The sequence below is a fragment of the Vicugna pacos genome, chromosome 2 (assembly GCF_048564905.1).
Source record: "Vicugna pacos chromosome 2, VicPac4, whole genome shotgun sequence".
Classification (NCBI taxonomy): domain Eukaryota; kingdom Metazoa; phylum Chordata; class Mammalia; order Artiodactyla; family Camelidae; genus Vicugna; species Vicugna pacos.
In genome coordinates this window covers 68,027,580-68,171,758 of record NC_132988.1, presented here as the reverse complement: position 1 = coordinate 68,171,758, position 144,179 = coordinate 68,027,580, and the positions used below count along the sequence as shown (strand labels likewise).

Here is a 144,179-nt window from a genome sequence, read left to right as displayed (position 1 = left end):
TGTAGAGAGCAATTAATTTTCTACCTACTCAACATTAGAGGTAGTTTGACTGACCTCTGCTTTTGGATATCACAGAGTCCACACCATGAAAACACTTACCAGCAAGTAGAACGAAGAAAGTCCTTGCAGATATCCTAGTTTGTTTCTAAATATATTTCTGAAAGTTTCTTACTGAGATGTGGTAAGATTTGTTTTGTATTTTTACTGCTTGTGACTATAATGGCTTTTTCAAAAGGTAACTATTATGTTCCTGTTCATCTTATTATTTCCTGAGCATTGTATTCTTTCATGTTTATCTTTCCGGGATACTAATTTGAGTTTTCAAATATCTAGATATATATTCAGTTTAATCTTAACAATGTCTAACATTTCATGTCTTCTTGACCTTTGCACTAACCTCCCCCCAAATCTCTCTACTTTATCTTCTAAGTAGTTGATTCTACACTGCATATTTTATTTTAATCTAGTTTTATCTAATCACTAGAGAATTTTTAATGTCAATGATCATGTGATCCTTATCTAAAAATAACAATTCTTTTTCAAAGCAGTCTAAAATGGCTGTAACATCCTAATGAACAATTATGGACATAGCAATTATTCATCTTTTAAAGTTTTCTTGAGTTTTCTGCATAGACCACTTTCTTCAGGTGTTAATGCTTCTTTTTGTAATTTTGGTGCCACTCTATCATGCTTTTGGATGTTTATATCAGACTATGATGCACTATATTGCATATCATTAGTCCGTAAAGTCTATTGAACAGTATTCTGGTGGTAATGTTGTACAATTAACAGCTAGAGAGTGTGACATGCATCCACTGTGCTTTTCTATAGTGTGTGTAGCTAGCTTCTGTTTGTCAAAGTCAGTGCATTTGCCCCAGTGGTCCTAAGTTACCTGGGTGGCACTTCTCCATCTATAATATTAGTTCTAGAAATTTCTGTTGTCAGAACTCCCATTTTAGCTAGCTTCACTTCCAGTTTTTGCCTGGGAGAAAACTTCAATGTCAGAAGTGGAAAGTCAGAGCAGCTATTCTGCCTCCCACTGATTAAATGTACAGCTGCTCCCACAAGCACTTCCTTCTGCTGGCTTCTGCCAACACTGGTCCCAAGGTAATTCTGTTCTGCTGAGACAACTCAGTGTCTTTGAAAACTCTGCATCTTTAAAGGCTCTTCCTCTCTTGGGTTCTGGACCAAGATGGTGGAGTAAGAAGACCCTGAGTTCACCTCCTCCCACAGACACATTAAAACTACAACTACGAAAAGAATCACTGTCTCTGAGAATGACCCAAAGACTAGCAAAACAGATTTTTTTAAAACTAAGGGTATAAAGAAGAGGCCACGTCAAGCCGTGTAGAAGGGGCAGAGATGTAGTTTAGTCAGAACTCACACTGCCCCCAATGCTGGCGATATCCCAGCCCATGAAGGGGAGAGATAGCACAACCGTGAGGTCTCCCTTGAGGAAGAACTGCATCAGGAAAATGAGCCCCCATAGTGTCTGGCTTTGAAAACCAACAGGACTTACACCTGGTAGAGCCAAAAGGGCTGTGGAAAACCAGGACTCCACTCTTGAAGGGTTTACACACAAACTCACTCACTCTGAGTCCCAGTGCAGAAGCACCAGCATGAAAAGTGCACAGGTCATACAAGAAGGAGATTCATTGAATAATTTTAGTGCATGGGCCCGATGGGAAGGGATCTGGTGGAATTTTCTCTGAGGATAGAAGAACTAGCAGGTATCATTTTTTAAAACTCTCCTTCCACCTAGTTGTTCTGGCACTTGAGTGTCATTTCTATGACTATCAACCCAGATAACACCATGTTCCCTAGCCCTGAGGACCCACACTGCCAACTCATCCACCCTGGCCAGCCCCTCCAAAGTGGATTCTGCCCCACCCCACCTGGTGGCCCGCCCTGGCTGGCACAAGTGCTCCTCCCCAAAGGCTCCTGCTCCAGAGGGCCAGGCCCACTCTACCTGGCAGGCAGCCTCAGCCAGCACCAGTAATTAGGAGATAAACCAAGATATAATCTCTTTTTGGAATTCTGTGGTGTCCCATAGACCTAGTTAATTTCTTTTCCTTATGGTAAGGCACCTTAGATTCTGCAAAACAGTTCCTAATTGCACTCGCCCACAGTTTCCATCAAATACATGGAATGTTGTCTGTTCTCTTGCACCAGCAACGCCACAGTGAATAATTTCTGTATAGGGGTCTTCCCCTTTCCCTTGAATTCTAGGTGCCCTACCTGGCAAGAAGGTAAGTGCAGTAACTGCTCTCCTGTCCACAGTGGATCCAGTTATTCATCTGTGCAATGGAAACCCCGAGCTTTGCAGTAGTTAACGTTTTACTCTAAACTGGATTCTGCTATAGGAAAATGTTTCAGTCACGATTGTACCATTCTCTTTGTAAAACCCTGGGTCCTGCTTTTTGGGGAACAGCTCACAATACCGAAAACACTGGCAGGGAGTGCAGCCAGTAGATCCTATGGCATCAGAGGAGGAGCTGTCATCAGGGAGTAGCACCTGCCAAGGCACAAACCAAGACTATGGTTACAAATTGCTTATTGTCCAGTAGCCTGGGCTGTAGCACCTCACTGGCTGCCGGTTCTCCCTACAATGTGTCCATGTCTTTGATGTGTTGAAGAAACCCAGTCTTTCTGAATTTTGAAATCCTGCATTCCAAATGTTTTTGGTTGCTTTCTTGGTTGCTGTTATGTTAACTTGTTCTTTCATCCCCCATATATCTTGGAGACCAGAAGTTAGATCTAAAGTTTATATTAAATTCAAGTTGATTATTTTTTAAGACTACTTCATACAAAATTTTATATTTCACATTGCATCACATCAGAAGACAACTAATGTCTGGTTCTGTCACATTTGGTGATACCAATTGATCAGCAGGTTTGGGGGATGACAGACTATGCTGTCTACATAATGGTTCTGTTTTCCTCTGGAAAAAAAATCTTGGCATTGACTTAGGTGGATTTGAGTAACATTGGTTTTTCTTATTCCATCATTCATACTGCATTTATTTTGAAAAATTTCCTGTAGAGACAAACTTTCCCTCAAGTACTGGGTCTTTAGAGACTCTGAAATCCAGCTTAAGACAGGATGCATGAAAGGACCAAAGGTGTTCTTTCTGAAGTGCTCAGAACAATTTGGTAGAAATTGAGATCAAAGGCTAGAAGAAGACATAGGAAACTATTTGACTTAGCTATCAGTTTTAAAACCGTTAAGATCTAAAATCAAAGTCAAATTAATTCTGTCATCCTATACTGTCTGTGACAAGTTACACATTTCAAGATAATATGATCTTGGATTGAGTGCCAATCGGATAAGAGAAAAAGGAGGGTGTATAGGGGATATTGAGAGGAGTTTGAGCAATTAGAATCTTGGTATTTTCTGAACTAGCTTGAGATAACAACTAAGAAATCTTCTAATTTTCTTTTTTGGTAAACATTTTCTTCTTTACGGAACATTCTTTCTCCATATTTCCACAAGTTTACATATCTATTTACATATATTTCGTGCCCTTATGAGGTCCCCAATTGTCTTAATTCCTCTGTTTCTTTTCCTTCTTTGAAGTGTCCTAAGCACAGAACATGTGGTTTCTCCACTTTTGCAATCTGTCTTCTCCAGTAATTACTCACAGATATTTACTACTAAATTAAGTAAAATCTCCTGAGTCAAGCCAAAAAGGCCATTCACAGTAAACAATCGTTTATCTCTCAAACTTTATCTCCTACTCAGTATTTAGTAGTTTGTATTCTATGACACTCTACTGATAATTGCTTTAGGAAAATGCCCTTGATTTTTTAATTTCCTTTGAGAATATTTGGTCCTGTCCAAAATGTCCATAAAGCATTTAGTCCATAAGGCATTTGGTCCATAGGACATTTGGTCCATGCCAAAAGGTCCTTGAAATTTGCTTCTATCCCAGACATCGATGACCGTATTTGGTCCATGATGCATGGTTTTGGACAAACCCAAATGTTTGCTAACCTTTAATTTCTGCATTTGTTTGTACTGCTGTCTTTGGCTGTTATTACCTCTCCATTCTCCTTGCCTACTAAAATTCTACACATCTTTCAAGGTCATTTCAAGTTTATTATTTCACAGTAGCTTTTTCTTGTCTTATTCTTATGACTCCCAGAGCCCTGTTTCATATTTCCTTTCTTATTTTATGTTCTTTCATATAGCAAAATATTTATAGAGTTCACAGATGTATTCATTCATTCATATATTTTTAATTATAGAATAAAATTCAATGCTAGGGGAAGTGAAGTTTGAATGTATCATGGATTCTTTGTTGAACATGGAATGGCTTATAAAATATTCTTTAAGTATTCTTTTCAAAACTCTGAATAAAATAGACCCCATAAGCAATCAGGCCTCAAACTATTAGCTAAGTTATTTTGTTTTCCTTTTGATGTATTATGGTGCCTGACACGACCATGTAAAACTTTGCAGGGAGAAGAATGATCATGGCACTTTCCCCTGCTCTACGAGGATATCCAAGAGACGATGATAATCCCTAAAATGAAACAAAAGAGACAGGAACCTGCAGAGGATTTTCAAAAAGGTATACTAGCAACTAAATGCAATTTGTACTACTTTGTGAAGCAGTGGATTCTGAAGCTGGAGCTAATAGAAAATTATTAGGGAAGTGGTAGCTCTTCAAGAATGGAGTCACTAGTTTGATGATAAACACAAGAGGAAAAATGTTTTAGGAATTAAAACATATATTACACATTAAAATTTAATCACATTCTAAGGGATTCAAATGTCTACAGACACAGGCCGGCAGACCAAGTCTTCCAATGGAAATTGAAACCAGTTGCATGCATTATGCATTATGCTGCCTCATTGTATATTGAACATTGAAGCTGTCTTCTTCTAAGAGTCCTCAAGCAGAACCAAGCTTTTCATATTTTTTCTGTGACTGGATGGATTCTGCTAACCTATAAAATTTGTACCAGGGAAGTCTCCCTGGTGGTTAATGAGGGGTGAGGCAATAGATATGAAAAGCAGGTTCTGATCCACCACTCCACCTGCTGAGCAATTCAATAATCGTTCTTGTAAAAGTGGTTTGCTGACAGACACCATATAGTTTCTAGGCTGTTTTTGCCCATGGCATTTCTTAGTTCATTATGGGAATAGAGTAAAAATGAATGCAATTATTTATTGGAGGATATACAGCCTGATATTATTACAGGAATTCCACTATAGGAAGTCTTGGATAAATGCTTTTAGTTTAATATTCAGATCATCTCAAATTAAATTTTTAACCATCTTCAAACCCAGAAAATAACCTCATTTCAACATATTTGCCTTCAGAACTATCTGGAATTTTTGCTGTACAGCTTACAAACTGTGACTTAGGTGTCTTGTGTCTCTTATGATATAAATCCTCTGGGCTAGGTAATTTGATTATTCCCACTTTATGGGTATGGTCATCTAAGCTTAGAGAGGCCTGGTGAACAATTGCTATTAGGATTACATGAGATAATCCATGCCTGGCCCATAGTAAGTGTTTGCTCAGTTTTGCTGTTATTAAAATTATCTGTGCCATGTTGCACTATTTTATGCAAATAAATTGTGGCATATTTTATCTGGCTTACCCTTCATCTACCTCAGCATGATATTTGATAATAGTGAAAAAGGGTATGTTATAGAAATGCATATTTATTTCTACTAATGAAAAATTTATAAGTTAGAAATATAACCAAATGTATATTGGCTCATTTTAAAATTCTTATACAAGCATTCCTTGGAGATATTGCAGATTTGGTTCTATACCATCCCCAAAAGACAAAGACCACAATAAAATGAATCACAATAATTTTTTGTTTTCCCATTGCATATGAAAGTTATGTTTATGCCAAACTATTGTCTATTAAGTGTGCAGTAGCATTATGTCTAGAAAAATAATGCATATGCCATAATTAAAAAATACTTTATTGCTAAAATATGCCCAAACAATGACAATAGTAGAACATCACCAATCACAGATCACCATAACAAAGACAGTTGACCCTTGAATAACGCAGGGGTTAGGGGCGTTGACTCTCCATGCAGTTGAAAATCTAAGTGTAGCTTCACAGTTGGTCCTCAGTATCTGTGGTTCTCCATCCGTGGATTCAACCAATCTCAGATAATGTAGTTCCGTAGCATGAATTTACTGAAAAACATCAGCATTTAAATGGGCCCTCTCAGTTCAAACCCATGTTGTTCAAGGGTCAACTGTATAATAATAATGAAAAAGTTTGAAATGTTGCAAGAATTACCAAAATGTGACACAGAGACACAAATTGAGCAAATGCTGTTGGAAAAAATCACATTAGTAGATTTGCTTAATGCAGCCTTACCACAAACTTTCAATTTGTAAAAAACACAATATCTGCAAAGCTCAACAGAGTGAAGCATGATGAAAATGAGATAATGCCCTTATTAGTTCGTGAGTTTATCTAAAGACATTTGCTCTGGGTTGAGTAATGAGTAACTTGTCAGAGAAAATCAGAGGCTCTGTGTGAATATACTAGCTGAAGACTATATCGCAACGGGAAAAATTACAAATTACATCAACTCTAAAAAACTGATTTCTGAGAACATAACAAAACACAATAAAAAGTGTATATGTATTACATATAGATATTACATATGTTTCCTAATCACAAATACAGTTGCTAGCAAACAAATGCTTTGATACAGTGATGTCTTAATTCAAACAACATCCAGCACATACAGTCCCCATATTGACTCCAGAACACCTACATGTAATTCCTGTGTTTATCAGTTTTACTTGGAGGATATGACAAGATTTTTTCAAGGCATTATTTTGCTAACAGAATTGTCTTAATTTGGGGGGATATAATATCAATATTCCTTAAGTAAACATGAGCCAAAAATGCACACATTCTAACATATATTGTATAGTACTATTTATTACATATGTAATATAATGTATAATAATATATAATCAATATAGGGACTGTATATGTATATAGAAAAAATATATATATAGAGAGAGTCATTCAAGAAATCTGAGTATTGAAAATCAAAATGGCTTTCACTAGGAAAGCATGAACCAAGAAGAAGCTATTTTGTGGAGCGTTCCTGTCTGCACAGCATGTGTTAAAGCAAGTTGTGTTCCCAATATGTGCTGTCATTTGTATAATTTTTTGAATCTAAAAAGTACTTAAGAATTTCATTTCAAAATTCTCTTTACTCTCACCTTAAAAATGTTGACTTTTATAGTTAAAACCTTTTACTATTGTTACAGAATTTTAATACTCTTACGTTTATGGTAATACGCAAATACAGGCAAAGTCTGTACTGGGACTTGAGGTTATCTTTAATTTCTATTGGTGACAGTTACTTATATTGCTAATGCTATTTTGACCTGTTGCTACTTTCCTAATAAAGGACAGTGCTAAATTTAATCTAGAGGTCAAAAAAGTAAATAGTTTGTTTTTTCCTCATTTGAGTTCACAGACTCCCTAAATTCTATTCATAGACCCCAGGTTAAGAACTTCTGAAGAAATGTTTCCTTTTATTACCGCAAAGGAACAGAACAAGGGGAGTCATGTTTCATCATTTCATCTTGGGTTATAGCACATTGGCCTGAAATCACATGACCCCTCTTCTCTCCAAAGTGGCCAAGAAATGCAGTCTTCTAAATGTCCAGGAAGAGAAGAAACACGAGATATTAGAAAGTACTGGTATAGTCTACATAATCTCTCACTCAGAATACCCAGACAGTTCCCTCTGTTCAATAGCTCCCCTAGGCTCTTAGCATCCTTACCTACAAATATGCAAAATAAGTTGTTAAAAATAGTTGTATTAAATAAAAGTCAATGACAAATCATTCAGTTCTTTATTTTCTAATTAAATTAACGTTTAATACCTAATAAAGCTAGACACCTGGGTAGACATAGGAAAAATTTTATTTCTGTAATCTTTTACTCAATTATTTTGAGTAATTATTTACTCAAAATATTAACATGTGAAATATATAAGCATCAAAATAAATATCATTTATGATTTGATTCAAAACTATTTATTGGTTGACTATTGTGTGCTAAGCAGTTACCAAGGAAACTGCTATGAATAATAAATACTCTGCTTTCATGAAGCCTACATTTTATTCTGGTGGAAGGAAAGAGAAAACCAAACAAAACAAATATTCTTACAAATGTGTAATATGCCATGTGGAGATAAATCCTGTGAATAACCATAATGAAGAGTAAAGGGCTAAAGTTTAGGCAAAGTTGCTATATTTGATATAAATTGATCTAGAAATACCTATGAAAGTGATACTTGAGCAAAAATACTGAATGAAAGTTATACTTCATGAAGAACTGAATAAACCATTTATAGAGTATAGAGTGTTACCTCTATGCTGGAATCACCCCTAAAAATCAAACGTTCACTATGCATCTCCATGTAGATGTCTAATTGACCTCTCAGAATGAATGAGTCCAAAAGTGAACTCCTATCTTCCCTTTCCTGAAGCTTGTATCACAAATGAATGAATTCCAAATGAAAATTCTTTGATTTGCTCAGCTCCCAAGCCACAGAGTCATCCTTTACTCTCCTCTCTCACTTACCATACCCAAATCCTCTCAGCTCGGTGGCTACTTCTTACCAATCCCATCACTTCCATTTTCAACCAAATCAGCTTGTTCCATTGCAAAAACTCCTGCCAACTAATGAATATCCCTCACCCTCTGACTCTACCAGGCTTAGGTCATTAGCTACTGGGGTTCCTGACCTGTTACACAACCTGAAAGGAGTTCTGGGTGGAGATCAGGAATGAGGCACTCCGGGCTCTGGGAAAATTGCCAGAAGAGATCATAAGATAGTTAGATATTTTCAGGAGAAAGTTTTATGAACCCAAATTCTTGCATCTTCTCATACCTTGAAAAGCACTAAAATAATTACCAGAGACATTTGCTTCTTGTGACTAGCAGCGTCCTTCTGTGGAGATGTGTGTACACACTTCACCAAAATCACGTATACACTGACCTCCCCCCACCTCTCTGGAGCAGTTTCCTCAGGGTTATCCAACAGGCTGTCTCCCAGGCTACAGTCCTCAGAAAGCCCCAAATAAAACTGAATTCACAGCTCTTACATTGTGTGTGTATTCTTTTCAGTGGACACTACCAACTATTCTTTCTGCTTCAATTCTTGCCCCCACTTCCTACCTCACCCTTATTTTCAATGTAGTCTCCAGGGTAGATCTTTTAAAATGGAACCCAGATTGCTCAGTCCTCTGCTCAGATCTCTGTGATGAGTTCTCCCAGAAAAATGGAAGTTGTTACAGAGGGCTGCAAACCCCTCTGTAATCCGTAATCCCCAGCTCCCTTACCTCACCTCCTCCTACTTGTCCCCTTTTCTCCTCCAGCCATACTAACCTCCTTGCTATTCCCCCAATATACTGGGCACATCCTTGACTTGGCATGTTTGTCCATGCTGTGCCTTCTTTCTGGAATGCTCTTCCCCAAAGCATCTTCATGGCTCACTCACTTTCTCATTCAGATCTCTGTTCAAATGCTACCTACACAGAAAGTACTTTCCTGGCACCATATTTAAAATAAACTACTCCCCACCTGAACATCTTGCTTTACTTTTTAGACATTAATGCTAGTTACTATTCAATATTCTAAATGTTTCACTTATTTATTTTGTCTATTGTCTGCTTCATCTCAACAGATTGTGGGAATTTAGGTCTGCTTTTATCTCCTGCTGTACTTTGGTGTCTACCAGGCCCTCGGCAGATATGTGTAAAACAAATAAAGTAAAAATAATGTCTTTCACTCTCCGTTCTGAAAATGATGGGATTTAAAATAACACCTGGGAAACAGCCACCTTCAGCCCTGGCATAAAGCTGTACCTCTCAGTGGACCTGAGTATCGGTGCTGTGGTAAGATTTTAATGCCTGTATTTGCTCATATTATCTGAAAGTAAATATAAAATTTCTGGAACAAAGTTCAGAGATATTATTGCTTACAATGATAACCTTACTAGTTCCCTTTTGCCCAATTCTTTCACCTTCTGAAGAAATGTGATCACTGGACAGACACATCTGCAAGAATAAAGGAAGTTTTTGTATTACAGGTGTGAAACCCTAAGATATAAATATGAGTTTATTTACATGCTGCCCTCCTCTGGTCCAGAGAGAGAAAGGGAATTAATTCCCTTAATTTAAACAAATTATAATTGGAAAATGAAGGAGAGTGTTTCAAGGGTCGCATCCTTTGGAACGTAAATAAATGTCTCCAGGAGGGAAATACCTCCTGTGCCTCCAGTTTTACAAGCCCAGGAAAATTTCCTGGATTCCATATGTTATTCCTCTTTGCAACGTAAACACACACTTCCCAGGGAGTAAATCTCAGTCATCTTCTAACTGCCCAGGCTTGTTTGTTAACCTAGGTCCCAGATTTCTTTGTTCAGAAAGGCTTAACCTTACAAAAATATAGAAACATGTTCTCTACGGTCTTGTCATCTAGTTATCTTTTTAATCTCTACTCTTTTCTTCTACTGAGCATTTTTATTCTTTCTTCCCAACAAGTTGTTTTTAACTTCCCAAGTAATACACTAATACACACACACACATACACACAATCCTACACCATCACATTTTAGAAATTCAGACAGTTACATGAAGCAAAGTCACTCTTTGGTACGGCCCAACTTCACATCTTTTTTTCAGAGATCTTTCCAAATCAATTTGCAGCATTTTGCCTGTATGTATACACATACTAAGATATGTATACATATATTAAGAAATATAGAATTATATTTGTGCATCTAACATTAAGGAGATCATATTCTCTGAACTGTTTTTTCCTGAGTTTTTGTCACTCAAGAATGTCTTAGAGATAATTTCATATCAATATATGCACATTATTATTTTTAAGTTATAAAGTGGTTAGATGTCTTATATCTGCTCTTCTCTCTAATTAGAATATTTCTTCCCTTCCATTTTGCCCTTTTGAGAAAGCTGACTTTTCCTTTAAACCTAGCTCAAATATTATCTCTTGTATGAAGCCTTCGCTCATCATTTGAGCTATGTTAATATCCGTTCTAATAGTCTGCCAGGCTCGAGGAAAAGAGGAGTAACCTCTGGATTAAAAGAACTGAACCATGTGTAGGGTTGGTCCTCCTGGAGGGGTGCTCATTAATGAAAGTACAAGATTCAGCAGAGCATGACACATTGGAGTGTAATTGTGGGCAGTATTCGTTTCTATGGGAGAAAAGGGTGTTAGTGGTAATATTTATGAATCAGTGGGTAGGAGGGGGAAGGTTGGGTTTTGAGGTTCTAGATCTTTTCCTTTTTTGAAATAAGATTTTCCCCATTAACTGGCATGGCCAAGGACAGCATCTGATCCTAAAGGAGATAGAATTGGGACACATGTCAGGATCTCTTCCAATGTGTCTGAAGTTTAGCATAGAATTCCATTCCCACTATAGCGACCATGGAAGCAGTGGTTTCATGTGGATTAGCACACTTGTGAAATTAATGGAAAAGAATATAATAACACAGTGAACTTTCTTGAGGAGCAATCTTAACATAAGAAAAATAACTTAAAATTCTTCTCTTCTACCAAGCTCCAACAGCTTTGGTTCAAGAACTGGTGGGAATGACACTGCAGACAAACACTTGTCTGAAATTGATCAGGGATAGGGAAAGTGCAGGCACTTAACTCTTCCCCTCCGTACTTCCTTTGTAGTTTACCACTATCTTTAAAGACACTTTCTATTAATTACGATAGTGTGAGCTCCTTGAAGATCAGATTTGCCTGTGATCAAAGTATGTATGTTCAGTGACGAATATTATGTCTGGCACTTAGTTGATGTAAAGAAATTGTTTCTCAAATTAATTCTTATATGATTAACTATTTGAATTGCTTCAAAAAATGGGACTTAAAAATTCACTCACTCTTACAGAGCTTCAGAAAATAACAGAGAATTAATGGAACTATCTTTAAACTTTCTGATCATCTTTGATTTTTGCTGCACTCCAAGCCAGAAATCCAAATATGAAATAATGTCAGACAGTAAACCTAGCTGCAGATCTTGATATGAGCCACTAGAGAGAAATGTGATCCTGTACTGATATCCAGCACAAGATTCTTTCCTTGACGAAACTTCAGTCAGGCTCCTCTGAGCCCTCTGCTCAACTAGGCCTGCTCTTGGACTCTATCTTAATGCTTGTAGAGCCTAGTTTTGGCAAGAATCCTGCTAAGTTAGTTTAGCCCGAATAGTGCATGCTCAGTATCTAATCACCCTCAATATAGGACCAAACTCCTCTATTTAGGTAATATCTGATCACCATGAACTACCTTCAGCAAGAATCTTGTTAGGTCAGTTTAGCAAAGAACAACACCTCTCACTCTTACTAATTTTCCATTTATTGACACCATGACCCCTCCTATTTGCCCCTTGACTGTAAATCCCTGCCTCTCCTTGCTGTATTCAGAGCTGAGCCAAATCACTTTCCCCTACGCACAACTCCTCTGTGATAATCCCTATACAAATCGCAGTAATCCTGAATAAAATCTGCCTAGCATCTTTAAGAAGTATCATGAATATTTTTTTTAACACTAGCATAATCTAAAGCTTCAGAAAATTCTGGCATTGGTCAGGTGGTGTACAGTTGTCTACAGTACATTATTTTACTTCTTTATATAGAAATATACTTTATAAATAAAAACCTCAAATAATTAAAGGATATAGCTTTTACACTCAAAGAGCTGATGTTTATATAATGAATAAGTGAAATTTTCTTTTTATATTGATAGTGTATCTATTTTGCTCAAACCCTTCCCAGATAGTGAGACTTAAGTAAGAAACGTAAATATCTAAAGTTTGAAAAGACTTATATTTATTTATTTATATACCTTCTTTTTCTACAATATATTTGAGGTTACTCTAAAATAAATAAATAAACAAACAAACAAACAAACAAACAAATACATACATACATACACAAACCACAATAGAAGGTAAATTTATTAAATGAGTGATTATTTCTAGGAAGTACATTTGATACTTAATTTTTGTTTCATTTATTAAAATATTTTGGCTGTCTTTTTTTTTTTTTTGGATAATGGCTATGTATGTCTTTTTCAATTAAAATGTAAATATGGGGAAAACACTTAAGACATTTGGTGTCAACTTGTTTGCTTGAGCTGAGATTGGCCAAATCTGATAGTGAAGAAGTGAAAAGAAGAAGGCAGGAAGAGTACTTACTAGTGACCACATAGTAACCACCATCAAAATTCTTCCTTCTGAAGGTGAAAGGCTCACTTTGAAATGCAACTCCATGTAAGAGCTTGCAGTTAATCACGGAATCACCTAATAGAAGAAGTATGAAGAAAATCAACTACTCGCAAAACCAGCAATAACAGCAAGGACAACAAGAATAGCAACAAAGATGAAATACCGTTCCCCTTAATAAAGCTGGGTTCATGGAGGCTTGTATCAAAAAAAAGAAAGTCATGAAACCTACAGAAGGATGCAAACTAAGACTGAGAAGCTGGAAGATTCTATGATTTTGCACAGACACAAAAGTGATAAAAAATACAGGGTTTGTTTTAGATTTTAATTAGACATGCTGATTCGAAAGAAGGTCACATAGAAAAGTCAGTAAGAATAGCGCACTTAAGCTCCTGCAAGGTGGCCTCTCCTCCAGCTCTCACTGGGTTCTAGCAACACCCTTTTTCCTCGGCTCTTCAGGCCGAGAGTGAGGATGCCTTCCTTCGGAAGCCAGTCTCTGGGTGCCTCATTAGTCCTTATTGGTTCAGTTTCCTTAATCTTGCCTGCATCTTTGAAATCCTGCTAAACTCGATTTAGTCAAATCCTCTTGAGTAGAATTATATTCTTGCTTGGCTACAATTCAGTTTTTTGAGTGATTATGTTGTAAAACAAAACTTGCCAGCCCAAAACGTGTCTCTTTGAATTGAGGGTTATTTTGGACTGATTGCTTTTAAGAATCAAAAGATTCTGGAAGTCTTTCTTTTTACCTCTCCCTTAACTGCTTAAAAGATTTTAGGTAAAAGGCCTGGTCCAGGAAGAGCCCTCTCACCACAGATAACCTACAAAGAACATGGGCTACTGTCAATGGAAACTCAACAGGGCCTGGAGACCAAAGTCCACTCTGGGTCCCACTGTCTCTGTGTGACACTGCAAACATTTGTTTACCAAATATTTGCTTTTAAAACTCCATGTAAAGTGCCTTCCTCCCGTTTGAAGTCCCCAGCTCTACCCCCTTCTCTTTCTCTCAGATGGCATATAAGCCACAATTGCCCAACCTGTCCTTGGGCCTCATGGTCTTACGGAACCCCCATACATGTGTAGTTAAATTTGGTTTTTCTTCTGTTAATATCTCACATCATTTAAATCTTAGCTTAGTCAGAAGAATCTAGAAGGGTAGAGGAAAATGCTTTCCTGCCCCAATAATTATAATTTGACTTTTGACATTAGACATTTTTCAAATGAGAACGAAACATGCATTGATGAGTTTATGATGGATGAGAACAAATCAAACTATTGAGAGAATATTTAGATTTAGTAATAATTGAATATGTCTTGATTTCCATGTAAGTTAATTAATTTCTGAAGTAGTACAGGATGTAACGTACCCTGGTGTCATCAATAAAATCCACTCCTTACGTGGATGCACGGATCATCTAGGTAATCTCTCCTTTTCATTTAATCTTATTCTGATCCAATTTTCAATGTTTCCCTTTTAAAAATAAAAAGAGAATAAATAATTGAAGAAGTTTATGTTATGGAAATATACAGCTTCTGAAACTAGACACACAGTTCCCATGAGTGTAATCTCGGATCCTAAGGATAGGGGTGTTCAGAAAGGCACTTCTGACCAAAGGGAAAAGCTGCCAAGGATTTACCTTTTCCTCACATCTGCCTTTTTCTTCTCTCCCTGTGTGGCTTCCTCTACTCCTCAATTTGCAATGCAAATAGGATTTGCTGTTCTGGTGCCCTAATGGATTCTTATTTTTTTTTTTCTTTTGAGAGACCCCACTCAAAATCCTGTAGAACCTCTAGGTTCTAAGCCTGTAGAGTTCAGAACATCACTTTTAGCTGGCAATGTATCCTGAAAGAGGTTTATTATTTCCAGAAATTGTGATAATCTTTTTGAATATATGATTTCATAGAATGTTCCAGAAATCCTATGAAGAATTTATTTATAAAAACCTCATGTATAGATAAAGTTCAGAAGGCTTGAATAAATTGCTCAAAGTCACAATGATTAAGTGACAGAACTTGTATTTAAATTCAGGTGTGCCCCAAGTTGGAGCTCTAAGCCACTCCATCAAACTCCTGTATGATGGCTTGGCTCAGTGAAATTATTCTATGAGAAGACAAAATAAATCCATCTAATTACATAGCTCTTTGATGGCTTGCCTTAAACCAAAAGATAAGCTTTTGATAAGCAGAGAACTCAAAGTTGCTATCTCTGGCAAGCTAAACTTGATTTATTCTTCCCCACTTGAACCAAATGTGGAGGCAAGCATGGGGCAGAGGAAGCAGTATGTTCTAACAAGCCAGGAAAGAGAACCAAGAGCTCTTCCTGTTCCCTTGCATCTCTGCACCCACTCGTTTGTTCAGCCAACGTCCATTTCACACATATTAAAATCATGTGTGATGTTTTGCAGCTTATAAAGATTTTAGTATTTGCCCCGTTTCATATAATAAGAGGAGATAAGTGTTATTATCTTTTCCATTAAGAAACACTATTTAAAATAATTCCCCTGCATTGCTCAGTTCATAACAAGCAGACCAGGCAGCCTCACTACCAGGTCTGTTCTCAGTCATTACTGTGTGTTGCTAGGGAGGGCACCATGAACTTAAAGGGAACGATAACTACGTTTGATTTCTCATCTCCATGTATTTACAATTATGTGATGTGGCCGATAATACTGAACCTTACCTGTTGTCTTCCGGAAAAGGGCTTACTCCTAAGGAACACCTTTCCTTCTTCATACAACAGATGCCCCCTTTACTGGTGACACAGACCCTCCAAATTTTGATTCTTTGCCTTGTAAATGATTAGCTGAACAAAGTGCTTGTTGACTAAACTTTATGTTTCTCTCCTTTCCCTGGGACCCTGAACTTTGTTCTATCTGAATGATAAACAATTCTGTTTTGGTTTTTTTCTTATTACAGTAACATTGGTTTATAGCATTATGTAAGTCTTATGTGCACAATGTTATGTTTCTACTTCTGGATACCCTACAGCATGCTCATCCCTCAAAATTTAGTTTCCATCCATCACCATACAATTGATTCCCTCTCACCCATTTTGCTCTCTCCCCTGACCCTTCCCCTTTGATAACCATTACTCTGTTCTCTGTATCTATGTGTTTGCTTTTTTGGTTTGGCCTGTTCATTTATTTTTTGATTTCTTGTATTCCACATATGAATTAAATCATACAGTATTTATTCTTCTCCCTCTGACTTATTTCACTTGGCAGAATATCCTTCAGGTTCATCTATGTTGTTGGAAATGGCAATGTTTCATCTTTTTTATGGCTGAGTAGTGACAACCCCTTTTTAACAGCCCATCCTGAGAACAGGCTGGCCTCAGGGTGAAACATTCTCTGATCTATCCCACCACATCACACTGCATCCCACTTCTCCACTCATGATTCTTTCCAGCCTTGTTGACTTCTCTGCACAAAAGAAAAGCCCTTTCCCCTAACTGACCCACCCACAGCTTTAGTGAGGTATAACTGACAAACAAAAATTGTATATATTTAAGTCGTGCAATGTGATGATTTGATATAAAGATACATTGTGAAATGATTACCTAATTAACATATCTAATTAACAAACTAATTAACATGTCTATATCTCATATAGTTAACTTTGTGTGTGTAGTGAGAATACAGAAGAGCTACTGATCTACTATCTTGGCAAATTTCAAGTGTACAATACAGTCTTATTAACTATTGTCACCATGCTGTACATTAGATCTCCAGAAATTATTGATCTTATAACTAGAAGTGTGTACCCTTTGACCAACATTTCCTCATTTCCCCTACCCCCTACCCGCCCAGGTCTACTCTCTGCTTCTACGAGTCTGACTTTAGATTCCACATATAAGTGTGAGATCTTACAATATATATCTTATGTATATCTAACACTTAAGAAGCTTGCAGATCTATCAGTCAGAACATTTTCTCTATTGTAATGGTTCTTGCAACCCCCTGATATCCTGCAATAATTCATTCAAATAAAATTTCTTCCAAGTTCAGATGTATTCGCTTGTTTGCTTGTTTTTAGAGATTAAATCTTACAATCTAGAAGGGACATTCTCTATATCACTGCCAGAGTAAATGTTCATTTGAAACAGTAATTCAGTATTGGATATTTCCATGTTCTTAGTTTTAGGTATTGTCTAATTCTCTGCATAATATCAACCTTAATTTCTAAAGCCTTTTACAGCTCTCTTCATTTTTAATTTCATATGCCTTATGTCCTAGATAAAACAAGACAATTTTGTTGTACTATAAAATCATATTGTTTTGTTAAATCTGTGCAAATGCTCATAACTCTTAGATTACTTTCGTGTCCTCTCTAATATTTTCTTTTTGAAATGCAATGTACCTCCCTTATATTAATCTGTATCACATCTATCATGGCATATGTTAATTTGACCATTATTTATTTCATCGGATTGATTCATTTGGAAAGATACAGCTTTATTTTCCTGGACTACTTCATTTTTAGTTGGCATTTATTAAAAGAACAGACAACTGCAAAACATCAGTGACCTATAATAAGAAAACTTAATTTTTGCTCATGCCACTTGAGAGCTACAACTCAGTTGTGGTGTAGCTGAGCTCTGCTGAACTTCATTTATCTTCTGATTCAAGGGCTGAAGATGAAGCAGGAGGTATTATCTGGTACATTATGTTCTCACGGTGGAGGATAACAACAAGAGTGACAGCCAAAGCACACAAAGACATTCCAAGCTTTTGCTCAGACATGGCCTATGTCATGTCTGCTCATGTTCTATTGGACAAAGCAATTACATCATGGTCAGCTGTAAGGTTACTGGAGTAGAGAACCACACTTCACCTTCAGGTAACAAGGGCAGTGCACTTGTTTCCCAGGGCAGCCATAGCAAAGTCCCACAAACTTAAACTTAAACCAACAGAAATGTATTCTCTCATAGTTCTGGAGGCTAGAAGTCCAAAATCAAGATGTCAGCAGGGCCATGCTTCCTTTGAGACTGTGGATGGAAGCCTTCCTTACTTCTTCCTAGCTTTGATGATGTCTGTCACTCCTTGGTGTGTTCCTTGGATTGTAGGGGCGTAACTCCAATCTCTACCTCCATCTTCACAAGGAGTTTTTCCTTTTCTTTACATTGTCATCTTATAAGGGCATCATTATGTTGGATAAAGCATCCACTATACTACAGTAAGATCTTCTCTTAACTAATTACACCTGTAGTGGCCTTATTTCCAAACTAGGTCATATTCTGAGTCATCAGCGGCTAAGACTTTAACATATATTTTAAGAGGACACAATTCAACTTATAACAAGCAGAAAGGGGACACATTATCATAAACAAATTGTAAATCCAACACCATTTTTCTTCCTTTCTCTCTGTCCATAACCTTTCAAGAATGTAGACTATAAAAGTTCCCTCAGAAATTAAGGGAGGAGAGAAATGGAGCAAGATTCAAGATGGAATTTTTTCTTAGGAGATGGCTGAAGTGGTAGAAAGTGGGCTGACTACAGAGTGGAGATCGGAGCAGAAACCCACAGTCACAGTGGACCGGCAGAGGTGCAAGGTATTTCTGTGGTCTCAGAGCTTCCGGAGCTGCCCAGCTCACCGGTCCCCTGGTGTAACTGACTCTAACAGGGATTCCTGGGGGCATTTAGGACATGGATGTCACACCTGAGTATGCACAAAGGCAGAAGCCTTTAGGGTAGGTTAGAATAATTCTGTTGATGTCTTACCTCTTTTAGAATTGGCTCAAGTCTAGCTAGGTGATCTTATCAGAGATGGAACCATTGGGAGCTAGTGAAGGAAAAAAGACAATGAACATAGTAGGACTTCAACAAATTGAATAAAGATTAGAGAATTACTGGACTAGACTGGACATATGGGAAACGTCTAAGAAACAGTCTCTGTTCAGTCCCCAAAAGTCTGGTTTCCACAGGTGTGGCTTCTGTCTTCTCACATCCTGAGGCCAAGCCTGCTGGGAATGAGGAGGAAGTGACAAGATGAGGGTCGAGGTGGTGCAGGGAAGGAAGGGCTATTTAGTTGCTGTAATATTTTGCACAGAGTTCTTTGAGTGGGCTCTTGGATCCATTGGCTTGGGTTCACTTCCCAAGTTATCCACTTAGTAGATGTAAATCTTTCCACTGACCTGAGCTTCTTTTTTTTTTTTCTCTTAAAATGAGGATAACGGTACTACTTCATAGGGTTAATGTGAGGATGAAAAGAGATAATCTATGTAAAGGACTTAGCATAGTTTCTGGAATGCAATAAGCCCTCATGAAACAGATAATTTTAGCAGTTTTACAAATCAGGTGAGAGACTGTTTCTTATGACAAAACCTACCTTATATCCCAGGTTTCTCACTTTTTTTTCACATCTTAATCTTTATCTGAGTACCTTAAGTTCCTCTTATATAGAAGTCAGACTTGTTTTTTTTTTTTTTCTGTGTGTCTGGGAATTAGTCCTGCTCCTAAGTATGAGCTCCAGGCTTGTAGCAACACCTCTACCATCTGCTTGGCTCTTTCTGACCCTGTCTGTCTGCCAGATGTCAGTGACCCTATTGGTCTGCCAAATATCTGACTGACTCTTATAATACCACAAATCCCCTGTGTTCCAGTTCCTGGCTCCTAACACCCACCTGTCTATTACCTACTATGCCATGTTCCCTCAGTTCCATTGTCCAGGCACTTTCTATCTGTTCTATGATTTTTTTCAATCAAAAAATCTCATTCAAGTCTAAATCATTTTAAAGATGAAGAATATGACTTCCGGAAAGGGTTCATGATTAGCTCAAGTTCTCTCACCCTCTCTTTACCATGAAACTTCTTTTTGAAGTTGGTTTCCAATATCACAGGTGTGTCCTTCCACCTGCTGACCGTGTCTCGGGACACAGTTGTAGGACATGCTTTCATAGGATGAACGTGAAGATCATGAATAATGACACACAAACTGAGTGGCACATAGAGGGTATTCTGTACATTTCACTGTGTAACTCCTGCTGTCATTGCTGCTGCTGCTGCAGACATGTGAGTCAAGAAAGAGCCCAGTTACAACATACAGGTTAACACTGGGCCAGTAATAAGGCTGACTTACTACAAAGTAATTACACTACTAATATTTTTTAAAATAAATTTTAACTTGCCAAGGATCGGGAGGAGAATGCTCAGGAAGGGATAACATGAGGAAACTTGAACCTGCACTTTGGTATCTTTGAGAATTAGACCCATTGAGGAGGAAAGGAATCAAAACAATACAAGGAACATATGATTTCACAATCTTCCTGGCAGCTGATACCTGCTTAAACTCAAGGGAAAGAATCCCAACAAAATAAATAAATCCACAAAAAATAGGACTATAATGTGAAGATTTCAGAAGTATTTATAAAATTATCATCATTGTTTTTTAATATATATCAATACTAGACTAATTTTGTGATGACCCATGAAGTAAAAGTATGAATTAGAGTCTATTTTATATGTAGTTTATTACTTTCAAATGTACAAGTTTGTTAAAAATCACTGGATAAGGCTAATTTAGAATTAACAGTGCAATTTATAAGCGAACAACTACTGCTGTGGGCTTTAAAGCTAACTCTATCAATTGGATAGCAGGTATATAGCTGATAGGAAGAAAAATCAAAAGGTAAACTAGTAAATTTGACATTGAAAAAACCTGAATTCAAGAAGATTTTTTCCTACTAAGCTTAAACAAAGATGCTGAGCTTTGTAAATCATTTTTAAAAATTCCTGATGTTCAAAGTAGCAGTCATTCCAAAGTAACTATGTGCTCAAGTGAATGTTACTGAAAAGTTAGTGATTATCTTTCTTTTCTGATGTGACTCGCAAGGACTTTTCATGAATGAGAAAAGACTGTAGTCATTTTACTTTTTCAGGCTCACAGAATATTAGAAAGTGAAGTTACATAGATGCATTAAAGTGTTATCAGATTCCTGGTTTCAGCTCTGATATATCAAGAGCATGTAAACAGTCACTCACATCCTTACAAGAAGAACTGAGCTGGAAATCAGCAGTGCTTCTTAGGTCCATCAGAAAGATGAGATCACAGGCAAACCGCAGTCCCCAGCACCAGGGAGACGGGAGAATACACAGAATGAGACCCAGTGAGAGCGGAAGCTGGTGGAGCCAGTAGCTGGTAGGAAAAATTACATGGTAACTGAGGAAATGTTGGAAGCTGAGTGTGGATTAGTCAAAGAGTTAAAAACTCACGAGCGCCCAGTTAGAGAAAATCCCTGTGCTTTTATGAGTTTTATTTCCAAGAGTGTCACCAGATTATGATGGTGAAGAAACAATGGTGAAAAATTCCCTGGGTTCAGGCTGGTAGAGGGGAAAAATAATCACTTAAAAATAAACCTATATTCAATACCTTGTAATAATCTATAATGAAAAAGAATATGAAAATGAATATATGTATGTATATGTGTGACTGAAACATAATGCTGTACACCAGAAACTGACACATTATAAACTGACTGTACTTCAGTTAAAAACAAAACAAAAAAACCTAGATTGTTCTTCACAATAGGGGCCTAGTCACTAAGAAGAAACATTTTACTAGAAACTCATCTGACGTCAGGGAAGGGAAGTACCCAACTATAGCCCCCTCTGGCCTTTGTGTCTCATAAAAGGGGAGGAAAAAGACAATAGAGGAGAACAAAGTGTGGGCACTAGAGGAAATTGAAGTCTGCGACACTACAGCAAACATTAAACACAGCCTAACTCTTAGTCAGATAATGTCCCAAACTCTGACAATACCAAATGCTAGTGAGGATGTAGAGAAACAGGAAGTCTCATTCATTGCTGGTGAGAAGGCAAATGATACAGCGACTGTGACACTTCTTACAAAGCTAAAACACAGTCTTCACCATTCTATCTGGCAGTCACACTCCTAAGTATTTCCCAAATGAGGTGCAGGCTTATGTCCACACAAAAGCCTGCACATGAATGTTAACAGCAGCTTTATTAATAATCGTGAAAACTGGAAGCAGCCAAGATGTCCTTCAATAGGTGAGTAGATAAGCAAATTCCAGTACCTTCAGACAACAGGATATTATTCAGCAATAAAAATAAACGAGCTGTCAAACCACCAAAAGACATGGAGAGAATTTGAATGTATGCCTTTAAGTCAAAGAAGGCGATCTGAAAAGGCTATATATACTATCTGACTCCAACTATATGGCGCTATGGAAACGACAAAACTATAGATTTAGTAAAGAGATCGGTGATTGTCAGGAGTTCACAGGAGGGGAGGTGAAGTGAACAAGTGGATCACAAGGGATGTTTAGAGGGGTGAAACTCTTTCAAAAGATGCTATAATGGTGGATGCATGAGCTTAAGCATTTGTCAACACTCATAGAAATGTTCTCAAGGCAAAAAATATGACCCTTAATCTAAACTATGAACTTTATTTAATACTAACATATCAATACTGGTTCTTCAGTTATAAAAAATACACCATACTAATGCAAGATGATAATAAATAGGGGAAAATAAACAGGGGAGAAGAGTTATATCAGACCTCTCTGTACTATTTGCTCATTATTTTGTGAACCCAAAACTGTTCTGAAAAATAAAGTCTACTACTAATAGTAACAATAAAAAACCACAATGTCACACTGCCACTTATTTTTTCACTAAGTATTGAAATCTTGTCATTTATAAGACAGATGCTAGGACCTTCAGACTGGATCTATAAGAAGTAAGTGTGTGATACAGAAGGAAAAGAAAAAGCCCAATGGTCACAAATGAGGAAAAAAACATTGTATTGGAAATATTTTGTCCCACAGACATACCAGTGCCACATTTGTTTCCAGTGTTTTTGTTTGTTTCTTTGTTTGTCTTGGGTTTTGGGGGGAGGAGGTAATTAGGTTTTTATTTACTTATTCTTTTTTCTTTACAGAGTTACTGGGGATTGAATCCAGGACCTCATGCATGCTAAGTATGCAGTCTACTGCTGAGCTATACCCTCCCCCTGTTTCCAGTGTTTTGGAATACAACAGTGGTATGCTATCAGATCTGCTTAACATTTGAGAATCACGATAAACATTTTCAAAAATAGCCACTTATCTGGGATTTTTTTTTTCCTAGATCAAGTGTACAAAGGAGGAAGGGTCAGAACATGGACTCAACCATTTTCTAACTTCTTCTGTACTCATTGTTCATAGGGAAGAATGATGGTTAACGTGGCCATTTTGCCTATTGCTTCATTTCTATCAGCAAGTGAATTCTTACCCTTTGAAAGATGATTTTTTAGGCTAAATGTATTTTTCACTTTTGTGGCTGTCAGCATCATGTGATTTAGAAGCATTTGTAACATCATGGTAGCCAGTTGCTTATGTGTGAAAGACGAGAGATGGTCTTGTAATAGGATAGGACAAATCTGACTCCATATTAGATCTATTCCTTTGGCTCTAACCCTGTGCTGTTTTTTGTGCTTAATCATGCTGGTTCTGCACCTTTTACAAAAGAATGCTGTCTATAGCCTGAAATATACAGGATAGCCTATTCTCAAGGCTCTGACCTTTAAGGGTATAACACTTTTCCATCCATATAAAGATAAAAAGTTGCAGAACAGAGAATAACATTTGTTGGAGGTTTACAGGGACACCATGACCTGACCTACATGGACAGCTGCAAGAACAAGGGATTTCAACACCAAGAAGTTTGCAACAACCAACCACACCCAATGCCTTTTTTAGTATAAACTTCTACTGGAATTTTAGTCTAAATTCTGACTTGAGTAAGATGGTTCTCTAGGACATTAGTCCCCCATCTTCTCAATCTGTTGGCTTTCTGAATAAAGTCATTATTCCTTGCCTGAACACCTCATCTCCTGATTTAATGACCTGGTGTGTAGCAAGCAGAACGAGTTTGGACTCAGTAATTGCCTGAAGGTTAAATATTTCAGATTAGCCTATGCTTGTATCTTGACTTTTTGGATGAAAGAATATTTTTGATAAACAATAAAGGAAACCTCACAGATCCTTACCATTAAATAATAATAATTTAAAAATTAAGCTAAACTATACAACAGCATTAAAATTTGTGATCCATATTAAAATTGTATATTTAACGATTCAGTCTTTTTAACACACATTTTAACTAAAATAAATATAAAAATAAAATGACCAACTACATAAAACCAAATAATATAAAGTCTAAAAAATAAGCCCCTGGTTAAGCTTGCTCTACCTTGATTTTCTATCATAAAAATCAGCACTTCTCAGAAATCATCTAACTGTTCTTTTTTACTTTGGGTGGGGCTGGATATTAATGCATTCTATGATTGAAAATTATAGTTCTCTTAACTTTTTTTTTCTTGAACATATCAGCCACTTTCATGCAGTTAACATGTATTCAATTCCCAGCCTGCCACATGTCACACAGTGAGCTAATTACAGAACAGCACCTTGTTTTAAATCTATACACAGTCTAATGAGGAAGCTGGACAAGTAAAACTGAATTACAGCACTAAGGAATAAAGGGTTTCAAAGGTCACTTGGAGAAATAGTCAGTCTTGTAAGAGTCAGGAAAGGCCTTTCAAAGAAAGTGCAATCAAATTAGAATTGAGAGACAAAGGAGAACTAATCAGGTTATGAACTACCTGGGTTGGAGGTATTGATGAGGTGGGTAGGGTGGGAGCAAAGGAGAATTTCCTCAGCTGAAGACAGGGTAGGGACAGAAACAAGAAAGGAAAAAAAATGGTGAAAGATTCATTAGTTCCGCAAATCCTCAGCTTTTTTTAAAATAAAAGTCTAGTTGATATACAATATTATATAAGTTACAGATATACAGTGACTCATAATTTTAAGGATTATATTCCATTTATAGTTATTATAAAATATTGGCCATATTCTCTGTATAAATATATCCTTGTAGCTTATTTTATACCTTAGTAGTTTGTACCTCTTAATCCTCTACCCTTATCTTGCCCCTCCCCCCTCCCCTTTCCCCACTGGTAACCACTAGTTTGCTCTCTAGATATGAGTCTGCTTTTTTGTTATATTCCCTAGTTTGTTGTAATTTTTAGATTCCACATATAAGTGGTATCATACAGTATTTGTCTTTCTCTGTCTGACTTATTTCACTTAGCACAATGCACTCTGTGTCCATTTTTCTCATTCTCTTATCTAAATTCCAATGGTACCAATGGTTAACTGTACCTGAAAATTCCACACTATATCGTTAAGCACGTGCTTGGGAATGTTGCCGAAAAATCAGCCCCCGTCCCCGACAAGCCGAATAACTCAGAGACAAGGTCTTAGAGCCCAGGAAAAAAGAGGCAGCTTTATTGCTTTGCCAGGCAAAGGGGACTCACAGCAGGCGAGTGCCTTCAAAGCTGTGAACCCATCACAATCAATAAGAGTCTCTGGTGAAACTGTCTCCTAAATCTTGATGAGTCAGTTTGGTGTCATGGGACCATCTGGTGGCCTGGAAGGTTATCAGCCTGTGACCTTCTTTATCTGGTCAGACTCATCTGATGCCATGGGGGAACTCTGAAGGGTCTGGTCATTCTCCTGAGGTTATCATTCGGTGACTGTTTTTCTGAAGAATAATTCCAAAGCCAAACATGACTAAAATTTTTAGTTGTCAGAGCAAAGTAAAAACAGCCAAGTCAACAACCTTAGCTTTAACAATGGGCCTGGGGCTGGGAGCAGTGTCCAGTCAGTCATGTTTGCGGACCATTTTAAAAGCAAACGGTAAGCACATAGCCAAGAATTTGTTGGCCTCAGTGCAGCCATTTTTTTTATTTCTCCTTTAGGAGCAGAGAGAAGTGAGATTTTTATAATAATAATCCAAAGGTGAGGGATGTTTATATTCTTTCCTTAGCTGTTACCTGGTTTTGATTTTTTTCAGGAATTTAACAGTTAAAGGCAAACATTTTAAATAGAAGATATTTTCCAAGTGATTTGTCAGGACACAAGCAAGTATTGTAAAGCCGTCTCTGACAGATCTCCTGTAAACTAAGCTAGGACTCCTGATCCAGGGTCCTCGCTGCCCTCCTGTTGCTCCTCTGTCATTTTCTTCTCTCCTCTTACTCCCCTAGTGAGTTATTCTTTTGAAAATCAACCCTATGCATTTCACTCCTCATCAATGAAGGAGTAAGAGACTGGCTCATCCCAGCCCTCTTATGACTTGCTCCATCTTGCTTGCATTTTTTCCCCTTATCTTTGCATTCACTTCCTCTCCCTCCTTCTCCTCAACATACTGATGGCTATTGGCAAACTTAGAAATTTGATCATTAACCAAGAATGACAAATAGCAGGAGGATTTCTACAGCACTGTATTGATAAACATGACTTGGTGCGTCTAGCTGCATCTGCAGGTATCAGTCCATATTTGTGTTACTCTGGTGCACCATGAACTCCAGAAAGCCAAGCCCCACGAAGTAATCTCCGCCTCCTTCTCTGGCATTCAGAATAAAAGCTCACCAGAAACATTACAAATGCACAGTAGTTCTCATCCTTTTTCTTGCAGCTTGAAACCTGAGTGAGGATCTGAAGGAAACTGAATTGGATCACCCAGTGTCTTTCACAGGATCACCTGGACAGGTTGTATCCTTATTATCATTGCTGACATGAATATTTAGATTTTAGATACAAGAAATATAGAATGCAACTTATATATTACAAAGCTGTAAAGAGAGAATAAAGTTTTTAATCAATATTTTAGTTACTTAATAATGTGAAGTATGTAAAGCCTTTTAAAATCACTTGTTTATCATTAAAAATAATATCTTGCATTTGTATCATGCTTTGCTGTTTAAAGGGTTTTAACATAAAACTACAGTATCTTAGATGTTTTGTAAGTTCTGCATGTTGGATGTGTTCTCCATTTTCCTGATAAGAAAACAAAGCAAGCAGAGTAGAAACAGAGTGGGGACTGACTTCTGACTGTCTGTGAAATATGTTAGAAGCAGTGGATTACTATCAGAGCCCTGCACATATTACTGTTACTTTTAAGTGAGAGACATCAGACAAATAAGAGCAGAAATCCAAGTCCTTGGTAAGTCGCTGACAGGTAGACCACCTGCAGAGTCGCACCCATCTTGACTAGGAGTCCTCAGTGGAAACTGGAAAATCCAGAGAGATTTGAGCTAACAATTAAGTAATTGAACTTACTGATGGTTTTTTGAGCATCTGCTTTGTGACACAGTGTTGGGGTTCCAGATAGAACAATGTATGAATGGATTTTCTCCACTTTCAGCCACTTTGCTCAAATCCAGGTCAGTGCAAGAAGATGAGGCCTCAGTGAGTCCTTCGCCTGGTGTCCAGTACTTCACACTGTGCCTGGGGGCAAGTCAAGAACTGCCACAGGGAGTACTTGCTGGATGAAAGGCAGACAGGGAGTGGAGAAGGGGAGGATGGAGAAAGCGAGAAAGAAAAAGGGGGAAGAAAGAACTAACCAGGAGGAAGAAAAGAAGAAAAAAACATTTCTTCCTTCAATTGAATTTATGAATTACAGGTTTAATCATTTTTGTTGGCATTCTGAAAACAATAACCTACACACTCAGTTAGGAAGTGAAACTGACAGTTGTTAACTGAAATATGTCTTTGAGAAAGAAGAAAGCAGCTAGAGGTGAATCTGTCCATTGGGATATGGGATAATTAACTAAAAGAAGTTAAACAAACAAAAAAAGACTTTATTATTTGCCACCTAGTTTAACTCTGGGGTTAAAATGGACCATGAAGAGTCAGCCATAAGTCAGCCAACTGTTTAATAACAAATCAGCTCCTGCCGGTTGACTATAAGGCAATTCTTACAAACTTGGCAGAGCCCCAAGCTGTTCATGTGAATAAACGAAGCAACAGGCAGGGCAAGGGGTGCCTCTCATACACGTTTTTGTCTGCGGATTGTATGAACAATAAGCTTCTGTGCAAGCCATGAAAAAGTTGAAGACTACTAGCAATGTAAGACGGGAAAAACTCCTGACACCTTCAATCTGAAAATCAGTAATAAATTACTAGCTATACATGAGTCAGGAGAAAATCCTCTTGATGGGCAAAACTGATCAAAACGATTAAAATACCAAAAACATATGAAATAGGAAAACATGAAAAATTATAAAATATCTATGAAATACAGATTTTAAAAATATGTATTCAATTATGAAAGATTATAACAAATAATTTCCAGTACTGATGATGCAGTGAGAAAATAGGCAATTTCAGATACTGTGCAAATTTTCACTATAACTCTTTTAGTGATTTGTTAAAAGCAATAACCAGTATGTTACATGTATATACCTTTTATTTTGGCAAATTCATTGTCACTGCAAAGGTAAGTGTGAAAAGATACGACATTTGTTGCAGGACTAGTTACACTGGAAAAAACAGAAAAACAGGAATTCCCAACAATAAAGAGGTCTATTGTCTCTCTTATATCCATAGTATAGATTGCTATGTGTCGTTTATAAAAACAAAAATAGAATTTATGTATCAACATTGAATATATTCACATCATATAGATTGGTATAAAATATAATACAAATGAAACTGTATACATAAGCATATAGATTTTACATATATTTAAATATTTGGAAGCATAAATGCAACACTATTAGGAACAGTCATTTCTTGAGAATGGAATACTCTCTTTGAGCACTTTCATTTTCTCTATATTGCTTAAATTCTTCAACAATCATTTGTTTAAAATGAGTATATTTATACATACATGCTTACATGAATGCATAAATGTATGCATATTTATCATTCCTTGTGTAAGACGAGCATGGGTCCATCCTTAAGAAGTCTCCTTCAGGACAAACTTAACCTAATTGATAATGATGTTCGCTTTTTGATAGAATCTTATGACATATAAGTGAGATTTTAAAATAAAACTTTTCAGGTCTAGCGCAAAGCGTCTATTGAATAACAACCATTTCCTTTCCTCTGGTGTAGAAAGAGAAGATAGGCCCTTTTTACAAGAAGTCCAGTTGGAGGGCTATTTTCATGTTCAGTCAATAGTTGCTGAACTTCCAAACTAGGCCAGTGATCATAAAGTTAGAAGAGAGAATAAAGTGACGGAGATGGAATTAATGGGACTGAGTGAGGGAGAGTTGCAACATCTGGAAGTTTTCACCTCTAATGCGCAGCTTGAAGTGTAGTGTAGAAAACACTATAGAAGTTTTCAGTGTAAGTCAGTGGTCTAATTACTTGATTTGTAAGAGATATCTGTGTAAGACTTTACCATCAAATATTTCATCCTTTGTGTTAATGCATTTGTTAGAGTATCTACTAATTTAATTTTTTCTTTATAGTGCATTTCTCATGCCTTGGGATTCTTTGCATTAAAGAAAACTCATTTGGTGGCTAAAAGAACTATTGCCCCCAAGACACTCCTATTATTCTACAAACTTTCTGGAAAAGACAGTAAAAGCCAAAGCAGCCACAAATGCATGAGTGTGTAACAACTCATCAGGCAGCATCTGGGCAAGGGTGGATACAAGAGTGATCCAGTAAGGCAACTATCAAAGAGGGACAGCATTTGTCGAGATGCTGTATCACAAACCCAGAATGAGGAAAGTCTGGGGGCAGGGGGGAGGAGGCAGTGAAAGAAATTGAAAACCAATAAAGGGAAGTTTGCTTAATTAAAAATTCTAAGACTAACCCTGAACATGAAATGAGTTGCCATAGGATCAGGAGGTGAATTATCAATGATAATCACCTTGTTCAACTTTATAATTTTCATACAGGTCACTCGGTGGGAGTGTCTACTTCTTTACCGATTAAGTGAGAGAGAAAAAAACAGGTAATGCTAGGGGTCACAGAGGAAGCTTCTGTACCCTCAAGAATCTGTGTCAGACATATCCATTACACTGCCATGAATTTCACCTTCTTTCTAATATACTCACCAAGCACTTGAATTTTATCATTAAATGAAACATACCCAAGAACTAAAGAAGCTCTGACTTTGATATCTGGCAATAGCTATCCAATGGCACTATCAATCTTTATTGTTATTTAATGTATACAGAATTAATTGAAGTGATTCTTTGCCAAAATATTGCTGCATTTCCTGAATCTCTTAGTCTTTTTATATGCCCCACCAGTTTTGACAGAGAAATCAAAAGCTCTGTTGTTTACATTGATCATGGAATTTTTTATGTACAAATATTATACATAAGTATGCTAATATAAATATATCACATTTTGTACATATTTTTAAGACATTTTACTTAATTATTCTTTATACTTCTTATTCTTCTGTATATTATACTGATCTCAATAATAAGGTTAGAAACTCTTAAAGTACCAACACTATGTTTTTGTGTCTTTTTTTTTGTGGGGGGGAGGGTGGTAATTAGATTTATCTATTTATTTATTTAGTTAGTTAATGAAGTACTGGGGATTGAACCCAAGACCTCGTGCATGCTGGGCATGCACTTTACCGCTGAGCTATACCCACTCCCCCAAGACTATGTTACATACTTCTTCAGTATGTCTTTACCTGACATGCTCAACAGCTAAGGAATCCCAGAAACCCCAGAGAAGCTCAGTATACAGGGCTGTTATTAATGCTAAAACATTATAAAGTACATATAAAGTGGACAACTTTCCTTTCTTCTTTCAGTGTGCCATTTTATGATGAATTCTTCCAAACCTGCCTATGCAGATTACTTTGGCAGACTACGTGGAATGCCACTGTATAAAGAATTTATCCAAAATTGGCATAATGTGGAGACATTTGAGGCAAGACCTGACGACCTTGTCATTGTTACTTATCCCAAATCTGGTAAGTCTCTTCATTATGTCAAAGTTGTTCCCTTTTTCACCTAGAAATGACAGATGCACCTTGGCTGTCAAATATTAAGCTGTTCACTTCTCCCGCACTCACTCGATATAATAAGTGAGGCCAGATGTAACAGTTTTGATATAGACATAGAAAACGTGGAGCATTACAGATCTACTTTAAGACCACAGTCCATACCTACAACCTGAGCAGCACGTTGACAAATGGGCATTGCTGGCCACTTTAGAAAATTATATAGTATAGATGGATGAATACAGAACCATAACTAAAATTTAAAACTATTCACTGTATTTACCCTATGTCATTATTATCATTGTTGTATAAACAAAATATAAGCCATTGTCACAGATTAAAAAAAAATTTTTCAGCTAACCAGCTCCTCTTTTTTTTAAGTTTATCTCTAAACTCTATTTTGAAGCAACATCCTTTCCCATTGAAATTAGATCAACTATTCATCATAGTTCCAGAGTCTTACAATCACAGGCCTTTAAAATTCGAAAGGTCTGGTCCTGGCTCCTCTGTCTGGTTGTTCCAATTAACACTTGAATATGTCAAACACTAATGTATGTCTTTGACTACTCTGACTCTAAAGTGTTCCTCCACTTTTCTTCCGTGTCTGAATTAATGCCAGCACAAAACCAGTCATCTGAAGAGGACACCTGAGAACTACTCCAGAGTCAGTTTCCCTTCTTCTTCATCCCGTGTACTCAGTCAGTCTGGAGGTTCTGCGCAGTCTCTTGGATAATGCCCTACAGTCAGGCTCTCACAGGTCTCTTGTCCTTCTTACTGAGCCCTCACTCCGTTGTTTTATTTATTCTGCCACTAGAGGGATTCTTCCAAAACAGAACCATGATAATCTTGCTTTCTTGCTTAATGGATGTCAACACCATTTAAAACCCTATAGAAAACAACTAGAACTCCAGTATGAACTGCAAGCCTTTTTTTGCTTGGCGTCTGCTTGCCTCTGTAGCCTCATCTCCACCCATCCCTTTAGGTAGGCTCTGATTAGGCTTTATAATCTGTATCCAAGTCTTTTCCTCATCACTTTACTATTTGTGAGTATCTGACTATTGATCAAAAAAAAGAGTGCTTCTGGTAGAACCGTTCCCTACCTTACAAAACTGGTGAGTTTATACCAATAATTTGTTAAGATTATGCTCAATTATCATGATCTCCTGAGGGCATTTCTTGTGGAAACAGCACAGCAGCAGCACACAAAGTCCCTCCTTTGTGGTCCTTTAAATCCATGCGCCCCTGTGTTACAACACCTTAAGGAAAAAGAAGTGCTGTCATTATGGAGCATTGTTTCTGACTCTTCAGAAGGTCTTTGACCATTGTAGGACAAGGACAAGATTTATTCTCTTCTATATACTCTGGACTAGGACTCAACCTGAGGCATAAGAAGCTATCCAGAAAATTTGTGGTTGAAAGCATGCTTGAGTGTGTCATCTGTTTATCAAAGCTCCTTACTTTTCAGATGTAAAATTTTAGATCCAAAACTGTTTCCAGCTTGCACAATTCATCATGGACAAATTCAGACTTCTAGCACAGGTGTATCTTACCATAATGTTCATCCTTATTTTTTGAGGCTACATTTAAATCTTATAAGATTAAACAAAGTAAATATTTCTTGAGTCCTGTGACTATTCTGACACCTTTCAAGTGCATTGATAACTTCCTGCTATATCCAACTATAAATCCATCATTTCCTGCATCATCAGCCACACATGGTCAGTGGGAGACTCAGATTTGTTTAATTTTTTGCAGGCACAACATGGATTAGTGAAATTGTATGCATGATTTATACAGAAGGTGATTTGGAAAAGTGCAAGAAAGATGCCATTTTTAATCGAGTTCCTTACCTGGAAAGCAAAACCGAAAATGTGATCAATGGTAATGCTTAGTTAATTTTAAAAGCTATATACATATATTTTAACGTGTGGATGTAAATGGTGCAAGAAAAAGGCTGTAAGCAAAAGTGACAATTAGTATTATGTCTTCTACATAGGAAGGAGTGTAAATTGAAATGTAAATCTTGACTGAGTTTATGGTATAGCTCTCACATTCGTTCAGCAGAACCTAGTAATATGTGAGCATTTCTGTCTCTATGGGATACTTTAAACACTAGGAAAATAGCCATAAATTTTTCAAGGATATATGCAAAAAGATATCCATCACAGATTCTTTTAATGTCATAAAACATTAGAAACAGTATAAATATTAACCAACAAAAGAAGTTAAAAGTAGTATAATAACACTATGAGATCATTAAACATGTTATGGTGTCATGTGTTTTTTGACATTGCAATGTCAGTATAATATATTGAGAAAAATGTAATTGGAAGATAGGAAAAATTTCATCTGTGTGTATGGCATTTGGATGGCTGTGAGGCTGGGCATATAGGTATATTTATATGAAAGGCTGCTTACCAAAATGTTAATAATGATTTTTCAAAGTGCTGAAATTCTATTTGATCTGTTTTTTTCTCTGTAATTTTCTTTAGCTAAACTTCTGTCATAGTGAGTATGTGTTATTATTATGACCACAATAAAGAATATATAGTTACTTCTATGTTTTAAAATCTACAAAAATCCATATAAACATTTGTAATTTTCAAAATTGTCTAACTTTTGTTTGTTTTTATTTTGTATAAATTAGGAGTACAGCAATTAAAACAGATGGCATCTCCCAGAATAGTGAAGTCTCATCTGCCACTTGAGCTTCTTCCAGCCTCATTTTGGGAAAAGAACTGTAAGGTAAACAGAGTTAAGTGTTCTCAGAACTTCATCTAATTCAAAGAAATTTTAGAATGATGAAGTTAGGTAACATCTTAACTGTGTCTTTTTAAAAATATATAATATCTTTAAAATTTTTTTAAATTTTTTTTGAGGGGAGGTAATTAGGTAGTTTTGTTTGTTTGTTTGTTTTGCTTATAATGGAGGTACTGGGGATTGAAACCAGGTACCAGTGCATGCTGAACATGAGATCTACCACTGAGCTACACCCTTCCCTCCAACTGTGTCTCATACACACTTGTGTATTTACTCCTTCACTAGTGGGGGGGGTGTAGTTCAAGTAGTAGAGTTCCTGTTTAGCATGTATGAGGTCCTGGGTTCAATCCCCACTACTTCCTCTAAGAATAAATAAGTAAGTAAATCTAATTACCTTTCCCCACCAAAAAAAAAAAAATTCCTTCACTGAATCTATAGACATTTTAAAAATGTGGAACATAGTCAGTATTGTCTAGATTTTAGTTCCAACTCCAGAGGTGATTCTCTCTAAGCTTCTTCAGTTTCCTCATCTGTAAAAGGATAATAATAGAATTCCTCATAGACTTATTTAGAGATTAACTGAAATAATGCTTGTAAAGTGCTTAACATAGCACCTAGCATATTATAAATAATATATGGTAGATACTTTTGTATTTGTTATTAGTGATTGTATTGAATATACTCTTTTTTGCAAACTATTGTGCTTGGCATTGTGAAGCATGCAAATGAACTAGACAAGGATAAACAAAGAAAGCTAATATAATAATTATTTACTGAGTGTGTATCATGTGCTGTCAATTAACAAGGCACATGCAATCCTTGTCTTCATGGACACACAAGGACCACAAGGGGAAAGGGACAAATAAATAGACAATACTGGAGGTGCCATAAGTCACAGAAGAGAAGAATTCTAGCCCAGGGATTGAGGGCAGGGAAAACATCCAGGAACATGTAACATCTCAGCTGATGTAGAAAGGATGCGTGGGAGTGCTCTGTACATTCCCAGAGGCAACCCCAGGTGGGATGTGGAGTCAGTTCAATTCGGCTGGAAGGCTGAGTGCCCATGGTGGCTGGCAAAGTGAAGGAAGATAAGCTGGGTTCAACTACAACAGATACTGAAGCCAAGTTAGGAAGTTTGGGCTCTACTTTGACGATAATGAGGAGTTACAGATATATTTAGCTACTGGTTATTACGATCAATTTTGCTTTTTCGAAAGAATGATACATGTAATCCTAGAGTACAGGCAAAACGTTGTCTTGGAGGACTGAAGTTGTTCCTTGAGAACTTACTAGCTTTATTAGGACACAATGTGACTCACCCTAAATATATGAGGTATTAAGGTACTGTACGTAGTCCCTACTGATAAAAAAGGGAATCGGTTAGAGACATGAAACATTTCCATTTTGTACTCTGATAAAACATGGCATAGAAGACATTTTCTGGAGATCTCCTGTGCAAAATTTTGAAGATGTCAATGTTTTTTGTTTGTTTGCTCTTATCATAAGCAATCCTAGAAAGACAACATACACCTTGCTGAAATCATTCCACACATAAAGACTCTCTCTTTAATTAATACTATTTATGTATCTTCCAGAAAATGTGTCATTCCCATTTTTTCAAGAGATTTGGCCAAGTTACATTGTTTTCCCTTTGGAGAATGTGATGTAGTCTTGATGTTATCTCTTTACTTCTTAAGTGAAAATAGATAATATACCTTTATAATAGCCTCAGTCTTCATAAAACTGCTTATTATCTCAGAGATCATCAAAGAGTAAGAGACAGTTGGATAGATTCACATCCTGAGTATTTCCAGGGTGGTTTACAGGGGGACAAGAAGACAGATGGATTGAAACTATTAGTAAAATTGTGTTTGTAGTGTTGGACTAGAAACTTTAAGTGATAAAAATGAAGAAAGTGAAAAAAAAAGGAATAGATTAACAGATAAAAGAAACAATTGAGACCAATAAACTTGAGGCCCTGAATTTTATTGCAGATGAGGTATATTCCTGATAAGAAAGAAAAGAGAAACAGAACTTGGGAAAAAAACATGGTGTTCAAGGATAAGGCTTCAGAATCTTTAGGGTTCTGACAATTTCAAAGTTTGGTTAAAGAAGTGGCTAGCTAAAGTAACATAGAGGTAGTGATCAATGACCACAAAAACCTATAGAATTGGAAAGGTCAGGCACACAGACACTAAAATATACAACATGATGAAAAGGTTTGGAATGGAGAGTAATACTATGAGGCAGGTGTTCAAATCTTCAATTAAAGCAAGGGAGTGAGGACTTTTTAAAAAAGTTATTATGCAGAATGATGAAGACCAGAGGACTTTACTGTTGACTGAATGATTTACCAAATCATTTACTCTCATTGATTTATTCTTAACAATGTATTCTGACTCAGCTTCAGCTCAGTTTCTTCACCTTTAATTGGGGATAATAATCTGTTTTGCCCAATTTATATCAAGAATATTTGAGAAACTCAAATGAAGTAGTATGTGAAAATGCCATAAAAATGAAAAGTCAGAACTAACATTGAACAGTAATACAAAAGATACTGTCACTTCAGATTGTTGAAGGAGTTTCTTCTTTATAATTTTATATATTTTATACATTTTCTATAAATATGTGTTAACAATAAATATGTGTTACATTTATAGTTGAAAACATAAACATTTCTGTTTTAAATCTTGATCAGTCTGTGTTTGAAAAATATTAGGTGATTTAATATCTGATTTCATTCCCTTAGATCATCTACGTTTGCCGAAATGCCAAGGATGTGGTTGTTTCTTACTATTTTTTCTTTCTGATGGTAACTGTTAATCCAGATCCTGGTTCTTTTCAAGATTTTGTGGAGAAATTCATGGATGGAGAAGGTAAGAATGGTTTCTTTTCTCTGAATTCTTTCAAGGTAAATTATACAAGTGGCATCTCTGACCAAAAATTTTTGTTGTCTGTTCTGGTTTGTTATTTTCCTTGATCCATAATGAAAATCTAGAAGTTCTAGAAGCCCTTGAACTTTAGAGCAAGCAGAGTTTCCGAAGGTAAATAGCAGAATCTGGACACTCCAGTTCAATGCCTACAAATAAGTATACAGACATGTGTGTGTCCAGTCCTCCTTCTCTTCTCTTTTTATTAGAGAATTATTTCACAGTGTGTTATCACAACTCCACTGAAGAAGAGGGAAAAGGATAAAAGGAGAGAGGGTTCATTTGTTTCTAAGAAAAATTTCAGATACCACATGGGCAAAAATTTACAAAGAAGTCTGAATATCTACCATGTGCTTACTCATTATACCCACGGTACAGTCTGACTAATTCAACTAGATTTCTCAGAACAGTAGGAGAATGACTTGAGCAGAAATTCTGAGAAATTTTGCCTTTTTATTTAACTCCAGACTGAAGCAACTGAGTATTCAGATTTGAGAAAGAAAGGCTTTGGGAGAGTCTTGTATTAACTGAAGATGGCCATTCTGATCCTGTAGTAATAATTGTAAGGAAAATGGATAATAATGCCATTTTTATATTGACAAGATTTAATGGCAACTCAATAAAGGTGTAGTTATATGTGCTTTATGCTTGTTGTTATGTTTTGGAAAATGTTATGCTAAAGCATCATCAATAAAATATATGCTTCAAGATCATCAAAATCTGCATTATAAGGCAGAGAAAGATAACACCGTACCTCTGCAAGTGGATGAATAAGAACATTATAAAAATCATGATATGACTTTTTTCTGATATAACAAGGCAGAAACATTCCCACCCACAGATACAGAGAACAAACTAGCTTTTACTACAGGGGAGAGGGATGGGGGAAGGGGCAAAACAGATGAAGGGGATTAAGAGATACAAACTACTAGTCATAAAATAAATCACAGGGAGCCAGACAGAGAATATAGTCAATATTTTATAATCACTTTATGTTGTGCAATCTATTAAAGTACTGGATTGCTATGTTGTATATCTGAAACTACTATAATATTTTCAGTCAACTGTACTTAAATAAATAAATGCATTGTCAAGAGAGTCAAAGACAGAAGAGGTATGAACTGATTTAATGAGAAGCAGAATACCTTGACTCAAACATCATTATGTTATCATGTCAGCTTCTTACTGGGAGAAACACTTGGGATTATGTGAGAGAAGATTAGGGAAGCAAAAGGAAGAAACATCATAGGCATTTACTCCATCACCTCCAAACACTACTAATTTTTTAGAGTGAGAATGACAGTAAGGGTCCCAAAGAGAAAATACCTTACCATTTAAACTGTAAATAGAGTAATAAAAAATCATACAGTTGCTAGCTTCAGTTGCAAAGCTAGTTTGTATATGGTAAATTTATGACCTGGGCTGAATTCTTATCATAATTACATTGATAGTTCCACTAACTCAACTCCTTTCACTAATAATCTGGTTTTACAAATACAGACACACACACACACACACACACACACACACCAGTTTCAAAAATGCTGTCATAAGCTCTGAATCAAATGGATGGGAGACTTCCTTCACTTTTCCTCTGAGTCATAATACACATCATAATAATGAAAGTCAAGGATATATTTCTGTGCATAGATTATTCAACACACTTTGCCTCGTTGCTCTAGAGAAATTTTCCTAAGATGTGCAGCTGATCTCTAGTTTTCATCCCATGATCATTTATTTATATTTCTTTGTTGCTACTGTTGTTTGAACATTCATTTTCAAGTTGTATAGAGATGATACTATGTCCTCACATTGTTTTTGTCTCTAATTTTAGTTCCTTACGGTTCCTGGTATAAACACACAAAATCTTGGTGGGAAAAGAGAAAGAATCCACAAGTGCTATTTCTTTTCTATGAAGACATGCAGGAGGTAAGAAACTTAAAACTTACAGCAACTTAGTAATTCTCTAAATGTTAACATATGACAACCCTGAAGACACAAAATTTGGCCTTTAAATAAACGATGCAGCCAGCTCCAAAAGTTACAATAACCCAGATACTTTAGCAAAGATTTGAAGCTAGTAAGTAAAAACCTTCTGTAAATAAATGCATTCAAACCTACGTCTCAAGAAATTACCAAAGATAAAACTTGTCATAAGACAAAACAACAACAACAACAACAACAACACACACACACACACACACACACACAGAGGGAATCGCAATGGGCAAGAAGAGTCAACTGGTTTCCAAATCTATAGATGCTGGAATTATCAGACAAGGACCATAAAATAACTATGCTTCAGATGTTTAAAGAAATAAAAGAAGAAATTAAAAATTTTACAGAGAAACAAGAGATTGCTAAAATTGACAAATCAGATTTGAAAAAAAGGCAATAGAATTTCGAAAATAATTTTTGAAAATTAAAATTAGAAAATTAAAAGATGATTTAAATAACAGATAGGACATGGCTAAATAGTGAATTAGTAATGTGGAAGATGAGGCTGAGGAAATTCCATAGAATGTACCACAGTGAGATAAATAGAATATTTTTAGAGAGTAATGTATATATAGGAGAGAGAAATGAGGTCCCACATATATCAACTCAAACTTCCAGAAGGAGAGAGTAAAGAGAATGCTGGCACAGCAATACTGAAAATTTCTCCCAATTTCTTCATTATCTAGTTTTTTTTTCCTGCCTTTGTCAGTAATCACAGTAATTCAAGTATATAAAATAGATAAACAAGTTTATACTGTATAGCGCAGGGAAATATATTCACTATCTTGTAGTAGCTCAGGGTGAAAAAGAATATGTAAATGCACATATGTATATTCATGTATGGCTGAAGAATTGTGCTGTATACCAGAAACTGATATAACATTGTAAATTCACTATAACTCAATAATAAATACATAAATAAATTAATTAATTAATTAATAGTAAATAACCAGGAGAATGGGGAATTATTATGAGATGCCATTTCACATCCACCAGACTGACAACAATTAAAAAGTCTGACAATGATATATACTAGCCACGATGTGGATTAATGAGAAGTAACAATTCTGATAAGAATATAAAAAGATATAAACACCATGGAAACAACTTGCCATTACCTAGGAAGGGCAAACATGCATGTAACTTAAGATCCAGAAATTCCACTTGTAGATATATGCTCTTGAGAAATACTGGCTTGTGTGTATTAGGTTTCATTTACAACAATCTTCAAGGCAGCATTCTCCATGACCATAAAAATTGAAAACAACCCAAATACACTTATACTTAAGAATCAGTGCATGATATAAATTATTATTCTACTATTAAATATTATATTGCAGTGAAAAGGAGTAAACTTCAACTGTGCACATCAACTGTGTAAAACCAAACCTTATGTTGTCTAAGGAACACATAAATGAGCTTCAAGTCTACAGAGTAAAGCACAGGATTGATTAGATCAGTTAAGGATAGTAAGTTAATTTTTGTTGTTGTTTGTGGAAATGGGAATGGAGAGTGAAAAGAATGCACTTGGAAACTTGCAAATGGAAGAACTCAACAAATTATGACTGCTCTATTGCATGCACTGGGTAATAGGTAATTAGTGCTGTATTCATGTATATTTTTAAAGCACATATGTGTACATATCAAATAATTTTTTGAAGGTAGAAAAAATACTGGGTCTCTTTACTAAGAGATGAAAAATGTCTTTTCTTCTCTCACTCTTTATTAGCACCAAGAAAGCAGTTGATATCCATGTCTTGTTCACATCTTTGCACAATTATTAAAATTCTTGTGGCAGTAATTCTAGAGTTGTCTTGATGGGGACATATTTACAATAAAATTATAAATATTAGAAACAGAATTATTATTCCTTTAGAGAATTTAACAAAGAACAAATTTGAATGAGAAGCAGCCATGGTCTATAGTTTACTATAACATCTAAACCTGTGTTCTGTAACCAGGGTATTGAAAACAGTAAATTTAAAAGGCACACAAACAAAATTTATTAGTTAATCCAACCATTTCACCCTCCCAAATTGTCCATGTCCATTTACTGCCTATTTTGGTCAATAATGGTCATGTTTAAGTTTCCCCTCTATCTGAATTAATAAGGAGCAGAAGTATAAATAAATAAATTTTCTCTTATTTCTGCAATGTATCAAGTAGAAAGAGAAAAAAACATTAACCTTGTACATAGAGACACTATCTTTTTCTTATGGAAAACAGACAAGTAAATAAAATAAATGAGAATAAAGATATGGCACAATAGATTTATTTGGGAATTTAGGGGGCAAAAATTGGGTTATCTAACTCAAATTGGAGCTGTCAAGGAAATCATCCCAAAGGAAGTGACACTTAAGCTGAAGTTTGATAGCAGCTGTAACTGGTAGGACAGAGAATTAGAGGGAACTACACATTCTGTGTGGAGGGAGCTACACATTGCAATAGCATTATAGTTGGTATTGAGAATAGTTGCATTGAATGATTAAGCTGAGTAATTGGGTACCCTATAGAAGTGACAACTGATGGGAATGTTTGTAGCTATGGTTCATAAACATCTGATGTTCCATGTTGAATATTTGACTATTTACACCTTTTCTTAATCATTCAGGTTCCTTTGCTTCTCGCTAGTTACATCAATAAATTAAAAGAAGAATGAAAGCTGTCTGCATATTTTCAACCCAAAACTTGATCTGTCACAGGGGACTGTAGTCTTTGAGAATATATATTTATATTCATAGAGAGTATTTACTGAATATGTACTACTATGCACGGAGGACTAAAATAAATATTTTATAAATATCATCCCATTTAGTGTTCTAACAATATTTGAAATTTCTTTTTTGTCCATTTTATGAATGAGGGAAACCATGCTTAGAGAAGTTCAAAAATACCACTTCTGCAAGAAAACCTTTCCTCACTAGAAACCTAATTAAAATATCAGCGAGAGGGCGGGGGAAGATTTTCTTTCTGTGTTCTTTTTTATCCACATAGTAATATATTCACTTTCAGTAATTGAGTCTTCAAATTTTTTTTTCTTCTTAGAATATCAGAAGAGAGGTGCTGAAAGTGGTAAAATTTCTGGGAAGGAAAATATCGGAGGAGCTTTTGGCCAAGATTATAAGACATACTTCATTCCAAGAGATGAAGAACAATCCATCTACCAATTACACAACACTGCCGGAGGAGGTCATGAACCATAAAGTGTCTCCCTTCATGAGAAAGGGTGAGATGGTCCCGTTACTTGCCTCCACTGCTACAGGAAGTCACAAGTTGAAATCGTTACAGGCAAACATCTATGAAAGTCTATTCTTGCCTGTCGACCCAGCTTGTTTTCTTCAGAGTTGATTCTCATGTGAACACTCGATTGAGTTACCAGTTCTGCAGAAGCATATGATACTAGCACTACTACTAATACCACTAATAAGTTACTATTACTTGTTGAATATTTAGTATATGCAGCAAATTATGTTAAGAACGAACAGCAGCCACCCCAGCCTTAGCACTGGCAAGGGTACCACACTCTACTAGCTAGTATTTATTAACTCTTTGTGCCTTGCTGCTGCATCATGCACATGATATAAATTGTAAATTCTGATTTTTTAAAAAATTTTGATATAAGACTTAAGAGGAACTTCTATTATTATCTTATGTTGAGATGAGGAAACAAGCTTAGAACAATTAGTCACCTTTTCCTCAACTAAGTGGTGGACATGCTTTTCAAGACTAAATGGCAAATGCCCAAACTTATCAACCTATACACATTAAATGTGTATAGTTTTCTGTATATTAATCATACCTCAATAAGGCTGTTTTGAAAAAGACTAAGTTTCAAAGCACTTAGTGACAAATACAGCTCTGTTTAGCAAAAATATCAAAATACAATGAGGTGACGTCTTTTGGGAAGAGGCGTGGTCTGATCAGGTCAAGTCAGTTTATAAATCCAAAGGCATGTAGGATATGTAGAGGATGAGGACATCCAATTTTACTGATATATGAAGCAAAAACAGAATAAATTTCATTTTCTTTGACAAATTGTTGTTGAGGTAGGAATTTTTTTTAATAATTGAAATAATAAAACTGCCACTGGGTGAAAACAGGGTAACCCTGAAAAGTAGATTAAACCCTGCAGATTAAATTTAAATTATTTACACCTTAGACTACATCAGCTTCTTTTTCCATAATGTCTCTGTATATTTTTGAGATAAAACAATGAGTTTAAAATAACTGCCATGCTTATAAAGGGTTCCACACTGCTATGCCCTCAGACCCTACCTGATTTGCAAGACACACATTTTCTATCCTCTGCTTTTTTTTTAATTACAATTTTTTTTCAATTGAAGTATAGTCAGTTACAGTGTGTCAATTTCTGGTGTACAGCATGATGTCCCAGTCATGCATATAGATACATTTGTTTTCATATTCTTTTTCATTAAAGGTTATTACAAGATATTGATATCTTCTGCTTTTTGATTTTTTCACTAGGAAAATTTAGAGCTCCTTGAGCTAAGGGGTCAAGTGAACCACTGACTAATTTAAAATTCAAGATGAGGAAGGAGGGTATAGCTCAAGCTCTGGAGCACATGCTTAGCCTGCACAAGATTCTGGGTTCAATCCTCAGCATCTCCTCTATTATTAAGTAATTAATTAATTAAACAATACAAGGTGACTTCTGTCAGGGAAGGGTTGGATAAGATAGAAAGCAAAATAGAAGGGCCTGCTAAACATTTAACGACATAGGTGGGAAACGCTGAGGAGCGTCTCTCACTGTCGGTAGCAGCAGAAATGGAGAGGATGCAATGGATATGAAGAAAGTCTGAATGTGATTAAATAATTAGGTATTATGGTTGAGGGTCATCTTCGAAGTTTACGCATGGATACTTGGTGTGGCCATTAACCAGGTTAGGGAAAAGTACACAAATAAAATGCAATTTGGTAAGGAAGAAAATTAACTTACTTTTGAACTAGTTGAATTTGAGATACTTATATGGAATCCAAGTGGCCACATCACGGAAGCAGTGGATATGAAGAAGTGAGTCTGGATATTAATGTTATCAGCATGAAAGCGAATTTAGTATCTCTGGAGTGGGTAAAATGTGGATGTCATCTTAGGGGCACCAACATTTCAGAGGAATTAGAGAAGAAACGTTAAGTGAAATGTTATAAGAGGGAAGAATCAAAATAAGAAATTGGCTGTATTTTTTAATAATCATAACAAATCCTTCTTTGCACTCTTGAATATATAGTATTTATAGTATATGTTTTATTTCTATAAGTGAGGATTACAAGAAAATAAAATTTAATTAGGTGTTAATGAAAGCAGTAAATATTAGAAAATTTCATTATTCTGGCTGGAATACATAATATTTCCTGTTTCTTCTCTTTTGTTACAGGGGTGGCAGGAGACTGGAAGAATCACTTTACAGTAGCCCTGAATGAGAAATTTGACATGCACTACAAGCAGCAAATGAAGGGGTCCACATTAAAACCACGAACTGAGATTTAAAAAGAGTTTTCTTAACATATCTGAGATTAAAGCTTTCTTCTCATCATTCCTCCTCTTTTATTTTAAATTGGTAGAGAATGAGTCATGTGAAGGAGGATGGTCAGGTTCACGTGACTATTGAGATCTCCATATAAAAATGCAAGCAAGATTTTTTTCCCAGCTGTTATCTTTTTAATTTTTTTTCTTTTTGACAAGTATCACATGAATCTATAACTTATAAGAATTATGTAGGAGCACACAAATCGTCCAAGTTGTTAGTCTCTTTAAAAATAACCAAGCATTCTAAAGTCTTTAATTTTATGGTTTATGTTTTTCCATTTATTAGCCCACTTAGTCTATGCATATACACGTATATACATAAATGCATATATATTAATAACTGCACATGGACTTTGAAAACTTTGGCAGAAAGAAGTTAAAAAATAAATAGACATAGGGCTTAACTAGACCTATTATTTCCTCCCTGATATTTTCTTTCACTTTCTGCAGAATGGCTTAATTTGGAATTTACCTTAGTTTAACGTAAATTTGTGGCATGACAGTACTGTTTTCCAGATGTCTATAAGTAATCCCAATGAGTGCTATTTATGCTTGAATGTCTTCAGCCAGTTTAAAATATTTATGCTTTAGCGTTTCTTCTGTCCAATATGCAATGTAATGAATGTAACCTCTGTAAACTAAAGTCTTAAAGATTGTGATATTTACCAGAAAAATAAAATAAAAACAAAAGAAAAGAAGAAGAATTACTGCTTTTTATTTAAATAATGCTGTTTTGGCTTCTGTCTCCTATTTTCCTGTGCTCTACTGATCATTGTTTTCTATAGTATGTTTATTGTAGTAGTCAGTGCTTCCTTTCTCTACATCAGAGGACACATAAGATGATAAAAAATTCACTATGAGTGTTTAGTAGAATATGACATCCTTAATTCCTAAACTCAAATGTCAAATCTAGGGAGAAATTGACATATGTTTTCTTACTCTTTGGAGAAAAGTCTAAGGAATTCTTAGCCCCCTGTTCAATGATTATGATTTTTCAGAATCAAAGCCATTTTTTTTAGTATAACATCATTATGAATTATACAAAAATTGGAGAGTCTTATAAACTATTAAGATTTTCTTGGGACTGGGGTGGTAATTAGAATCTCAGTCTCTAAAGGAAATAATTGCTATTTATTCCTTAAAAGTCCATTTTGTCATATTTTTCATTTAACATTATAGTGTATAATACTTTTTAAAATTTTATACTTTATAAAACTCATAGCTGATGTTGCCCACATATAACTAAACGAGAGTAAACCCATGTATCTCTCTGACTTTAATGTTTAGTGAACCAAAGTATTCCAAAGTAGACTGATTGACATTTAAACCAATCCCATTTCTCCACAACTTGTCCAGAAATTTCTGTAACTTCCTTGGAGGAGGAAGGGGGCTGAGATCTAGCTTAAAATTCAGATAGAAACCGCAAGCCCTCTGAGATATCTTGGCATCTTCCCTGAGCTGGGTTTAAAGTTTGTGTGTGACAAAGAGTGAGAACCTTGGGGAGCACCATGTGGTGAGGTACACAGGGGTCACTGCTATAGCTTTGATTCTGTGCTTCCAGGAAAGCTAAAGATTTCTGGTTACCCTGGTGTTTAAGGTTTCCCAATGCTTCAATCTCTAGAAAAATGCCTTCAGGCCAATTGCTAGATACTAAGAAATGTAATGCTTGTTGACTGACTGGTTGATTGATGCCATGAAAAGACTAGGAAGTACTCAGTAAACATTTGTTTATGATGGTTGCAATTGCACATAATTTGAACCATACAAGAGAGTTCCTTTATATGACTAAAATACCTGAGAATCCAGTTTGGTCAGCAACAACAAAATAGATCTGGATTATAACTCTGCATATAAAATAAACATTCATGAATCCATGCTGATATAAATATTGATATAAATGGTATAAACTGACATGAATGATTGAATAACTAAGTGGGGGAGAATATAAAAGTATCACACACAGAAGAATTCCAACTGATTATGTGTAACTCTATTCCATCCCTTAAGTGTGGGATTCTCAGAGTGACTTCCTTCTAAAGAGTGTAAGAGTAAGGAATAGTGTGGGGAGGGAAGTGTAACTTTACAGTGGAGAAATCTGGCACGCAGGACCTCAGCCAGCGACTCAAAGTTAACTCAAAGTTAACATCTTCAGTGATAAGTTAATGTTGATAGTAAACACCTTTGATGTACAATGGAAATGGCTCTTTATCTCCCTGACCTTTCTCCCAAAAAACTCTGTAACCATTGCATAACCATGGAAAAAAACATCAAATAAACCTAAACAGAAGGACAGTATGAAAAATACCTGATCAGCATTCCTCAGTTTTGTCAAGGTCATCAAGAATGGAAAAGTCTAAGAAATTATCATAGTCAAGCGGAGTCTGGAGAGGCATGACTCCTATGTGTGATGTAGTACCCTGGATGGGATCCTGGGACAGGAAAGGAATTAGGTAAAAACTCATATAATTCTGATAAGGTATAGACTTCAGTTAATAATAATGCATCAACACTGGTTCATTAACATGTAACAAATGTCCTGTGGTGTAAGAGGTTAATGGGGAAAATGGATGCTGAGCATACATCAATTCTTTGAAATATTCCTGCAACTATTGTTTTTCAGCAAAGGGCCAGATAGTAAATATTTCCAATTTTGCAGACAATATCATCACTGTTGCAAATATTCAACTCTTTATTTGTAGCTTAAAAGCAGCCATAGACAACACACAAACACATGAGTGTGTCACTTTGTTAAAATACAATTTTATTTATAAAGCAAGTGGAAATGTAGATTTGGCCCAAGGGGTGTCGTTTGCCAGCCCATCATCTAGATAATAATTTTTCCTTCTTCTATTTTTAGAAATGTAGAAATGTCTTCCATTTCTCAAAAGTCTAGGAATGCACCAAAAGGTATATTTTATCCAGAACTTAGTTGCCTTTTTGTTCATTGTCTAGACAGAATATCTAGACAACCATGTTGCTAAGAGCAAGTGTCACAGCTTTTATCGTGTCTCCTCCTGAAGATGCATGTTGGAAGGTAAAATCTTCACCTAGAGTTAATCTGTACCAGAAATTAAACATTACATTTTTGAATATAAATACTGAAGTTAGAATGGGTGCTGTAGGGATTTGCTATTTCCTTTAATCACAAATAAAGGGAAAATAGCTTCTCCACCGTCACCGAGAAATGTGTATCTCTTCCCTTAAAATCTGAATTTTCTCTTACTATGGATGAACAGTCCTTGGGATCCAAGTAATGCCAACCTCTCTACTTGTGCACTAGATTCTTCAACTGTCATCTATTCTAGAAATTGATATCTCCACTGTATTCTTACTGCTTTCTCTTCCTGTATGATCAGTTCTCATCAGAAAATATGTTGTAGTATCTTGCAACTTTAAACAAAACAAACCTTTTCATTGAATCTCCTGAGGTATTCCTACCTTTTCCCTGTTTTTTACATTAGAAGTCATTCAAGGATTATATACTAATTGTATCCAGGTTTTCACTTTACTCTTCCCCTATTGTAACCTTTCTGGATTAGTGTCCTTAAATTATTTCACTAAATATTTCAAATATGAAAGTACATATCTATTCTCACATGCATATATGTATTAGGCACTTGTGGTATGAAGAATAAGAACAAAGGAACATAGCTGTACCACCACCAGCCTAAGAAATGGATCATCCACACCAGTGAAGTCCCTGAGTGTTTCTTCCCAATCCCATGTCTTTACATTTCCTTCCCATAGATAATCTAACCACTGTCCTGAATTTTGTATTTATCATTCTTTTATAGGATTCATATAAAGGATTTTCTTTATAGATTAATATACATGCACATTACAGTCTATTGCTTAGAGTGGCACATTTTGATCATGTGTAAAGACAGTCATACTCAATGTGTTGTTTTGTGACTTGCTTTCATCTTGACTCAAATTTGTGTCACTAAAATTCACTTATGTTGATATTTGAGGCTACAGAACATTTATTTGCACTACATGTATAGAACTCTCTTGGTTTATCCATTTTAATGTTAATAGATGTTAGTGCAGCAGAAAATTTTCTTCATAAGCAATACTACTAGTATCCACGTACACGTGTTCTGAAGAAAATGCCCAAGAGTTTTTCTACAAACAAATCAAATTACTGAGTTGTCAGGTCTGCGCATTTTCAATTTTCTTGGTATTGCTTTATTTTTTCGCATCGATGCTAACACCTGTTATAGTCATTTTTCTCTATATTTCTGTTACTTCTGGATTTTGGAACAGTATTTTATAATTTTTTTTCATTAGTTCACCAAAGTAAAATAAGCCCATAGGAAGCAGAAGAAAAGAAATGATTAAAAATCATAATCATAAGTAAATGAAACCGAATACAAGAAAACAATAGAGAAAATTAATAAAACCAAAGGCTACCTCTTTAGAAAAAATCAATAAAGCTGACAATCCTCTAGCAAGCATGACAAGGATGAAAAGATAAAGGATGGAATCACCAATATCAGGAATGAAAACAGGAGATGTTAGCATAAATTGTGTAGCCAATAAAAGGATAGTAAGAAAGTACTATAGACAATTTTATGCACATAAATTCGACAACTTAAGAAAAATGAGCCAATTAGTTAAAAACTATAAATTATTATACCAGATGAAATATGTAAACTGACTAGTCCTCTAAACATTAAATTTAAAATTTTAATCAAAATACTCTTGAAAAGGAAATAGCCATTCCTAGATGGCTTCAGTGCAAAATTTTACCAAACATTTAAAGAAGAGTTAAGACCAATTTTATACACTCTCTTTTAAGATATAAAAAAGGAAAGAATACTTTCCAATTCATATTATAAAACCAGTAGCATTCTGATACTAAAGCCAGACAAAGATACTACAAAGAAGAAACCACAGGCCCACATCCCTCAGGAACTTAGACACAAGAATTCTCAACAAAAGTATTAGCAAACTGAATCTAGTAATATGTTAAAAAAAACTCATATTATGACTGAATGGAATATATTTATTATATATGTAATATGTATGGAAATATTTTATTTATTTTTACATATAAATATGTAATTTATATATATGTAAGGCAGTTTCAACATTTGAAAACCGATCTATATAGATTGTCATATTAATAAGCTAAAGAAGAATTATCATATGATCGTATCAATTGATGTTGGAAAAGTATTTGACAAAATTCACTGAGAAAACTTCTCAGCCATTTGGGAATATAGAACAACTACATCAACATGACACAGTGACCTATAAAAAGTCTACAGCTAACATTACACTTAATTGTGAAAGACTGAATCCTTTCATCTTAAAATCAGGAAGGAGGGGAAAATACCTGTTCTCACCATTCTTATTAAACCTAGTAGTAGAAGTTCTGGTCACTGCAATAGAGCAAAAATTAATTAATTAATCAATCGATTAGTTAAATACACAATACATAAAGAAAACAAACAAATCAATGGCACACAGACTGTAGAGATTGTGAAGGAGGAAATAAAACTGCCATCTCATGAGTATATTCAGCAACTCTCTGGACATTCCTTCACGGCAAAGCAATGAGGTTGTCTGTCAATAACTGGAATGGAACTGAGGCTTCCTATCAATAGCCATACAAGTCAAAGATCTCGGAATTAAATTCTCCAGTCCTAAAGCCTCCATCCTCTCATCTTCTGGTGATTGGAACCCCAACCAACAATTGACCATGAGCCAGAACCACCTTGCTGCATCATTTCCATATAACTGTATAAGATAAAAAATGTTTGTTGCTTTAAGCTACTATATTTTAGTGTATGTCATTTGTTACATCATAACATATAACTAATTCAATATAGAACTGGATATTGCAGATACTAAGTGTATCTCTCCAGAGAATACTAATCAGTTACAAAGAGAGGAATGGTGACATTAAGACGTATAAACCTATCAGACTCCATCTAGATTAGTCAATCAAAGATAATATTTATTTTGTCTCTCTCCAATCCAAATACAATTAAACTCCATGAAGGCAGGAACTTTGTTTTATTCACAGATGAATCTATATATAAAACATAAAAAGATTCACAGACATAGAAAACAAACTAACTTATAGTTACCAAAGGGGAAAAGGGTAGGGGGAGGAATAAATTAGGAGTTTGGGATCAACAGATACAAAATACTATATACAAAATAGATAAAGAGAATGTCCTATTGTATAGCATAGGGAACTATATTCAATATATTGTAATAAGCTCTAACAAAAAAGAACATAAAAAATAATGTATATAACTGAATCACTTTGCTATACAACATAAACTAATATAACATTGTAAATTAACTACACTTAAATAAAAAAGCAACAAACAAAAATAAAATAAAATCTGTTTATAAGTTTACCAATCAAAAATGCTGATATCTAACAGACAGTTCTTCTCGGTTTCCACTAGAGATTAAAATTCTTAAAGGTTAAAAATTGTAATACATGTATAATTAGGAAAGTCACTGAAAATATAAGAAAAGCATTTCAATATGTAAGAATGGTAAGATATATGCTGTCTGCAAAAAAAAAAGATGTAAAAAGTGGAGATAGTCTTCTTAAGAGAAAAAGGGAGTAATTTTTGTCCCAGAGTTTGTTATTCTTAAATGGGAAAGAAAAAAGGGACAAACTAAATATTAGTTTCCCCCAAATTCAGTAACACGACCACAGTTCCCTTGTTTTCACTATATGACATATTTTCATTGGCTACAGCTGGTGACCCTAATGCTTGAATCCCTACTTTTCAATTTTTCTAGTACATAAATCTCCAATTGCTTGCAAGAGGAGAAATGGGGGCAGAAATGGGCACAACCTAAGGATCATTTTCTGGTCCCAAATCTGGAGCGCAAACTAGGAATGTTTTTCCAACTCATCTGAAAAGTATCTAATTGCCTCCAGTGGTTTTTGCCTTCCTGTGGTTCTGTAGCAGCTTGATATCTGGGTTGTATCTTGGTTTCTTCCTTGAAGCACACTAAAGAACAAATCTTCATCTAGATTTTTCTATGGGATTCAAAGAAAATATTTGTTTAGGATGTTCATAGAGGATAATAACATAAAACATTTACATCTTCACATTTTGTTGAATGAGAGATTTCAATGTCAAATGCCATTATTATGCAGGTTGATAAACTCACAGATTTAAAAACTATGCCCTTTATCCCCATTGTGATTTCAAGACCTAGAGACCAAAAAGAACAAAGTCACAAAAAATATTTTGGTCATAGGGAAAATGCCAGGAGTCCTCAAACCAGTTTTTTTTTTTCCTCTTTTGAAATGTGTTTTTACCAGTCACCACTATAACCAAGTGGCTAAGAAAGGTGATATAAGAAAGGTGACCTGCATTTAGATGGAACAGGCATTATTTAATATGCAGAATAAGGTCCAGTATTTCTTGGTTGCGTTTCCCCTTCCCTTTGCTCTCACACAGGGAGCACGCTCTGGTCTGCCAAACTTACCCAAGCAGTTCTAGAAGTAAGGATAAATCATGTTTCAGTGAAGTATTCTGACAGAATTACTGAAGTGGAAAGGTCATCTGCATTTTGATTGGCCTTGTTGTTGATATCAGACACAAAAGTGAAAGCAAAACTAATGTGCCTTCATCTACTATACATAATTATTTGAGAAAAGTTAATTTCAGTTACTAAGCTTCATAGATTTCCATGGACTCTTTGTTTCATTTCATTTACCACCACAAGAGACAGCAAAAAACCTCCCCTTAAGTCTTTACCACTTAAAACACCAACAGGCTTTGTACAGTTTAGTCACCAACCTCACACAGCTCTGAAGACTTCATTTTTGCCTTCCTAATGCAAAGGACAGATTATCTTGTCTGACTGAAACAACAGAGAGTGAAACTTCCATTAACCAATGCAGTAGAAACACAGCCTGGACCTCCAGTTTTTCAAGGCAGGCACCAGGTAAGTGATTTATCAAATCTGTCTTCACAGTACCTGTATTTTGTGTAAAACAATTGAAAACTTAGAGAATGAGAAATGGAAAATTCTAGTATGGATGTTTTGCCACAAAATGGGAAATATTTGGGAATTCTTAGGTCCAGGTTTCCTATCATCAATTCACAGGGTTATTTTTCGTATTAAAATTGTGTTGAGGTACCCTACTCCACTAATTTTACATATATAATGCTACAAAAAATGTTAAAGTCTATTAGTCTTCCACTTTCTCTATGTTTCTATTTAATTTAAAAGGAATATTCTTGCATGCTCTGTGGCTAAATTGAGTTCTGAAAAAAAATCTGTGTCTGGGAATATGAAAATCAGAGCTAGTCAAAGGTAGTTTTCACAAGTCTGTTTTTTTGTGTACTTCTGAAGATTCCTGAAGACCATGTATTGTATAATGCTAGATAAATGCATTTTCCATTGATGACTGCTTTATTTCCTTTTCAAAAATATTTTGACTACATGGCATATTTTTCACTATTATATATATGCAATCTTTATTATTAAATCAGAGAACAACTACAGTAATGTGTTCTTCAAATTTCTGGAAATTAATTACTTCCTAAAGAGTTTTAAAGCAAGATTTGAGCTATTTTTTCCCCACATATACTCTCCTATTGTCATCTGAATCATAACCACTTCAGTATGGTGTATACATCCCTTAGTTTTTTCCCTTGAATTTATTACCAAAGCTATTTTCCAAGAACCCCACATAAGTACAAAAAGTCCTAATAAAGGAAGAGACACATACCATTCTTTATTATAGTAATAAAAAAGTGTGTCTAGAAACAAATGAAAAAGGCTCAACACATTTTAAAATGGAATATCTTAAATTAAATAGAATTCTAGGAAGTCAGATTAATCTATTTAAACTAATGCCTGAGATCAGTCAATACAAACTTTTTTTCAATGGATAAATGTTTCACAATTACTATTTTAAAAAAAAAATCTAAATATTTTCCTCAGATACAAGAACAATTGTATATCTGAAATTTATAAACCAGTGTTCTGAAAATGTTCCAAAACCAGATTTTTGTTTTTAATGCTATACAGATTTGTTAGCTATCAAAGTGTATAAAGCTTTACTGGCCTTTAATATCCCTACATACCCAACTTAAAGTGAGGTTAATATAGTTGAAGCCTTGTACTATCATATGATATCTAGACTTCCAGATCTACTAAAAGAAGTACTTGTGTGATTTAAAAAAAAAAAAAGCTCATTTTAGGTCACACGACTAATTAGTATTTCATGATGGCCCAGCATATTTACAGGACGTTCTTCAACATCAATTTGATTCTTTGTTCTCCCCAGAATGTTAGCAAATGCATAACTTTGTTCACTGCATCTAAGAGCAACTTTCTCTTGGAGTCTGAAACTTGATACAAATAACCATGAAAGTCTTTGAAAGTGATTTGAAAAGTTGATAGGAAGTAGTTTTCAAACGCCTTTAAAAATTTGCAGGATACTTTCACAGACTGTGGCCAGGCAGCAGAGGACTGGTGGCCAGGCAGAATCTAAAATGTTTCAGTTCTAAGATACACAAGTGGGTTAAAGTAAGCAGTCATTTATTTCCATGAAGAACTGAAGTGCCACTTTATTAAGCTTCACAGTATACACATCTCATTTCATTCTGCATTTAGAGAGGAAGAAGAGTGGAGATAACATTAATCTTTCCTAGAGAAGAAAAATTTATTCTTTGGGAAAGGCTTCGCAATAAGGGATCTGACATTACCCAGCTAATTCTCGTTAGGTCTGATTTAGCCCAAAACGGATCACTTTAGCCCTGGAAATGTGGATTTAGGCTATCCCTAACTCTAGGCTTCTCAAGTTAGCAGAAATTATCAATGCTCTTAGCCTATGTAAATATCACTATTTCTCGAAGACTAAATTTTGTATTCTATCTTCAACAGAAACTCATGCTATGAAAATTACAGTATTAATAGGAGTTGTAGATGGTCAAGGAAGAAAGAAATGTATTTTAAAGAAGAGGGATAAAATATCTCTGTTAAAGAAGTACACCTATATAGTGAGAAAATCAGAACTGGATAAATATATTTAAATGTAAGTATATGTGTATGCATATGTACATATATATGGATTTTTTAAGGGATTAGTTGAGAAACAGATTCATCTAGACAAACTAAAATAAAATAGAATTCAAAAAAAATTAAGGGGTAGAAAGGTGAATCTATGATAATAAATATTATATTCCATAGTAAACACAAAACAATAAAAAAAAATCTACATTTCAAATAGCACTCTTTCAAAGTGAAGAGGACACTGACATACTGTGTGTCAACTGAAAGGACCAAGAAGTATAAAGAGGCCAAAAGGTCAATTTATTTGGGGTGTTAGAATTCCATTTGAGACCCACAGATTCCAGAGGAAGCCAGAAATGTCCAACCAGAAGAAAATGAGGGAGTTAATGCTGCCTTGCGTAAGTTGCTTATTAAGAATTTGGATTAAAGGGTAAATTTATTCTACACACATGATTGGTTTATACAACTTATCTCACCTGTTATTAGGGAAAGGTACGTTTTCTTTACTCCAAGAAGAGTCCAGTTCTCAGCATTATTCTTTCCTTTCGGCAACTCAACAAATATTCAGCAGCTTTAGTTTATAGTGTTCAGCCAAAGAACCACATGGGCAGCAAGTATGGAGGTCCTCGGGCCATGTCTCAGGCATTCCTGACACAGTTCCTTGTACATGTGTATGTTAAAAGTTTTGAGAAAAATTGATGCAAACATATGTACAGAGGGCAATTTTACACGATAGTAATCTGTCCAAATGATTACATTTTTAAAAGATTCTGAAGATTTAAAAATAATTGATAATGAATTCATTTGTGTGTGTCTATATATAAATGCATACATTTATGCTTATACCACCAATAGATAACATAACTTGCAACAAAATGATCACTCATTAGCATAAGAAAATCACAAATCTAAAATGTAGAGTTTGTGATGTTTTTATTCTCTAGACGAGCAAATTAGCATAGAGTCCAATTAAACATTGTAAAATGTGGTTGATTGGAAAATTAAAACTAAACCAAACTGAAAAAAAAATAATCTATTGGGTCAGCAGTCATATGATTCAACATAAATTATGTGGTAAATAATAAAAGCTAGAAATATGAAAAATCTCTGGGATTTGGCCAAAGCATTGATCAGTGGCAGGTTCAAAACCTTAAGTGTTCATATTAGGTTTAAAAAAAGAACTAATGATTCAACTGAAAAAAGAACGGAAAAGATTATCACCAAAATCCGTAAGACCAGTAATGATTTTTTACTTCCCTACGTAGTTGTTTGATTTTGCAAAGTGTTCATAACTTCTCCAAGACGGTTTCTTCCCCTGTAAGATAAGGATAAGTAATATTCATCTCAAAAATTGCTATAAGGTTAAACTATTATTCTAGTTGTTTTTCTTGCTAATATTTTATTGATCTTTACTTTGCATCAAATGTTGTTCTAGATACTTTACTCATTTAATTCTCACAACTGTCCAGTGTGATGTGACATAAAATCATTCCCATTTTACAGATGATGACATTATGGCAAAGAAAATTTAGATACAGAATCCAAAATCACACTTGAAGGTTCCTTTTGAAAACTTAGCCCTGATCTATAATAAGTGTTGCATAAATGTTTATTTCTCCGCTTATCAATCCTTGCCTATTTTTGATTTATAAATAGGAAGCTTTATCTCAACTTGCCTCACCATCAACTCCGCTGGAAGATGTCTGTTTCTCAATCGCCTACTTAAAACTTCAGGTAAAACCACAGAGCACTAGAGTGACAGGAAAACTAAATCATTAGGGAAAAAAAGACAAAATAAAGGTTAAAAAAACCCACATATGCAAGCACACATATACACAGTTATGTTTTTAATGAAGATCCACATTTGTTATCCTACTTCTAACATGTATTTCTTTTAGGCTGACAAACAAGCAAGGCCTATTATAAAGCAGTTGTTTATGTTTTCAGGAACTGAGATCTCATCAATCTCTTGCATTGCTATGGGACTGGAAAGTTGTTTTTCTGGATTTTATTAGACCTCGGGGATCCCAGATAGAGAAGACTATAATTAACTCTTCACTATAAAATGTCACTGTTGAAAGACTCTGGTGATAAAAAAGTGCCTAATAACAAAGGGCATCCGGTGCTTCCTGACTGTGTACAGTTAAGTACCCGGATCTCAGAGAACAGGGCATATTTAACCTTGGAACATCTGTATGAGGCCAAGGAAACAGGAGTAAGGGCAATTGTCTCCAATCAAAGGCTATAGTTGCCAAGCACTTATAGGGTTAATGACTCACTCAAGACTGTTTAGAAAGCAGAGATCAAAAATAAAACCTTACACCCATTATCTCTTTTTGTGTGGAACTGAGTGAAGGATGGAGAGTTGTTCTTTAGATTGAATAGAAGGCATTTTTCTTCCAACTTGAGGTAGTGTTGAAATTAAAAAAAGGAAAGAACTTTGAGATTATAATGGTATGAACGGCAATAATGTGATAATAATTCTGGTAATAACTTAAGCTGTGCTGAGTGATTTTTACCGACCAGACAGCATGCTGCATCTTTATCCATACTAAATTATTTCATTTATGAGATTATAGCAATGCCAATAACACAATGACAATGGTTTTATGGATTGGATACTATCTACTAAGGTGAAGAATTCTATGCTCAAAAAAAAAAAGAGTTGTCTTGCCCAAAGCTACATAGGTGGGAAATTAAAAATTTTTCTAACAGTGGCCTTTCCATCAACAAAGCTAAGTGCTTTTATCATTAAGTTACTTCCTAGGATTTGAAACCTGATTTTACCATTTATAAGTTTTGTATAGTTGGGCAAGTTGCATAAACTCTGAAATTTTCTAATCATTATATGGATTTGAAGCTATTATTAGGTTGAAGTGGAAATACATGATACAGAAATTATAATGCCTGTAACTGTTCAATAAGTATTAATCGTTTTCATAGTCCGTGCCTTAATGTCACTCCATGTTGCTTTTGTTTTGCCAAATAAATTAGATGCTTGTAATATAGACCAAGATTGTTTATGAGACACAGTGTATGGGAAAAGAACATAGCATAATTTCTAGCTATACAGCAAACAAAAAAGAACAGAAAACAACAGTCAAAAGCCACATAATTGAGTCATATATTGCAGAGGTAAACTATGAATGATCATATGAAAAATACAGAATGGTATCTGTATTACTTTTGAGTTTGTATAAATGAGAAACTTCTATAAATGTAAACTTTGAATTTTTATAAAAGTGAAGCAGCATTTAATTAGTAGTAATCTAATGGAATTTTTCAGCAATAAAGGACTGTTCTATTCAATTGCTCATTTCTTTCTTCTTCCTAATGTTGTGACTTAAAGAACATGGTTTGGTAATCAAAGAGCATTAATTTTGCTTAAAGTTTTAGCTGTACTAAATACCTGTCTTCAGTTTCCCAAGTCTGTGCTCAGAAGAGTCCTGCAAATAAAGCATTCCTAATATTAAAATATTTTAGATTTCACGTATTTAAAAGAGAGCTAACAAAATCTGTCCTGTTTAGGTCAAAACTCTGCTGAGTATCGACTACTTCCTGGGAGAATAACATATTGATTATTATTAGTTTAATATTCAATTTTTTATGACTAAGATACATCATATACCTAGGTATAACATTTCATTATTTCAGATCATCAATAGTCAAGAGAGTGAACAGTTTTGATCAGCTTAACGTGGTCTAACACTGACTTTTATCAGTGTGAAGGATATTAAATTATTTTCAAGGTCTTATAATTATCCTCCAGAAGAAGTTATATTTCAAGGGACATTTTCAGAGGAGTAAACAAAAGAGGCCTAAGGGAAAACCATCTTCTTTCAACATTTCCTGAGCTTTCATCAATTCAATTTCTCTTGTACAATAAGGTATATACCACTCAAAGGTATCATTCTTTTAATGATTTTCTGGCTCTGATTCTTAACTTGAGAATGTTCACTTAAAGCTCTCAGCAGTTTAAAGGTAAGTTAAATTTGACTGCATTTCTTCCACGAATACTTTTCAGTTTTTTAGGAGTCATAATGCTAATTTAGAGTATTTAATTCTAGCGAAATTTGAATCCAACTTAGGAAATATTATAATACATGAATATGATTAATTCACCTTCAGTGTATGATCCATAGTAACCAGCTATTGGCAAAAACACAGATATTCCAAAAGTTATAAAATTCTGTATATTAACTAATGTAAAACATTTCTTTGTACAGTTTTTGTATATGAAACAAGGTTGATAATGTACGATATCTCCTTTTAGAAATGGCTTCAAATAAAATTTCATATAATCAGGTAAAATATATGAATATTGAATGAAAACAAATATTATTAAAGGAAATCATTAGTGTCTTTCTAAAAGTCAGCTCCTATGCACTTTAGTAGTCATTTCCATATATTTATGAAGCACTTCAATGTGTATGATATTGAGGAAAAAGAGTATTGTTTTTATATCTTTTCTACCTTGACTATTTTTGTATCTCTAATTAGCCAAACTTCATGGTCAAAATCAAATCACCCAACCTGCACTGTAGATCTACCATCCACTTTGCCATAATTGGCACTTCTCCAATGTCACCTTGTATTAAAATTTATCTCTTCAATGTTTGTATTTAGAAGGGAGTATAGACAATTAAGATTACTGGCCCTGTAGTCAGACTCTGAGTTCAAACCCAGTCCTGCCACTTACTGAGGGTGTGACCTGGTAAGTTACTTAACTTTCTCTATGTTAGTATTCCCCTTGGAACAATGGGGATAATAGAACTTAAATTAGAAGATTTTTATAGTAATTAAATTACATAGTAACATGCACTGAAAGCAGGGTTGTGTCTGTGTATATGTCTATGTGAATGTGTGTGTATTTTGAATAATGAGTTAGAATGTAAACTACTTGTTGATTGGATCTATGACCTACTGACACTTCCCAGTATATCTCAAAGTGTTAACTTGATAATCAGAATTATAGTGGTACAATAAAGTAATTTAATCTCTGATTATTCCACCTAGAATATTAGAGAAGCTTCATTTCATTTATTACATACATGCATTTATTAACCTCAATAAACTAAAGGCCTTGGAATTATAATGCCAAACATATGTTCCAATCTAGGAACAAGGAACCTGAATTCTAGATAGAGAAAAAGACACTGCAAACAGATAACATCAACACACTAAAGTATATAAAATAATACCTGTATATTCAAGGTATAGAAATGGAGGAGAGAGAGTGACTAATTTTGTCTTTAGGTTACTAGGAAAGCTTTTCAGATGATGTGAAACTTGTACAAGATTTTGAGGAAAGAATAGGAGTTTTCCGAATAGACGAAAGAAATAAGTATCAGCTCAGAGACAGAAACATGCAAATGCAACAGCTAGGTGTAAGAGGTGGGTCTATTTTTTTAATTGCCTTATTGCTGGAGGCTAAAATGTAAGGGGGCAGAGGTAAACAGAGGGAAGGTCAGAGAAGTTTAAACATTAAAACTATGATAAAGCTCTTTAAACTTTATCTTTTCAATTATGGGATTGTGATCAGCTATTATCCTAATAGTAGTTGGAAGGAGCTGAGCTTGGAGATTAGGGGAATAATGTTAAGACTGTTACCAAAATAAAGGGTAGATGATGGTAAGGATATAAATTAAAGCAGATTTGGGGGAAATAATAATAATGATAATATTAATGATGCCTACAACTTAACAAATATACATATACTTTATAACATGTTACATCCATCACCTTATTTCTCCATCGAAATAGCTCTATAAAGTGCATAAGTCATTACTTCCATTTAAAATTAAGAAATCGAAGTTAGGTTTATGATTTGTCCAGAGTCCCACTGATAGTAAATGACAGATACGGCATATGAATTTGGAATCTGGAGACCTCACAGACTTTTTCTCTTTTTTCTTTTTTTTTTGTTTGAGTAAAAGTAGATTTATTTAGAGAGATGTACATGGTGGGGGAGGGGAGTAAAAAGGTTAAAGTAAAGGTAGAAAGAAAAAAAGAAATTGCACTTCAGAAAACACACAGGTGAGGGGAGGGGCCAAGATGGCAGAGTAGGACGCTGGCAGCTCACCCTGTCCCACAAATACACCAAAACTCACATCCACGGACCCACCCAGGCAACCAGAGCACCTGCTGAACTCCAACACAACATCACCCTCTCAAAAGACAAAGAAACCATGAATCTGGTAGGAGAAAAGAAAAAAAAAGAAAAAGCAAAACAGTGAAGGACCGCGCAGAGGGAGCAGAAAAGGATGAATAGCGCTCGTTCACTGAATCTCCCCCTCTCCAATGGAGAGGCCAATGGGACGGAGGGAGAGCCTTCAAGGCTCAGATCTGCCTGGAGCAGCCCTTGACCGACAGAACTAAGTTAAACAGGCACAAAGGGTCCCTGCGACACCCAGCCCGAGACATGAGCTGGCAGCTGGGGGCCGGGACAGGACGCCTGAGCCGGGCGGAGGACTGACATAGCCCCAGGAGACTGCAGGGTGCTGTGCACCATGGCTGGGAGGGAATACAGAGCAGTACAACCTGGGCCCCCCATAAATTATGGGGGGGGGGACCCAAAGCAACACGGCTGGTGTGCCCTGGGGGGAGGGGTGCTGTAGCCTTTGTCTCCTCAGACCCGCGGTGCCATTACAGGTGCTTCTGGAGAGAACAGAGGCGGGGTGCAGCCACAACCGCCATATCCTCTGTGCACAGTGCCCTGGCGAGGGCCGGGCTGAGACCTGAATCCACACCTGAGGGCTCTGCAACCTCCTAGACAGGACTGAGACTTGTTTACAACCTGAGGCAGATAGGATCTTTCTGCCCTGGTACCTCAGAGAACTCGCACTGCCAAGACAAACAAGGAGCTGAGTTTTGGAATAGAGCAGGGGTGGGGCGGTTCCGCGGTCTTCCCAGTGCCCATCTTCTGAGCACCGACTAGAGGCAGAGTGGGCAGCCGCACAGAGCAGCAGAGTGACCGGTGCCAGGAGAGGGCAGGTGGTCACCTGCCTTCCCAGCAGGAAGGCAGCACCTGACCACGGTGCTGTGAGGGGGCATGACCCACCCAGCTGCCTCCCTACAGCAGAGCATCTGACTGAGGCATCGGGAGGGGGAGTGACCCGCCCGCCCACCGGGTAAGAGCGCAGCACCTGACCTAGTGTTGGGAGGAGGCGCAATCTGCTTGCTGACAGGCACTGGGAGCAGCACAGACGAGGGTGCCAACGGAGGGCCTCTGGAAACAGCAAGCTTGAGTTCGCAAAACAGGGCAAAGACAGAAAGACTCCTCGATAAAATCATTAAGACCAAACAGTCTCCAGGAGAACACATCCTTCTTTTTTCTTTTTAAATCTTTCTTGTAACTGTTCTATTTTCTATTACCTTTTTAATTTTTACATTTTAAACAATTGTATATGTCTACAGTTTTAATCCCTTTAAATTTTTTCTTTTAAAATCATTTTATTATTATTATTTTTAAAAAACCACCTCATTTCATTTTTAATTCTCTTGGTTTTGATCTCCTGTTATTGATTATACACAGGTTTCAAATATTGTTTTCTGATTTTCTTCTTTTTTTTTTTAACGTTTTTATAAGACGTCTCAAGTCAATTGCTATTCTTCTTCAACTTGTTCTTCTATTATTGATTATACACTGTTTCAAACCTTTTTTTCTCCATTCTTTTAAAATTCTCTCTCTCTTTTTTTAAGTTTTATTCCTGCATAGGCTTTAGATAGATAAATAAATAAACTCCTTAAGGACCACAATAGATAACTGATATTCCTTAAGCCACAGTACCAGAGAGATATGAGCAATATAAAGGAGCAGAGTAACCACTCCCAATTAAAAGATCAAAGAAATCCCCTGAAAGCACAATTAATGAATTAGACATTGATGGCCTACTTGATCAAGATTTCAAAAAAGGAGTGATCAAAGTACTGAAGGAACTAAAAGAGGTAGTGTTTAGAGATATAAAATATGTCAAAAATGAGATTGAAGCTATAAAGAAGAGCCAAGTAGACAAAATAGACTTTAACACAGAGGCCATAAAGATAATGAAGGACATTTTATAATGATTAATACAAGATGAGGATATTACACTCCTTAATATATATGCACCCAATATAGGAGCACCTAAATACATAAAACAATTACTAACAGAGATAAAGGGGGAAATTGATGGGAATACAATCATTGCTGGAGATTTTAACACTTTATTAAAATCACTAGACAGATCTTCCAGACAGAAAATAAATAAAGCAACAGAGAAATTAAATGATACAATAGAAAAATTAGATTTGGTGGATATTTTCAGAGGATTACCCCCCCCCAATAGGATATATATTGTTTTCAAGTGCACATGGAACATTTTCTAGGATTAATTATGTACTTGGGCACAAAAGAAGCCTCAACAATTTTAAGAAGATCGAAATTATCTCAAGCACCTTTACTGACCACAATGCCATGAAACTACAAATCAACAACAGAGAAACATAGGAGAAAAAAAGGAAAGCATGGAGATTAAACAACAAGCTATTAAAAAACCAATGGGTCAATGATGAAGTCAAAGCTGAAATTAAAAAAGACCTTGAGACAAATGAAAATGAAACTACAACCACACAAAATTTATAGGATGCAGCAAAGGCAGTTCTAAGAGGGAAGTTTATAGTGATACAGGCCTTCCTCAAAAAAGAACAATATCAAATAAATAATCTAACCCACCAGCTAAAAGAATTAGAAAAAGGAGAGCAAAAAACCCCAAAAGGCAGCAGAAGGAAGTAAATAATAAAGATCAGGGAGGAAATAAATAAAATAGAGATTTAAAAAACAATAAAAAAATCAATCAAACCAAAAGCTGGTTTTTTGAAAAAGTAAATAAAATCGACAAGCCTCTGGCCAAACTCACAAAGAAGAAAAAAGAGAGAGCACAAATAAGCAAAATAAGAAAGGAAAATGGAGAAATTACAATAAATAACATAGAAATACAGAATATCATATGAGAATATTATGAAAAACTATATGGAACCAAAATGGATAACCTAGAGGAGCTGGACAAGTTTCTGGAAACATACAGTTCACCAAGACTAAACCAAGAAGAAACTGACCACTTGAAAAAAATGATCACTAGAAATGAAATCAAAATAGCAATAAAAAGAGAAACCTCCCTACAAATAAAAGTCCAGGACCAGACGGCTTTACCAGGGAATTCTACCAAACATACAAAGAAGAACTCATTCCAGTCCTTCTCAAACTCTTCCAGAAGATTGAAAAGGAGGGAATACTCCCAAACTCATTCTGTGAAGCCACCATCACCCTGATACCAAAACCAGGCAAAGACACTACCAAAAAAGAGAATTATAGGCCAATACCATTGATGAACATAGATGCAAAAATCTCCACCAGAATACTAGCAAATAGAATCCAACAACACATAAAAAAAAATTATACATTATGATCAAGTGGGGTTCATCCCAGGGACACAAGGGTGGTTCAACATACATAAATCAATCAATGTAATACATCATATCAACAAGAGAAAGGACAAAAACCACATGAACATGTCAACAGATGCAGAAAAAGCATTTGATATCATTCAACACCCATTTATGATAAAAACTCTCACCAAAGTGGGTATAGAGGGAACATATCTCAACATAATAAAAGGTATATATGACAAACCTATAGCCAGCATAGTACTCAATGGTGAAAAACTCAAAAGCTTCCCACTAAAATCTGAGACAAGACAAGGATGCCCACTCTTACCACTCCTATTCAACATTGTCCTGGAAGTCCTAGCCACAGCAGAAAAGCAAGAGAGAGAAATAAAAGGGATCCAAACTGGAAAAGAAGATGTAAAAGTGTCACTATATGTTGACGACATGTTACTATATATAGAAAATCCTAAAAGGTCCACACAAAAACTACTAGAGCTGATCGAAGAATTCAGCAAGTTAGCAGGTTACAAGATTAATGTTCAAAAATCAGTTGCATTTCTTTACACTAATGATGAATAAACAGAAAAAGAAAGTAAAGAAACAATCCCCTTTTAAAATAACACCCAAAGTAAGAAAATACCTAGGAGTAAATTTAACCAACGAGGTGAAAAGATTATACACAGAAAACTAAAAACTATTGATGAAGGAAATTAAAGAAGAGTTTAAAAAATGGAAAGATATCCCATGCTCCTGGATTGGAAGAATCAATATTGTTAAAATGGTCACATTGCCCAAGGCAATCTACAGATTTAATGCAATCCCTATCAAATTACGCAGGATTATTTCACAGAACTAGAACAAATCATAATAAAATTTATATGGAACCACAAAAGACCTAGAATTGCCAAACCATTACTGAAGAGAAAGAAAGAGGCTGCAGGGACAACTCTCCCAGACTTCAGACAATACTATAGAGCTACAGTCATCAAGACAGCATGGTATTGGTACAAAAACAGACATATAGACCAATGGAACAGAATAGAGAGCCCAGAAATGAACCCACAAACTTTTGGTCAACTAATCTTCGACAAAGGAGGCAAGAATATACAATGGAGTAAAGACAGTCTCTTCAGCAAATGGTGTTGGGAAAACTGGACAGCAGCATGTAAAGCAGTGAAGCTAGAACACTCCCTCACACCATACACAAAAATCAACTCAAAATGGATCAAAGACTTAAACATAAGACAAGATACAATAAACCTCCTAGAAGAAAATTTAGGCAAAACATTATATGACATATATCAAAAATGTTCTCCTAGGGCAGTCTACACCATTTGCAGCAACATGGATGTCCCTGGAGAATGTCATTCTAAGTGAAGCAAGCCAGAAAGAGAAAGAAAAATACCATATGAGATCACTTATATGTGGAATTTAAAAACAAACAAACAAACAAAAACCCCCAAAAAACAGAAACAGACTCATAGACATAGAATACAACTTGTGGTTACCAAGGGGCATGGTGTGGGAAGGAACAGACTGGGATTTCAAAATGTAGAATAGAAAAACAAGCTTGTTCTGTGTAGCACAGGGAAATATATACAGGATCTTGTGATGGCTCACAGCGAAAGAGAATGTGACAATGATTGTGTGTATGTTCATGTATAACTGATAAATTGTGCTCTACACTGGAATTTGACATAACATTGTAAAATGACTATTACGCAATAAAAAAATTTTTTAAAGCTAAAAAAATGAAATTTAAATTCATTGAAAGGACTCGGATTTATACAGAGATTTTGATAATATTAATCTTACACACACAAAAAGGGTAATATAAACAAGAAGTATTATTTAAACAAAATGTATTTGTTCAGACATTCTTAATACTTTGGCACATTAAACCTGACACATCTAGATCACTTTTTGACTTACAGACATCGATTTATATGTTTATGCACAGGGTATAATTTGCTATGCGGCACTCATGACGCAGTGTTTCCTCTAATAGTACTTTTCTCTTGAGATATTTTCCAAGACCCTGACACCATTTCTGCATATTTTGATGCTATTGCTTACTTGATCTTACTGGAAGGTTTAATAAAAGATTTTAGACAATGAAGAAAGAAAGAGAAAGAGCGAAAGAAAGAGCGAAAGAAAGAGCGAAAGAAAGAAAGAAAGAAAGAAAGAAAGAAAGAAAGAAAGAAAGAGAGAGAGAGAAAGAGAGAGAGAGAGAGAGAGAAAAAGAGAGAAAGGGAGAAAGGGAGAAAGAGAGACAGAGAGACAGAGTGAGGAAGGAAAGAAGGAAAGAAAGAGAGAAAGGAAGAAAGAAAGGAAGAAAGGAAGAGAGAAAGGAAGAAAGAAAGAAAGAAAGAGAAAGGAAGGAAGGAAGAAAGAGAAAGGAAGGAAGGAAGGAAGAAAGGAAGGAAGGAAGGAAGGAAGGAAGGAAGGAAGGAAGGAAGGAAGGAAGGAGGAAGGAAGGAAAACATACGGGTTATATCCATTGACTCTAGAGATTTCTGATTTTAATCCTTGAAAAGAAGTTCAGTAGCTGATGGAGGGCTTCAGCAAGATTTATAAGCCTGAGCTTATGGATAGTCTCTGTTTCTCCAGAATTTTAGAGAGAAAAATAACCACTCAGCTTGTGCTAAATTGGGAAAACAACAACAATGACCCATTTTGGAGTTGGACTTGGGATACGGTTCAAGCTCTTCCACGTTTTATATAAGGTGGCTAAAAAATGAATTAAGGCCCTTGCACAGAATATAAAATGACACATGTTGTCACTTAGCATTAAAAGGCTTGTTAGAGCAATGTATCTCCCATGTTACATTTACCTCAAGTTGTTTCTTTTACTCTTTCTTTTTTGTCATTTAGTTCCTCTTGTCAGCCCTCCCCTCCCCATATGCCTTCATTCCTGTGGTCTGTAGTAGATAATTTAGATAGAATAATTTACCAATCCACCCTGTGATTTCAGGGGAGGAAAGTACTAATTTAGATCAGCCCTGTTTTTACAGTTAAGATGGTCTAGTGCAGTTATAGGGCTTGTTCAAATACACATTACAGTGAGTTGGTGGAGTGCTGTGGTTAAGCCTGTCTCTTGATTCCAAAGTCCAATAATAACTTCGTTATTATTTAACAGAAGCAGTACAAATGAAATGATTTGTGCAAGGCTTCTTTAGTCTTTGTAATACCTTCTCTCATTCCACTGATTCATAATGTACAATACTGTGATCTATGCTGCTAGTCTAGAGTAATGAAATATTAATTTATTTAATACAATATTGATTTACTTTTCAATTTTATTGATGCTATTAAAACAAAGACTATTTTGCATGCTCTCCTTTGTTTAAAGTCTAGTTTTTCAAAAATGGACGGCAAGCTGGATATCTTCAGGAGGGAGTTAGTGGATGTTCGGGGCGTCCCCCTCTTCTGGAGCACTGTTGAGGAGTGGTCCCAGGTGGAATCATTTGAGAGCCACCCAGATGACCTTCTGATCTCAACCTACCCGAAATCTGGTAAGACTCTTTCATTTATTTGTACTAGCTGGCTGGTTATTGATCAGTATGTGTAAGCCCAGGGATCTGCAGATCACTTGACAAGGGAACAAGGGAAAAGTGTAGCAGTTAGGGGACAGTTTTGTATTTAGTTACACAGACTCACTTCTTATTTTGAAAGATCTGCAGTTGAATGGAGGCTATATCTGAGGAAAAATTAATACTGTTGCCTTTTGTTTTTTAAATTCAAATAAAAATTATTTAAACTGTATATATAAAGGGTGTAGATACATTAGAATATATATACATATACATTTTCTGTACACTTTAATGTTTAAACATTTTACTTATTTTAATATTTAAACATGTCTTGTAAAATAATATTGTATTATTTCAAACATATTTTATAGATTTGTTTGGAAATATTTTGTTATAAATTTAAAAAACTACTGACCTCAGTATATGATCTCAGAAGAATTTAATATGACTCATTAAGAATCAATAATTTGTATTTTTCATAAAATATATATACAACTGAATCACTTTGCTATATAAGTTAAACTAATACAATATTGTAAATCTACCATATTTTAATAAAATAAATTTATATTTTTCCAGGTATTTTAATGATAGAGTCTTCCAGTTACGCAGTAAATATCAGATATCAGAGAAATGAAACTCTCTCTTGCCTTTTACCTAATTCATTTACTTGAGCCCATAATCAATCAACTGTTGTAATTACTACACTCTCTAAAGTCAACTTTCCTTTATATTCCTGCCTCATTTTTTAAAGGAATTGAGAAAAATTAATTTTTAATAAATATACTGACTATTGATCTTTTTTTTTTAGATTATAAATATCAAAATTACTTCAAAGGAATATATAACAAGTTCTAGGAGAAAAGCCCTGAATTTGGGGGATTCTAATGTGACAAAATTACAAACACTGCATGAGAGCATAGGGTTCCTGCTCAGAAGTAAACGAATGTGTGATACAGACCTTTGCAGACATGAAAAACAAGCTTGTTTTGGCAAAAGCTGTTTTTCCTTCTTTTGTTCTACTTACCTTGCTCTCTGAAGAGTTCACAAAATCCAAATTGTTTAGGACCATAACCACTTCACATTTCTTTGTTGAGATATAATTTAGAAAAGAAAGGTTAGTCCCTGAGAATGTATAGGCTCTTTTATTTTTGCTATTTTTTGATATATTAACAAGCAGGAAACCATTACAACAATCTTTGGAAGCAACCATTATACAAATAGTTCATCTGTGGAAGTGATATTTGAGGCTGATTTTTTTCTGACATAGTAAAAACTAAATGGCTACACATAAATTAACATATGCACTTCGGTTGTATTTTTTTCTTTTCTTTTCTTTTCTTTCTTTTTTTTTTTTTTTTGTTCCCTTTACAAACTGTTGAAAACATGTCTTAAAATCATTAATACATCAGTGTCCTGTTGATCTTGTTATAAAGGATTCAAGTTAATTAACTCCTTATATGACCTAAACCATTTGCCATTTTTTCAAATATTATGGAAAATAAGCAAATGTTTATTTTAAGTTCAAAGCATAGCTAAATTGACATTCCTTTCAATCAGATTTCATTGACCACAATTTTAATCACCCACTGATAGGAAATAAAATGTGTTTTACTGTACTTTGGAATTTAGATCCCTTTTTTTCCCCATGAATCATTGCTTAAGCCTAAGTCAGATCAGGCAACAAAATATTTAAGGATAGTATTGATTTGATTCATCTTTTTCTTAGCACTGTAATTGTCTGTGTTAGAAGGATGGGGGAGATAGTCCCATACTCATGATTTAGGGACAAGAAGGAGAAAGAGTTGTCCACAAGAACGGACTAAATAATAAGGAAGTCTAAAGTACTCTAATATCTGGAGCCAATTGAAAGGTGCATCCCTGTGCAGAGCATTCTTCAGAAATGTTGCTGTGTGCACAGATTAATTATTTAATTTAATTTTTAGTCTCCACCCATGATTATTCAATTTAGACACTAGCATTACACATTTATTAAAAAGGAAGAGGACAGAAACAGTTAAGAAGATATTTTTCTCCTAAGCATTGTAATTGATTTTTTTAGCAGTGCATCAATACTCTGACTGAGTGCCACAGACAACTGAGTCGACCATAGCTTCATACACTATAGATCCGTTTCTCAAAAGACTGGTGAGGCACAACTGCAGGAAGATCGGAGTGACTTGATCTGTTCTGCTCAGTCAGGGTCTATGGTCTTTTGTATGTGAATGGCACACTGGTCTCCACAGATGCAATCACAAAGTTCTCTTTGTTCATGCCTCACCCCTTCACCAAATGTTGAACATTTTTACTGGAAGTACTCTTAAGTCCCAAAGCCTAATAGTCTTTTTGATTTAAATAGGAAATGTACAAATTGCCGGTCAGACTCAATGAAATTAGCTGCTTACCCTATGCATTTCACCCAGGAGAGTGTGCTCTCATTACTTATATACTGGCCCTTTTATACTCCATGTTTGCTTCCTTTTCATGTCTTACTTTTCTGATTATTTTAATCATATTTCACACACACACACTATATATATACATATAGGTTCAAGGTAGATAAGGATGTCCCCTAGGAAAAGGGAGAAGAGGTGAAAGGAACGGAAATGAAGAGTACATTTTTGTTTTTGATGTTACATGGCTTCTCTACCTCTATTAACCCTCTCATGGTCTTTTTAACTGAAAAGTTTAGAATTCTTCCCATTCTTTTTCCTCAGGAACAACCTGGATCAGTGAAATATTGGATTTGATCTGTAACAATGGGGATGTGGAGAAATGTAAACGAGATGCAATATTCAAACGAGTGCCATTCATGGAACTTATAATTCCTGGAATCACAAATGGTATTTTCTCTTAATGTTCCTTTTCACCATAGGAATAAATCCTCTGGCTTTTTGTGGTGTCTGGAGGAATCATGGTGGAAAATGATACAGAACAACCTTAGACAGCTGAATCATAAGTGTCTGTAATAGAAGAGGAAAAATTCTGTTATGCCAGTAGCTATGTGGTGCTCATCTTCCAGCCAAAGATAATATCTGTATAAGGGAAGATTTTGATGAGTATATATTTTTTTCTGAATAGGATGGATGGAAGTCTTCAACATTTAAATAATGTGTGATGATTACATGTAGAAAATTCAGTGTTTGATCCAATACAGAATCATGTCTACTGCTATGTAGCTAATGTTTACAGACTCAAAGAAAAGGAGGATGAGAATATATGACCTTGTTTAAAACTAGCCCTAAGCTTCACAGCTTAATTTGACTTTGGGATTTGAATATAAGAAAGCTGGAAAGAAATTTTGAAATCCTCTAGTTCAATTTCCTTATATTTTAAGTAAGAAAAAGAAGAATGAAGGAAATAAATGAAGGAAAAATTAGGACATCTTGCACTTAAACTACTGCTGTTTCTGCCTCATCAAGGGATTATATCTGAGGATTTTATAGACACTTATGAAGATAATAAGTCCTACTATTTATAAATGAAGCAGCCTAACTAACCAGGAGTTACCAGTTTCTATTCTCATTGTAAATTTTAGAAGTATATGAGGCCAATAAAGCCATAGCCATTTCAAGTCCTACTGTTGGGTTAATGTTTACAAAGTCTTAGGTTATATTGCAGTTGACCTTTATGATTCCATATTTATAGTGTAGCTTAACTTTTGCGGTTGTAGGTGTTGAGGAATTGAATGACATGCAGTCTCCTCGATTAGTGAAAACACATCTACCAGTTCAACTTCTCCCCTCTTCATTTTGGAAAAATAACTGCAAGGTAGCAAATTAAAAAAAAATGTGTTGTGTTCTTTTACTAATTATTCAGAAATTAAGATGACAGATTGCAACCCCTGAATAAATTATTGCAAAAAATGTAATGTTTTTCCTGTATCCCAAACACCAGCGGACATCAGTGATATAAATAAAGGACTGCACTCAATGTGCAGGCACTGAGACTTGCTCGGGTTTTCTGTTCTCAAAAATGCCTTCTTGTCTAAACCCCATTATTCACTGTCTGCTTTTAAACAATGGATATTTAAATACACTAGAATTCGCAGGACAAGATATTGAACTTTACCAGCACCCCAAAACCTCTGTTTCTGGGCCCTTCCAGGCAGGAACGCCTATCTAAAGATAACCACTATAGCGAATGTTTTCACCATAAAATAGTTTGATTGTTTTGTCTGTTATCATAAATACACTTAAATATTTAACTTACGTCACTTAGCATAACATTTATGAGATCAATTCTCATCATGCTTGTTATTTTGCTTTGTATTGTTTCTTTAATGTAGCCTGCTGGATCACAGACTATGGTATCCTGGCCCAAAGTAGCTTATTAGAGGGCGCAGATTCTCAGGTCCAGTTCTGATCTACTGAATCAGAGACTCTGGGTATGGGTCCAGCAATCTGAGTTTTAATAAGACCTCCAAGTGTATTTGATTTATACTAACATTTGAGAACCACTGATGTAAGGCGTTCCGTTATGTGTGTGAATATTCCACAAATTACTTATCCCCGGCACGGTAGGACAGCTAGGTTGTTGTTAGTTGTCAGGAGTTAAACCAGTGCTGCAGGGCACATCCTTAAGCACGTCTTTCAAGTACGTACATATGCATACACATTTCTCTTGGTTATATATCTTGGATAGAATTGCTTGATCTTAGAGTATCTATTTGTCCACCTCTAGAAGATATATTCAAACATATTTTCAAATCACATGTACCAATTTACACTTTGACCAGTAGTGTGTGAGTTGAAGTTCCTCTACATTCTCATCAAAGCAAAATATAGCTAAAATATTTAATTTTAGCCATACCCGTAAATGTCTGGTGACATCTCATTGTGGTTTTACTTTGTATTTCCCTAATGACTAATTAGGTGAAGCATCTTTACATAGCTTAGATATTTTCTTTTCTGAGGTATGTGTTCAAGTACTTTGCAATTTTTTTTTTCTGTAGCAGCTCCTTTCTTTTTATTATTAGGGTAGAAATTCTTCATATATTCTGGATGTAAGTTTTCTGATGGGATAATTTAATTTCTTTGTATCTTATCCCATTTTATTTTTTCTTTTATCACTTAATAATGTTTTCAAAGAAGTTCTTAATTTTGAAGTTATTTGATTTATCAGTCTTTTTTTTTCTTTATGGTTAGAGCTTTTTGTATTTGTTTAAAAAAAAAAGTCATGCCCAAAGTCATGAAGACCTTCTCCCTTCTGTTTATGTCTATAGGCTTTATTGTTTCAGTTACTGCATTTAGATCTAGAGTGCTGTTTAATACCTATAACAGAAATAGCAATGTTCTTTTTAAAAATGTCTGAATCACTCTCTCCCCACACACATGGACACACACACAAACACACTAACGTTATTTTCCAAGTGTTGCTAGTATATGAACATAGATCTTTTATCTCGAAACCTTGCTAAATTTACTTAATAGAACTTGTTGCTTTTTAAAAAATAGATTTCATTCATTGTTCTATATAGATGTTCACTCTGTGAATAATAAAAAATATTCTTATTTCTTTTTCTCTCAATCTGGATATCTTGTACTTCTTTTTCTTGCCTCTTGAAATGGTAAGAATCTCTAATGTAATACTTAATAGGAACAGTGAGAGCAGAAATCTTGCTTTTGACTTTAGAAAAAAATGCATGAATATTTCACTTCTAAGAATGATGATGTTACCTATAGGTTTTTTGTGTATGCTCTTTTCCAGCTGAAAAAGTTCCACTGTAGTCCTACTTTGCTGAATTTTTATCAGGAATGGATATTAGATTTTGTCTGTTTTTTATGTCTATTTAGACCTATTGTATGGTTTTCTATTATTTTAATCTGTTTATCTTGTATTTCTTTATGATATATTGTCTTTTTATATTGTTGGATTCAACTTGCTAATTTTTTAAAATTTTTATCTTTGAGAAATATTGGCCTATAGTTATTTTTTGCTATCATAATGTCTTTGTCATTAGAGAATACTCTCTTTGATGTTAGGGTAATGCTGGCCTCATAAGATGATTTGAAAGGTATTTACTCGTTTTCAATTTTTTTCCAAGTGTTTAGTTGGAACTGGTACTATTTCGTTCTTAAATATTTTGTACAATTTATCAGCAAAGCCATCTAAGCCTGGAATTTTCTTTATCTGGAAGGATTTTTAAATAAAAATTCGATGTATTTAATAGAAATAGGATTATGCAGACAATGTACTTCACCTTACCTGATCTTTGGTAGTTTGTGTCTTTTAATGAATTGGTCATTTCATTTAAATTCTCAAATTTTTGTAATAAAGTTGCTCATGAAATTCCTTTAATATCTTTTTAATGGCCATAGAATCTGGATTAATTTCACCTTTCTCATTCTTTATATTTTTCTATCAGATATTGACAGAAGGATATTGAAATTTAACTATAAGTTCTTTATTTCTCTTTGGTATTTTATCTGTTTCAACTTTCAATAAGCAAAATCACTCAATAAGTGTATAGTCAGTAAACATCAGTGGAAATGGTACCATGTATGTACCAGATATGATTGTCATTATAAATGCAAACACAAGCTATTCTCTGGGATCTAAGAACATGTTATTACAGAGAGAAAACTATATGCACATAGCCTAACAGATGTGGAAGAGCAAGGCATGTGTCAGATCCCACAAGTGGCTCAGTGTGTCTGGAAAATGAATCTGGAGAGCTAGGCAATCACCGAATCCCTAGGTCAGAGAAAGGTGTTTAGAGTATGCCATTGCCACAGCATTTTTCATAAAATGTACAAAACCATTGTTGTTTTTCCCTTTGAAAAACTGACTGATTATACTTTCATTTTTGTTATACAAAGGTTTTGTATGTGTGTTTGTGTGTAACTTCCTTTATCACTTAAAGTCTAATTAAAGCAAAAATGATAAGGATGTAAAGATACAGTTTATCATCTTAAATCTAGAAGTAAAAATCTATGGAAGCCCCCAGAAACACATGCCCTTGCTATTAAGAGAACTGGGGGATATATCCTTAGATAGCCTCCTGTCTACACTGAGGCAAGTGGAAACAGATCTCTTTAAGGAACTTAGATGTGATGATGATAGGAAAAGAAAGCGCTGATTCCTTACCATAGTCTCTCAGGACTGAAGTAGGAAGTTATTGAGCCTGCTTATAAGGTTTAGTATTTTCTCAAGAAATTCCGTCAACAATAGAATCTCAGTTCTCAAAATTCTACCCTCAAACTTTTGAAAAACCCCTTTCTAGCTACTGCCTTTCTCCTCCTCTTCTTGCCCCAGAATATCAGAACTACTACCAGTGATTTGGGATTATAAAAATTTTCGTTTCCTTTTCCCATCAGTTGGACAAGAAGGAAGCTCAGATTCTACTTAGATGAAAGGAGATTTCTTCCTGAAATATATTCTCCCTTAGATATATATTTACAAATGGGTGACTGGGGCCTCAGTATTGTTAGTTGTGCTTTAGTGGAGAAGTGGGCTTAATGGATTTCAGTGGACCTAATTGCCAATGAAGCATAGCAATGTCATTTTTATTGGGAAACATGTTCAAAATTCTGCCTTCAGGCAGGCTTGAGGCCTTCATACATAAATTTTACTCTCATGCCAATCATTATAAGCAGCAGTGATTGTTATGTAGCCATGATCATGGACAGAATGAAGAATGTTTAATTTCCTTGATTAAATTTACCCAAATAATATTTTATTTTCAATGAAAAATAAGGTATTTTGTTAGCTTTAAAAATTTACTTCTTATTATCATTATTAGTTTTAACAAGTGATACAGAGAAATATTCTACATTTAGCAACAACATTAGTTCATTTTTGTCAATTTAATATTTACTATAATTCTTCTTATAATTGATTTTCCATATGTTAAGAGATGTTCTTCTTTTCAAAGGCTGAAGACAAAGCAGGGGCATGAGAGATGAGAAGTCTTTGTGTTAACATAATATGTAGTTGTGAATGCACTACATAAGGCTATAGATATAAATGCTTGGGTTAAGAAATAAAACAGAGAAATAAGCATTCTGTCAAGGTAAGCAAAAGTTCACAAGCAAGTAAAAAATATAAGCAAAATCATGGTTTCCCTTATCTCCCCACAGATGGTCTATCTGGCACGGAATGCCAAAGATGTGGCTGTGTCTTACTATTATTTCTACCAGATGGCAAAAATGCACCCAGAGCCTGGCACCTGGGAGGAGTTCCTGGATAAATTCATGACCGGGAAGGGTGGGTACAACTCGTACTTCGATCATGGAGTTCCATAGTGAAAAGTCTTTTTGCAAGGAGGTGTAAAGTTTAAATATAAATCTCATATGTATTATAAACCTAGTATGTGCCCAGCACTCTACTAACATATTAGGAAGACTATAGACAAAGCAGAATATATAGTTGGCTCTTCCCATTAAGGACTTTTAGGGGATATGCGACATAACAGATTTCTCTTTCCTTCATTAGTGCTTAGGGACCACTACGAAGTACTTTCCTCTCTTACTGTCCATGCCATTGTATTGTTTTGATTTTATACATAGATCTTGGACACTCTTTTCTCTACCACTCCTTCATTTTTTATTACATAAACTGGAAATTCTTGAGTGAAAACTCTATGGTCAAGGTTCTGTTCTTCTATCTCTCAGGGGAACGTATTCATGCCCATAACAGTAACTCTACTTATAATTCTCATATAAATATTCTTCTACAAAAACTCTCTTTTCAAGGCAATGCATTTCAATGGTGTCCTATAAATTGTTACCACTGCCATTGCTTGGACTGTTCTCTGTCCATAGAATGTCTGCCCATTCTCACCATTATTAAAACCCAACTCTTCTTCTTAGACCTAAACACAGTCTACCTCCTCCACAGCCCTTTCTTAACCTCTCAGTCTCTTTGTTTCTCTCCTACTCTCCTTGTCCTAAGAACTTCAGTACCACTGACTGTGGCATTTGTGTTCCTTAGTGTCTGCCGTCTTGCTCTTGTATTTTTAGCTTTATTTTTTCATAGTTGTATTTGTTTGCTAGGGTCACCACAACAAAGCAACACAGTCTGAGTGGTTTAAACAACATAAATTCATTTTGTCACAGTTTCGGAGGGTAGAAGTCATCCGAGTTGAAGGTGTTCTCGGGTTGATTTCTTCTGAGTCCTTTCTTCTTGGCTTGTTGGTAGCTATCTTCTCCCTCTGTCTTTGCGTGATAGTCTCTGTGTGTGCATGTCTGCTTATCCTAATGACCTCATTTAATTTAATTACCTAAGATGCTATCTTAAAATACAGTCGCATTCTGAGGTACAGGGGTTGGGACATCAGCACATGAACTGAGGGGCACACAGTTCAGCCCATAGCACTCTGCCTTCTGGCCTCCTAAAATTCATATTCTTCTCGCATGCCAAATACGTCCCAATATCCCCAAAAGTCTTAACTGATTCCAGCATCAACTCAGGCTAAAATATCATCTATCATGATTATCAGGTATGGGTAAGACTTAATGGTATGATTTATCCTGAGAAAAAATTCTTCTCTAAGCTGTAAATATGTAAAAACAAACAATAAGCTATCTCCTTCGAAAATACAATGCTGGGACAGGCATGTAGGTTTACATTCTTATATGAAAAGAGAGAAATCAGGAAGAAGAGAGCCTGAAACCTAGCAGGGCAAATTCCATTAGATGTTAAGGCTTGAGAATAGTCCTCTGACTTGATGCTCTGCCTTCTGGGTCCACTGGGGATGCCCTGACCGACCCCCCAGGCCCACGACCTCTGTGCCTGTGGTGACAGTGACAGCCCTGCTGACCCTGAACCTTCTTCAAAATCATTCTTGAAAAATAAAGTATGTCCACTGCCAGATAGCTCTATTGGCTAGTTTCTTGTCCGTAGCATCCCAGAGGTACAAGACTCTTCCTGCACTGCATCCTGCCACTGTCCCCTTTAGTCTCAATTGGCAGTGTTTTTCCTGAGATGATATATTGGATCCACAAGTCATGCATTTAATCTCTTTGATAAAGATTGTCCAGCCACACCCTTGGTGGTCTCTCCAGAGCATGCTTTCTCATATTTTTGCAATATGCATAAGCTGAGAATTTACAGAGAACTGTGCTCAATATCTTGTAATAACCTTTAATGAAAAAATAGGAAAATGAATACATGTGTGCATATGCATGACTGGGACATTGTGCTGTACACCAAAAATTGACATATTATAATTGACTGTACTTTAATAAAAAATAACTAGCTGAGAATTTTATAAATCTTCAAGTTCTGGTTCCTTTTTGCTCAATAATTCCTTTTCCAATTTATTTTCAAAATCAATTATAGTCTGAAGTACTGGGGGTTATGGTTTCAAAGAATTTTAGGGGGACACAAGTTATCCTATAACAGAATTATTTTATCCTTTCCAAGCAGACTGTAAGTTCAGTGAGAACAGGGGTTATTTGATAAACTTTTCTTGTCCTACCACTCCTCATTCTTGAACAAATAAGTAATCGATGTGTATGTATTGATAATGATGACTGGAAATAATGGTTAACAATTCCTTACTTCGTGTAAATAGGTTTAATTTTGGAAACATTTTATCCTTCAATTTAGTGGCCTTTGGTTCTTGGTATGACCATGTTAAGGGCTGGTGGGAGAAGAGGAAAGATTATCATCATATTCTTTACCTATTCTATGAGGACATGAAAGAGGTAAGAGCAAAGTGCAATTTCTTCTTTATTTTTAAAGAAACCTAAGATTCATCTTCTTTATATCCCACTTTTCTTTCTTTTTGATCTATAACTATGACTAATCTACTATCCTACTAACTTTGCCTTGAAAATTGATCTTTCACTTAATCCACTTCTTTCTACCATCACTGCCTCCTACTCTGGTTCAGGCAACTATCTTGACTTATTTGAGCTATCTGACTTGCTTCTATGATCCACTTAGAGAGAACGATCTTCTTAAAACCTAACTCAGGGTACGACCAATCCTTCAAATCTCTCAATGGCCTCTGTCTCTAGGTGAAATATAAAATCATTAAGATGATATATTGAATTCAGCATTAGTCTCTATCTCACCAACATCTTGAGGTGCCTCTTTTTCCTTCTCATCAAGTAAGCCTACCTGAAATACTTTTTCCCACTATTTTTACATTAACCTTTCCTCATCCTTCATGTCTTAAATGTTACCTCTCCAGAGTTCTTCCACATCCACAATGTGAAATAATTTACCTTGCTGTTACCTATTAAAGTCTCTTGTGCTGCTATTGTTCTTTTCATTGTATCCACCACCATTTCTAATTATTTTATGTATGAGTTTCTTTGCTTACTCTTTTTTTGGTCTCCTGTACTATTTATTATGGAAGCTCCTTGAATATAGAAATTAAGATTATCTTGTTCACAGTTGTTTCACCATGTCGCAAGTGCAGCGGGGAAACAATATAATTTTATTACTTAAACTGTAAAACATCTAGCTTTTATTTTTTTTCTTCTTCTGTCTGATTATTAGCATGGAGAATAATACTCTCCAATTTGAATAAACACTTATCCTTATCTGACTATTTAAACAGCCCATTTAAGGAATGTTTCACATCTCTTAAATTGAATGCCTCTCAACGAGCTTGTCCACATCTAAATTCCTTTAGATGACTTTAACTACCATTCATCTCTTATTTGGGAAATCTTTTCCGTAGCCCCTAGAGAAACCACCTTATCCAACTAAGGTGACCCCTATGGCAGATTCCTTAGTCAAATTCTCAGCTTCTTCTGCATCCTGTTTAAACCACTTAGCACTGGTCATCCTGGACTATGGGGTGATATGCTTCCCTACTTATGGGTCTTGAAGCAACGAATAGTGGTTGGAGTGCGTCTGGAAGAGGATAACTCTTCCACATTATCTTGAAAGGAAACTTTTCACATTAAGTCATTAAAAAGGCTTCAGGGAGAGAAAGCTTAGTCTTCTTAAATACAGGAGAAGTTACATCTACAGTCAGAAAAAGCTCAAAATTGTTCAAGGGTTCCAGGGTCTCTGTGTCATCAGATCCACCACAGGTTTTATCATTCTAAGACTGAGCAGACCACCCTTTCCTCTTCACCTTTCCATTTAACTTTCACATAATAGATTTGGCATAACTGGGAGTTCAACTTTCATAGTGATTCTTTCACTTGAATAATTAAGGTGTATGTCTTATTTACACAAAGATATGCTCTGTAGTTACAATAAATAGATTCTATTAGAGCCACCATTAAAACTCTCTGATTCTTTTTCCATGAATTGAGACGGGTAGCTCAGGAAAGCTAAACCTCAGATTGCCTTTCTGCCTGATCTCACCAGATCACTAAGATTAGGGCTCTCTGTCTCAGTTTGTTTTGGACTACCGAGAAGAAGACCACTTCCCTGGTGGGTATCAGGGCACAAGCTACTTGGCCTGAATGCCATCATTTCACTGTATCTAACAAGCTGTCCTATGCACAGTCCTGATGCCCGGTCCTGATGCACAGAGAAGGGAAATCATAAGAAGTACATTAAATAGATCCCTCTTCTTTATCATTGCTTCCTCCTCCCCAGCACTTCTTAGGTTGGAAAATACACATGATTGTATTTTACTGACCTCCTCCTATACTCAGATTATCAAAAAGTCTATTTAAGTATGAGAGGTAGACAGAGTATTTTTTTCCACTGTAAGAGAATTCTCTGAGACAGGTAACCTACTCTTTATTTTTATCTAGATATAATTGACATATAATGTAATATTAGTTTCTAGTGTGCAACATAATGATTCAATATCTGTCTATATTGTGAAATCATCTCCACAATAAGTCTAGTTGAAATCTATCACCACAGATAGTTAACACATTTTTATCCTTGTGATGATAACTTTTAAGATCTACTCTCAGCAACCTTCAAATATGCAATGTAGTATTATTAACTATAGCTAACAATTATTCCTAATCTTAGAGGAAAAGCACTCAGCTTTTCACCATTGAGTATGTTAGCTCTAGACTTTTCATATATGGCTTTTATTGTGTTGAGATATGTTCCATCTCATTTTGTTAATATGCTGTATCACATTGATGATTTGCAGATGTTAAACCATCTTTGCACCCCTGGAATAAATCCCACTTGATCACCATATATAATCCCTTTAACATGCTGGATATCTTTTGCCAGTATTTTGCTCAGCATTTTTGCTTTGGTGTTCACTGAAGTTATCGATCTGAATTTTTTTTCTTATACTGTCCTTGTCTGGCTTTGGTATCAGGGTAATGCAAGCCTCATAAAATGAGTGTGTAAGTGTTCCCTTCTACTTTTTGCAAGAGTTTGAGAAGGAGTCATATTAATTCTTCTCTAAATGTTAAGTAGGTAATCTATTCTTGATATTAAATATGCTAAAAAATGAGATCAAGGGATTTTGAATATTCCACCTTATGATAATAGTAGATTGCTTTATCACCATCTGTTTTCTACAGATTCTACTTTCGAATGTGGAAGGCTGAGTACTAATCTTTTTTTTGCTTTTTTTTTAAAAGAAATGTCAATCTTCCTTCTAGCAGATGGTTGCTTGGTATAACCAAGAATAGGATATGCACTCCGGAAAGGAAAATAAAAAGTGCACATAAAAATATAAAATCATTTCTTCCACCATGTTGATATATATAGAACCTTATTAGATGCATTGCCTACTTTGTAACTAAAAGGACCTGAAATAATACTTTTTATTTATAACTTCTTTAGGATCCAAAGAGTGAAATTCAGAAGTTATTAAAGTTTCTAGATAAAGACCTGCCAGAAGAAACTGTGGAGAAAATCCTCTATCATAGCTCCTTTGACATTATGAAGCAGAATCCTACTGTAAATTATACCACTGTACCAAAATTTAGTATGGACCATTCTGTGTCTCCCTTCATGAGAAAGGGTAAGAACATCATATACTTGTTTCTGTACAGCTGGATAGTAACCTAATAGACAGTATATTTGGGCAGATAAGAGCAATATTGTAGTCAAGGGAAAGATTAAGTATGCTAGGGAGAGAAAAATATGAAAAAAATCCTTAGAGGAAATAATTTGTGGCAAAGATATTTTACCATTGCTAAAACTCTAACATGTAAGATAAACTTTCTAATGAAAATATTTACTCAAGAGTCTATGTGCCGATAGGCATGAGTCTGGGCACCTAATGCTGTATTAGAAAAATACCTTTCATTTGTATGAATTATCTAGGTATTCTTCATATTCCTCAAGGTTTTTGCTATGGTCAGTAGCAAGCTTAAATGATGTTGAGAATACTAAAATAATGAGGGGAAAATCTCATCTCCTTGAGATTGTTACTCTGAGTATGGTAAATCATTGCATCCTAAGCACTGAACTCAGTGTATAGCTAGCATCTTACACAAAACTGTCCTTTAATGAATACATTGCATGTTGAGTGGAAGTATGTGTGTGTGTGTTTGGGGCCAGGGTGGCAAGACAAAGAGAGAGGCAGAGATTGGTTGATTGAGTCTATTAGTTGTGTATGTGTTAGTCATCTTGCTAAAACAAACAACCCCTAGAATCTCAGTAGCTTAAAACCACAAGATTTATTTTTCATTTAATTCTGGTGCATGTTGGCCACCTGGAGTTTTGCTCAATTCTTTTTTTACTTTGATTAGTCTTGTTTGGCTCTCATGATGTCAGCCTCTTGTGTCTCCTCTTTCTGAAACCCGGGCTGAAAGAGTTGCCCACTTGTGAGATATGCCCAACATCATGGAAAAGAGGAAAAGCAAGAAAGGTGTTGGAAACTTGCCATGCCCTTTGAAGTTTCTGTTCAGATGTGTTATATATCGCACATATTTGCATTCTGTTCACCAAAACATATCAAAAATCAAAGCCCAAAGTTAATGAGACAAGGAGGAATCACACAACACACGACAATGGGCAGAGATATAAAATCTTACAGTGAAGAAGAGGGTAAATAATTATGAGTGTAATCTAAGATGGTTTGGAGAAAGATGTTTTGAGAGGAGCCCATAAAGAGACTATTAAGGATAATTTTAATTATAATGTGTCTTAGTACAGTATAGAGATTTTTTTCTTTTAAGAAAGTTAGGAAGTGTGCCATGGATAAGTCTTGCTGGAAATATCTGGATCTCAACCAGGTATGATTGTGCCTCCCAGGGGATGTTTGACAACATCTGGAGGCATTTTTGATGGTCATGACTAGAGGGTTGCTATTGATACCTAATGTACAGAGGCCAAGAATGCTGCTAAATGTCCCATGATGCACAGGGCAACCTCCACATCCTTCCCAGAAAATAGCTGTCTAGGTTGAAATGTCAGTGGTGGAGATATAAATATAAAAAATAAAATGCCAAAGGTGAGAAATCCTGGGTCAGATTGACAGTTATTTTGGCATATTTTCTTCCCTTTTTTTCCTCTAAAATTGGGCTTTCAAATGTGTCTTCTAGGTTGCCTTGTGAGAGATATTTAATATATGTAGAATTTAATTTAATATATCTAAGAAATATATTTAATGACATTTAACCCAGTAATTTCCAAATCTTACTTGATCATAGAACTTTTAAAATAAATTATTATTTGACATTGGAAAATATAATTTTAAAATACCTAGAAAATTCTCTGTATCCTTTGTTAACAAATCTCTTGAAGCCAAACAGTAAACATGTTGAGACACGTCTCCCAGTGATATTTCTTGAAGCTATTTAAGAAATTATTTTTTTTACATAAGATATTGGAAAAATCCATGGGGATTTTTGGAAAACTAAGAGGGCCCAGGAGTCTGGGAGTGGGAGTAGGAGATGACGAATAGGGTTATGGATAGATACGGCATTCTAAAGCTAGAGGTTATTACGAGGTGGCAATTCAAATTAAAACTGGTTTTAGAAGGATATTTTACAGTAGTCTCAAATTTACCATCTCTCTTCCTTTTTCAGGTATTTTGGGAGATTGGAAAAATCATTTCACTGTAGCCCAGTATGAAAGATTTGAGGAAGATTATAAAAAGAAAATGAAAGGGTCTACATTGCAGTTTCATTCAGAGATCTAAGAAATATCCGCTTTTTCCCCACCTCCTTTAGCTGGCATTTAAATTGAAAGATAAAATAATCCCTTCAAATGTCTAGTGAAAGAAAATTCTGTATGTAGTGTTTCCTTTTTAACAAATATTAGTTTGTAATAGAATATTCAAAAAAATCAAAGTTTATGTATGAAAAATCAATACTGTCTCTATGATTTTGACTACCTTCTACAATGTTTTTATTATTCTTAAAGACTAAATAATAGAGTGAAATTTAAAATCTATGACTTTACATTCTTTATTTTTTTAGTTCAAAGCTGCATCATTGGACTAGTAAGGAAGATATTTAAGGGAGTCTTCAAGATGGATGAATTAGAACCATAATATCATATTAAAAAGGACTTAAAGTCCCTTTGTTGTATGCTTAGAATGATGCTAGTATAATATAAGATCAAAGACATTTTTGTACAAGGAGTTCATTGAAATGTATTTCCCTAGAATATTCTACTATAGATTAAATTTTGGGTAGTTTACTAATCATAGTCTTCTACTATTATAGTTTATACATTAATAATCTGAAACAGCACCAAGAAAGTAGCCAATGAATATGTTATCAAAGTATTGTTTGCATAATAATTCATTAGTTACTATCAGAGAGAAAAATCAACAGTGATTTATCATAATGTCAAGCTTAACAAAATTTATTAAATACCTCCTATGTATAAATAATGTGTCTTAGACATAATAAACAATGAAACATGGATCCCAAATTCAAAGAACTTTAAGCCAGGTTAGAAATAAAAAGAAAACACAGAGAACTAAGTGTAAGAAGGATTAGCAAACACTTGACCCTATTCAAAACTCCCATAAAACATTTAGTCCATGCCAAAAGGTCCTTGAAATTTAGTCCTATCCAAAACGTCCATGAGTATATTAGGTCTATGGCAAATGGTTTTGGACAGGAGAAAATATAGGGAATTTTTGACATGGGCCAAAAGTTCACATGGGCATTTTGGACAGGACAAAATATGACCAAATTTCAAGAACCTTTCAGCATGGACCAAATGTCTTAATAGATGTTTTAGACAAGATCAAATGTTTTGCAAGGGTATAAAGAACATAGGAAAGAGCTACAATACTAATAGCTGATATTTATTGAGAACTTACTATGTACTAAGCACTGTGCTATACAATCTACATAACTTTACTTCAATCAATCTTCATTCAGTTCTTTAAAACAGGTATTCTAATTTTTGCAATTCTGTTAGTCGGTAAGCTGCAGAGAGAGTAAATACGCAGCCAACCACTTATGTCAAATATTCAGTAAAAGCACTTAGAATGAGAAAAATGTAATTGAAATGACTTTGTGATCTTTTGAAATTTTGGTTTAACACTCTGATTTGGAAATATGACTCTAAATTAGGATTATTTCACTACTTTGCCTCAGTGATTATAAAGATTAAAAAATATATGTTACTAAAATCAAGGTCTAAATGGAAAAAAAATGTAAACTTTCCTGTGCTTATCAAATCATGTACTCAGTTTTCAACTTTGTCCAGCATTTAGGAAAAGAGTTCTGCTGGAATTTTGTAAATAAATTTGTATCTTCATGCACTTATGTATACTATGTATGTGAATAAAATATGTATCTATACACATGTGTATATTTATTTAAAAGTAAGTAAATATTTTCTTCTTGAATCACATTTTATTGACTTCAGTGCTCTGGAGTGCACGCATGTCACTTTGGAGACCAATTGCATAAATCATGGGTAATAATCCTCTTTTTATTCTCTGTCTTCAAAGAAAATTTGTCAACTAGTTTCTTCTCACTTCTTTACCATAAATATAACATTATGTAGTTTTAGAGGCTCCATATTAAACTATCTTTCTCTGACTTAAGATTTTCCCATAACTCTTTAGTCTCTCATGCTCTTAGAACCCAGGCTTCTGAAGAATGTAATTTTATTACAGCCGTTAAGTCACCATGTAAACAAAGATTACAATTAACTCATTGAATTAATCTGAAGTTATCTTAAGACATCATGTTTTGACATAGGCAATTTAATCTAGCTCACAATGATAACATTTTAAAATATTCTTTCTGTCATTTGCCACTTTTTGAATTTTTATGTATTTTTATTTTTTTAATTTTTTAATTGAGGTACTGGGACTGAACTCAGGACCTCATACACGCTAAACATGCACTTACCACTAAGCTTTACACCCTCCCCCAAGCTCATGATGTTAAAATATCTCATTTCCCCTTTATGGCTAGTCTAGATATATTAAATTTCAAAAGATTGGGCTAATCCTACTGATTCTGTAGCACCTAAAGCAAGGAAGGTTAGGAAGATCCCGTTATTTTTATTCTTCATGTAGCATATTGAAACCACTGTAAAATTCTATTCCTGCTGCTGGTGATAACTGCTCACAATATTCTCAGTAATGACCACCTTTTTGTCCATAATATTAAGTCAGATTTGGATCACTCTGGATCCAAATAGATCCAGATCTCCATGTATAATTACTGACCTTTCAGTGAGACCTCTTTTCTCCTTTACCCTCCATCGGGCCCACATCAGAATACACTTGGTAGAGCATTGCTCCCTCTGCCATTAACCATTCCCTGTTGTGGTACAGACTCTTACCCAAGATTCACTAATAAGCAATAAAAAGAAATATGCTATTGATACATAAAACTTAGAAGAATCTCCAGGGATTTATGCAGAATAAAGAAAAACTAACCTCCAAAGTTCAAATCTTATATGATTCCATTTATATAAAATTCTTTTAAAAAAAAATGAAATACAGAAATAATTAGTGGTTGTCAGGATTTAAGGAAGGGACTGGAGTGAAGCAGGTAAAGTTACAAAGGCACAACCAGAGAGAACTTGCGGTGACAGAAATACTCTGCATCTTAACTGCATCAGTATCTTGTGTTGGTATAATACTACAGTTCTGCAAGATGTTACCACTGGGGAAAATTATGTAAAGGGTTTAGGATCTTTGTATTATTTGTTATAACTTCACATGAATCTACAATCATCTTAAAATTTTTAAATAATAATTTTAAGAAACAGGTTTATAAAGTGTTGTGAACTACAGCCTGAAGTAAAACCTAGTCCAAGAAAATCCATTACAGTGCAATTTAAGAGGGTTCTTTGTGAATGAAGCTCCAAAGTGGAAGGCACCTGCTAGTTACCAGGCATGTGGCTACCTGCTCATAGGGCTCACTTAGCTCTGAGTCCTGGGGATACAGAGATGAATAGCTTTGTGGTACCTGCTTTAGTGCTTTTTTGTATAAGCCTCCTGGTTTCCATTGTTGTTTATGAAATCTATTGGCAGCCCAACTGTTACTCCTTTACAAGTCATCTCTTCTTGCTTTTAAAATATTTTCTTCATTTTCGTTCTTTGCAGCTTCACAGCTATGTGCCTCCTGGCAGATTTTTTTTCTTTTAATATGTGTCCTGTTTGCAATATATTGTACATCTTGATCCTGAAAAGTCACATACTTTATCCTTCCTGGAAAATTTTCATCCACCATGTAAATAATTTATCAGCTCCATTTTTTCTGTTCTCTCCTTTCAGAACTTCAATTGCACATATATTAGAACTTCTCATTTCATCTAATTTTCTACAGCTCAACTCTTTTCTTTCATATTCTCTTGCTATAGTCCTTTTCAGGACTGTTCAGTTTTACCATTTTGCTGTTTGCCCACCTATTGAATTTTTTACCTCAATGATTTTAATTTTTTAAATTTCGTTTTAGTGTTAGTCATCTTGATAGTTTAATTTTTATTAATATTTTATTTCTTAAAACATTTAGACATAATTAACTTAAATTCAGTATCTGATAAATCCAACACCTGACGTATTGGAAGATTTGAATCCATTATTTCTGTTTCTACAATCTCTATTTTATTATGGATTATTTCATTCTGGGTTATGTAATTTTATTGTGAGATAATAATTATGTGAACTTTACACGTTACAATCCCGAAAGACCCATATTTAAGATAATTTTCCTTAGAGGATATTTCTACTTGCATCTCTTATGCATCAGTGGTCACTATCAACCTGGAAAAATTTTATTGCAGCTTTAATATCTGGGCTCCAATTTGCAACCCTATGTCGATAGTACATACTTAACCACAGAGTCACCTGCTAATGGTTACAAATTCTAGTATGGTATTATGATTAATATTATCAACTCAGAGTCTTGTCATGGAGAGGCAGCTTTCATTCTGGGCTTTCCCTGATCTCATTAGCTCTGCAATATTTGTTGTAATAAATTTCATTTTATCATGGAAAGATTTTTTGAACATTTGTTTGCTACACTTAAAAGTCTTGTTTTGTGTTTTTATTTTTTTCTTCTGATTTCTAGGAACTGCTAGTGACTGGAAATTACTACACAATGGCACAAAGTGAAATATTTTATTATGCATATTTTATAAAAAATTGAAAAACAAGGACCCCACAAAAACTTAAAAGTGACATTTGTTACAGAACTGGTTTCAGCATTGTGGAGATTATTGATAAATTGTGGTGGTTTTTATTGCAAGCAATACTCCCCCAAAAGTGCCCATGAAACCAGACTCCATTAATACTCAGCTGGAGCAAAATTGGGAAAAGAAACAGTTTTATATTAAGCAAGCTCTAATAATTATAAAGTCATATGTTCTGCTTCACTCTCAGACCACAAACACCCTTTATTAAAGATATTGTCAGAAAACAGTAACAACTGTGTCCATATGTTATGGAAATGGCAGGCCAGCCAAGAAACAAGCACCACTCGGAGGGTCGGAGTACTCAGATGTATTATGCCGGCGGGCTCAGAGGGGCTTCTGCTCCGAAGCTCTGAGCACCTCCAAGATGCATGCATGAGGTTTTATAGGGTTAATTACAAGCTTGGGGTATTCAGCCAATAGGCATGGAACAGCTTTAGCGGCATCATTATCACAAAAGCAGAGGCAGGGAGGCAGCAAACCAACATTTCGAGGCCAGATATGTCTCTCTGAAAATCCAGCTGGCTAGCAAAACAAAACAACAACAACAAAAATAAACATGAGCAGGGAATCAGCAAACTAACACTTATTAAGTTATATTTACAAGTTAGCCCAGCAGAACTCAGACCAGTAATCCGACACTTGTTACACTTAGATTTACGAGTACCCCCAGCCTGGCTTTTCCTTCAGACAGACAGTTCTGACAGTCAATTTATACTGATACATTTGTGTCCTATTTACATCTCTTGTTAGAGATCTGCAGAAGAATGCACATATGCATTGAAATTTTATATGCACACATAAATATATAGTAGCAGAAATGGACATCTTGGTGGAACTTTGTCAGACAATGGAATGGAAAACTCAAATGTTATTTCTAGGGACTGACCTGTAAAGAAAATTAGACTTAGCATAACTGAGGAGGAAGCCAGCTGTTGACGGCAGTTCCATGAGGATAAAGTCACTACTGTTGTGGACAAAATTTCGTGAGCATAACTGCATCTGGCTCATTAAGAATTTGAGTAAGTTGCCCATTTCTGCTTAGTCACTGCTTAGAGCATTCTCTATTGTTCTAGCCTATCTTGCTACTGAATTAGAAAGTGAATGCAGGAATAATAACGAAGTTCACACTTAGTGTGACTACCAGTGGAACATTGCACTAAATGCTTCACAAATATCTTTTGAAATTTACACATTGTCTTTATGAATTTGGCACAGTATTATCATCATATTATATAGGATAAAACTGAAGTACAATGATAGTATGTAGCTTCCCCAATGTCCGACAGTACTAAGATCCAAATCTAGGCAATTCAGCCTTGCTGTAACACCCTACCTCATCCTGACCAAAGTCAGTGCTTTATAAAGTAGAAAATTGACACTGGAGAAATTAAGAAATATTTCCCAGGCTATCCTGAGAGCAAAGTGGCAGAGGCCAGGATAGAAAGTATCTTTAGTTTTGACCTTCAACTCTAAATCTCTAACATAATTGGCTGAAAATAATGTAGACTAGAAAGGGATGAGTATTTAAATATGAAGTCATCAAAACAAAAGAATTAATTACATCCTAGGCAAAGGATCACAAACAGTGTGAATGCGGTAGGGGTGAGAGTTTAATTATCAATCTATGCTTTCTATACTTTTACCCCTTATAGATTTTCAGTATTTTCAGTCTGTCTCAGAAAGTTACAACTCTTTAGGAAAAATTAAAAATAATATGAAGAATAGCAAATGCATGAGCCACCTATACTTACAGAAGTCTGAATCATCATTCTGTGTTTACTTCCTAGTTAAAGTTTTTTTATTACTATTTTATGAGTATGTTGAGGTATTCATAGGATGTGTGTTCAACCATGTCAATTAAAATACTGTACAGCCAAGTGACATAAAATTAACCCTAGAGTCAGCTTTTTATTTCTTTAAAAATATGTAGTACCTTAAAAGGTCTCATAGATCTCAAATTAATATTAACTTTGGAAAGTTCAAGAACTAAAACATATACTATCACCTTAATTTTACTAAAAGCAAAATGAAAACATCATTACTATACCTTGCAAAAGAAAAATAGATGCATTTTATTTTGTGCAAGTGAAGTCAAAACAATCTTTTTTTATTATATTTCAGATGGTCATAAAACAACTCTTTTAGACCAATTACTCTTTGATATGTGTTTACCTCATCCAGCTACGAAAGTCAAAATTCTCAAAAGCATTAACAATCTAACTTCTAAAGCAGTAAATGATGGAATTTATGCAAAAACAATTTTAGTAAAAATCTAGAATATAGGTGCTTAAAAGACAACAGAAAATTCTTCTTAGGACTTGCTCAGCTATGAAATCATAATTTCTAAATATGTTTCTAAAATTTGATTATACAATATTTTTACTCAGTTGATATATGTTCAAAGGTATATCTCAATCTAAAATACAAACCATTTTTAAAAACATACACCAAGCTATGTGTTTGATAGGGACTCTTGCTCAGGTACACACTTTATCAGGTTGAGTGGGTGAGGTCCAGGTATTGGCCAAGTGTCTCCAAAGCTGCAGAGGTCAGAGAGGGAGAAATGACAGCGTAAAATCTGGTATATTAAAGTACAAACTATATGCTAATAGAAAATCTCATTTTTACATTTTGCTGAGGCAGCTTATGGCGTCTCAGGCCAAAGATGTACTTCCTTATGAGAGTTTTTGATTGCTTCTTTTTCAAGAAATGTAAACCACAGGAAAAGAATGGGCAGTAAAGGCAGCTGGTCACCTTTCCCAAGCCTAGCACAGGAAGGAGTCATCTTGTGTTCTACTCACTTCTCTCCCACCTTGGAATAAGAGGTGGAAATGGCTTCAACTCAAGCCCTTTAACATTATGGTAAACAAGAGTGAGGTCTACCCTCCTGGCATTTGTGTGTGTGTGTGTGTGTGTGTGTGTGTGTGTGTGTTGTGTTGAAGGGGCTGTATATAAATGGAAAGGAAGTGACCAGACATTAGATAGCAGACCTTGTTAATTTCCCTCTCCAGAAGCAAGATAAGGCCAGTATTATTTACAAAATCCAAAGCTGTCAAACAGGGCTTTTTCCTTTGGCAGCTAAGAAAGTACACACTCCTATAGGACCCAAGATTACAACTCTGGTGCTGAGACATTCACTATCTATTGTTCTGAAAACTCAATTTTATTAACAATGAGAAAGAAAGAAGAAAGAATATATATCCATACTCACATCCCCAAGAACCTTGCTTCATCTGACCAAATTAAGGTCCCTTTCTTGAGGAAGAAGAGAATAAATTTGATTGGCAGCAGTTGTATACGAGAATTTACTTTACAGCTCATTTTTGTTTCAATAGTGTTTACCCACAAGTAAGTGGGAGAATCTGTGTTTGAACTCAAGTTTATCTTGCAGACACTGAAGTTCATGGTCTTATCATTCTATTAACTTCTCATTGAAGCTGACTACTTGGACTTTGGCTCAAAAGAATTATGAGAAAACAACTGTGACATTAATTACATGCTGGTATTTACCAAGCACAACTGACTAAATAAAATTAATCTGCTCCCTATATCTGGGACTAAAAATTCTTTTTAATATGCCACATAACTCTATGATAACTAACATAAGTCAAACAGCCTTTAATTCAAAATGTCTACCAAGTTGATTCTAAGGGTCAGGATCATTGCTAGTCTATAGCGCTAGCAAGTACAGTTGTATGTGTTGTGTATTCTACAATTCTAAGAGATACTATTCATGCTGTAGTACAAAACCTGATGTCCCTAAGTAAGACCTTGAAAGACAATTAGCTTATAAGGAGGAATAAACTCCAGGTTTTGCCATCAAGGGATTTTTAACTATGTTGAACAAGTGGATTCTTTTGCTTTTGAAGACATTTAAGGAAAGAAATCTACATTCTATCAGCCTCCTTTTGGACATTTTTATTTATTTCCTAATGGCATAATTTATATTTATTGTGAATATTTCTTTATCCAATAATGTCCTTTATTGCTACCATCCCTCTTCAATAAAAAAGACTAAGTTATACAAGGATATCAATATTCAGATGAGGGACTTCCCTAGTTCTGAAAAGGAAGTGAGGCAAAAGCATTTTGGTGAGATCTGTCAGTATTACCTGCCTTCAGAGAGGAAGTAGATTGATCTTCAACCTAATCCCTGCCTTCCCAAGTAGATGAGCTATGATGACATAAAGAATTTCAAGGAAGTGGCTCTTAGCTTGGGGGAAAAGATATCCCTGTGCTCAGGAATTTACAGGTACATACACAGTTTCAAAAATGATTAGCTTCTCCTTTGGACTCAAACATTCATAAGAAAGGTAACTGAGAAAAATATTATATATGCAGAAACCACTGGTATAAGAACATAGAAATTTGGAGAACATAGATATATATTTGGATATTAAATGCATACTCTTAAGATAAGGAAAATAAAAGGAAATGTCCTCAAAACATTAAAGAGAATTAGGAAAAACATCATAATCTATCCCTTTTGCCTTGAGTTAAATATCACAAAAATAACATTTCCTGTTTTAACGTTTCTTCTCACTTCCCATGTTTGAACTTGCTCTTTAAAAAACTTAGAACATTTATTCAGTATTACTAGGATCACAATTTGAAGATATTATCTTTATAAACAGGCAATAAAAAATAATACCCAATGTGGTTATCTTATGTATGTGTGGCTAAAATTTAGAAACCCCTTTCCTTACTAATGCATGTACAAAAATCAAATGTATATTCAGCATTTCTTTGTATTTGCCTTCTATACGCATTTCTTAAAAAAGCATAAGACACATTCTCTGTCTTCAAAGAACTTATCTTCTTATAAGATAAATCATAAAAAACTAAATTAATTAATAAACATCAGGCTATTATGCAAAAGTAAATTGCATGTCACAATTCCTGTGAAGGAAATAAATAAAATTAAAATGGCAAATGCAGAAACATTTGTTCTATTCATGGAAAAAGTAATTCTTGTCCTTAATATATAAAAAGGCCTCAAACTGTAAGAACATAAACATTTTAACAGAAAAATAAGAAGAGACTATCAATAACTTTTAAAAAACACATTAAATCAGAATAGCATAAAAAAGTCAAACTCTGATGTAACAAAAGAAGTGCTAACTAAATAATGAGATGATAATTTTTGCCCATAAGCTTATACAACAGGTTTGCCATATCAAATGTTGGTCACTAGGATAGATAAAATGTGCATTGATATTCTGCTAATGAGAATTTAAATTGGGATGAACTTTACAAAGGATATATCTTTGATTTAGCAATTCTGCTTCTAAATTTTTTTCTGAAGTATGAAATATTATTTTAGCACAATTCAGTGTAAAACTGGTATGTATAATATAATACCTTTTTTGTAGGAGAAAGCTGAATGAAAATATTTAGAGTATTCTGCAAATACCCAAATATTAACAGTGGTTGTTTCTGTAGTAAAATTTAGAACAGATTTAAATCTGTATTTTCTATATCTTCTAGAATTATTTTGCAATGTTCATTTATTACTTTTACAAAGAGAAAAACAAATATTTTAAAGTTTTGAGTGCCTCTCAATTTTATATTTCTCATCTGCCATAAAATAATTTCCTAATTTTTATTTAACTCTTCATAGAATTTATTTATTTTATTAGACAGTGAAATTGAAAGGATCTAATCATCTTAACTACTTCTGTTTAGACTGGTTGATGTGTACACAGGATTAATTTTAGGGGAAAAAGGATACATGCACTGTGAATCTTTTGTTTTTCTTAATCCCTCTTCTATATCTGTTACTCTGTTTGTTAAGCTTACATGGCTTAAAAGTCACAAGTTATTTTCTGAGCCTGATTCTTTACTTAATGTTTATGAGTTTAGACAAATCTTTTAGACTCTCTGAATCTCATGGGTAAAATTTGAGCTATCAACAGATACAGAATGCATTCAATCAATAATTTTTTATAAATCAGCAAGGCAAACATTAATGCTTTTCGTTTTATTCTAGTGTAGTATCTGGAACATGATAGGTCTGGTGAATGACTGAATGAATACATAAATGAATGGATAAAGAGATTAATGAATGAGTTAACCATAGGATATTAATATATATTTTAAAACAAGAGATATTTTTACTCATGGTTCTCAAAGTATGGTCCCCAAACCAGTAGCATCAGCATTATCTCAGAATTTGTTGTAATAGCAAATTCTCAGGCTTTACCCTAGGCCAACTGAATCAGAAACACTGGGAATTGGTACTCACTAATCTATGTTTTGTCATGGCCTCCCAGATGATTCTGAAACATGCTAAAATTCAAGAATCTCTGATTTAGAGTGTTTTTCAATTAGTATATACCAACTGAAGTTTGATGAGTTAATTAATAATGTGGTTGTCAGGCAATCTATGCACATCTAAGTAGAGTTTTTCTGAAATTAACACCTTATGCCAAACACCTTTGCAAATTACATTCCTTGGCATGTGCCATACAAAAGTGTTTATATTGTTTGATGCATGTAGTTAGTTGCCAATAGTTACACATTTAGCATTTGGACCCTTCACAAAAAGAATCTAGATCTCTAAAAATGTTGCTATTTCTGCATGGCAGGAATATGCTGGACCTTAGTCTCATCCAACATTAGCATCTTTACCACATTATTCTCCCACTAAACTCTTTATTTGAGTATATGGGACTTAGAATACAAAAAACAAACAAATAAAACAAAACAAAACAAAAGGTCTGAGAGGTTGTAGAAATGGTTAGAGTGACAGAAAGCAAATGTATTCTTCAACCATCAGTTCTACCCTCCCCATTTCTGATTTCAAAATTATTTTACCCTTGGTATATGCTTTTTTCATGATATTGGAAACTCATGTTTCTTTCAGATGAAAACTCACACATATGTGTACATGCACAGAAACACACACACAATGACTTTCCAATATAACCAAAATTATTACAAGACATTCTTAGAAGTTGTAGAGAAGCAATGGGTATCCGTCCACTGACCCTTCAGGTTCTTTCCCTATGTATTTCTCTCAAACCCTTTGAAGGAGTGTGGAGAACTTTAAATCCAGGTAATCTCTGACTTTACTTACTTTTGGCCTCCACCCTGATCCATTTCCTTCTCAAGGCTTCCTGGCTTTTCCAGCTATTGAAACAACAGGCCCTGCCTCTGTGTGTATAGTTCAAACCTTGTATATCTTAACAGCCTATGAAGTCACTGTCTACGGCCTTCAGATCATATCTTTAAGCTTATTTTTCTTTCCTGGAGTGAGTCTCCTGGGGCTTCTCTTGCCTGCCCTTCCAAGGACTACCATCTGTACCCAGAGGTCCCTTCGGCAGCTGCACCACTAACTGAAAATTAAAACTGAGAAAGGAAATTCAATCGCAAGGTAAAATTTTCTTTTTCAATCTCTTTTCTCGCCTAAGTTTTGATCTTGCATCCACAGAGCATGGTGCTCCCTGAATGGTTTCCATTTTGAACACATGTTTATAATTGGGATGTTTTTCTCTAATTGCAATTTTCTCACAGGAAACTCAGTGTTGTTGTTGACTCTATGCAGGCTTTCTCAGACTTTCAGTGATCGCTTTTACTTTTCTGGGTTCAGTGAGACTCTCGCGAAGAATGCCAGTGTTGGGGGACTTCTCATAGAACCGTAAGCCTCATAAAGGAAGAAGGAATCCACTTGTAGTCCTCCCTTCTCTTCCCCCACCCCCATGTACACACCTGCATGTGCGCACACACACATCACTTTAACATACTTTCCAGAATACAGAACATGTTATTTAATTCACTTATTTCAGTGGCTTGATGTGGACCAAGCAGAGCTGTACTTTGTTAGGGTGAAACAAATGGAAGAGATACTATTTTCTCATTAAAATAACCATTCAAAACAAACGAATGAGATGTATTAAAATAAACATGGTATACCCACCTGAAGAAAAAAAAAAGAACCATTCAGGTTTAATGTCAGATGACTCGGTTTCTCCTAAGAGGGGCATTATTTTCCGCTTTTCTCTTTTTCCCGTTTTTCGTTTTTAAAGCCAGTTTTAGGCATTGAGATTTTTAGCCTATGGCTCGATCTAACTAGGAAGACTCGCAGTGCCATGTAAACTACAGTAAACAACCGCATAACATGGTCTGTCACTTTCAGGTAAGACTTAAAAGATTTTTAAGAACAAATTTTTATATTCTAAAGTAAATGTCATTTATAAACCATCTTCCAGGGTATCTGACTCAATCACATTAGTTATCAGTTATTGTATGTCTTCAGGTCCCCTCCCCTGAATTTACCTTCTCACATAATTCTAAACCTCATCATTCACTGGTCATGATGCGGCAATGCTAATTCAGGACTGCTCCTCCTAAGTCCCTGAGTTGGTTACACCCACTTCCCAGATGTGACTAGGATGTGTTCACAATCAGCTGCTTTATTTTCATCTTGTTACTCATATCCACAGTTCTCTGACAACATTTTTGCAGCATGAGGAATGTAAGCTTTTTGTCAGAGGGTAGTTGGCTTTGTCAAAAAAAAATTTCCTTACAAACTGTGAACATCCTTATTTGAATAAGGTAAATCAGGAACATCTTTTGACTCTGGTCAGGCCCACCAACATAGATTTGCAGTATGACTAAGAGAGCAGAGCTAGGAAAACAAGTCCATTTCTGAGTCACGCACTCACTTGCTGGTGTGTGTGAGGAGACTCCCTGCAACTCCACTTCCTAATCACTCCCACAAAATGAAAATAAGGCTTATCGTCACTGTGGGTAATGATCAGAGGTCACATATGTTAAGCACAATCAATACAATTTAATTTCTAGGAGACACAATTCATTTTGATGAATCATTTATATTTACCTTGTATTATTAGAGAGTAGATAAAAAGTGGTTTAAAATCATGCTTCCTAAATTTTCTTGTGCTCATAAATCACTAGGGGATTTTATTAAAATACAGATTCTGATTCTAGATTGGGGCCTGAGATTCTGCATTTCTAACAAGCTCTCAAGTGATGACAATAGTACATGGCGTTTGTACATGGACAGTATTTAAATAATGATTTTGAATCAATTATACAAATATAAAATAATAGTATAAGTTACACTAAAATAAAGAATAAAATGGAAAAGTCATGAACTAGGACCAGCACTGATATTTAAATGTATAACATAGTGTTAATCACTTACTATGCGGGGAATAAATGTGTCTATATAATTTGTAACTGATGATATATAAAACTGTATCCTCAATATCCATTTGCTTTCTCATAATAATCTGTATACATAATAAGAGTGGGTAAGTGGAATTATATTTCTGAATTTTACATTCTGGAACCAAAGAAGAAAAGGAGGGCCTCACTTGTTTCCCTCGATTAATTCAGACTATACAAGCATTCAAATGAGATTTTGAATTGATATTTATTTTTATATGATCTTTGAAGAAATGGTTTGCTAGGAAATTAATAGAAGAAAGCTATTTCATTTATTATGCAAAATTCAAATCTAATATCTGAATATCTATGTTGACTTCTGCTGTCATTCATTCCTTATATTCAAACTCAGAAGTAACACCATCCCCAAGGTCTTAGAAGAGTCTGGATGAGAAGCGCGGGTCTCACTATTCATTCATTCATTCATTCAGTCCATCCAGTACCTACTTTATTCCAGGTTGAGTGTTTACATACTCAGTTTCTCGTCTTTCCATCTCCTGCTCTGCTAAGTTCCTAGTCATTACTTGTTCCCTTCACGAGGCTGCCAACATGTTCTCCAGTAATTCATGCTGGAGAATTTTTTTCTACTAGAACCTGCCCCTGCACTAACAAAGGTGCTACAGAAGCAATCAGATACTTTATCAAAAATAGAGGATAAATGAGAAGCATAGAGAAGACAGCAATTTAACATAGAATATTTAATTTAATTTTCCTAAATGCCCCAGGTTGCTCAGCTCTCGTTGGCACACTTGCCTTAGGCTTTTGCCTGCTCTTAACCTGTCTGTGTCCACTCTATGCTAGATTCTGCTCTGTCATTAATCTACCCTTTTCTAGGCCCCTGAGTCCCTAATTCTTTTACTCTATGAGCGGTAAGGAAGATACAAAATTCAAATTATGTTCACCGTATTTCTAGCATAAACTGCTGTCTATTTTAAGACAAAGCCATTATTCAATAACTGTTTTTACTGGAGAAATTAGAAGATACATTATTTTTGTGTGCATACCGATTAATTATAAGATAGAAAATCTGACATATAATGCATGTCTTACAATGTAAAAATTTTTTTAATGTGTCCAGCTTTCTCTCTTCTAGACTTTTTTAAGGGGTTGGGGAGTGAGGGTGGCAGCAGGATGCGGAGGAGTTACCTCTAAAATACCAGGCTGCTACGCCAAAATATTTTTTTTCTAATCAAAAGCAGGTCTTTTTGTCTACAAATCAACTTTAGGCATATGAGTTTAAGCAGCGGCTAGCTTCATAGTCGTGATTTCACTTGTGGTCTCATTACACGAGTTACTAAGGAAAGCTGAATAAATGCGGTCAGTGTTTAAAGTGCCCTCAGGGAATTTGGAATCGCCAAGTTACTGGCAAAATATTTGCCTGAGAAAAATATATGTATCGGTCAATTTGCCAGTCAGAGGTTGGCAACCTCTGATATCTAGTTATAGTTATTTTACTAGAAGCAACAGAAGTTTATCTAAGATATTACATAATTTAGATTGTTATTAATTCGAGCTCTGTTCGTCTGGTTGTATCCATTATTGTTGAGTGACAGATTCTCAGAAATAAACAGAACAATAGATTATGAAGAATTTTATAATGTCTACCTTCTACAGTTTCCTCTATTTCTGGGACGTTCACGTTCCATGAGGGCCGGGGGGAGAGGTTGTAAAATGAGAAACACATAAGCAAGAGCAAGGCTAGAGTTTTCCTTACAAAGTTCAGTGACAGTGAAGCAGAAAAAAAATGAGCAGCCCTCTGTGATGGTCAGTTTTGTGTGTCAACTTGATTGGACCACAGAGAGCCCAGATATTTGTTCAAACATTCCAGGTGTGTCTGTTAGTATATTTCTGGATGAGATTAGTGTTCAAATCGGTAGACTGAGTAAGACAAATTGCCCTCCCTAGCGTGAATGGGCCTTATCCACTCAGCTGAAGACTTAAGCAGCATAAAAAGGCAGACCTTCCTGGGAGTAAGGGGAATTTCTCCTGCCTACCTTCATACTTGAACTAAAGTATTAGTTCTCCTTGGGTCTCAAGCCTGCCGGCATTCAGATAGAAAGGACAACATTGGCTGTCCTGTGTCTCCAGCTTGCTAACTGCAGATCTTGGAATTTGTCTACCTCTACAATCATGTAAGTAAATTCTCATCCCTCTCTCTTTACCTCTCTCTCTCCTTTGCCTGCATTATATATATGTGTGTGTGTGTGTGTGTGTGTGTATCTCCTATTGATTCTGTTTCTCTGGAGAACCCTGACTAATAGTCTATCAAGACACAATGAGAACCTTAGCAGATCAATGAGATTCTAATTCAAGTTTAGTATTATTAGGATTATTATGATAAGAATAGTTATTAATCAAAGAGTATACAAAGCAATTTTTATATTATGTATATACACATAAAGAGACGTATTATACGTAATTGGCTTAGGTGATTTTAGAGGGAGGCAAGTCCCGCTATCTACAAGATGAATTGGCAAGCCACAGACCTAGAATAGCTGATGAATTAGTTCCAGTCTGAGTCTGAAGGCCCAAGAACAGAAGAGCTAGTGGTATAGTTCCAGGTCAAAAGCTGCCAGGCTGCAAATCCAGGAAAAGCCAATGTTTTAGTTCTATTCTGGAGGCAGGGAAAAAAAACTGATGTTACAGTTTAAAGGTCATCAGGCAGGAAGCCTGATTCTTTCTTACTCAGACACTTTGTTCTAGTCAGGCCTTCAAATGATTAAATAAGGCCCACCCACATTAGACAGAACAATCTACTCTATTTAAGACACCGATTTACATGTTAATATCATTCTAATATACCCTCACAGAAACACCCAGAATAATATTTGACCAAGTATTTGAGCATCTCATAGCCCAATCAAGTTGACACATAAAATTAATCATCGTAGCTTCTAGTCAGGATAGAGTAACAAAAAATAAATTTGCCCTGGAAACAACCACAATGAACAACAGTGGATAGAAAACAAAAGAAGCCCTACAATTTCCCTAGCTAACTGCCTTGCGAGAATTACCAGGCAATAGCACAGGAAGGAAAACCCCAGACACAACCCCAGGCATCTAATAAAAAATATCAAGAATGACTAGCAGAAGAAGTCAACCATAGTGGAAGGAAATTAAGTCAATTGAAAACAACCTTGAATTTATGCGGATGTCAGAATTAGCAAATAAAGACATTAAACTGTCACTATTTGTATATTCAAAATGCTAAAAAAATTGAGACAGGAGAAGTATAATCACTCACAAAATCATCTTCTGGAGATGAAATCTACCGTGTCTGAGAGAAAAATGCATTGGATGGGATTAACATCAGAGTACACATTGCAAAGGGAAAAGTTAGTGAATACGAAGAAATAGCCATAGACGTTATCCAAAATGAAACACAAAGAGAGGGAAAAAAAGAGTTTTAAAAGTGAAGAGATCTTAAGTAAGCTGTGAACAACTTTATGTGTCCTGGAGTCTCAGAAGGAAGAGAGAAAGACAGAAAAAAAATTAATTTGAAGAAATAACGACTGTAAATGCCATACATGCACAATTCTCAGAAGCTCAATAAACTTGAAGCACCGGGACACACATAAACCCGGGACCATAGCCACACCAAGGTATGCCATAATTTAATTGCCCGAAACTAATGATAAAGAAAGAATATCTTAGAAGCAGACAGGGAAAGCAAATGCATTATATACAGAAGATCAAAGGTAAAAAAGACAAGTTTCCTGTAAGAAAAAATGAAGTGCAACTGAAGTGTAATGATAAGTGATAGGTTTATTTTTCCAGATATTTTTAGCATATTTCTGTGAAATGTGATTTTTTTAATTCAAAGTAATACGTGCAGCTCCATTTCTGTCCAAAGCCTCCACTAAAGACCTTTGTTCTGCTTGTCGCAGAGCCAGCTGCTACTTTTGCAATCCACAGCTGTATGCGCATAAAAATGCCCTTTGTATTTAGATCTCTGGTGCTCAGTGGTTAAAGACCAACTTTGCTCTGTGACAAGTTAGAGTGTCTTAAGAATAACGTTACTTATTTAGCTTTTGACTTTTATCCTCTTTATTTCTCCATGATTTGATTGTGCAAATATTCTATTAAGTATTCATACAATCTGAAACAAAAATGACTTCCCAAAATGACGTTCTGAGAAAAAATCTGAAGATAGTCCGTGGCTATCCCATCACCTACGCTTTTGCAAGTGGCTTGGAAAAGATTGAACAGTTCCAAAGTAGGCGGGATGACATTGTGATAGCCACTTACCCCAAATCAGGTGAGTTTTTTTCCCAGACAAATGTGGGTCTGACTTTGACTTTTATTTCCTGAAAATTAGCTTCTCTACAAAATCATTAATATTCTAAATAAAATTAGCATTCTTAGCAGTCAGTATAGCTGATTCAAGAAAACCATATGTGGGGCGTGAGAAGGGCTGTGTCCCAGGCTTTGGCTGAGCCCCTGGGACGTGCCACGCCAAGTGTGGGTCCTTGGCTTCGCACAGGAAAGAATTCGAGAGCGAGTCACAGTTGAGTGAAGGTAGATTTATTCAGGCAAGAGAAAGGCAAGAGAAAGGCCATGAGGTGTGGGGAATGGGTACTCAGATTAAAAGTAGGTACACATTCTACAGAGAGTGTGGGCCATCTCCCGACGAATGGAGAGAGAGAGGCCGTGGCCTGTGAGGGGCAGTGTTGCCCATTTTTATGGGCTTTGGTAGCTTCATATGCAAATCAGTGGAAGGACCAGTCTAACTAGCCTGGGGAAGGGGCTGGGATTCCCAGGAGTGGTTGTTTCCCACTCTTTGACCTTCTGTGGTTAGCCTTGGGGCTGCCATGGCGCCTGCTATTCACCATGCTAACATATTACAATAAGCATATAATGAAGCTCAAGGTCTACTAGAAGACAGATCTCCCACCATCTTGAGCCTCAAGGCCTGCTGGGGGTTGAATCTTTCACCATTTTGATGTTAATCGCTGTAGCATTCATTGAATGGCTGTGCCCTGCCCCCTTCCTGTCTTGTAGCCATCTACTTTGAGTATACTAGAAAGGGCATTTAGGCATAGAACGGGAAACTGCAGAATTAAGTTTCTAAGAGAATATATTAAGATAGTAGGCTTCCAACAGGAACGTTTTTCCGCTAGATTCAGGTGAAGGTTGTAAAAGAATGTTATTTATTGCCATAGGTACCACCTGGATTAGTGAAATTCTGGACATGGTTTTAAATGATGGAGATGTTGAAAAATGTAAGCGAGATTTTATAACTGCTAAAGTTCCAATGCTGGAAATGATTCTCCCTGGAGTAAGAACTTCAGGTAATTTTAAATCACCCAGGAATTATAATTTTGTAATTTGTAGAAAATAACTAAAATTTTGGTTGATAGGCAAAAATGTTTCTTGTCTTTTACTGAGTTTTGTTGTGCAGAATTTACCAGATTAGGACAATAATTTCTTAATTTTGGACATTGCTGAAATTAAATAAGTAAAGAAATACCAATGCCTCTCAAAATATAAAACTTATTATTAATTGAATTCATTTTTCATTCTACAAATATTTATTCATCGTTTCTAAGAACTAGGCACTATGTTATGGGCTAGATATACAGTGATCAGGAAATTAGATGCCCTGCCCACAACGAGCTTGCAATAATATTGTGACATTAAACAAGTAAATAAACTAACAATACATGAATATTATTGGTCAATGTATCCAAAGAATAGGTCTCTAAAGAGAACAAGAGGAGAGTTTTCTTTCAATTGGATATTCAGGGATATCAGCTGTGAATGGAGACCTAAAGCCACACATGTAGCTGGAGAAAGCATATTTCAGGAAATGTGGGTATGAGGCCCTAGATGCAGAAAAGACCTTGGTTTAGTCCAGGGACTGAAAAAAACCCACCACCACAACAACAATGAAAGACAGGAAAAGTGAGAACAATTGGAGACTAGACAGAAATCACGTAGGGCTTGTAATTTTCAAGAAATACTCAGTGAGCCAAGAAAGAATCAGCAGGGTGTGGTGTTCTGTAGGCAAGTGATAAGGGTTCAAAAAGCAAGGCCTGCTTCTCCCACGCTGCTAGAAACCTGGGATAAGAAGACTGTAGTATGATGGTGAATATCTATTAATTTAAAGAGCAGAATCAAAATTCCTCCCCTTTGGGAGCCATTTACTTCCATAGGCAGAGAAGGATCAACAGAGGTGTCATTCCTTCTATGTGGCTGCCTAAAATCAGAAAGCAAATGATAAAGCTCAGAACTAAAGGATTATTCTGGGACAAGCAACCAAAATGAATGCAAGAGTGTGCTGACTCAAGAGCCATAGAAAAGTCTGAAATAACAAGTGACAGAATCTAAGTAACCAGGGACAGGGGAGTCAGGGATTACGGGCAGAGACCGAGGGCTGGGGGTGGGGAGTGAGGCTGTGGGGCATCACCAGAGAGTGAGCAGGGGAGGTTCAGCAGGTAGAGGAGAGGAAGCTGTTGCTCGGATTTACCCTGGAGCCTGAATGTGAATACTTGCAATGCCATTATGTACTCCCAGCACTCATGTTTGTGCATGTAAAGGGTTTATTGAAAGGACTTCACGTGGCAAAAGAATTACAAGATGGGAGAGGGTGAGAAATCTTTCAGTGAAGTCAAGGAAGGAAAGAGAAAGAATGGATAGGGAAAACTTCATAAAACAAACAGACATAAAATTCCCCGTCAAGGCATTGAGGAAGAGTGCGCTGTGGGAGATTGTGATTTCTCACTTCTGCATGCTGGATAAAGTGGTTGTAGCTACCAGTGGAAGCATAATGAAATGCCTGGTAGAATTTTACAGATGTATAATTAATGCTTCCAGATAAAATCCAGGATACCAAATTAAATTTGAAAATCAGATACATAGCTCTTTTATTTAGTGTCAGTATATCCCAAATGGTTCAGAGGAGATACTTATACTAATAGGTGTCTGTTGTCTACCTGAAATTCAGATTTAACTGGGATTCTTGCATATTTATTTCCTAAGTCTGCCAACCCTATCTGCACTGATTTTACGGAGTTCTTCATACAACCATGTGCTATGACCTGTTCTCCCCAGAATATTGATTGGTGAATAAAACATGCTACATCCCTGCTCTTACGGAATCTCCATTTCAGTGCATGTGTTTGGGAATGAAGATGGGAAGAGGCATGGGAACTGACAATAAACAAACAAATATAAACTGTCAGACAAAAATAAGTGCTGTATAGATCATTTTTAAAAGGATGCTATATTAGAAATTGAGCGGCTTTTTAGCATATGTAATCAAGTTTTGTAAATAACTGAAGCATAGTATTGCTTTGAATGAGTGAGTCAGGTATAATTTGGGGCAAGTGTGCCACTGTATGCAAAAGATGGGAAGATAATATAGGATTAATAGGTAATCTAGAGGTTAGTCTGGATATAAGTAATATTGTGAAAAAAAATGCATAGGACTCTAAGATTTATTGGATGTGAGACTTGGAGGAGGAGACTACGGTAATTGAGATTTTAAGTTTGATGACTCTGTAGGGGATGGCATCATTAACAGATATATCTGAGCTATGAGAAAGGCCACTGAGTCCATTAAAAAGTCATAAATTAAAAGGGTTAGCCCAGCTCTTCCTAGTTTAATGTCTGAAATTCTATAAGTATGCCTTTACTCCAAAAGTGCTTTCTGACTGGCCAAGTTATTTACATAGTGATCCAGGCCCCTGGGTTCTTCCCAGCTATTAATATAGAAAATAAATGGATACTTTCTGTCTCAAGAGGTTTGTATATCCCTAATCCAAAGACTTAATTTGAAACTAAATTCTACCATATGTTAGGTGTATGACTTTGGAGAGTTTAGCTAATACCCAAAAATTATACAACAATTTCATTTGGTATTTATGTAGTATATGTATGTATATATAATATATGACACATAAAGGAAGTAATAAAAATGCAGATACAGCAGCTGATGCTATACAAAGATATCATCTATACTAGTATATCTGCCACAAAATAATAGTCTATGTGAGAATTACTAGCTGTCAATATCTCTTTGACATACAGAAAACATTATAATTATTTATAATAATGCACAGATATTATAAAACTCCAAATTGCTAAAGTTGGTATAACTACTCCTTATTTTGGAAGTGAAGAAAGTGAAGCCTAGAGACTGAGATACTTTCAGATGTTTCAATGATAAGTAAGAAATGAAAGATAGGATTTGAATGAAAGAGCTAACCACAGAATCCAAGCTCTTAACCATTAGAAAATGCTGCCTCTTAGAATCCAAATGCTTGTGAATGGCTCAAAATTTGACAGCATTATATACTGCTCAGAAATATCCTGCAAGGTTGGTTGAGAAAATCAGGAAACGCAAGCTCCTTGGAAACTCTAGTATCTCTATAATCAAACCAAATTTTCCCAGGTATAGAACAATTAGAGAAGAATCCATCACCCCGGCTTGTGAAGACGCATCTACCAATCGATCTCATTCCCAAGTCTTTCTGGGAAAACAACTGCAAGGTATACTCATTTACAAGTCAATTCTTTAACGTGTGGCCCTTGCCCCTTTCTCATTCACACAGTAATAAAGTTAATGGCTCAAGTGTTTTGTTTACTTGTTACCATGAGAACTGAGCTACATACGAAAGTGTTTCAGTTTAAAAAATACATGGTTAGCCTAAACCTACATACTCAAATTTTCCAAAGTGATGTAGCAACAAGATCCTTATCTCAGCACAATATTGCTAATCTTATTTCCCAGCTGTCAGATATTCTGACCTTCTTTGAAAACTCAACATAAGGATGTCAGTACTTATTTAATTGTTCAGTAAACTTCTCCAGTGAGACACTTCAGCCTAGATACTCGCTTTGGGGAAACTTTTAAATTTGAAATTCAATTTTTTTCAATAACTGTGAAGCTATTCAGATTATCTATCTGACCTTTGCTAGACTGTGATATGTAAGGAATTCTAAGTTGTTGAATTTTGTAATGAAAAGTTGTTAATAATATTCTCTTCTTATTCTTTCTTTTAAGACTTTATTTTTACAGTAATTTTATTTATTTTTAAAGCACTTTTAGATTAGCAGCGAAGTTGAAAGGATGTTAAAGAGATTTTTCATATAGCCTCTGCTCCCACATCCACAGACTCCTCCTTAGCACTCTCTCTCACGTCTCACCGGAGTGGTACACTTGTTACAACTGATGAACCTACATGGATACATTATTATCTCCCAAAGTCCAGAATTTACATAAGGGTTCACTCCTGCTGTTGTTCATTCCATGGGTTTTTACAAATGCATGATGACATATATATACTATTATAGTATCATACAGTGAAGTTTCACTGCCCTCTTAATTCCTCTGTGCCCCACCTACTCCTGCAACCCTAGCAACCACTGACCTTTCTATTGTCTCTGTGGTTTTACCTTTTCCAGAATGTCATATAGTTAGAATCATACAATATGCAGCCTTTTCAGATTGTATTCTTTCACTTAGTAATATGCATTTAGTATTCTTTCATGCCTTTTCATGGCTTGATAACTTGTTTTCTTTTTAGTGCCAAATAATATTCCATTGTCTGGAGGTACCACAGTTTATCCAGTCACCTACTGAAGGGCACTTGGTTGCTTCCAAGTCTTGGCAATTATAAATAAAGCTGATATAAACACCCATTTGCAGGTTTTTATGAGGTTTTTATTTTTCAACGCCTTTGGGTAAATACCAGGTAGTGCGACTTCTGAATCATTGATATGTTAAGTTTTGTAAGAAACTGCTAAAATGTCTTACACAGTAGCAGTAGCGCTTGGCATTCCCACTAGCAATGAATGAGAGTTCCTGTTGTGCCACATCCACACCAAGATATGATGATATCAGTGTTCTGGATTTTGGCCATTCTAGTAAGTGTGGAGTGGTGTCTCAGTATCATTTTAATTTGCATTTTCCTGATGACATAGGAGGTGGAACATCTTTTCATACTATTATAATTCTTTCAATAGTTGCAGGGTTTGTTGTGATACCTCCTGTTAGTAATTTGTGTCTTCTGTATTTATTTTGCCATTCTTGATAGATGTTTATCAATTTTATTGATTTTTTAAAAAAGATTCAGCTTTTGGTTTCATTAGTTTTCTTAATGTTTTCTTGTTTTTAATTTCATGGATTTCAAATCTGTTGTTTTATGTGCCTATATGTTACATTTGTTTCTTCAGTAAGATATCATGCACCTGATTTTCTTCCTTCTCCCCCTGCAGATGATTTATCTGGCTCGAAATGCCAAGGATGTTGCAGTCTCGTATTACCATTTTGACTTAATGAATAATTTGCAGCCTCTTCCTGGAAGCTGGGAAGAATATCTAGAGAAATTCATAACTGGAAATGGTAGGTAGGCCTTGGCTTAAAATTAATAATTAAAAAAAATGTAATATAATACTATTAATCATACTGGTATGTATTTTCCTTTCAAAACACAGTAACAAGTACATTCAAATTGCATTTTAAAAAATTAAATCAAATACATCTAGTATTTTATTATGGTATTCTAGTATTCAGTATGTAAACCTGGTCTTAAACATTGACTTAATGAAAATATTCTCAAATCTCTTTTCAGTTGCTAAAAATCTAATCTCAGTCCCTGCTTACAATAGAAATTATTTAAACTGCCAAAATCATTAGTTAGATCTGTTATACATGCACAGTACTTAGATAAATAGTTGATATGAGTACTTCATAAAAGTATAGTTTTCTTCTATGTGAGGCTAAGTATAACCTACTGGAGGTCAATGTATTTTCATTTGAAGTGCTTCTTTTGTGCTTCTTTATATGTTTTTAAAAATCTGACTGTTTATACATCCATCAATGGCTGATTATCTATATAATTATTTAAAGTGACTTTATAGTCTCAGTTCCCTTGATTACTAAATTCCACAAAACGTTTGTACAATTTGTCTCATTGCTCACAAACAAATCTTCAATTTGATGAATCCTTGTGAATTAGACTGTTTCTCTGGTTTTAGTGGCCTTTGGTTCCTGGTTTAATCATGTGAAAAGCTGGTGGAAGAAAAAGGAAGAACACCCAATACTTTTTTTACACTATGAAGATATGAAAGAGGTAAAAGAGTAGAAATGCATTCTGCATAATTCCTCAAACACACCTGGGGGTAAAAGGAGTAACAGATTTTCTTAACTTAATCTGTGGAGTCTAAAATGATAATGATTGCTTTGCCTCTTTCCATGTCTGTTTACCCAAATCTTGCTAAGATCATTAATGACTTTATAAGTGAGAAATCAGTGACATTTTTATTCCTCTTATCCTTTTTTAACTGGTGTGTTCTTTTGAGCATCTTTTCTTTTTGAAACTCTCTCCTGTGCTTTATGGATTATCGCACTGTCATGATCTTCCTGTGCATCTCTACCTACCACGTAGTCTTTTTCTTTTTGAACTCCTTGCCATATTTTGATGATCATGCCCATGCCCACTGTGCTAATGACCCACCAAAAACTCCATTTTAACTTCTACCCTGAATCCAAATCCATGCTTTCACTAAAATGACCCTCTAATTTTACTTGTCCAAAACAAAACTCAACTGCTTCTCTCTCTGATTAGAAATACTTTTCTTTTATTCTCTCTTTTGGTTAATGATGTTATTTGTTCATCCAGTGTTCAAAGCTTGAACGTTAGTTGTCCTCATTGGCTTTCATACAGTGGATATGATTCCTCTATATCCTGAACATCCCACTGGTTCACACTCCCAACCTATTATATCTTTCAACTGTGTCCCTCTCCTTTACGTTCTTACTTCCTCATTCTTGGTCCAGGGACTGCTAAGCATTCATTTGGTTTGGTCTCCTGTATGAACTAGTATTAGCTCAAATACTGCTGCAAAGTTCCAGGCCTCTTCGTGGGCTATTTTACTTAAATTAGCCAAATACACACAAACAGACACATTGACACACATGCACACACACACACCTGGGAAATACGTGGAAACCAAGTTTATCTAATTATAAAAGCCTGAACATGCAAATGAGGATACTTTGTAGACTTTCATGCTCTTGATGGAAGACACACTGTCTATCTTTCTTATAACTGAATCCACAGTACCTCATATAGCACCTGTCACATAAATAGGGTCTCATGGTCACTTGTTGTGTGAATAATTGATTGCTTGAATGAATGAGCAGTAATAACAACATTTTAGTGACATCAATCCTACTTTGCATAACAGAAACCTTGCTCTCTGTAAAATCTCCCTTGCTCCAGGCATTTCTGAGAAATTCTCAGGGTATTTCTCACATCTCATCAATATGTGTGTCCTTTGCATTTTCAGTCCCTGCCCAGGCACCCATCCTCCATCACACTTGTTTGCAGCCCAGAAAGAATCTGTGATCTAAACATTACCATTTCCCCTTCATGCAGGCTTGAGGCAACAAATGTCAATTTGCTGACAATATAATACACAGCTGTAAAACTAAAGTGGTTTTATGAAACCACTTTTATAAAGTGGTGATATCCCTTGAGTGTTAGATTAATCAGAGTTGTTATAAATTCTTCGTAAGAGAGAAAATTGTCCTTCTATACCCAATATCTCTCTCTACTTCTTGGATACCAAAGTATCACTTATTGGCTTTATGAAAAGAGCAATTTTAGCTTCTGAGTGTAGACCCTTTTCTCCATAGGATGAAAAAATGCATTTCCTGGGCTGGGCTGGTATCCAAACGCTGAGGCAGACGTCACGTCACGCTGCTCCCTAGTATAATACTCTCTTGTCCAAACTTCTCCTCCGTATTCAGTGAAAATACCTTATTCTAATCAACTTGTTCACAGTGATTTTTCAGTCTATCCCAATCAGCTCTAAAACAATAGGCAGATATTCTGGATTCCATTCAAACCTGCTACATACATCAAACATAATAGAAGATGTTTTTCTCCTGTCACACAGTCATTTCTAGACAATGTTTTTATATGTATGTATATAAATTGTTTAAATAAAAATAACAATAGAACAAAATTATAATTATATATAATTAAATTCAGAGAGAAGTCTAGTAATTTTTATCAGGCTGACGAGTGTCTACGTCAATTCTCAAATTCCCGATCAATGACGTGAAAGAGAAACAGAGCAGGGGGAGAGTCAGTAGGAGGCAGCGCTCTCTGCTTTAACGTCTACTGTTCTATAAACTCACATCATCATCGATATTTCGGCAGTGGGCAGATTATTCTTCAAGCAGTTTAAATCCCTAATAGAAATTGCTATTTGCCTGTCCACATATAGGTTCTAGTATCACTACTAACTTCTCTTTTGGCCTTTATTCCACTATCATTATTTCTGAACTTTCATTTATTTTAAGCCCTGACACCCCTTTAGTAATCATCTTAATCTTTTCTCATTGAGATCTGATACATAGAATATTTCCAGGACGTCCCTTATAGGGAACTCCCTGCCAAAACATACCCATATGTGCACACGCACACACACACAGACATGCATACACACAGTTAATAAGACCATTATTAAAAACTATTGCTTCTCTCCTGGATAACAGATACAGTCCAAATCCTTCAGCAAGACATCTGAGGAGTTTCTCAATTTTACCCTAATGCATCTTTCCAGATTTATAGCCTCTCTAACTCCTATGAACTACTCAATCCTGACTCCAACCACTTTACTTTTTGTTTCCCTTGAACATATTGTGAGACCCTATCCATCTGAGAGTTTTAACCATTTTCTTTGCTGGAAATTCACACCTCAGGAGACGGTGCATCTTGGTAAATTGTGACTCTTTCTGAACTCCACTTAAATGTTACCTCCTTAAAAATCTTTCCAAATATATCCATGCAGATTTAGGCTTAGCCTTCAAAAAAGTTACAAATATTAAGTTTATAATATTAAAATCTGAAAATGATTCATTTTTCAGATTTTATTCTTTTTATCCTCAGTGGTTAATGAATAATTTAGGTTCTGATATCTTTGCACCTTCATTGGAGTGGATTTGTAATATTTTTTGTCCAAGTAAGGTTTAATCAGTATTTTTACTCTAAGGCAAACATACCTGAAGTTGTCCCTAAATTTATTGTTTTTGTTTTTAAATATTATTATTAAAAAGAAGAAAGCAAGTTTGATTAAGAACAGAAAAACAAAGGCAGAGAGAAGGAAAAGATACTGGATCCCTGAAACATTCACAGTTCAAATTGGATTACAAATTGAGCTTAAAATAGCTTTTATAATTTTTTTTTCTAAATATTGTTAATACTTAGCTCAAGGTTTATTTTTACTGTACTTTGAATATAAACTAAAAGTATAGGATCTAGAATAAATAAAATATTTCTATTCTACTTTTACTAAGTATAAATTATTGATTTTTTCATTTTTATGATTAATTTTTTCACATTATGTTAATGACTGATTGTTCACCATTTATTTGGTTATGTCACTTTACTCACTGATAGAATCCAAAGCAAGAAATCAAGAAGACTGCTCGATTTCTAGAGAAGAACCTGAGTGATGAAATGTTGGATAAGATCATCCATCATACCTCGTTTGAAATGATGAAGGACAACCCTCTGGTGAATTATACACATCTACCAAGTATGTTGATGGATCCTAGCAAATCCTCTTTTATGCGCAAAGGTGAGTATTTCGCTGAGTTTAATTTTCATTTTTGCTTTCTTATGATTTACTCTAAAATGAGGACTAGCTTTGTAGTCTCTAACAAATTACTTAGCCAATTTGGGCATGAAGTTCTTCATTTGTAAAATAAAGACTCTAATAATACCTCTCACAAAAAGTTGCTGAGTTAAATTAGAAATTATTAAAGGAAATAATGCCTGTAAACTTGTTACCAGAGCACCTTGTGTACTTGATACATGTTTCTCTTCCTATTTACTACTCTGCTAAAAGGCACTGTTTTGTCAATTCTGATGTGAGTCGTTCTAAATTTTTTATTCCTAAGTCTTAATTGCAGTTCAAATTGGCCTAGGCCTCCTTCTTCTTTCCACTAATAACCTAATGTTACTCAACACAGTATCAAATTCTTTAAAGACCTCATATCATTTAGAAAGCTGTGGTCACTTTGTTAAGGATTCACCAAGACAAAGGACATTTTTTACCCTATGTGAAGTTTTTGCTCCCTAAGAATAACATCTGAATTATAAGAAACATGGAATCTAAATTTAACTTAGAAAGATGACAATAGAGAAATACAGCATCCTCTGTCAAAATATAGCTTTACTTCCATTGAAGCAAATACTGTATACTGTGATTTATTGTATATAGTTTGTGTCAAAATGTGTTATTAACAATAACAATAATAAATTTAACAAATTATTAACTTAAATTTAAGAAGTTATCCACCTAGTAATGGAGAGAAAGGGGTACAATTTCTGTTGGTGTGCTGGGAAGTAAACATAACCCTAGGACTACATTGTGCATATGAACATGTGGAGCAAAACCCTCACTCCTGAAAGAGTTATATGATTATAGATTTTTCTAACGCGTTTTTCTCTGTACCTTGAAATAGTCCTAGTCTTTTCAAATTATTTTCTTTAATTTTCAGAAACACTACTTTTCAAAACGAACTCTAGTGGAAGAGGGCAAGGCGAGTTTTTCATTGTAAATGATGTATTAAAAATTCAAACAAAGAAGACTGATACACACACACAGACACATACACACTAACATACATATACATTTTCCTCGTGGAAGAATCAGAGAACAAAACCCTCTTTATTAAAAAGGCAAATTCTGATTATGCCAGATTGTTGAATGTGACTTCGAGGAGAGTTTTATCCCCAGTCCTGTGAAAACAGATTTAATCTCATGATATCTCATTAAAGTGTAGAGGTAGATGAGGCAAGCTCAGTGTCTGGATTCTGTGGTTTCTCCAACTTCAAGGAAAAGAGTGCGTGAGAGAAACAGTCTGTACATCGCCTCTGGGAGGGGTAAAGAATACATCCTTTGTGGTCAGATTGATCTGGAATTTATCCAGGCTATGCCATTTCCTGCATCTATGACTTTAATAAATACCTCTGCCTAAGTTTGGATAACATCACTGACAAAATGGAGAAAGTAACACCTGTAGCATAAGTTATGGGGGAAGATAATGGTAAAAAGAAAATACAAGCATCCAGTACATTTTTTCTGACCCAAAATAATAGACTAATAAAGTCATATTAGTCTAAATAGTTCAAGATTCATCTATCCATTTACTTGTTCATGCATTCACTAAACACTTAAAGAATACCCTTTATTCATTAATTAACATCTAAGAAAAGCTGTTCATGAATACCTACGTGCAGCTCGTATTCCCTAGAACATAAGTGACACGTACATTTGCCTCAAGAAGCTCATAATACAAGAGGCATGTATATCATAGATGTTGAAAAAGCTCAAAGATGAAGCATGAATAAAGGGACCGGCACAGCACACTCACTCTTGAAGGATGCCATGCTGGATGAATCAATGTCTTAATTTAGCCACACAATGGTAAAGGTGACAGGGAGAGAATAAATGATGTCCACGGTTTATGCTGATGTTGCAGCAAAACAGAAAACCCTGGGATTTTGCCAAAATTCATTTTTCACTTCCCACATTTTGGGAAGGGAATGTGTTTGTGTATCTAATATTCATATTCAAAATAGATCATTAGAATACTTTGTAGATGGCTCTTTATTGTTTAAATCTGCACTTTCTGTTTTCCATCATATATTTACAAGTGTATTATCCCAAATATGCACTACCCTCACGTCCACTCCAAAGAGGACGTGCCATCTGGAGAAAATAGAGCAAAGTATAATAACCAAGCAAACAACCTTGTCTTGGGGATATTTTTCATTAAAAGGATTTAAAATCTTCATCAAGCCAACGTGGGTTAATAAGGCTTGTGATTCAATATGATTATATTTAATGTTACATATAATGGCAAAATTAATGTTTTCCTCAAAACACATTATGGTATTAACCATAAAAATTATTTATTTTTCAAATAATTATTTTTAAGCATCCAAGTATAAGATTAAATGTGAGTTTATATCACAATAGTTTCACTTCTGCAAAAATGGTTCAAGGACATTATATGTCTGACTTTAATGCTATTCTCATCCTCTAAAATTAAAATAAGATATGAGTCCAGTGAATTCAGAAAACACAAGTACCATCCAGATATCACAACACCCTCATTTACTATTTCTGGGAAATAAATTTTTCAGCTTTGTGTTTCATGATTTGATAGTGCTGCTGACCAGTTCTTTGTACCGTGTCCAAAAGGAACTCATGAAATAAAATATTCCCTGACCATTGATCCAGTGACCAGTGGTAACTCCATGACCCAGGACAATTAGAAACACTAAAAGAATTTCTTTCAGGAAGCTATTGGTATACATTAACTCTTCCTTCACAATGGAAATATTTTATTCATTCGTATTTTTTTTATTGGTAAATTTTAGGGATTGCAGGTGACTGGAAGAATTACTTCACGGTGGCTCAAAATGAGAAATTTGATGCCATTTATAAGAAGGAAATGTCTGGAACTGAACTTCAGTTCCGCATGGAGATTTAAAGAGCCTGAACCGAAAACCTGAAGAAAGAGGAACTGACCTGCAGCTTGCTGAAACAGGGGCAGTGATGGCTTGACTTGGGCAATCCAGTGGTTTTATAAAGGAGAAAAAATATGCTTTTAAAACTTTGATATTTCAGTATGGTTAATCAGGTCCCAGTTTTGCTCCTTATTCACTCTGAGCTTCCAAATTCCCTAACGTTAGGACCAATCTTTACTTTTTTGTAGGTCATTCCTGCCTTTTCCAAGACTAGTACTGACAAGAGAAAGTTTCCTACTCAATCTCCGTATATTATGGTTTAGAATTAAGTTCTATGCCTTATAAATATGGCCCAAGAAATGCTGCTTTCACACTGACACTGTATTTCCCAGTTCTGCTCCAATTTTCCTTTCCTAAAAACTTGACCCAGGACACTCTATTCCACTTCTGTCTTCTGGATTTCAAGTTGTTCCCTAAGTTACTCATTTTGCAGTGGCTCTATTTGAATAATATGGTTCATGTTCCAGATAATGTGGTTCAGATTTCAGAAATATTGTTTCTATACCTAATTTCTGTGGGTCCAAATTTCTAATTTCCGATTATGTAATTTTTGAGCAAAGAACTGAAATCCACCTGATGTACAAAAGGATTTTCTACCCAGTAAATAGAATTGTGCTTTGTCTTAATTCTAAGAAGAATGCTGAAATGATTTAATGAGACTTATCGTACAATTTTTAATTATTGCTGCTACATTTTCACTTAAAGGTAAATTATTTAACCTGATAAAAGAAAAATTGGGAAAATAAATTGATGTATATTGTTTACAATTCAAGGGACTGGGGATGTAACAATAGAGTGATGGGCATTATGCCTCCCCTCTCCGGTTTCAAATACAACAGTTGTGCACTTTTTTTTTATCTTTTTATTTAGAACAGTTTTAGATTTACAAAATTATTGCAAAGATAGTACAGGGAACCTCATACCTGGAAATCTCACACCCAGTTTCCTCTATAATTAATAAACATTAACATGGCATATTTGTCACAATAAATAAAGAAATATTGCTGTATTACTACTAACTAAAGTCTAAACATTATTTCAATTGACTTGGTTATTCTCTAATGTTATTTCTTCTGTGCCAAGACCCTATCCAGGGCACCACATTACACTTAATTATCATATCTTCTTAGATTCCTTTTAGGTGTGAAAAGTTTCTTACACTTTCCCTATTTTTGATGACCTTGACTCTTTCGAGAGTACTGGCTAGCTGTCTTGTAGAATGCCTCTCAGTTGGCATTTATGTGATGTTTTTCTCATGATTATACTGAACAAATATGTTCTGGCGGAAAAGATCACACACAGAGTTAAAGTATCATTCTCACAACATCACATCAAGAATATATACTAACTATATGACTTACCAGTGTTGATGTTCATCTGGTTCAAACAGTGTTTATCAGGTTTCCATTGCAAAGTTCTGCTCTGTGTTTTTTTCTCCCTTTCCATATTGTATACTTAGGAAGAAAATCACATTCTGCAGCTCACATTTAAGAAGCGTGAAGTAATGCTTCATCTCCTGACATAAGAAGTATCTATAGAATTTAGAAATATTCTGCTTGAGAGACTTTTAAATTCTCTACCACTTATTTATGTATTTAATCATTTATTTAAATCAGTGAAGACTCATAGGTATTTATTTTATACTTTTGGTTATAAATCAGTTATACTTTATTTTCTTCCTCAAATTTTTCCAATTTGTCTGTTGGGAGCTCTTTAAGTTGGCTTCTGAATTCCTTTGGCATACCAGCTTTATTGTAGGGTTGTTTGCTTGTTTGTTTTGAGCATTTTTATTATTTTCTGGCAGTGCAGAATACTCCAGACCCATCTTACATAGTCTGTGTCCCGATTGTAGACTCAGCCATTTCTCCAAGGGGCTCTGGTTCCCTTTTTGGAGAATGGTATTAGAAAAATCAAGATTTGAGTGCTAGGCGTGTTCATTGCTACTGTGTTGGCATTGCTTCTAAGCCCTCTTGACTGACACAACAAGGAGTTACATGTGTGTATACTAACCTGTGTATAGACATATATGTATAAATATTTCTATAGGTAGCTATCTATATTTGTATTAAGTAAAACATGAGTTCACACCGATGTCTCCAACATTGATCCATGTGACAGGGATCATAATTATTATTATAATTTATATTTCACTACTATTTTTATTGATCATTTATTAAATATCATATAATCTTGTAGAAGTATTATTAGATCAATTTTAAGGTGAGGAAACTGAAACTTGGAACTAAAATTTAAAGCTAAGCCTGCCTTGACTCCAAAATATCATTCTTAATCACTCTATGACATATTCGATTACTTCTTAAAATATTATCATAAATATAATCAGATAATGATGCCCAAGCTGACACTGTGAAGGTTCCAAGCTCTGTCCGGTCTCAGAGCCCTAGTGTTGCTGGGACACTGCCTGCAAACCTGTGACAATTGCATTTGTGAATGTCTTTCTTCTATAAGCTATGTTGTAACTGGTACTTATTTATTGTTTAAATAAAGATGGAAATAACTTAATTGAAGCTCATCTAGGTTAATGTACATTTCGAGTGATATGATTAGAAAGGAATGTCTTGGGTAAAATGCATAGAGGCCAAATAAATGACTAATAGTTTTTGTAATGCAGCCTATTCATAAGGTGGGGTTTGGCTGTGCTCTGTTCTGTTCTGTTCTCTTCTATTCAGGGAGGAGAGAACAAGCTGTCATAAATCTTATGGAGACCCTTTCTGTGCAACTTTGAATATGAGAGAAAAAGGAGCAGAAAGAACAAAATATTTCCCCTCAACTTGTACCTTCTGTATCTCCTCCCTTCTTTTAGTCTTAATAGCAAGAGTACCAAAATTCCTGAGCTTATTGGAAGCATTTGTAAAGAAAATAAGGTTCTTTGGGTTCTCTCTGGAGATTTTGATAAGATAGCTTGGACAAGGCCCTAGACGACGCATTTTTTAAAAACACCAAAGGTGATTTAATGGCTGTATTATCTATGACTATTTCCAAGTGATAAAGATGAACTATCCTTGTTTTTCAGGTAAGTGCCAGGTCGATAATTTCAAAAGATAGATAGGTAGACAGATAGATAGATTGATAGATAAGACAGAAAACACTCTTTTTGTACTGATTGGAATTGGATTCATATTTGAAAATGCAAAAATTAAGCAAAAAAACTTAAACTCAGTCATTTACCATAATTTGAAAGGAAGAAGGAAGTTCATTGAATTATACATTTCAACACTGGGCCTTTAGCCAAATATGCACTGTGTTTCAAAATAAAAGAAATGAGTAACTTTTCTGAGTACAGTTTGCTCGGTGTGTGAGCTGTTCTTTAGCTTAAACAATTGGTGTAGATTCAGTTTCATTGAGAACACTTTTGCTTATTTCCTGGGTAATTGTATAAGAGCTAAATTTCTAAATAGATTAAAATGTGTGAAAACTACACTCTCCCACTGTTTTGCCTGAATTTTTCTTGTTGACATATTTTGGGGCCTTAGCTTGAAGCACACTGGGCCTCTGCAAAGAAGCCAAAACACACAAAGAAGCCAAGGAAAGTAAACCAGAAAAAGGCAGAAATACATAAGAAATGGATATAAAGTAAAATCTTTCAATAGCAGCCTACTGGTCAAGGCACAGTATTTGAGTGGTGCGAAAATTCCACCCCAGTATCTGAGTGCTCCATCATCAGCACAGGTTTCCTTTTTTGGAAGCACAATACACACAGAGAAGTGTACAATCTTAGGTATCCAGATAAATCTTCCCACGCAAACATATCTGGATAACCAGATCCATATCTCAAGAAACAGAATAATACTGGCATATGAAAGCGTCCCATCCCCTGTACCCGCTTCCGGTCAAAATTTTCCACAATGAAAACCACAATTCTGCTTTTCAAAACCATAGATTCAATTTGCCTTTTTTGAAATTTATATTAATGGAATTATACAGTTAGACTCTATAGCTTTCTGACTTTTTTCACTCAACATTATAGTTGGAAGATTTACCCACATTGCATGTTGTTGCATTTTTTCTTTCCATGTTCATCTCTATATAGTATTCCATTGTGAACATATACCAATACTTATTTGCTCTTGATGGACATTTGAAGAGTTTCCAGTTTGGTTTTTACAAATACTTCTGCTATGAACATTCTTGTTCTCATTTTTTTGTATACATATTTTCAGTGCATTTTCCTTGGGTTCAGCATAAGGATTAAATTGCTAGATAATATGATATGCACATGTTTAAGATACGACCAAAGAATCTTCTAACTTTTGAAAGATATGTGTGTCTTTGTATGTTGGAGTGTGTGTTTACACTATGTATAGATATGCATATAGGTGTACATATATTCTGTTTGTAAATCTTGTTTTATTATATGTCTTTTAAATATCTTCCCTGATTCTATGACTTGAGCTTTGGTGTCTTTTCATGTTCTTAGTCTTATTACAGGCCGGTTTATCATTTTTTCCTTTATAGTAAGTATTTATATCTTATATAAGAATTATTTGCTTAATATCAGCTGGATTTAGAGGGATGACTATGGGACTTGAGCATCCACAGATTCTCCTACCCACTATGGGTCTTGGAACAAATCCCCTCCCTGAATACAAAGGAATGACTGTACTGAAAATACCATTCCTTCCTTGCTGGAAGCCAGGTTTGTTATAAATCAGTGGCTCATATATATGTGGGTCAGTTTCTGGACTCTATTTTATTTTGTAGGCTTATTTTTTATTCTTCATTTAATTAATATAGCTCAATAATCTGAAAGAATATCTGGTAATACAATGCCTTCATTTTCATTTTCTTCAAGATTGCCTTGTCAATTATTGGCCCCTGGCATTTCCATATACATTTTAGCTTGTCAATTTCTATTTTAAAAAACTGCTATGATCAATATTGGGATTACATTCAGTGTATTGATCAATTTGTGGAGAAGTGACAAGTGTAAAACACACATCCTTTTATCTAGGATTTCTTTGTTATCTTAGTAAGATTTTAAAAAATTTTTCAGTGTAAAAATCTTACACAACTTTTTTTTTTCATGTGCCTGTTGGCCATCTGTATGTTTTCTTTAGAAAAATGCCTATTCAGCTCCTCTTCTAATTTTTTAATTGAGTTTGTTTTTTTTATATATTGAGTTGCGTGAGTTCTTTATTTTAGATAGTCATAGAGAAAAGCAAACCATCATGCACTGTTGGTAGGAATGTAAATTTGTACAGCCACTGTGGAAAACAGTATGGAGTTTCCTCAAAACACTAAAAATACAACTACTGTACAGTCCAGCATTTTTCACTCCTGGGTATTTATCTGAAGAAAATAAAAACACAAAATTGAAAAAGTATGTGCACTTCAGTGTTCATAGTTGTGTTATGTACAGTAGCCAGGATATGGAAGCAACCTAAGTGTTCATCAACAGATGAATGGATAAAGAAAGTATAGTATGTACACAATTGAATATTATTCAGCCATAAAAAAGAATGAAATTTTGCTACTTGTGCCCACATAGATAGACCTGGAGGGTATTATGCTTAGTGAAATAAGTCAGACAAAGGCAAATTCCATATGTTTTCACTTACATGTGGAGTCTAAGAAATAAAACAAATAAACAAATATAACGAAACAGATTCAGAGATATAGAGAACAAACTAGTGGTTACCAGAGGCGAAATGGAAGGGGAGGCAAAATAGGAGGAGGGAATTAAGAGGTACAAACTACTAGGTACAAAATAAATGTTACAGGGATGTAATATACAGAATAGGGAATATAGTAAAATTTTATAATAACTTCATATGGGGTATAATCTATAAAATATTGAATTATTATGTTGTACAGCTGAAACTAACATAATATCACTCAACTATACTTCAATTAAAAAATAAAGATAAAAATATGTAAGAAGACTATATTAAGAAAATCTTACACTACTTTTGTTAGATTTATTCCTCTATCTTTTATCTATTGTAATGTCTTTTAAGATAGATATTTTTAAAATTATATGTTATTTTTGTTGCTGATGTATAGAAATGCAATTGAATTTTGGTTTTAACTTTATACGCAGAGAACTTACTGAATTCATTAATTAATTTTAATAATTTCTCTGTAGATTCAGTCAAGTTTTTACATATGCTATCATGTCATCTATGAATGATAACAGATTTTAATTCTTTCTTTATAAACTTTATATATTTTTCTTACTGTGCAGTTTTGGACATCTAATACATACTGAATAAAAGTAGTCAATTGAGTACTCACATCTGTTTCTCAGTCTTTCATCCTTTCTTATTTAGGCTTCATTTTCTGTCCTTTTCAAGGAACTCAAAGCCATTTTCAGAGCCATTGTTTGGGGGACTCCAAACTGCTCTCCTCCCCAGATCAAGTGATTCTTAAGTTGGAAGCTCTCATCATTAATTTTCAGTTTTCAATTTTCCAATATATGTGTTCAAATGTAATTCACTTGAAAACTACTTTATCTGTACCCTGCAACTTCTGAAGTGCCATGCTTTATTAACATTTAGTTCAAATACATATGTTAATGTCCATTGAAAAGTTTTACTAGATTTATAACTTAATTCCCCTGTAATCAGAGGATATATTCTATCAAGTTTCATTCTTTTGATATTTACTGACATTTTCCTTATACTCAATCAATCAGTCTTTGAAAGAAGTAAACCTCACTATGGCAAGACTCCAAGAAACCCAATGGGAAACAAAAAATAGAATGTCGAAAATAAATTTCCTTAGTCGTAAGGATAAGTTCCCAAGACTGGGGGCTATGGCATAAATTGTTTTTAAAAACCTGAAATAGACCTATTAAAAAACCCATATCAAACATCCATAGAATCAAGGGGGAACTACAGGCAACTATTTCAAAACTCAAACCTTTGTAGAAGAAATGACAGAATGCAGAGTCTCAAAATTGTTTTATCTTCAATTTTCAGAATCAATTAAAAAATATTAGTCATTGAAGATATATGATAAGGTGATCAATGATCTAGAGGAAAATCCGTCCATATAAACAGTCTCACAGATGATTCAGCTCTTAGAATCAACAGCAAGGCCATGATTAGGGCACAGCAAATGATGTGCTTAAAGTACAAACTTTCAGGAGTCAATCATTCTCAGGATTGTGCAAGCACAGGATCAGAATTTTCACAAACTTAAGAATGAGTACCTCCTTAAATATTATGCACTAGGCACTTCACTTGCACCAGTGTAGTCCTAGCCCTAATTATCTGACAAGGGGCTTACAAATAATGATTTTTTTTAAAGCTAAAGAATTTACAGAGAATGAAGAGTATAGTGGGTGAAAAGATGTGAAATTTTAGGAAAGGTTTCAAACCAAAGAAGAACCAAATAAAAATCCTAGATCTGAAAAATTCATAAAATTTTTAAAATATATGCTAAATAGAAATAAGGGTTGATTAGACACTACAGAAGAAAGAAACAGTAAAGTTGCATTCAAGTCTAAAGATATTGAAATTGATACACAGGCTGATAGAAAGGAATACAGTGAGTCTCAATAATCTGTAGAAAAATATCAGGTAGTATAATTTCCGATGCAGAAGTCTTGCTCTGAGTGGTTAGGTAAGGAAGAAATGAGCTCCTTTCTTGCTCAAGCTATTATATTTACCAGTTCCTTTGTGTAAGGTTAATTTTATGTGTTAACGTGACTGAGCTAAAGGAGGCCCAACTAGCTGGTAAAACATTGTTTCTGGGTATGTCTGTGAGGATGTTTTTGGAAGAGATTAGCATTTAGACTGAGAGAATGAGTAAAGATCACCTTCACCAGTGCAGTTGGGTGAGGCATCCACCAAAACACTGAACAGAGCAAAAAGGCAGAGGAAGGACAAATTTGCTCTTTGCTTCAGCTTCTCCTGCCTTCAGACATCAGCGCTCCTGTTTCTCAGGCCTTTGGCCTCAGACTGGGACTTGCACCATTGTCTCTCCTGGTTTTCAAGCCTTTGGACTGGGACTGAACTGGGCCACCAGCTTGCAGATGGCAGATTGTAGGATTTCTCAGCGTTCAAAATCTCAGGTCAGTTCCTATAATCTCTCTCTCTCTCTCTCTCTCCCTCTCCCTTTCTCTCTCTCCATCTAAATCTCCCGTCTACCTCTCTCTCTCTCCTTGTCTACCATCCATCATCTCTCATTCTCCTTCTCCATCTTTCTCTCTCCCCGTCTCTTTCTCCATCTACCACACATTGATTCTGTTTCTTTAGAGAACCCTGATGTGTACACTTTGTTGTTACCTTTACCAATAGACACATCCAGTACTTAATGTTGGCAGGAGTAGCTCTGTGGAGTGTTTGAGAGCATTTATCTCTGACTGTCCATCACACCACACATTATCAAATGATTCTGAGAAAACTAAGCTTTTCTAAAACATCTTTTCAGCTTTAAAGAACCATAGATGGCTTATAGTCTGGCAAGTAATGATAAAGTTTAACAATATAATGGGAGTATACCTTGTTCTAAGTATATCCACCAACTCACAGGTTTATCTATTTTGTTAGTTATAAAATATTTTATTCAGATAGAATGTAAGCAGCCAAGGTTGAAAATGAAAGTCTACAGAAGTTCAGATGAATCAATCTCCAGCTCTAAATTATTATGGAAATAAATAGACAATGCTGTGTTTTAATCCTCAAACTTGCTAAGAGATGAGATCTTAACTATTCCCACCACCACCAAGAAATATCAGCTATGTGATGTGATGGAGGTGCTAGCAACCACTACAATGGCAAATAGCTCACAACATGTAAACATATCACCAGGCTCCCCACAAACGTAAGGTGCGTGATGGGTGAGGGGGCGGCCGCCTTTCCGGCCTCGCCACGCAACATGTAAATATATCAAATTGACATGTACATCTTAAATGTGCAAATGTTATACATCAAATATATTTCAGCTTAAATATATGAAGTCAGATCTACATGTTCACCCGTCTGACAATTTATCTTTGCTTTAATCTGCCAAGGACGTATGGAAATCATTATTTTTTTACTAATAAGTCAGAGATTATATTGAGAGCATTTGAGGTCTTAAGTTACTTTCTTAACTAACACTTCCACAGTGAAAACATGACTTCTAAAGAAAATTTAGACTGCATATTGAAAGGAGGAGAAAACATGATTTTATTTAATAAACAAACCTCTACCTACCTCACCTATAGTAAATCCATGACTCTGTTTCCTTTCTATTTCTTTCTCTTATAACAATAGCTCATAATCAGAGTTATAGGAACATTTTAAGACATGTAGAAATATCAACTTCAAAGAAAATAATTATTCTTCAAAAAGCTAATAAATTTTTAAAGTTGTCACCATCTGTCATATATTTGTCATTTGTCTCCAATAACTGGGTACAGACTGTATCCAAAGTTTTCTTACTTAATTGTTTTTATTACTTGCAACTTCTCAAATTGATATTTTAGACTAAATTTGTGTGCTTCTTATTGATAATGAATACAATGTGCATACAAGAATATCAACGAAAACTAACGATTTGAGGAACGTCATATAGTTCTTATAGTTTATAATGTAGCCTATCTGAGCCCTTTTGCTAGATGGGTTCAGAAGACCTGTTTGATCCTTTATTTTTACCTTAAAAATAGAGCTCAGCAACCACCCACTTTTCTTCAGCTACTTTTCTTCATAAATCCACTTTCCTTTAACTGTGAAGTTAGGAATAAATTATAGTTTACAAAGAGCATCCTTTCAAAGATTTAACAGTTCTAGGAACCAAGACCTATCTTAACGTAGAACTGCTTCCAATTGTATGATTCCCAGTAGAATAGCACTTCTGCTGTTTTTTAGCGAAGCACTGAAAACATTTTCTCAGGTTGGGCTTTGCCCTCTTTAGGTCAGACCAAAATCTCACAATAATAAAAATTGACTGCCAGGGGAGCAGAGGATGTGAACAGATGAACAGCGCCCAGCAGTAGTGGCATGCTTCTGAGATTCCTTAATAGTGAAGGAAGCTTGGTTGTTTGAATTTCAAATTACTAATTATGCCTTTATTCACTCTGCTCATGAAAAATTTGAGAGAATGACTGGCATATTCTGCTTGTTGCCACTCCCTTCTGGGAGTAAGCCTTTACTCCTTCTTAAGGGGTTAATTCTAATTCTGGGGGTTAGTAACTCTCTTTGGCTGAGACCTGAAGTCATGTTTTCCAGCTTGGCCCCTAACAATAATAATGGTAATATTTTGGCTCTACCTTTACCCATTTGTTTTATTTCTTAATATTGTACAGAAGCTGGGCCAGGAAAATTTGTGTTAGTGGGTCCCTAAAAGACCTGCTTGAGCTTGGCCTGAGAACGTTGAAAAATAAGTAAAAATTTTTATATAAAACATAGACGAAGAGAATCTGTTGGTGTAGGGAGGGCATTTGGTTCTTCTGTTCCTTAAACTTTAATATAAAGGGAGAGGTTTTTGCCCTTGGTGCTCTATTAAAGATTTCATGGAGCCAGTCTTGACAGCTGCAGCCTTGGTGAGAGGCTTTCTATCAACTATATGGTATAGTGGTCTTGGAGATAACTCTAGCTTACCGTATGATTTAAACTTAGGTGAGTGCTCCTTTTTTAAAGGGGCCTTGGACAGAGGTGGTATAGTCAATCAGAATGGCTTTGGGAAGAGCCAAGAGAGGATGCAAGGCAAAAGGCAGCCAAATTAGTGGCATCAGTGAATTCATGGAGGTCTGCAAGATAGAGTTTGCAGATGCTAACGGACTTCCTGCTTTGTCTTGATAGAGTCAAAGATTTAATTACAGGCATGGATACGTGACCGCACCCTAAAGATAGGATCTCTAATGCCCTGCAATAGGACTTGCTTTTCTACACCTGGGGCTGCTGAAGCAAATGCTCCCTGTAAGGGAAAGAATCCTTAAGACTCTTTAGTGATTGGTTGGCAGGACAATTTTGGCTGCATCTAAGCTGCAAAGCAGTTGAGTTCCCTATGTGTTACAGAAATGAGATTTTAGCTGAATCTAGACAGCAGTATAACCATAAACCCAAATTTTACTCTGTGCCCAGGGCCATGGAGGGAGTGGTATAAAGTCTAACTTTGGACCTGTCTGATGCTGAACACACACTCAAGGGATACCCATCTCCCATGACATAACCTCAAATCGGCTATTGATTTATTTAACCACAGCTTGCTTAGATGGATTCCCTCGTGTACTGATCTCTCCAATATAGGAATTTGGAATTTGTCCACAGCTGATTTTAAGTTCACAGGTCATAGTCTGATGGTTAATTTTATGTCAGCTTGGCTAAGCTATAGTGCCCAGTTGTTTGGTCAAATAATAGCTTAGATGGTGCAGTGAAAATATTTTGTAAGTGTGATTAGCATTTCTAATCAGTTAACTTTAAGTAAAGGAGATTATCTTTCTAAGAACAAAAAACTAGGTTTTTCTGAGAAGGAATTCTGCCTCAAGGCTGTAACATAAAAACCTTGCCCAATATAGCCTGCCACCAGACAAACTCAGGACTGCAACAACTCTTGCCTGATTTCCAGTCTGCCAGCCTGCCTTTGGATTTTGGACTTGTCAGCCCCCAAAATCATAGGAGTAAATTTCTCAAAATAAATCTCTTTACACCCACTCACAGTCACTTATACCCCTCCATATATATGTATGTTTGTATATATGTGTGCATGCATATATATATACACATATACATATATAGTATTTATATTATTAGTTTTGTTTCTCTAGGGAACCCTGAAGATTCACATGGTATCTGGACATGTGAATCCTTATAAACTAAATGGCACCCTGGAAAAGTTAAAACTAGGAATAATTATTCCTTTCCTCAAATACCATTGATCTGCTGCTATAATCTTGTCAAATATTAAATATTGAGTTTTATAAGCTCAAGTTTGCCTGGAATAATTGCTTTAGGGAGTAGTTTCTTTTCTAAATGTACTGTAAGTGGTGATAGGGTTGTAGTATTTTTTGTGTCTTCCTAACTCTTTGCACCTTTTAGTGTAGTGCACATTAGAAAGTTGCCTAAGATTTTCTGAGACCCTGAAGAACCAAGCTTGTTCTAATGAGGAAAAATTTAGGCTGCAACTGCTGAGAGAACTCTTGTCTCCACAAATTGCTAGGAACCCATCTGGCTATGACTGAGTAGAATTTCAAAAGGAGAGAAATACTTTGCATTACGGATATTTGTTTCACAAAAGCAGAAAACTATTATTTTGGTATTTGGTTTCTTTGGACTTAAAGTTGAGATGGGATTTACTGTTTAACTTTTGACTTACCTTAGGAATTTGATAAAGGAAGTAGAAACATAGTCAAATTTGCAACATCTTTAAGCTATTGGCATTTACTTATTATAATTTTTGCATTTTATCCTAATTATATTATCTAAATTCACAGCAGAATCTGATAATCTATTTTAATCCTCATGACAGGACATAATTTGGCTGAGAAATAGAATAGGGAGTACATTGTAGAATGACCTTTGAGTTGTCTTCATTAATGTGTTGTTTTGAATTATTTCACCAGTTTTTATGGGCAAAACCTAACTACCCACCTGCAGTCCCAGAAGGATAGACTGATATTGGAGGAATGGCCTTGCCAAGTTGGTACCAAGACAGTCCTGATTAAACTGTTGATCCCATTCCTTAAGGGCAATGACCTTATCCCGTATTGATCACAGTTGAAAAGTCAAACCCAATGAATAAAGAGAAAAAATATTGAAAGAATATTCATGGGAAAGGTTTCTTCCTGACTGTGTTTCCTTTCTGTGAAAGGAACCCTGCTAATTAACTCAAGTCTCTTCCCTCTACTTTACAAACTCTAACCCTGGTGAGTTAAGTCTTATAACTTAAGTCCTATATCATATTGGTAAATGTAGGGGAAATGACTGTAAGGCACTGCACAATATAAATTGGAGAAATGGATATTATTAATATATTTTGTTCATTCTAGAATGTGAGACAATATTTTTTTTTGGTTTTGTCTTGTTTTGTTAACCTTAGGATAAATAAGTTTTCAAATTTTACATTGATAAGGGTGACAAGTGAGTAAACAGATTACTTCTTTATTGAAAAGGATTTTTTTTTTAAAAAGATGACATTCCCAAATACTCACAAAGAAATTTTTTACAGTAAGTGACCTCCAAGAGATGGTTTATAGGCAGACTGATCTGTAGGTTGTCTAGATATATCTGTAGTGGCAGGAAGGATTTAAATACAACTCTCCAAGTGTGGATCCACACAGCGTACTCAGGAGGGCAAGATAGTCAAAGCACCAAGTGTGGTTCACACACAAAGGTCAGCTTCTCACGGGGTGACGTCATTCCGAGTGCTGCCCTGGGAACTGTCATTGAGATTTCCCTCTGTCCCTGTCATTGAGTTTCACAATACAAGGGCAGGTAAAGCTGAGAAAACTCTTCGTGCTTTCACCCCTCAGCATAATGAACATGGAAACTGGCAAGATTTGATAACTTCAGGAATCATGGCTTTTAGAAGAATCTAAAAGCTACCACATGGACACTGGTAGCAGAGGAGATATGCCTCCCTGAGCTGGGACTGGAGAGAGGAAATCAGGGACCACCACAGGAGCTGGGACATCACCTGAGACATCCCCTGACCATTTCCAGAAACAATTCTGGAGAAATTTTAGGGCAACTGAAGCTTGTGCAGAGTACGTGAAGTGAAAACAGAAAAATATGGTTTCATACTGTGTGTATGACTCTGCTTTTACCTCTATGTGATTGTGACCTAAAATGGGCATAATCTATACCTAGGTTTCATTGTGCTATTTTTTTACTTAAATAAAAATGGCTGTCAGATTTGAGTGACATGCAAAAGTGGCAAGCCCTTCTTAGTTCATAGAAAATAGAAAGTTATTTTAAACAAATTGGTTTTCCTTTTCCTACGCTGAGGATTTTATGTACAAAATGTATGAAGTTGAGTGTCTACTTGTGTTTGAATCCCTGATGCAATCATTTACTTTTGAAAATGAGATATTGATTATTGTCTGCAATTAGTGGTAAACCAGAATTGACTTTTGAAGTATCTTGTTAGGCCAGCAGAATTTTCACTGCTGTTACTGGTGCTGGGCGATTTCTTTGTTTGATCTTTACTTTTTAAAGAATTTGAATATCTTTAGCCAGGATACATAGTCTCCAGTTCAACATAAGACCACCTACTGCCTCTTGTTGACTTATGCATTTATTTGACTTAGCTAATCTCCAAAAAGCGTTTTAGTTTTTTGCTTGTCCAAAAAAGCTTCATCTAGATTCATTTCTAAGATACATGACTTCCATCAAAGCAATATTTTCTGTTTGCACAATTTGGTGCCAGGTTTGGTCTTTTATTTGAAGCTGAAATTAATTATTTTGTTAAACCATCCAAAGTCTTCCCTGTTATCATCTAACACACACCCCTTCCCCCACCCCGAAACACAGATATAAACAAATAATATTGCAAAACAGCAAGGTACAAAAGTAAAATGAGTTTAGTCTTTAGATACAAAAAAAACCCCAAACCCTCAGAGCATCTGGATGCTCCCAGTTACTAGTTAACATGATATGGCAAATTAGTTAGCATGTCTAATTTTGTTTCACCATTGCTAAAAAATATTTCATAATGTTCTTTGGTAAATGAAATAAAATGGTAATGATATAACATATGCAAAATCTCACACACTGGACATGGAACATCATGTGCAGTACATCAAAAGCATGTAGAAATAGTCATTGCTATTCTAGTAGGATTATCATTGAGACCATCCATTAGAATTGTTAAGGTAGCAAGTTTTGGAGCTAGAGTGCCTGTGCTCAAATCATGGCCATGCCATTTACTGGTAGGGTGATATTGGTCAGGTCACTGCATCTCTCTGCCTCAGTTTCCTCTTCTGTAAAAATGAGCATAACTATACTTCTTCCTCATGGAATTATAGTGAGGGTGAAATTAGTAAACTGGTGTCAAGCTCTTAGAACTACGATTCATACATAGTAGGGCTCAATAAATGTTAGATATTCTTCACATTAGTGAACTCCTTTTCAGAGGAAATTTTATTTCAGAGAACAAATCTGTACTGATCTCTAAACACTAGACTGGCAAAAACACATTTAACTCTGAAAGTAACATGACACCACCTAAAAGCAAACATGAGACAGTATGTCTGAAAACAAGCAAGGCAGGATGGGAGACATACACTCACAACACACACACACACACACACACACACACGAGCCAGTATATTCCCAAGCTATTAGTCTGTACAATGAAGGAAGGATCACATTTGAAAACAATATATTATTGAAGTTTTGGTATTGTGTTCTGCATCAATAAATTCTTACTGGATTTTAATGGACAGAATTATATTTTCAGTTTTTAAATTTAATATATAAGAAGAATTCCAAAATCCTTAACAGATCAAAACACAGGCATGCCTAGAACTGGGAAGCAGTTATGAACTACCTTAGACAACACTTTGTTATGTAATTGTGTTGATCGGCCCTGGCATTTGGCCAGTGAAATTTCCAGATAGTGAGAACATTCTGACATGAGTGATAATGAGATGCTATGTGATATGGTTGCCAAAAAACAACACTATCCAAGCCAACTTTCACACTCTCATGTGGCTCCTGTAAAGAGTGCGTGAAACTCAAAGAAATGAACATGAGCCTAATTTTATGTTTCATGGCTTATTGTAGACAAAACAACTCTTGGATCCTGAAAGCCAATAAGACATATTAGATTTTTGTTTGAAGAGAAAATAATCTTGCTAAGTACAATGTCACTAAAGAGGTATGAATGCTTTTCAAACTGAGTTCATGCGTATTTTCTCGCTTTGTCCTGATTTTCAAACACCATGCAAAATGATTTACAAAATCATAATACAGTTCAATAAGGGTTTTTTGTAAAAATTCTAAAATGAAAAAAGAGTTTATTCTCTCCTCTTTCCCTCTCAAATTTCCTTTTCCCTACAATGTTAGTGTACTCTTGACCCTTCCATCTCACTACACATGTTAAAAATAATCCCAATAACTTTACCATATCTCCTGATAATTTTGAATTTAGAAAAAATGCATGAAACTCTTACAGGCAATAAGTTAGACAATCAGTTTGTTTCTTTGCTTTAAAAAGGCTTATTCAATTTTTTAAAAATACCTTTTTAAAGAGCTAAGCTTTGGAATTTTAACCAGAGTGTAATAGCTTGAGATAAAATACTATTAGGACCTTCTACCTTGTGAAATTAAAAGAACTGTTGAAAACACAGTCAAGTTAGAAAGTCTAAGTGACAAAAACGGGCAGCATGAATTGAGCAGAGGCATTCAGAGCTGGAAACTGATTTCTAATTCTGCCTAAGTAGCTATGTAATCACAGAAAACTCACTTCATTGTTCTTCTTCCTTACAATGGAAATAAACACATCTTGTCTAAGTATAATTCTCCTCAATCACCAACTCACTTCTGTTGAGAGGAGTGTTAAAAATTGCCAAATATGATTCTCCTGTAAATACAGATGCCTGCTGGGAAAAAGCAAAAATGTCTCCAGAGGAAGGAGATAATGCAGATGTTTAAGGAGGTGATTTGCAGGGAGTTGAAAGACTTATTCTAGGAAACTCAGGGCTCCAAGAGAAAGTGTACCAACAAACAACGTGGTTGTTACATATCATGTTATGATCTAGCATCAGAAAGTCGGTGTCATTTCTGACATATTCTTTTAATTAAAGCCATCACAAGCCTACCCATACTCAAGGGGAGGTGGCAAAGACCTCCTTATATTAAGAATGTTAAAAAATTTATAGCCATGTTGTTTTTAAACCACCAAAATAATGTTAATAATAATTAAACACAATTTCATATTGCAGTTGAAATCTTCATTGACTTTTATTTTATTCACTGGAATAAAATATATCATTATGTGTTAATTGTTGCTTTTTTTTCCTCTATTGATTCTAAATAAAAGCACAGTGGGAAGGGATAGCCATTACTCCCCTGTGTTTTCTTTCTAGTATTGAAATCACACAAAACTACACTGTGAACTGTCATAAGAGAAGAACGTTTGCAGGTGAGAGATGGCTAGCACGCATACTAGCCTTCATAGTAAGAATACCTTTATACGGCCCTCACCTTTGACTCTCAAAAGCACAAGCAGAGGCTCTGTAAGACAGCTGATTCCTGCTGTCAGTAAAAGAAGAACGAAGTCCTGATTAAAAGCATTAGGTGCCTGTGTAGAAATAGGAGCAAGAAGGTCAACCTCCTGTGACATAATTAAAAAAACAGCAAACAGCTAGAGCATGTCACAAAGTGAAAAGCATCCGTCACTGCACAGCCTCACTGTCCCCATTCTCTGCCAGACTGGGCTTTCATGGTGCTGCTGTTCCTTACCTTTCACCTCCTCTTCAGCTTAGTCCTCCAGAATTTTTAATCTGATGGTTAGTTTTACTTTAGTTGGAAGAAATGTATTCCTGGCTATTACTTGCTCATAAGCTTTAGAGAGTCATACTCTGGCCCTTCTCCGGCTACACCTGTCTGCATGGGGCAAAGAGTCTGTGGATCCAGGGAGTCTGTCCCTCCTTCTTGATCATGTTTTGGGGTCCCAAATCCTGGAATCCCCTGCTCCCAGAGCCCTTGCTCACTCCCAGATCTATGAAGATTTCTTTCTAGGTCCTTCCTCCTCAGGGCAAATCTCCGCTGGAGGCATGTTTACCCCAAGGCATGAAGGATGGTCAAGTGGTGGTTTTTTGTTTGGAACAAGGGCTGTGGACAGAGCTTGAACTTGTGGCATAGTTTGTCCAGATACATTTATATGAAGCCCTTTGGGGTGGCAAATGGAGCTAGGTTGGGCTATGAGCCAAGGCTCCCATTTGTACCTTGTGTCCTGACCAAGTAGATGTTAGAAGTGGGCCAGTCTAAGCTTGTTTTTTATTTGGTAAAAATAAAAAATAGTAACTTATAAAATGACGCTCCTTCCTCTTCTCTCTTTACATTGACATGTTAGCTTATTTTACTGCCACATGAGTCAGTAAAGATGAAAATGTTAACATACTTCTGCCTATGTGTATTATTATTTGTCTGAATAAAAGTTATAGGATGTCCAGTCATCAACAGGGCACTCACCACTCTTGTTACTCCAAGTGGGAACACTGAGTACACATTCCAGACAGTTATTGTTCACAGCGATTAAGACACATAAGATATTTTGTTTTGTACAATATTTTGTGAAGTTAATTATTTCTAGGAAAAGTGTTTTGTTTAGGCTGGTTGAGAACTATGGAACAGGTAAAATTAGACAATGTGTTCTGGAGATCTTCATTCTAAGTGAAGTAGGTCAGAAAGGGAAAGAAAAATACCATATGATATCACTCATATGTGGAATCTAAAAGAAAAAGAAAAACTTATTTATAAAACAGAAATAGAGTCACAGACAAAGAAAACAATCTTATGGTTACCAGTGGGGGAAGGGGGTAGGAAGGGATAAACTGGGTGTTCGATTTGCAGATACTAACTAATATATATATAAGCTAGATAAACAACAAGTTCATACTGTATAGCACAGGGAACTATATTCAATATCTTGTAGTAACTTATGGTAGAAAAGAATATGAAAATGAATACATGCATGCTCATACATGACTGAAGCATTATGCTGTACACCAGAAATTGACACAACATTGTAAACTGACTACACCTCAATAAAAGTATCTATATACAAAAAAAAATCAATCACTCACATTAGCAGAGAGAGGGATATTTAATTATTTTTGCAGTACCACTGTGTTCTTGTTTTTTGTCTGGGCTTAGACATAATTACAGAGTGATCTTGTTTTGACTCATTTATCCAGTCACAGAGTGATTTCAGCTGATATTAGTGTTCTGTGAAATCTTTTATACTAAATAGAAAACATGGCCAAGGTGATAATGCTAGGCCAGTCGCCAGCTGACAACTATCAAAGCTAGTATTTTCCTTCCCAAGATTAACATGCATAGTGTGATATCATTTTACCAAAAACATATCATAGACAACAATATCAATAAATAATAGATATGTTGTATGTATCCATGTAATATATATATATACATGCACATATACATACCCATACACATATTCATATTAGAGTGTATGTTGGTATATATGTGTAGGAGCATAGAAATAGGAAAAATGCACAACAAATGATTAACATTAGGCAGGGGATGGGAGAGTACTAAAAGTCTGAGAAGAAGGGAAGGAAAAATTATCAAATTTATCACTAAATAACTCTGAAATAACTTTGAATTATTTTCATTAAACAACTGGTTGTCATGACCATGTTTGTGCAATAGTTGTAAATCTGAATGCAAAAGCTAATAAAAATTAAAAGACAAAAGAAAAAGACCAATTTTTAGGAACTGGAATTCCTAAAATTATTAAAACTAAATATAAATTTCTTAATCATACATTCTTAAGGAGTAATTTAATTATACCCTGGGACCAGGAATACCCAGTTTTCCAATAAAACCCCAGAGTTGAGAGTGGGAGAAAGTGGGAAGTAAAAATTCTCAGGAGCCGAAGTGACTCAAGAGTTCGGGACTTCCAGCCTAATATGTCCTGTAAAAATCACTGGTGTGCCAGGAACAATGAATTTGGGTGAGAAATGAAGCTGGGCCACTTACCTTTTTATCATCTCACTGGGACATGGAATAGTTTATTAAGGGGGATAAAGAATGGAAAGTGTAAGCCACAGACTCCTCCATTTAGCTGAGATGGTAGCTACCAGGTAAAGCAGAATTTAAAGTGGAAGGAGTGGAAGGGCAGCGTGCTGCAGAGCAGGGACCTTTGCACTTACAGTCAGGAAGCCCCGAGTCTCCTGACAGTTTTGCTGCTTTCCTCTGTCGTCTGCAGCACGATTTTAGGTGTATCACTTACCATGTCTTAGTTTTAAACTTTCCATCAGTATTGAGGAAACGAGAAAAAGGGTGTTTGATGTTCCAACAACAAATAATTCTATAATATCAACTGAAGGCTCTACAACTCAATTCACTCCTAACACTAATTAAGCTCACAGGGGAAGCTCAGAGTTGGCTCAGACCTCATAGGTTAAGGGCTCAGTCCCACAAGACGGCCCCCACTCAGTTGCCAGCCACAGATGGGGCCCCCAGGCAACTTGTACTTCAGCCCAGGCAACTATAAATTCAGGGGGGTTCCCACAATGCACACCTTGGATTCAAAAATTTGCTGGAATGACTTACAAAACTCAGGAAAATCCTATATTTAGAACTGTAGTTTTATTCTAAAGTCTACAACTCAGGAACAACCAAATGGAAGAGGCTCATAGGACAAGGAATTGAGGGGGTAGGAGTGTGCAGAACTTCTGTGCCCTCTCTGGGCATCCTCTTCCCATTAAGTCAATGTGTTCACCAATCCGGGAAGTTTCCTTAACCTTGTTGCTTCAGAGTTCTTAATCAAAGTTCTATTACACAGACATGGTTAGTTTAATCATTAGTCATTGGTGACTGAACCCAATCTCTAGTTTCTCTCCCCTCCAGGGAGGTTGGGGGTGGGACTGAAAAATTCTAACTCTCTAATCTAGTGGCTGGTTTTTCTTCTACCAACCAGTCCCACAATGAAGCTATCCAGGTGCCCCCCAGGAGTCACTTCATAAGCATAAACTCAGGTATGGTCAAAAGGATCTCATTAAGAATGACAAGACATTCTTGCCACTCCGGGGATTCCAAGGGTTTTAGGAGCTCTGTGCCAGGAACCAAAAAAAGTCCAAATATGTATTTTTAAATTATACCACAAAGGGCAATCAACTAGATTATTTCAAAGTACCCTTACAGTTCTAAACATTCTGCTATTAAGTTTTATTAATATTCCTGTTTATAAAATCAGGTTCAATACCACTGAGCACATAACCCCATGGTTTTGGTGCGTGAGGACTATATGAATCTTAACACAAAGACAGGAAGAAAATGGTTACTCTGCATTCCTTGCCACAATCACAAAAAGAAAACATTCTCAATGCAAAGGAAAATTTTCAAGATTAGTTAGAAAGAAATAGAAATGGAAACAAAAATAACAATTTGCACGGTGGAGGAAGAAAACAAGTTAATGCAATAAATTGCATTAATTCTGACATCTCTGTAGATTTTAATATATCTTAGACTTTAAAAAATAATAGCAACTTGTTTTCCCCACAAATAATTCAAATAAATAGAAAAAATAAAGTTTCTGAGAGGGCTACTTAAATTGTTAAGATGATTCAACAATCACAATTATACATACATATTCATGAACAAAAAAACAAAAATAATGACATACTATTCACAACAATTTTACTAGCCATCAAAACACAAATTCCCAGAGTACTACACTAATCTCTTTTTTTACAAATTTAACATAATATTAGCCTTTAGTTCCTATAAGCTTTGTTATTTCTTTTAAATTACAGAAGTCCAAATTGTAAAAAGAATGCAAAAAAAAAAAAAAAAAGAGAGGAAAAAATAAATTGGCCTTAGTCCTGATGAATCAAACACAGTGAGAATTTTCTGTTCTCATGTTTTTGCCACACTATTGTGTTTTTGGGAACTGCAGCTGGAGATTTGTCACTTCAGGATACATAGGCAACTATAGTAAGGACTTAACTCCTGGCCTTGAAAGCAAAGTAGATGTATTTTTCTCTAGATCGTTTCCTGTACATTCTCTCATGACCAGTAACCAGTGATCATAAAGTCACTGACAAGAACTTTACTGTTAACTGGAAAATAGCCATACAATAGAGCTTGGTGGCTAAACTTCCAGTTATTCCAAAATGTATCAAAGACATCTTATATTTCAATCCATATATAAAGTCATGTTTATACCACCTTCTTGGAAAAAAATAAGGAACTGACTTGCCAAAGTTACGAGAAAAAAGCAAGCCTTTCCAAGCTGATTAAAGGAAATTTTTTTAAAAAACTAATTTCTTTTAAAATTTTATTTGTTCTTTCACGATAGTTATATATTTTTATAAGCGATTCAGTTTGAAAAATTTTACTACTCATTTTCAATATTTTTCTATAAGCATAGTTAAATAATTTTGATATTAATCATTAGAGTTGCATGAAATAAAACTGTGTGCTGTGCTTAAACAAATATGATTTTATATTCAGGCAAAATATTTATTATATCTTTTCCTGTATCTCAGTATTCTCTTTCTTTAACTTCTTCTTTTCCCCTTCCATAAATAGGAGGACACAATTTTTCGAGATGAAAGAAAAAATAGAGATCAGAGAATTCATTTCTAATAGTTTCTCATAGCAGGTTATAAATTGGAGAAACATAAATTGCATGTGTATTAGCTCACATTCCAATCAATACTTGTTCTCCAAGTTAAGAGTGGACAATTTATGGTTGCTATGTTTCTTATTATAAAGTTGGTTTTCTGAATTTTAGGAATAAGGCATCAATTCTTTATTCATTAAATTCTATAAAGTGTTATTTCTTTTTCTAATTATTTGCAATGTATGTGATTACCTAGCCTAGCGGTTTTCAGACTTTCTTGTGCATAAGAAACATCTAGAGGAAAAAAAGACTAACGATGCCTTGGCATTTCTTCAGCAAGAATTTTTTTTTAAATAATGTTTTCTAAATTTCATTTTCCCCTGAAAACTGCTTTCTGTATAGGTGACATCTCTAATTAATGACAGTGAAGTTGAGAAAAATATACAGAAGTTTCAACCACAATTTTATCAGTATTATTTTGTAGCCAAAATGTAGTGAAATCAGAAACATATAATTGTTGCAAGTGAGATGTCATTCTGGCTTCCAGTTGTCAGGAAATTTTCAACTTCTTTTGAAACCGAAGGTAGTCATCAGTTAGATCTCTTAAACTATAACTTGCTTAATAAATAATGTGTTGTAACCTGCCTTCATTGACCAAGTTTGCTTTGTTCTTAAAAATTGCATACCCTGCGAGTTTCACATACCTTAGATAATATATCACAAGATTCCTTTAACACTCCCTGTAGTTAACACCTCTGACGTATGAGTTACTATAGTAACTGCCCCTTAAGGTGTTTTTCTGGAACAGTCTTGCTCAGGTCAAACCACATGACACCACTGACCATTAAACTGACCTGGGTCAGTGTCTGATGGATGACCTTTTGATTTCAAAGGGCCAGGACTTCCACCTTCAGATAATGTTAATGCCCTGGTATTCTGAACACGAGTCCCACGAGGATGCTTGTAACTCAGATCTAAGTCTGTGCAGAGCAGCGATTACCTCACCTTTCCCTGCCTTCCCTTTCACCTTCCCTTTCACCTCCAACCACCCTGCTTCTCTAGCCCATAAAAATCCTCAGTTCCTTGACTTCGGGGAGACTGATTTGAGACTTGTTCACCCACCTTCTGGATTGGCTATCTATGTATAAACCCTTTCTCTGCCGCAAACCTCCGGGTCTCAGCATTTAGCTTGCTGTGCAAGGGGTGGACAGACCTGGGTCAGCAACACTCTGACCTTCATTTCTTTATAAAATGAAGGTCACAGAACTTTTGTGAGGATTCAACAACAAGCTATTTGTAAAAACACTTTCAAAACCATAACAGACAAATGTGTATCACTTGACAGATGTGAAAGTTAATCTTAGGTTAAAGCAGATCTCAGGCATGGCTTCTTTCCATGTAGTTTATCTGGCCTTAAGGTATGCTGCCCCCATGAGGATGGTAGCTGATAACACTGACTAGGTATGATGAGTCCAAATTATTAGGATTTGTTGACAGAATAAAAATAAAAATCATTTAGATGTACCTGTGTATGTTAACTACCTTCTTGTATTTACATATATATAACATAAACATACAGATATAAAAAATCAATATATGTCTTCAAGTTCATTCATTCCTTTTTCCATACTGTGTCTTATCTTCTGTTAAATCCATACAATGCATTTTTAGTTCTAGGTATTGTAATCTTCATCTCAGGAAGTTTGATGTGGATCTCTTTTTAGATCTCTTATTTCTCTCCTCACATACTTATGCTTACCACCATCTCTTTGATGGTAAGCTTTTTATAATAGCTGTTATAAAGTCCTTGTCAACTAGTTCTATAATCTGTATCATTATAGTGAGTTTGTCTATTGAAAGAGATGTCATATATCATGTTAAAAGTCACATATTTGTAGTTTATTAAATATCTCACAACTTTTCCTGTCAAGTGCTGGATTTTTCTGTATTCCTTTAGGTATACGGCTTTTTTATTCTGGTAGTGATAATTTTTCAACTTGATGCATTAGAAGCTTGCTATTAAGTTAATTAAATCATTCAGAGCATACTTTATTTTAGGGTAAATTTAGTCCCATCACTGAAGAAATACAAATTTAAAGACTGCATTTCCTCTTTGGAAAAAGGTCTATTTGATTCTTCTGCCCATTTTTTAAATCAAGTTACAAACGGGTTGTTTTGTTTAGCCTAAAGTTCAAGTTAAATCATATATAAGCCAGAATGACTTCCCCATAGTTTAATATATGAAAATTTCTTCCATCAGTGGTGAAGTCATTCAATATATGTATATCCTTTTTAAGTCAATTTTTTCTTTAATAAACTTGATTTTTAGAAAATGCTTTTTTGTTTTGGTTAGGTCTTAGTAATGTATAATACATATCAAATATTTTCTTATCTGAGTTATTCTTTTCCCATGAGTATCACATGTATTGCTGTGAAAAACTTTACTCCAAAATTTAGTAAATAACAATCATTTTGTTTTCTATCAGTTTTGTGGGTTAGTAGTTTGTGCTGGGCTAAGCAGTTCTGCTGATTTCATTAGATGTCCCTCATTCTGTTAGACTTTGAGACTCTCCTTGTGATGGTTAATTTTATGTGTCAACTTAACTAGGCCACAGTGGCCACATATTTGATCAAAAATTCCAGATGTTTCTGTAAACATGTTGTGTATTTTGGATGGGATCAACATTTAAATTGGTGGACTTTGAGTAAAGCAGATAACCCTCCATAATATGCATGAGCCTCATTCAATTAGTTGAAAGCCTTAATAGAACAAAGACTGACCTTGCCTAAGTAAGACAGAATTCTGCCAGCAGACTGCTTTTGGACTTGAACTGCAATTCTATCTGGGTCTCCAGACTGCTGTCCTACTCAAAATATTATGTACCTACCAAGCTACCACATTTGCATGAGCTAGTCCTTAAAATAAATTGTTCTATTTCTCTCTCTCTTTCTCTTTCTCTCTCTCTTTCTCTTTCTCTCTCTCTCTATAGATAGATAGATAGAAATATATATCTATCTATATAGATTTAATGACAGAGCCAGAATTTAAATGTAGAATGTAGGCTATCTGAGTACAGAAACTGATCAAATGTTTAACCATAATCTGATTAAAGGGTAATTTTTAAAAAGTATCATCTTTTTATGCCCTGTGAATTTGGGGAGAAGTCATTCTGGCTTATATATGATTTAACTTGAACTTTAGGCTAAACAAAACAACCTGTTTTTGTAACCTGATTAAAAAATGGGCAGAAGAATCAAATAGACATTTTCCAAAGAGGAAGTGCAGATGGTCAACAGGCACATGAAAAGATGTTCAGTATCAATAATCATCAGAGGAATGCAAATCAAACCACAATGAGATATCACCTTACACCTGTCAGAATGGTTATCATCCAAAAGAACACAAATAACAAACATTGATGAGGATATGAAGAAAAGGGAACCCTTGTACACTGTTTGTGGGAATCTAATGATGCAGCCACTGTGGAAAACAGTATGGATAATTCTCAACAATTCTACTCAACCATAAAAAAAGAATGAAATGTGTTGCAGCAAGATGGATGGACTTGGAGGCCATTATGCTAAATGAAATAAGTCACACAGAGAAAGGTAAAATACTGTACGATATCACTTACATATGAAATCTAAAAAATACAACAAAATAGTGAATATAATAAAAAAAAAAAAAAGAAGACTCACAGATACACAGAAGAAACTAGTGGTTACCAGTAGGGAGAGGGAAAGGGAGAAGGGCAATAGAGGGGTAGGGGAGTAAGAGGTACAAACTGTTAGGTATAAAATAGGCTACAAGGATATATTCTACAACATGGGGAATATAGCCAACATTTTATAATAACTATAAATGGAGTATGATTTTTAAAAATTATGAATCACTATATTGGACACCTGTAACATATAATATTGTAAAACACTTATACTTCAAGAAAAATCAGCCTGTTTGTGCCTCATTAAGCATACATTGTACGTCTGCTTTAAACATTAAAAAGAATGCATTTTATACCAGTACCATGCTGTCTTGATGACTGTAGCTCTATAGTATTGTCTGAAGCCTGGGAGAGTTATTCTTCCAGCCTCTTTCTTTCTCTTCAGTAATGCTCTGGCAATTCTAGGTCTTTGATGGTTCCATATAAATTTTATTATGATTTGTTCTAGTTCTGTGAAATATGTCCTGGGTAATTTGACAGGGATTGCATTAAATCTGTAAATTACCTTGGGCAGTGTGACCATTTTAACAATATTGATTCTTCCAATCCAAGAGCATAGGATATCTTTCCATTTTTTAAAGTCTTCTTTAATTTCCTTCATCAGTGGTTTATAGTTTTCTGTGTATAATTCTTTCACCTCCTTGGTTAGACTTATTCCCAGATATTTTATTACTTTGGGTGGTACAAAAACAGACATATAGACCAATGGAACAGGATAGAGAGCCCAGAAATGAACCCACAAACTTTTGGTCAACTAATCTTCGACAAAGGAGGCAAGAATATACAATGGAATAAAGACAGTCTCTTCAGCAAATGGTGTTGGGAAAACTGGACAGCAGCATGTTAAACAATGAAGCTAGAACACTCCCTTACACCATATACAAAAATCAACTCAAAATGGGTCAAAGACTTAAACATAAGACAAGATACAATAAACCTCCTAGAGGAAAACATAGGCAAAACATTATCTGACATACATTTCAAAAATTTTCTCCTAGAAGAAATAAAAGCAAGAATAAACAAATGGGACCTAGTGAAACTTACAAGCTTCTGCACAGCAAAAGAAACCATAAGTAAAACAAGAAGACAACCTACGGAATGAGAGAAAATTTTTGCAAATGAAACCGACAAAGGCTTGATCTCCAGAATATATAAGCAACTCATATGACTCAATAAGAAAAAAATAAACAACACAATCCAAAAATGGGCAGAAGACCTAAAAAAGCAATTCTCCAAGGAAGACATACAAATGATCAAAAGGCACATGAAAAAATGCTCAATATCACTAATTATCAGAGAAATGCAAATCAAAACTATAACGAGGTATCACCTCACACCAGTCAGAATGGCCATCATTCAAAAATCCACAAATGACAAATGCTGGAGAGGCTGTGGAGAAAGGGGAACCCTCCTACATTGCTGGTGGGAATGCAGTTTGGTGCAGCCACTGTGGAAAACAGTGTGGAGATTCCTCAAAAGACTAGGAATAGACTTACCATATGACCCAGGAATCCCACTCCTGGGCTTGTATCCAGAAGGAACCCTACTTCAGGATGACACCTGCACCCCAATGTTCATAGCAGCAATATTTACAATAGCCAAAACATGGAAACAGCCTAAATGTCCATCAACAGGTGACTGGATAAAGAAGAAGTGGTATATTTATACAATGGAATACTACTCAGCCATAAAAACCGACAACATAATGCCATTTGCAGCAACATGGATGCTCCTGGAGAATGTCATTCTAAGTGAAGTAAGCCAGAAAGAGAAAGAAAAATACCATATGAGATTGCTCATATGTGGAATCTAACAAACAAAAACAAAACAAACAAACAAACAAACAAGAACAAAGCATAAATATAGGACAGAAATAGACTCATAGACAGAGATTACAGACTTGTGGTTGCCAGGAGGGTGGAGGGTGGGAAGGGATAGACTGGGATTTCAAAACTGTAGAATAGATAAACAAGGTTATACTGTATAGCACAGGGAAATATACACAAAATGTTATGGTAGCTCACAGAGAAAAAAAGTGAGAATTAGTGTGTATATGTCCGTGTATGACTGAAAAATTGTGCTGAACACTGGAATTTGACACATTGTAAAATGATTATAAATCAATAAAAAATGTTAAAAAAAAAAAAGCAGGCATTTTAAAAATCAAAATGTTGTAAGTATGGTTCAGGCATTGAGTGGTCATTGTAGAAATGGTTTCAGACACATTCCTGCATCACTGAGAACTTGAATTTTCTAAACATTATCAGACTCAAGGACATCACAATTCTTCCTCAAAACAATATCTGCTAGCAGCTGCCAACTTCAGCCCTCTAGTCTCAAGGTCTCCCTTTTAAATGCAACCATTTCAGACACCAACCAAATCTTGCCTAACAAGTACCCTTCTTGCCAACTCCAGTTATAATTGTTGACAACAACTTATGTAATTTTGCAGTTCTTGCCTTTATAAACCTTCCCCATTTTGTAGACAAGTGGAACACAATTCAAGTGCCTCTTGCATCTGTGTCTCTTGGGCTATAGTTCTCAGTTTGACTCAAATGAAACTCTCCTCTATTTCTATTTTGGATTGTTCATTGATTATTTCCATCAACATTACCTACACAAATTATGACAAAATAATTCATAAGAATAATGTAAATCAAACATAAATACATACACACACACACTAACAACTGCACACACATCGGCTTTGGGCAGAAAAAAAGTTGTTGGTTCCATTGTTGTCTTTTGTCACAAGAATTAGAAAAAGACAATAGAATATGATCTAATAGATAGTTCGTGAAAATTGTGGGGATCAAAGAAACCAGTTATCACTGATGCTGTCATCCAGGTGTGAAGGTGAAAAATATATTACTAGATGTACAAGAATTCAGAAAACTTTTTTACTTGTAGGCTTGCCTTGAAATATTTGCTTAGACTTACTCTAGCTGATAGGTAAATTATATTAGCAATTCAAAGATGGAGAAAGTTTCTATAAAACATGAACTGATTCTCTTTTATCTAGCTTGAACCTGAGCTCGTGAATTGAGAAAGACTATCGATAGTCACAAGGAGGCAGTCTAAGAGAATTAAACTTGAAGAGCTGCTTGGTGCCTCCAATGTTCTTGTTTCCTCTTCATTGTCATCACGCCAGATGAATCTCTGTGGGACTAATCCCTATTTATAATCGGTATGGAATTTATCACCGCATCTGTGTATCAATTACAACAATAAATTGTCATGTTCTGTTCCAGTACTTAATTACTAAATATGACTTTCGGGACACTATGAAAAAAGGCAAAAGTTATTATTTTCCCCTTCAAAATGATTGCACAAAGAAATGTTATTGTAATTTTCATTCCCAAGAGTGTTAGATAATGAAAATGTGCAGCTTTAAAATACTTCTTTAATGATCTGAATTAATATCTCTATTAAACTTATAAATGCAATAAAACCACCACGATTTTCCAAAGATGTTTCTTCATTATACAAAGCAATTCAGTTCTGCCGTAGTTCTTACATTTGAATTAACAGAAACTACTATCACCATTATAGGACTCGGCAAAAAAAAAAAAAAAAAAGACACTTCAAATTTTTAAAATTTTCTTTTTATAATTAATAAAGATAGTAATTATTTTATGTTGCATAAGTTTGAGAGATACTAACTTACTTACTTCTTAATAATAACCCAAGATTATTAATCATTACCAGTAATTATTTCAGATACATCCAGACATACTTGGTTGGTATGGGGGTAGAGGGAGCAGCAGAGACCATGACA

The 144,179-nt window shown here is 35.3% G+C and overlaps 3 protein-coding genes across 4 annotated transcripts; all 3 read left to right on the top strand.

The window, feature by feature from the left end:
- Positions 1–26,701: 26,701 nt before the first annotated feature.
- Positions 26,702–44,956, top strand: LOC102525888 (sulfotransferase 1E1). 2 transcript variants are annotated; one of them, XM_006212500.4, is made up of 9 exons: positions 26,708–26,826; positions 29,970–30,025; positions 30,848–31,009; positions 32,795–32,920; positions 33,687–33,784; positions 36,549–36,675; positions 38,564–38,658; positions 41,773–41,953; positions 44,121–44,956. In XM_006212500.4, the coding sequence occupies exons 3-9, from the start codon at positions 30,859–30,861 to the stop codon at positions 44,231–44,233; spliced, it is 891 nt and encodes a 296-aa protein (XP_006212562.2). In that variant the 5' UTR covers positions 26,708–26,826; positions 29,970–30,025; positions 30,848–30,858; the 3' UTR covers positions 44,234–44,956. The 2 variants fall into 2 exon arrangements, with proteins under 2 accessions (XP_072829196.1, XP_006212562.2); XM_072973095.1 differs by lacking the exon at positions 29,970–30,025 and having other exon boundaries at positions 26,702–26,826.
- A 7,178-nt stretch (positions 44,957–52,134) lies between these two features.
- LOC102525641 (sulfotransferase 1 family member D1-like) lies at positions 52,135–83,576 on the top strand. The gene is made up of 8 exons (XM_006212499.3): positions 52,135–52,207; positions 67,065–67,227; positions 69,963–70,088; positions 70,919–71,016; positions 75,327–75,453; positions 77,800–77,897; positions 80,926–81,106; positions 83,121–83,576. The coding sequence occupies exons 2-8, from the start codon at positions 67,080–67,082 to the stop codon at positions 83,231–83,233; spliced, it is 891 nt and encodes a 296-aa protein (XP_006212561.1). The 5' UTR covers positions 52,135–52,207; positions 67,065–67,079; the 3' UTR covers positions 83,234–83,576.
- A 17,330-nt stretch (positions 83,577–100,906) lies between these two features.
- Positions 100,907–114,526, top strand: SULT1B1 (sulfotransferase family 1B member 1). Its single transcript, XM_006212498.3, has 7 exons — positions 100,907–101,164; positions 102,069–102,197; positions 105,302–105,399; positions 107,128–107,254; positions 107,890–107,984; positions 111,324–111,504; positions 114,318–114,526. Exons 1-7 carry the CDS (start codon positions 101,017–101,019, stop codon positions 114,428–114,430), a joined length of 891 nt encoding a protein of 296 aa, XP_006212560.1. The 5' UTR covers positions 100,907–101,016; the 3' UTR covers positions 114,431–114,526.
- Positions 114,527–144,179: the final 29,653 nt, after the last annotated feature.

Coding starts and splice junctions, on each gene's coding strand:
- LOC102525888 (XM_072973095.1), top strand. CDS start 30,859: ATGATGAATTCTTCCAAACCTGCCTATGCAGATTACTTTGGCAGACTA. Junction 38,659..41,772: donor TCTATGAAGACATGCAGGAG/GTAAGAAACTTA, acceptor TTTTCTTCTTAG/AATATCAGAAGAGAGGTGCT. Junction 41,954..44,120: donor GTCTCCCTTCATGAGAAAGG/GTGAGATGGTCC, acceptor CTTTTGTTACAG/GGGTGGCAGGAGACTGGAAG.
- LOC102525641 (XM_006212499.3), top strand. CDS start 67,080: ATGGACGGCAAGCTGGATATCTTCAGGAGGGAGTTAGTGGATGTTCGG. Junction 70,089..70,918: donor AATTCCTGGAATCACAAATG/GTATTTTCTCTT, acceptor TTGCGGTTGTAG/GTGTTGAGGAATTGAATGAC. Junction 71,017..75,326: donor TTTGGAAAAATAACTGCAAG/GTAGCAAATTAA, acceptor ATCTCCCCACAG/ATGGTCTATCTGGCACGGAA.
- SULT1B1 (XM_006212498.3), top strand. CDS start 101,017: ATGACTTCCCAAAATGACGTTCTGAGAAAAAATCTGAAGATAGTCCGT. Junction 105,400..107,127: donor TCTGGGAAAACAACTGCAAG/GTATACTCATTT, acceptor CTCCCCCTGCAG/ATGATTTATCTGGCTCGAAA. Junction 107,255..107,889: donor GAAATTCATAACTGGAAATG/GTAGGTAGGCCT, acceptor CTCTGGTTTTAG/TGGCCTTTGGTTCCTGGTTT.